The 144,179-nt window shown below is 42.1% G+C and overlaps 1 protein-coding gene across 2 annotated transcripts; it reads left to right on the top strand.

Moving 5' to 3' along the window:
- Positions 1–440: 440 nt before the first annotated feature.
- Positions 441–60,585, top strand: MLYCD (malonyl-CoA decarboxylase). Of its 2 annotated transcripts, XM_034788230.1 has the most exons (5): positions 445–1,155; positions 20,534–20,646; positions 23,606–23,762; positions 24,627–24,776; positions 58,535–60,585. In XM_034788230.1, the coding sequence occupies exons 1-5, from the start codon at positions 460–462 to the stop codon at positions 59,066–59,068; spliced, it is 1,650 nt and encodes a 549-aa protein (XP_034644121.1). In that variant the 5' UTR covers positions 445–459; the 3' UTR covers positions 59,069–60,585. The 2 variants fall into 2 exon arrangements, with proteins under 2 accessions (XP_034644122.1, XP_034644121.1); XM_034788231.1 differs by lacking the exons at positions 20,534–20,646; positions 23,606–23,762 and having other exon boundaries at positions 441–1,155.
- Positions 60,586–144,179: the final 83,594 nt, after the last annotated feature.

Consider the following 144,179-nt stretch of genomic DNA (forward strand, 5'->3'; position numbering starts at 1 on the left):
AGAGGAGGAGCCAGGGGCGGGGCCTCAGAGGGGGTGGGGCTCCTGCATATGTCCCCCTAGAAGGGAGTGACAGGGATGAGTGGCATGTGTGTGCAGGGGGGAGGAGGGGGAAGCAGGAGGACGAGCTGGCGGCCCATGCTACCTGAGGCGAAGGACACAGCGGGGGAAGGGGAAAAGCCGGATCTGCTGGGGAAGGAGACAACACAACAACGTGGGGTTGATAGAACCTGCTGCAGGCGGGCAGAGCCCTGACGGGGAGAGACTCGAAAGTGGGTGCGGAGGGCCAAGGCTAGGGAAGAAGAGAGGCGGGGCGCGGCCATTGCTTCCCCGCTCCGGAGGAAGAGCCGCTCCTTTACCTTTCCAGGCCACACTCAAGATGGCCGCCAGACGCAGACAAGGCTGCACGCTAACGCCCCGCCCACTCCCGCTCTGATTGGCTGTCGCCGCCAGCAATCTGCAATGCTACCCAATCAGCCTCTTTGTTTGGGTGCCCCCCGAAAACGCTGCGGCCTGGCACTGCTAGGGCGTAGAGAGGAGCCTGGCGCCGCTGCCCGAGGGGTCCCGGCCGGGTGCGGGTTGGCCAGCATGAGCCGGCTGGGCCCGTTTCTGGTTGCGCCGCGCCTGCTCTGTCGGTCCTGGGTCCTGCCGAGGCGGCCTAGCCGCGTCTCCATAGTGACGGGACCCTGCGCGGGCCTAGGTGCCGCCGCCTCCCTGTGCTCGGGCCCAGCGGCTCCGAGCCGGGCCATGGAGGAGCTGCTGAGCCGCTCCGTGCCCCCGCTGCCCCCCTACGAGACGAGGGAGAAAGCGCCGCCGCCGGCCGAGCTCCGCAGCGCGGAGTTCATGCTCTCCTACAGGGCCCTGCAGGCCGGGCCCCGGCGGGCGGAGCTGCTGGCCCGCCTGGCCCGGGACTTCGGCGTGGACCACGGACAGGTGGCCGAGTTCAGCGCCAAGGTGCTGCAGGCTCGGGAGCAGCAGAGGGAGCCGGGCGCCTTGCTCCAGGCCGAGGACCGGCTCCGTTACTACCTCACCCCCCGCTACCGGGGTCTCTTCCAGCACTTGGGCCGGCTGGAGGGCGGGCTCCGCTTCCTGATGGAGCTCAGGGGCGACCTGGTGGAGGCGCTGGCGGCGCGGCATGCGGAGGGGCCGCACGTCAGGGTGAGAGGAGGGGGGCCCACGGGTGGGGTGGCAATGGGTCGCGGGGAGGGGGAAGCTCCCAGGTGCAGGGCTGATGCGGGGGGGACAGCGTTCCTCAACCCCTCCCCCAGTGTCTGTGTGAATGCAGTGAAATGGGAGGAGTTGGGCCCCCAATTTCTGTCGAAGGGCCTGTCACTGCAATATAAGTAATGATGGGGAGGGTGTGAGGGGTGGGGAACCCAGCACACTGTGGAGGAAATGATGCACTGCTGAGGGGGCATGGGCATGGCACAGGGAAGACCAGCTGACCATGGCGTAGTGCTGCAAATGGGAGCTGTTGTGTCCCTGCCAGTAGTTAGATGAGCCAGGAGGAAGGGGCGCCATTGGCATGAGGCAACGCGCTTGTGGACAGTAATAATAGGACGTAGCAGGATGTCCTGCAACATGTGTGAGAATTTTGCATTTTGGCAGGTGGAATAGTTGGCTTGGTAGGACATAACTGGTGAGGTGAATGTACTCTGATGCCAAGGTTGTGCTTTAGCTGCATCGGTACGACACACAGGGTATGTCTACACAGCGTTTTGGAGAAAGTCTGCTAGCTCAGGTTGACACGCTTGGGTTAGTGGAGTTCACCCTAGTGCTCTAAAAATAGCTATATAGACAGAGATTTGTAGTTGTTGCTTGGGCTCTGAAGTGTAGAGAGGGATGTTGGCTTCAGATCTGGAGCCACAACTTCAAAGTGCTGTCTAGAGAGCTATTTGTAGAGTACTAGCGTGAATACCATTCGCCTGAGTATGTTGATCTTGGCTCGAAGGCTCACTCCAAAATGCTGTGTAGAGGTGTAGTAATGCTAATGAAGCAAGATGTTAGGAGGAGGTGTCATCTGGAGGTGGCAAGCCAGCCCAAATGCCCGGGTCTGACTTCAGGTGTGTAGCCCAAGCTACTGCTTGACAGCAACATGGACACTGCTATTTTTAGCATGCTCTCTCAAGTGGCGCTAGAGTGTGTCTGTTACCAAGGCTGGGAGGCATGCTCCCAGTGTAGACATAACCTAAGAAGCTACTACAGTAGAACCTCAGAGTTACAAACTGACCAATTAACCACACATCTCATTTGGAACTGGAAGTACACAATCCGGTAGCAGCAGAGACTGTCTTCCCCCATCCAAAAAAGCAAGTGGAGTACTGTGTTAAACATAAACTACTAAAATAATAAAGGGAAAACAGCATTTTTCTTCTGCATAGTAAAGTTTCAAAGCTGTATTAAGTCAATGTTCAGTTGTAAACTTTTGATAGAACAGCCATAATGTTTTGTTCAGAGTTACAAACAATCTCCATTCCCAAGGTGTTCATAATGCTGAGTTTCTGCTGTATAAGTGTTAGCTCTGTCTCTCGTCTGAGGTTTTAGTTTAGTCTATCCTTACTTGTTTACTACAGGAAACCAGATCTGAATTCTGTTTTATTTCTTTTACATAAGATGCACTTATTAAATGTCAAGGAAATCCAAGGATTGCGTATATCTTCAGAGTTGCCGCTCTACAAACTTCTTAATAGTCTTCCCCAGAAAAGAAAAAATAGAGGGAGGGCAGTAGCTGAGTGAGTTTTAGTGTCTAGAGTTTTTTTAATTTTATTTTTTTTAAATACTGCGCTATAGTTAGAGCCCTATCTTACTGTTTTGTGACTGCTCTTAACTACTAATGAAGTCATGACCTGGGCAAGGTTTGTGAATCTGAGCAATAAATGCGGGACGGTATATCCAATTCCGGACCATGTGTACAAACCTGGGATGTTTGGGAGGAATTTGTTTGAAAAACTCTAAAATATATACATATTGTAGCATGTTTGGATAGTGTTGCAATTTTAAACCAACGACTTTAATGTTTTGGCTAATTTATTTCTGACACTTGTGAATAAAGCCCTGCACAGGAACAAAATTTATATCCATAGATATAAAGCGGAAATCTGGGGAGCTGCAGGGCTCTATCAGGAACCGCAGTTGATGCAGACCACTGCATGGAAGGGACTCCTGTCTGGGAGCGTATGAGTTGCTTGCACACACTAGCATGACCAGGGACAGCTGCTGTCAAGCCTGGTGCCCACTCCCGCAGCCCTGCTCATTGGTGGTACATCCACTTCAGAGATACTGCCCAGGCTGGGCGCTGGCTCTTGCAAGCGGCAGCCCAACATACTGTTGCTTTCGCTGCTGCAGTTCCTGGTAGAGCCCTGCAGTTCCCCAGATATCCACCTTATATCCGTGAATATCTGCATCTGCAGATATACATTTTGTATCTGCGTAGGGCTCTATTTGTGAATACATGTCAGTGTATCCTCATCAACCAATCAGACTGCTCCCTTAGTTCATTCTTTTAAAGGTTTTAGTGCTTGAAATAATAATTTTAAAGATAGCATGGTAACTGTTGGCTTTTGTTTGCAATTCTGCAACTCCTGTTTGCTCAGTATGAAACTAATGAAACCTATTGATACATATTTCCCTTGTTCCCTGCAGGATTGGCAAACTCCTTCCTCTAGTAGTGAATTTTATGCAATCTTTATAAGAGCATCTATTTTTCCTGCAGTTCATGGCTCCGCTTTTTCCAGTTGGGGCTTTATGTCCACACAGCTGGCCCATTGATTAGTGAAATCTTATTTCATATGCCAGCACTGTAATTCTTATTTTTGCAATTCCTCCCCTCCCCCCACCCCCAACTTGGTTGATAACTTCTCTGATTAGTGATCTGATATAGCTAAACACATTAAGTTAACAGGAGACCAGAGAATGTCTCTTGATGTGATGTGTTTGTTTTGTTTGTTTTAAATGGGTGGGGCACATCCCTCCTTTCTTTTTTTTTTTTTTTTTTTTTAGTTATTATTGGCAGCCTTTCTTCAGGAAAATGACTTTGGCACTATCGTATTATGCATTGTTTCCTTCAGTTCAGTAGAGAGGATTCATACAATGGGGTTTCCTAACTCAGCCTATGATGGTACCTCTGTTTAAAGCTGAAATTATCTTGACTTGATTTTGATCACAAATCTTGTTTGAAAAAAACAGAGTTCTCTTGGAAATGTTTACAAGATGCATTCTTGTCTTTTGTAATCGGTTATGGAGAATGACAACAAAACTACATTCTGAAATGCACAATCTGACATTCCATCTTCTGAAATAAAAGCATGTGGAGTGAATGCAGTGTTATGAAATGGTACTTGTAACATAACTTCCCTTGTATTTGACCCCCTGTGTAGTCTTTGTCCTTTGAGTACTGAAACTATCAAAATATTAATTTTTTTTTAAATACAAATCAAAGATTCAGAATTTTTGTTTCTGTTATAGAATGCAGTTAACAAGGAAAAGAGAAATTCTAAACTTAAAATCAATGTGTATTCAACATGTAGATGTGAGTATCTTGTGGACGTGCAGAACAGCATTCAATTTTGTGCTTAGTGACACTGTACTAGGATATTTTTTTGTAAATTTACTTAACTTTTTCATCCAGTTACATTGAACTTGTTTCCAAGAATTAACATGTAAAGAGCATATGTGACGTGCTTATTTTCAGCATCTCTTTTTTTCTTCATATGAGTGGAATTATGGTTCTGTGGGCACTGAAACATTTTAGGTTTGGAATTAGACTAGAGATTTCATTGCCTGGATATAGGGAAGTGTTTTCCTGGATCTGTGAGTAACTATCCATATTAACTACAATGTTGAGTCTCAATCTAATGTTTTAGAGTGCAACCATGGAAGTCTTGGAATAATTGGCAGTTGTGGAGGAAGGGCATCTTGGAAGAATTGCATCTGCTGGAAGTCTGGGCCACATACTCAACTGTCCAAAATGTACCTGCAACCACTTCCTGATGGCTACTGCTCCATCCAATCACTTAAACCTTTTGAAAAATGTAGGTAATAAGCATGCACGATTCTCATAGAGAAAGCATAGGAGAATTTGAGATTAGTGGAAGCAATCAGGCAGAACATGTGGGTTCTAGATTTAAAAGCGAACAGCATTTGAGTATTTTGAGAGCAATTCTTCATTCCCAGGGATGGTTCAGTAACCAGTGAGCCTACTCCTGCAGATGATTAAAAAAAACAACCCTACTGCCCCCTATTGTCTTCCTCCTAGCTGAAGGAGGAGTGCTAGATTATAGAAAAGGGCACAGAAGAGTCTTCTCAGAACTTTAGATAAGGCTGGTAGCTGGATTCTGCAATACTAGAACTAAATATGTAACCATTTCTCCATCAAAATCTTTACAGGTATTGTGTGAAATAGAAGGATGGCATTCTATTTAATTTCTCTACCACAGGTGCATTGCTGAATCATTACTGTAATAGATGGTGAAATGGATGCAACATGTATCATTCTATAGTTTATACCTGAGTATTTATATCTTCAGTGTAATGGATAACTAATAGACTTAGTTGGTCCAGTTTTTGAACCATGACAGTTTAGCCTATTGATGGTAAAAACTGAATTAAACAGAAGTGTTTGCATAAATTATACTGTTTTTGTCCACTGTTGAGATAAAAATCATTAAGATGCAGAGAAGTAAGTCTCCCTCTGTGTTCACCTCATTTGATTCAGTTCTATAATGACACGCTGCCCAGGTATTGTGTGCCTGGCTGTATCCCACTCTTAAATACTGTTGTTGGTTAATGGATGATAGGTGCCATGCCCTGATGTGACTGAACTGCCTCTTTTTATGCATAATTCACAGTGGTGATCTTGATTTTTTTTTTTTTTTTGTTTTTTCCTAAGTGGCATAGCTGTCATGAGCCTTATCAAGGCAGCTTTAGTTCAAAAGACTATTTTATTTATAGCAAACAAAATCTAAGAAACTGAGTAGAGTAGTCCCAATTTTCAGTGCAGGAAAACCAAAGAATCTGAACATAAATATTGAACAAGGCATTGTACATATACTGAATAGAGGATAGTATGAAGAAAAGAACACCCTACAAATATGGAGGAATTTGTATTCAGGGTTAGTATTCTAAGGTAAAACAGTCAGCGGAATCGTGACCAACGGCCCAGAGAAAATGACTAGACTCTTCAGTGACTAGTTGCTAAGAAACAGTAAATGTCTTCCTGGTAGACTCATAGAAGATGATAGATACTTCTGACCCAGCTGCAGAAATTCTGTTTAGACATATCTAGCAACAAAAGTTCAGTTGTAGACTATGTTGGTGGTAACTACATAGCTCTTCCCCTGGGGGTACACAAAAATGCTTTTTGGTGTTCTGAGGGAAGAAGGGAAATCTGTTTTACCATCTGGGAGTTTTTCTTCCAGGAGATCTACCCCAGAGTTTCCTTCGATTAAAAATCTTGCAGGTGTGATCACTTTAAAGCATCAAACATGAGTGTAGTCAGAATAAAAGTAAGCCATGCGGACAATTGAAGAACATTGTTTTTGAAAATAGTACTGACACAGTGTCTCATTTAAATGGATTGTTTTGAATGAAGCAGGCATTCTGAAAATCATGGAAATTAGTGCCAAGCAACAGAAGCTTATATGAGATGTTTTAGCTGCTATTTAATCCTGATAGGATATATATTTTCTTTCCTACCAGTTTCCCCTTCTTCCCACATTCCTATTATAGCCATATAGTATCTGGCTGTAACGGAAGCTGAACTTTTTCTGTGCCTTATAAAGTCATTAATTTCTTGATGGACTCCTGTAATGCACATGGGTGAAGCTTGTTGAGAGTCTGTTTCTTGAGCCGGACTCTCCCTTTTGCTGTTCAGAACCCTCTCCACACCTTCCCTGTGCCAAACTTCTCTCTTTCTGAAGATTTAAATTACCTTTCTTAGCACTCCTGGAACTTAATATGCCCAGGCTCTCATGCAGAGTTTATCATAATGTTACTGGAAAAATAGCAAATTACTAAAAACTTATATATTCCCAAACTGTTTGCAAAGACTAATAATAATTCACCAAAGATCTTCACAAGCTGCCGGCGAACAGTTCATAAACAGGAAAAAGGTGAAATTCTGATCCAGTTATACGTTGCAAATGAGAAGCTCAGTTCCAGTCCATAATAAAATAATACTTAATATAGCTCTGCAGTTGTCATTTCGTATATTGGACTCTAAAAAAGTGCACCTCCTGTTAGTGTTTGCTAAAGGTTACAGATTATTTTTCCTGATGGTTGCGTTTGTAATTGTCTGGTAAGATCTAGAGTAAAATATATTTCCTAGTAACTTTTTTGTCTGGACACTTTGTCACAGATTTGATTCATCTTGACCTTAGTGTAACCAAGGGAAGTCAGTTTTCTTCTTTAATCAAGATTAGAGACTGTAAAAAAGATTTTCAAGAAGGAGACTTCAGTTTTGGATACAGTGTAGTGTTTTTATTTTGTTTTTGGGAAGAGGAGTGTAGGGGAAAGGATGTGGATGAAATTGTTGGAGATGTTCGTAAGTGCAGCTGAATTGCAGAAAGCAGCCACTGGGAGCTGCGGGGGGCTGTGCCTGTGGATGGTCAACATAAACAAAATGTCTCGCGGCCCGCCAGCGGATTACCTTGATGGGCCGTGTTCTGAAGGTTGCCGACCACTGAACTAGACCCATGATCTATGGACCAAATTACATTATACCATAGATAAATGTGAACAAGAACAGCAGGGCTACTTGAAAATGTCTTTCTGCATCAGCAGAGTTCCTACTATACTGTATCCTCAGTGCTTGTGTAATGGCCTTAATATGGAGCAAAAAAGACACAGGAAAACTGGGGGAAAGGGAAACGTATAGCTTGTAGTAATTGGGAAGTAGGAGGGCCAGGCTGAGGAGGGATATTTTATTTGTTGTTCTGACTCCCTCCTCAAAGGATTTTGAACTTTGCAGTTTGCAATACAGTACAATCTCAGAGTTATGAACACCAGAGTTACAAACTGACTAGTCAATCACACTCCTCATTTGGAACTGGAAGTATACAATCAGGCAGCAGCACAGTGCATCCCCCCCCCCACCCCAAAAGCAAATACAGCCCAGTACTGTTAAATGTAAGATACCAAAAACAAAAAAAAGGAAAATCAGCATTTTTCTCTATATAGAAAAGTTTCAAAGCTGTATTAAATCAGTGTAAACTGTTGGAAGAACAAACATAATGTTTGTTCAGAGTTATGAACATTTTAGAGTTACGAACAACCTCCATTCCCAAGGTGTTTGTAACTCTTAGGTTCTACTATAGTAGTTTGAACTAACGGTAGTTGCAGCAGAAGAGCATCCCCCTTAACCCAGTGATGCTAGATGTGTATAGACAGTTAGAACAAAGAATAATTCGGAATTATATATTTGACCTTCATATTATACATCTATCTATTTTTTTTTAAAAGTACTTTGCAAAATCATAGTAAATATATGGGTGGGTGGGCTCATGTGAAGCACACCTGAATCTAAAAAATAATTAATTCTCTCTAATATTAGGACACTCCAGAGCAATGGAAAACTATTTTCAAATCATGGCAGGCAGGAGAGGTATCTTCTGATGGTACGAGACAGAAATGTCTCTGGCAAACAACACAGTTGTGACAAATCAAGCCACCTATTTGGTGTATAAAAATGGAGAGTTAAATACAGTATGACATGGCAGAAGTTGCTCCGTATTTAAATTTTGTAAATGAGGTTTCCATTATAAACTCTTTCTTTAACTCCTTCAAACAAGGGAATTTCTACTTCAAAACTAGTTGCAAACCTCGGGGGTATAGGTAGAATTTTTGTTACCAAACTTAACTTAAATCCAGTAAGGGATTTCTGACATGCCCTACAAATAGATATGTAATCCAGAGACCAGGCTGGTGGAAGCCAGGTGAAGCCATTGTGCTGTAAGCATGCTGCTGATGTCAAGCCTCTGTAACAGTGCTGGACAGCATAGATGCACATAAAGTTACAGGGCAAGTGGTGGCAAAACCTCGTACTGGTCTGGGTGACCCCCTTGAAGCGTCACATGTAGCTCATCAACAAAAAAGGGCTTTCTTCATAGTGCCTCAAGGCCTGGTTCATTGGTGTAGATGGTTCCGCTAGGTTAATGGGCAGTCTGGAAAGGCCATAATGCCAGGATCTTTAGAAACTCTGGCCTATTTTCTGTAATGAGAAATGAAACTTTTGCTCCCAAGATCCCTGTGGACATAAATGGTGTGGTGATTCTTCCTGTTGTGCTGGGAGGCCCCATTTACCTGCTGCTTTCCTGATTCATTAAGTCTTTTACTGGTCCCTTGCATAGGAGAAAGCTGTTTAACTGTACCCCACGCAACTGCAGAATGACAGTAGAGTGTGCGTTTGAAGGACTGAAGGGAAAGTGGAGGTGTCACAAGGCTGGTGGCTTCTTACCAAAATCTGCCTCATGCTTGGTGTTTTGTACAACACCCGTGAGAGCAAGGGAGAATGTCACTTATGGATGGGAAGCAGAGGGGGAGAGATTTCCTGAATGTTATGAACAGCCAGAAAGCTTGCCTCTGCAAAATGGCCCAAACTGGTCAGGAAAGTAATTTTCCTTGTCTTGGGCGTGGGTGGAAGATATGGAAAGGGCCTGTTTCTTGTATTTGAGTGAGTGAAGGTGGGCTCCCAGTATCATGTGTTCACCCCAAGGTGCAAGACATAGACTCAGAAACTTTAAGGTCAGAAGGGACCATCTTGATCATCTAGTCCAGTGGTTCTCAAACTTTTGTACTGTGACCCCTTTCACATAGCAAGCCTCTGAGTGCGATTCCCCCTTATAAATTTAAAACACTTTAAAATATATTTTAAACACCATTATAAATGCTGGAGGCAAAGTGGGGTTTGGGGTGGAGGCTGACAGCTTGTGACCCCCCCCCATGTAATAACCTTTTGACCCCCTGAGGGGTCTCGACCCCAAGTTTGAGAACCCCTGATCTAGTCTGACCTGCACATTGCAGGCCACAGAACCTTGCCTACCCACTCCTGTAAGGAACCCATAACCTCTGCCTGAGTTTATGAAGTCCTCAAATCATGATTTAAAGACTTGGCTAGGTTGGGGTGCTGTCCATGAACATAGCACCACAATGCTCTCCAACATTCTTTAATCCTTTTTCTTTGTCCATGCACTCCTTTAACAGTGCCTCTGCCGGCTTCCCTTCGCTCTTCTTTCTTTTTGGCCTTGTGCTGTCAGCAAACATGTGCTCTCTCGCTCTTCCTGTGGACATTTTCAAGGTATTCAGAGTCTGCCATGAGGGTTGAGAGATATCAGGTGCTTTGGGAACAGAGAATCAGCACAAGTAGTTATTGTCCCTGTACTAGCCTCCATGATGGCAATGATAAAATGTTGCTTTGTCCCCATAAGTTTGGATTGTCAATCCCAACTGCTTTTACCATTCTGGACTGAGCTTAGTGACGGTAAGACAGTCTCCATTGCAGCAGGAAGTAGGTTAGTAATAACACTAGATTGATGGTGGGCTGGTGGGAGGAATGCAGCAGGTTAGTAATTGCATCTGCACTCTGATGCCTCCCCAAAGAGGCAGAGAAGGGTCATGTTCAAAAAGGCGGTGAGCAAACTGGGGAGATACGCAGCACTGCTATCTGCCAATTGCATTGTTAAATAATAGACTACCAATTGAAATTTATTAAATATTTTTGGATGTTTTTCTACATAGATAATTACAACACAGAATATCAAGTGCACACTGCTCACTTTATATTATTATTTTTGATTACAAATATTTGCACAGTAAAACAATGATTTGCACAGTATATTTGCACAGTATAAACAAATATTTGCACAGTATAAACAAATGAAATAGTATTTTTCAGTTCACCTCATATAAGTACCATAATGCAATCTCTTTATTGTGAAAGTGCAACTTACAAATGTAGATTTTGTTTCTTAGTTTTGTTTTTGAGTGCAGTTATATAACAATGTAAAACTTTAGAGCCTATAAGTCCACTCAGTCCTACTTCTTATTCAGCCAATCGCTAAGACAAACACGTTTGTTTGCATTTATGGGAGATAATGCTGCCGGCTTCTTATTTACAATGTCACCTGAAAGTGAGAACAGGCATTTGCATGGCACTTTTGTAGCCGGCATTGCAAGGTGTTTACGTGCCAGATATGCTGAACATTTGTATGCCCCTTCATGCTTTGGCTACCATTCCAGAGGACGTGCTTCCATGCTGATGCCACTCATTTAAAAAAAAGAAAAAGTGTTAATTAAATTTTGACTGAACTTCTTGGGGGAGAATAGTAGATCTCCTGCTCTGTTTTACCCACATTCTGCCATGTATTTCATATTATAGTAGTCTTGGATGATGACCCAGTACATGTTGTTCGTTTTAAGAACACTTTTTCAGTGTAGATTTGACAAAACGCAAAGAAGGTACCAATGTGAGATTTCTAAAGATAGCTACAGCACTCGACCGAAGGTTTAAGAATCTGAAGTGCCATCCAAAATCTGAGAGGGACGAGGTGTGGAGAATGCTTTCAGAAGTCTTAAAAGAGCAACTCTCCAATTCAGAAACTACAGAACCCAAACCATCAAAGAAGAAAATCAACCTTCTGCTGGTGGCATCTGACTCAGATGATGAAAGTGAACATACGTTGGTCTACGCTGCTTTGGATCATTATCGAGCAGAACCTGTCATTAGCATGGACGCATGTCCTCTGGAGTGGTGGTTGAAGATGAAGGGGCATATGAATACACCAAGAAAATCTTTCCTGTGTATACAAACCCTTAGAGGGAGTTAGGATTTGGTTAAGAAGTCCAGCAAGGAAGCCTTAGGAACAGGTGGCCTTGATAGAAAGAGCTTTGGCTGACACATTTTGGTATCCTTTGATTAGCCAGTAATGCAAACCCCAGGAAAGGAGTAAATTTGGACTCCCTACAGTGTGCATAGACTTCAAAACAAGGTGGGAAAATCTCTTGCTTACAATTGAAAACAGTACCAAGTTACTTGCTTAATCTGCTGCAGTCTTTTCTCTTCGTGACACTACAGCAGCATACATGGGGCAGAAAAGTGCTGGAGATGGACCTGGGAGCCTACTGTCAGTGCAGGGGTCTTACTCCAGCTGGCATTGGAGCTGGTGTAAAAGCTTTATAACATGTTCCCACAACTTGTCCTCTGTCATGAGGGCAGGTCATCAGAATGACCGGGTGAGGCCAGAGTTCCCACTGCCAATATAGGGATCTAGGAAACAACCAAGTTTGTCAGAGCAGCCCTGACTAATTTACACTGTGGGCTGGGTAGAAGATGCCCTAGATATGTAGCACACAAATGTGGCTTAAAGCCACCTATGCCCCTCCTATTTCCCAGCCCCATGCCTGTGCTTAGCACAAATGGAAGAACAGAGAATCTGGGCAACTGTGGTGTAATTTGGAACAAATATGATCCTCCTTCAAGTACATTGATTTTCAGTAGCTAAACTATTTAATTGTATTTCACGAATATTTCTGTACCAGTAGTGTGTAGACAGAAAGTTAATGGAAAATATATTGACTACTTAAAACTGTTTTCAATAGAGGAAATTATATAAAAATTACTTATTTCACCAAAGAGCGAGAAGAAGAATAGTTTGGAGTTGTGCTTGTATACAAGAAACTTTAATATTTTGTTGTGTCCTGAATTTTTAAACAAGCTCCATCTTGCTAAACTGAGAGCTGAGGTTCAGATTTTAATAGCCAGAAATTACTCTGACAAGTTTTTTTTTTTTTTTTACGAACTTTTTCTAAGTCTATAAGCATCTTTTATTGTTATCGATGGAATGCTAGTCAGGAGTAGTTGAGGTTTGGGAGTTTTGTTTGGAATATATAGAGTATAAGAGCTGTGTGGGGAGGCTTGCAAAATATGATCATATATTGTGCTTGAGTTAAACTAGTACTCTTCGTCCCTAAGGGTATGTCTACACTGCAAAGAAAAACCCACAGCATCTGGTGTCACAGCCTGGGACAGTTAATTTGGGCGCGCATGGTTTGGGGCTGTGGGGCTAAAAATAGTAGTGGAGACATTAGGATCTCGGGCTGGATCCCAGACTCTGAAATCCAGTGAGCAGGGAGGGTCTCAGAGCCCAAGCTCCAGCCTGAGCATCTACATTGTTGTTTTTAGTCCTGCTGAGCCCTGCAAGTGCTCTGAGACTTGGTACGGTGGGTTTTTCTTTGCAGTGTAGACATAACTTTTATGAGATTAAACTCTCAAATTAAGTTTTCTTTTTGCTCATATCTGTGTGTGTCTTTTTTGTTTTTGTCTGAGGAACTTTGGAAGGCTCTGATTATATTCAAAGCTTCCAATATGTGTTCTTACCAACTGAAGAATTGGAAGTGTTCTTTTTGTCCACCTTCCGTCCCATGTCACTCTATTCCTTTTCTATTGAAGATGAGACAGATGTAGTGGGAAGTGGGGCAGTGCACACCTCTTTCTCCCCCCCCCCCCCCCCCCCCTCCAGTAAAACCTGGTATTCATAAAACTAGTGTGAATAGTAAAATCCTTTGTTTGTATTTAAGTTGTATTTAAATTAATGAAATGGCCAACCATCAGAAAATATTGCATACGATTCTGTTGCTGCAGTGCTTATCTTTTAAAGGCAGGCTGAAGAGTATAAATGAAAATAATGCAAACTATGATGCACTTATAACTTTACAACAGATTCCTTTTTTATTTTCATCATTGACTTTTTTCCCCCTTATTCCTCTGCAACAAAAATAGAAGGGGGGGGGAAAAAAAAAGGTTTTTCTTTTCGTGACAAAGTAACTTGTTCAGTTATGAAAGTCTGAGTGCCAAATTTAATTTTCTGTATGTTTTCTTACTCCATTTATCAACTTGCTTTAATAGCAGGATTCTCTTGCAGTTTGGGACCCTATGAGAGTTAATTCTATTTTCCATTTACTCCTTTATGGCCCCGCTCTCATTTTTTCACGTAAGCATATTGTGTGTGTGTGTGTGTGTGTGTGTGTGTGTGTGTGTGACTGATAAAGGAACAGAATCACCTATTAATTTTTTGTCAGAATCCTGTTAATTACATTACTTCCTGGTTGTATGGAAATGATATTTAGTTGAAGTCTCATCTGTGGCAGATATTTAATAGAACCCTTAATAGCCTCTGCTCTAGAACCCCACACTCTGCAGACAATAGCATTCATGGTTTTCTTAGAAGTCTGTGTCCCTGCTTCCCACCAAATGGCAGGAATTCAGTAGTTCAGCTATTGTGACTAGTGGGAGATTAGTATCAGGAGGTAGCCGTGTCAGTCTGTATCCACAAAAACAACAAGGAGTCCGGTGGCACCTTAAAGACTAACAGATTTATTTGTGCTTGAGTAAGAACATGAATATGTACTTTGAAGTAAACGTCATTTACATAATTTCTGTTCTGTGTTGTGCATTTGTTTCTCAGTCATATTAGGTTTTCTTTATTAACAATGTTTATGAACATAACTTTTTGTACAGTCCTGCTAATTAGGGCATAGATCAGATGGAAGTGCAACCGAAAGAAAACTACCCGCTGTAATACATTGCTGGAAAATGACACATCTGACACATAATATTAAATCTGATTAAGAAGGAAGGCCAGCAAAGTCTGGCAGACTTTGGATTTTGACTCTTAGATGAAGATTCACACTTGACTTCTTCCCCCTCTGTGTGGCAAAGGATATGTGGCCTTTCTAGATCTACAGCAGGGTTTAGGTAGTAAAATATATGCCTCAAAAAATCCCAAACAAACAACTTTCCATTTCAGCACATGTATGGAAGATGCCACTAAAAGGAGGTAGTTTGAAAGTCCATGAGTGCAAAGGAGTCATAATACTTAGTCTTTGAAGGTGAAAGACTGCTTTGTTTTAGAGTCCTTGAACAGTCTCTACTGTGTCTGCTTTGTCACTGGATCATGCGAGCCTGAGAAGTTTATGCATTGTCTAACATAGATTAGTAAAGATTAAAGTTGGGGGTGGGAGGAAGTGAGAAGGGAGATTTTTTTGAATATGCAGATTTTTTTTATGTGAAGGAAATGTGGCAAACTTGATTGAGTCTGCAAATGAGGTCTGGGGAAAAAGCGAAGATTTGGGGATTTACCTTGCAAACTCCATTACTGTGATCATTATCAACAACTTTGCTCTAGGAGTTTTTCTGGGAAGAGCTAATTTAATTATAACTTTAGGTGGATTAGTGTAGATTGGCTGCAAGAAGAGTCTGGAATTGCAAAATCAGAGCTTTACTAGCATGGTGTTTTAAGGGCTAAAACATGCTTTTTGTGATAAAAGCTGTCTTCATTTTGGATTATTTGTAGCAATTACCTAGGCCAACAGCGTTTTCCTTTGATGTGTGCCTTTTAAAAACATTTCCACTTTTATTTTCGTTAGGATATTATAGGAAATGTTCACACACTTTTGGAAAGTATTTCAAGAAATAGTTGTTTATAAAAATCTTGTAGTGAGCTAGGGTGCACCGGAGAATTATTTTTATCTGAGTGTTGTACATAAGTTAAATAGACAATTTATTCATCCGAAAAGTCTGTGGCTCAACTGTACTTAATTGTAAAAAAATGCCCTGTTTATGATAGTCTCTGTTCAGGCAGCTAGTAGTTTGCTTTTTAAATATGAGTACAGTGTAATATAAACTACTGTAAAAAAAAAATTAGCCACAGAACATTACTGCAGGAGATTCATACTTTGGTTAGGGTTAAGAATTACCATTTCACTTTGGAAAGTAATTCTGCATCTTCAAATCTTCTATAACTGAGATAGATGAAAGCAAATGAAGAAGATAAAATTCATTATTATAATGTACTGTAATACAACTTTTTGAAATTATTTTATTCAACTGTGTACTTTGGTGTGTATTGTTGCTACAAAGCTGTGAACCCCTTTGCTGAATTTTATATTCATATTCTGCTGTTTCACTCTTCCGTACTCAAAATTCCAGATTTACATGGGATTTAGGCAGATGACTTCTATTAACCTCTGTGTGTGGCCACATCCTATTTAAAGGTTTACATCTTCTATCCTGAGGTCCAGAGATCGTCTAGTAATGGGATATGATGCATATTGTAGAAAAGTTTTCTACAGGGATTTTGAGCTACAGCATCTGTAAAATTCTATTTCTTTTGGTCTAGTCCACAGAAAAGTGATAAACTTTCAGGTTACGTTTTTAAGTTCACTATATTTTGTTTGCTGGTAAAAACTATTGCTGAAAATCAGGTTTAAGACTAAACGCAATGAAGGATCTATTATATTTATCTCAGTGTTCTCTTAGAACTTTTTTTGGAAGGGCTAAGTTATAGAAGTGAAATATGAAGTCCGTAACTTACAGTAAGTGGATCTTTTAGCAGGAAAAAATCTCAGAAAAAAAGTGCTCACATTTCTTTGAAAAGTCTTTATTCTCCTTGTTGAGCTTGAGAAGTTTATCTTTTAAGGATCTGATACATTTTGTCAGTCATAATAAAATCGGGTACGTTATGTAATGAATGATTGAAGTTACAAGGTTAGAATTAATAAAATGGTGCTCTACTCGTGCTATAAATTTGTCAATAGCTTTACATTATTCACTAGCTCACTATTAACTAGCAAAACTAAAGATAACTAGCTATGTTCATTTGTATATGGGGATACATTTAGTTTGATTCATTTATTTTTTGGGTCATTTTACTGGCATAGACCCTAATATTGCAAACAGATGTAATTGCTTAGATCCACATTAAAATTAGAGGAGAAAGATAACAGGCCAAAAGGTTTTGTATGGCGGGGGGAAAGCATTCATGGCTCCCAAAAAATAGAGTTTTTAAAATGTGACTATCATTCGATTTCCTCCCCCTTTTTCCCCTTGGCCCCATCTTCGACAGTTGCTGTCCATCTCCTGTTCGCTGGTTGTTCCGCCAGTTTTTTTTGTTTCCCTTTTCTTCCTTCTCCTTAATCTGTTGTTCCCAATTTTATTTTACTCTTGAGCATTTCAGCTTTGTCTCTGACGCAAGATGTTCAGCCATGTGAGGCCTGTCTTGAATTAAATGGATTTATTAAATGGAAATTAAAATCTGATCCTCCAGAAAAAACTTTTCTTCTGCGTGAGTATCTAGTATAACCATAAGAATTGAAAGTAGAACGCTTTACAAATTGTTATTGTACTACTAGCTAGATAGTTGTGCTTCCTGTGATTGGTCACAATTGAATCCACCTAAAACTAGCGTTTCTGCTGAGAGAGGGGGAAAAAAGCTAAAGGGAAAAGTATGAGGAGTATTCAAACAAACAAAACCCCAAGGACCTGTCTTCTGTGTTCATAACCAGGGGACAAAGGTCATGCTCAAATATTACTAAAACCAGTGTGTTAAACATAGTGCTAAAGTAAAGTCTTTATGTTCTAAATTGCACATACTCTGGTTTACAGCAGTGCAAAGTGTGGTTGCTTATTTTTCCTGGTACTTCCAGTACAGCCCCTTTGGGGTCTACCAGAGTAAAGACAAGTAAATATTTATGGAATCCACATTTCTAATGCTGTAGTTCTGTACCCTGTAAAAAATGTAATAGTGTGGAGTAAGGCTTTTGAGCCATGTCTGTACTGTAGGTAACCTTTCTACTGCTGCCCAAATGCATATATATCTATATTGCAAACAATAAAAACAAAGAAACCAGGGAAGAAAGGCATTACATGAGTTAGTGGCTTGGATCTTTCAAATTGGACCATCTTGACCAAGGTCTAACCTTTCTGAGGCGAAAGAGAATGATCAGGGGCAGTTGAACAGTTGAATTGCAGGTAACTACATGTATAATTTTGAAATTCTTCAAGTAGGCCTCTGTACGTTCCCAATAATGGGAGATGTGCTGCTGATGTAGCAGGATTAATGGAAACCTCTAAAATCTCCACCTGTTGGAGCACGCATGCACCCTCCTTCAGGGCCCCAAATGTTCTGCAGGCAAGGATATAAAAAGAGAGCCCCAAGTGCCTCGGTTTCATTAAACTGTGTGGTATTGCGCAGACCAGGAACACTGGCTGAGTGTCCGACGTAGCTCTCTGGAAACAGTTTCCAAGTGCCTGCCTTTAGATAAGTTAATTGTTAGTTTATAGTTGGTAGATAGTAGTAGAAAACTTGGGGGCCATTAGATGCAGACATGCTGGCACTTGTTCTCAGATCTGTGATGCGAGATCCTAAAGCTAAGAGACAGGAGTTCAAGAGGTGTGCTTTATGTTCAGTTTGTAATCTCCTACCTGGCCTGATCTATAAAACTGCTAGCCTCTCTCTTATATAATTTTTCAAGATCTGTTTTGCCGTGGTGCTCACATGAAACTTGCCAACAATTTATTGCTAGACTCAGAGGCCATCTTGCAGGTGACTGATGGGTAGTTAGGGAAAGCTAATATTACATAATTTACACCATAAAAAAACTAATATTTATATAAAATGAGATTTGTCTCCTCAACCCACACCCTTCATAAGTTGATTCCCATTTTAAAATGCAAGTAATTTGGGCCAGGGACCGTGCCAATTACTATGTTTATAAAATGTTTTGTACATTGAAGTCCTGATTAAAATCTCTTGACACAACCAAAATATGCATATTTAATAACTAATTAGGCATTGGTAACATACACTGGGTGATTATAAATATAAAATCAAAATATATAAAAAATGAGATGCAAATATCCTACACATGCCAGCTTTATTAACTGCTATTTCTAAAATTATTTTTTGTGTTTGAAGTAGTTTTGGGATCTTTTTGAAGGAGACTGTGGGGCAAATTCATCCAGAGTGTAAGTCCCTTGAAGTGACTGGAGCTATATCAGGAATGAGTTTGCCTCCATAATTGTGGCAATGAAACTTTGCATGGAATAGTCAATGTACATAATTACATCTGCTCCTCAACAATGTGCTCGTATGTGGTCCAAGAGATAGCTGTCTTAAATTTATCCTCCTTGAGATACAGGTCACTTGAATCCCGAATGTTCATTGGACGTCTTTGCAGACCTTACACAGCCAGGGTATGAGTACATTTGTTGTTTGAATAAATCAAACCTACCCATTATATATATAATTTTTAATGGGATTTATTCTTTATGCTGCAGAATCTTCTCTTTTGATAGCTTATTTTTATCATGTTCAGCTTCTAACGGGGAATACAGAGGGACACTAATACGTAGTACATTACAACTAAAGATCTTGTAACTTGGCATGCAAAGTTATTTGTGCTGTTTAATGTGTGTCGTGACATGAAACTGGTGAGCACCTCTTGTATTTAAGTGATTTCTGATGATTAAATATCTGTTTGCTAGTGATCTAGAAAACGGTGTGGTGGTTTATTTTATATTCATTTTTTTAAGTGTTCCTTTAGGCACAATAGAGCAGCAGCAAAGAATGAATGAAGTATGTGTGTGTGTGGGGGGGGGGGGGTTCCCTCTGGTAACCTGGTTACTGACTGCAATACAGAATACTCTGAAGGTCAGGTAGAGTATAGCAATACATTGGAACAAACTCAAGTGTTGCAACATCAGAGAGAGTTTTACTCTGTTTCCCTAGAGGCCAGTGTGCTGATATACTACAACATTTCAGGGACTGATAAACTAGTTGGGATATCTGTGAACTCTATTCGCTACCATTTCTTCGAGGGGCATCTGTCTAAAGCAGAAGCATCCATGTGTGAGTTATGCTAACTGCCAGTGTAGAGAATTGGGTTGCCAAGGTTTACAAGCAGACTCAGCTAAGCTTTTTTTCACCTGACCTATGTAATCTTGGTCCTGGAGGTAACAATACAGAAAAGGTCTTTCCTGCTTTGTCAGTGCTATAGGTAGCATTGGAATAGAATATTCTTACCCATTTTATTCTTTGTGCAGCCAGCAGTGAAGAGGGGTTAAAACACTTGCAAAAACAGTAGTGAACAAAGAGTAATATGCAAGTGACTTAAAAATTCTTCAGTGGTTTGCTTGCTTGCTTAGAGTATCTTACTCTTTTTAAACCTGGCTGACAAGTGATATCTATGAATGTTGACCATAATACTGATCTAATGCTAATAACCTTCCTGATATGTGAACTGCTTAGTATTCAGCAGAGATTGAGACAGAATATTATGAGACATTCAATCTGAAAACCTTCTTCTCGATTTGTTTTTGGCATCCAAATTGATGCATCTGAGCAAATGTGTGATTTGAGATTCAGTTCTTGTCAGTGTTAGAGACCACTCCGATGCTGTTCTGGTTTCAACTTAACTGTTTTGGGTTCTAATCTGCAGCGCACCGTAGAGAATGTCTGCATACTGTCTTGTAAACATTTTCCTCATTTTAGTCCTGGATTAAAAGGATTTCTATTTATTCGAGCTTCAGATGATTTACAATTAGCTTTCTCAAATGGACCCAGTAACTTGCTTAAAACTTTCAGTGTGATAATGATAAAAAGTAAACAAAAAATAGTTAGTGAAATAGATAAACTGAGACAAGGCCATCTATCTTGCACCCAGTTTATTCAAAGTAATGAGTCAGTTTTTCTCTTCCTGTTTCAAGGAAATGAATGGCATGCTAAAGAGCATGCTTTCAGAATGGTTTTCTACGGGATTCCTAAACCTGGAGCGAGTCACCTGGCAGTCACCTTGTGAAGTTCTTCAAAAGATTAGTGAGTAAGTGCCAAGAATAGGGTTACTATTCGTCTGGATTCCCCGGAACATGTCCGGATTTTTGAACTAAAAATGGCGTCCTGGGGGAATTTGTTAATGTCCGGACTTCCCCCACTCCCTCCCCCCCCATGCAGAGCACGCGCGGCTAAAAGGGCAGCCGGATGGTGCCACTTATATGGGGCTCCGACAGCGAGAGAGAGTCCCTCCTCCTCCTGCAGCAGAGCTCACTCATTCCCTCCCTCCCTGCATTCACCTCCGGCAGTCTGGAGCTCCTCCCCCACTGCTGCCCAGCATGCCGGGAGAACGGCTCAGACAGTTCCTGAGCAAGCTCACAGAGAGACCTTAGGCGAACCGAAGGCCAACGACAAGGGAGCCAGGGGGTCGGAGAAGGGGCAAGGAGGTTCTGGAGGGGGCAGTCAAGAGACGGGGGGGGGGGGGGGGAGTTTGGAGGGGGCTTTCTGGGAGGTGTGTGGATAAGGTTTTGGGCAGTCAGGGTACGGGTAGGGTCCTGGGGGGCAGTTAGGGAGAGGGGTCTTAGGAAGGGGCAGTTAGGGGATAAGTAACAGGGAGGCTTAGGTAGGGGGTGGGGTTCTGGAGGGCAGTTAGGAGCAGGGGTCCCAGGAGAGGGCAGTCAGGGGACAAGGAGCGGGGGGGAAGGGTTGGGGCTTCTGAGGGGGGCGGGAAGTGGGTGGGGCAGGGGTGGGGCTAGGGCAGGACAGGGGCGGGGCTAGGGCGGGGTTCCTCCTGTCCTCTTCTTTGCTTGCTGAAATATGGTAACCCTAGCCAAGAATTTCCAATGTTTGTTGATGTAGTTTGAACAATGGGTTGGCCTTTCTGCAGGCCCTTGTGCAGATCCCACCTCAAGAAATTGCATTCTTATGCTATACTGCAAAGTATGATTAAAGAATTGCAACCTTACACATATTATTTAGCACATACATTGATTTTAACAGAATTATGTAGATCATAAATAATATCCTTGGGGCGTGAGATGATTCATACTTACGGTCTTTTTCAGCATAAATTAGAGCTGTAGGCTCTGGGAGAGTATGCTTAGAGCCAAGAAGAATATCTCTTGTGATGGCCATAAAAGACATACAAGTCTATTCTGCTGCTGGTGAACTCTACACAGTAAGGAGTCAGTGTAGTGTACCAAGACCATGTCTTCTGCAGTCATGTATAGTGGTAATTTAAAGTATGCAGAATCCAGTGTAAAATATACATTTAAAGCTTTGTTATCCAGCATGTTCAGGGAACGGGCAAGTAAAAAATTCCGGTTAATTCAGGGAGGAGTTTGGATGCAGGAGGAGGCTCGGGATTGGGAGGCCGGGGGGGTGGTGCTGGGCGCAGGCCCTGGGAGGGAGTTTGGGTGTGGGAGGAGGCTCGGGACAGGGGGTTGTGGTGTGGGCTGCCAGATCTGGGCAGCGCTTACCTCAGGCGGCACCCCGCAACCTGTCCAGAGAGGCGCAGCCAGGAAGCTCTGTGCGCTGCCTCCTCCTGCAGACACCGACCCCGCAGCTCCCATTGGCACGGTCCCTGGCCAATGGGAGCTGCGGAACCAGTGCTCGGGGCGAAGTGGAGCAGCGCACGGAGCCGACTGGCCGCGCTCTCCGGACACATTGCTGCTTGCAGGGAGCTTTCGAGGTAAGTGCCGCCCAGATCCGGCACCCCAAAATCCCTCCCACATCCCAACCACCTGCCCTGAGCCCCCTCCCACATCCAAACTCCCTCCCAGACCCCGTACATCGCACCCACTCCTGAAATGCCGGTTTATAGAGCTTTCCAGTTTGTAAAGTGCTGGATAACACAGCTTTTCTTGTAAATTGAGGTCAAGTGTCAAGGCACTTGTATAAAATCGACAATATTTATTTCTATCTTCCTGTCCTGTATTCAAAATTGATTCAGTTGGAAATGTGTGAATCAAAGTTCTATTGTGTTGATTTTTTTTTTTTGCCATACTTGAACTCTAAGAAAAGCTTTCAAGAAAACAACATCTCTAAGAAAGAGTTGTGAGGGTAGGCAACTTCATCTGTTCTTTGTAACACAAAGAAAGTAAAATGATGATACAATCTAGGTCTGCAAATCAAAAATAACTAATAGAAATCCAAGTCTTTAAAACTAGAGCCTGGAGCATAAGAATGTTAAGACTAAAGTGTTTGTTAAATAAGAATTTTAAAAGATGACTAAGGGAATTTGTGTTCTACAGAAACTTTTTAATAAAAGTTATTTAGATTAATTAAGACTATATGTGATTAATCTGTGGATACTCATAAATTAATGGATTTGAATAGAGTACTAAAACTGGTTGAGGAGAGACTTCATGTTCCTGTTTCACTGTATTACATGAATCCTTTTGAAATATTAATTTATAAAACCCTTTCACCGATATCTAGATTCCCTTTTTTAAAAAATGACACCATTGTGTGCACATGCAACAAAAGTATTAGCAATAGGATGGGATGAGGAGGTTGGATTTTTAAATGTATTTGAAAATAGCATTCCATTAGCATAGACAGTAATATTAGGAGGAACCATTTTGCGCTTAATGTAGTGCTTTTCATCTAAAGCTTTCAAAGTTCTTTACAAGGGTGATCAAATATTATCTCTATTGTACTGTTGGGAAAACTGATGTGATATACCCAAGGTCATTCAGTGAATCAGTGGCATAGTGATTTAATCTGGTCTCCTATGTAAAATACAAACTGCAAATTGGAACTTTATGTTCCAGAGAAGGCTATAGACAGACACAGCGTGTGTGTATGTGAGGGAGATTTTACAAAATCTGTTATGTTTCAGCTTAAGGGTGAATTTCATTTTCTCATTTCTAGGCTGATCCTGCCCTACTGATGTCAATAAGAATTTTGCCATTGACATTAATGGGAGCAGCATTGGGTTGATACAGTGGGTTGGGTGAATTCTGTCTTTTAGATGAAAATCTTAATTTTTTTAACCTCCTATTCAGCTCTGAAGCAGTGCATCCTGTCAGAAACTGGATTGATATGAAGCGTCGAGTTGGGTCATATAGAAGGTGCTACTTTTTTGCCCACTGTGCAATCCCTGGGGAACCATTGATAGCCTTGCATGTAGCACTAACCAATGAAATCTCCAGCAGCATCCAGGTACAATCAGCATATTCCATACCTACTTCAATATTTAAATCGCAAAATAGGCTTGTTTAAAAAAGTTGGTTCAGAATGGATCAAAAGTCTGTGTTAAACTCTCATTTTGAAAATCCAAGTTAAAATTCTTGGTGCTACTAATGATACTTCTTATTTTTTCAAGAATAACTCCAGTGAGTTAATGATTTAGGTGACGTATGTGAAATGTAATATAGTTTTAGTATAAGTGGCAGGAATCTTTGTTCATTGAAGAAAAAGTCTATTTTGGTTGTTGTGTTAATGATACCTGCCAGTAATGGGTGGTCGGTCCCTTCCTCCCCCCCCCCCCCAAAGTACAGTGAAAGCTGTGTTATCTGGCACTTTACCAACCGGCAAGCTCTATAAACTGGCATTTCTGGTCTTCATTGAAAGTCCGGTTTTCGCAGGCTCCGCGTGGCTCCCTGGAAGCGGCGACATGTCCCTGCTGCTCCTAGGCAGAGGAACGGCCGGGGGGGGATTCGGAGTGTGGGATGTGATGATTAGAATATCTTTTATACTGTGCTAGAGCTTGACTTTGTCTCAATAGATTGAATACAGTAAGAGAATGGAAAAACTGTCATTATTATTAATAAATTAAAAGGTACACCTCTATCCCGATATAACGCGACCCGATATAACGCGGTAAAGCAGCGCTCCCGGGGGGCATGGCTGCGCACTCTGGTGGATCAAAGCAAGTTCGATGTAACGCAGTTTCACCTATAACGCTGTCAGATTTTTTTTTTTGGCTCCCGAGGACAGCATTGTATCGGGATAGAGGTGTAGTAAAGTGAAATAAGTCTTGTGGTGATGGTAACTCTTACTAAGTTTTTAATTGTTCTTTCACAGGCCATAGTGAAAGAGGTTCCCCCTCTAGAAACAGAAGATATGAACAAAATTACTACAGCCATTTTCTATTCAATCAGTTTGACTCAGCAGGGACTTCAGGGTGTAGAACTGGGGACTCACCTCATCAAACGAGTTGTTAAAGAACTACAGGTAGGTGTGGTAAATTACACTTTGGGGTATTGTCCTGCTGGAGTCCTTTCTTTTCAGTAGTCACTGTGCCTCATTACTCAAGATGTAGAGCTGCCATGGGTTCCCATTAAGTCTTCGATGACCTTCTGAGGGCTGAAAAAGCTTTTTCCCATCTTTATTTAGTAAATTGGCACTAAAACTTAATATTGGCTCCTTGATTTTCTGTTATTTAAGAAATATGTGCGTCTCTTCAACTCATTTGGTAGCTTTCTTTAGCAAAATACCTCTTAGCTGACATAGCAGATTTTTTTTCTCAGTGCATTATAGTATGTTTTGTCATTGATATATACACACACACACACACCCCTCTTCTTTGTTTTTGGCAACTAATAAGTTAGATGTTTGAGGTTCAGATTTTAAAAATAATGAGGTTAGAAGGGCTTAGGAGCTGATCTAGAAAGTGTAAAATAAGACCCCTTGTGGTCCAAGTCCAGGGTACAACTCTCTCCTCCTCCTCCTAAAAAATGTCTTTTATTTACCTGATTGTTTTAAACTGTTGAAGTTGAATCTTAGTATAGGTATTTAGTTTCTACATTCATCTAGAATGTAGTATTTTGGTATAGTACAGAGAACTGTGGAATAGAATATTGCAGATAAGGCTAGGTTCATGTGAAAGTAATTGCAGCTTATTTATTTATCATTGGCAATTTCTTTGCATTGTTGCAAACATTTCACTGCAAGGTGAACAACTAACTGATCAACATGTCTCCTGTTCTAATTAGAGCTGATGAAAAAATGGAGTATGTGTGTGCACGCAGAAATCTTCCCTTTTTTAAAATTTCCCAACCACCTCTAATTTATATTAGAGTAGCACTCTACTGTGAACCCAAATAATTGATGTGAAGTATGGATTGTATAAGAATTTAGAAATAGCATGTGAAAACACTAATGGATTTGGGCTATTTTACCTGTTGTAACAAACACATCCACCTTCAACCATTCTAGACTCTTGGAGAAGAGTTTATTTTTCTTGTAGCTGTTAGGAATAACTGTTGGAGGATCTGTTCTTCCTATTAAGCTGAATTAACATTTTTGGAAGTGTTAGTTTAGTGAGATAGGGTATTGGAGCATATACACACAGATACATAAGTCCTTGCATAAATTGGGGCTATCAGAGATACATATATTCTGACTCCTGTTTTAATCAGAATCCTTTACATCATGAAGTAGTTGAACTTTAATGGGTCAGTTAGTTTTGTAAAGAATTTAAACAAAAGAATAATGCATTAATCCATAGTGTTGTACTAAACAATTGCTTTGAACTGTAAGCAAGGTAGATAAAATATAGTGAAAGCATTGATAGTATAAGAAATGTTTAGTATTAAACAATACTCTTACTGAGAGAGGCATTAGGAAATCCTGACTTCTCATTTTATTGGGTTAGTATTTAAGCAACCTTGGCATGTGGTCAGGCACTTATGTTTCCAGGGGTTGCCCAGAATCTGTTGTGAGTTTTGGAAAAATTTGGCTTTCTGTTCCAGGATTAACTTCTGAATGAACTTTGGTGTTAGATCAGACACTTAGGCCTTGGCTACACTTACCCGGTAGTTCGACGGCTGGAAATCGAACTTCTGGGTTCGACTTATCGCGTCTAGTCTGGACGTGATAAGTCTAACCCGGAAGTGCTCGCCGTCGACTGCGGTACTCCAGCTCGCCGAGAGGAGTACCGCGGAGTCGACGGGGGAGCCTGCCTGCCGCGTGTGGACCAAGGTAAGTTCGAACTAATTCGAACTAAGGTACTTCGAACTTCAGCTACGTTATTCACGTAGCTGAAGTTGCGTACCTTAGTTCGAATTAGGGGGGTAGTGTAGACCAAGCCTTAGGTTATCAACTTCTTTAAAAGTAATGTTTTATTCAACAAAATTAAAATATTAAAAATACAGTCACGTTTGCTTTTTTCAAGATGGTACTGAAAAGTCTCAGTGCAAATCTACCAATTTAAATGTCGGGATGTTTAATGCCTGAGAGAGGCAAACAGGCCTGTTTTTCACTGTAACGATCTCTTCGTAGATGTGGAGACTAAAGAAGTTAATCACAAAAGTATCTGGAAAAGATGGGGAGTGAAATTTACACACAGTGTTATAACCCTGTCGTGCAAAGTGGTGTTCTCCCTTGATTTTAATGACAGCTGAAGATTCTCATCAACTTTGAGAATAGACCCTACAAAGCTAGAAATCCTTTAGTGTCCTGAATTAGGATTCATAGTGTTGTTACAGAGAAATTCAAAATCCAAGCATTATGGGCATTAAACATTTTAATTTTGGCTTTAGACAGGCACTTAGGAAGTTGTCTTATTAAAAGTTTAGCTTGCTCATGTTAAGTGCCAAACTAAATTGCTGTGTTTTGCTCTACTTGCTGGGTGTCATTCCCATAGATATTAATATTGTTAGGCAGCAATATTATTCTCATGCCTTGATTTTAAAAAATAATCCTTGGGGAGAATAAACAAAGAGAGTATAATGACAATGTGGGAAAATATGTACTATTATTTATTTGTTTACACTCCACTATATTTGATTGATTCCAAATCACTTAATTTCAAGCCTCTGTAACTTTTAATTTCCTAAGGAAATGACCATGTTCTGGATGTTGCCATCTTGAAAATGTTTAAATGTAAGAATTAGTGAGAACCTGATAGCTGAGCATTTGGCAGAATACCGAAGCTACAATTTAATTGTGTATTGGAATCTGGAAAATGTTAGGAACAAATTGATCATCTGTACACAGGGCTTCTGAACAATGTGTTTATTTTGGAATACAGTCACTGTGCTTTTATGTATCAGTGTATTGAAGATTTTGATTGTGTAATCATGATTTGTAAAAGCCCTTGTGATGGATGGCTATGAGCTTTGGTGTGTTCTGTGACTAGTTTTTAGATCAAATGTAATGGGGAAATATATTTGATGGAAAAACAAAATAAGTGAGCAGAAGGAACACTTTTCTCAAAAAACCCCTAAACCTTCATGTTTGAAGTATGCAAGAGAAAATTATTTCAAATAAATTCTTGCCAATGTGTTGGAAATAGAAATACTTCTGATGGATTTGCATTATGGAATAAGTATAATAAGATATTTCTTGAAGCAAGGTCTTTATAGATTCTAATATTCCCCACTGTGGAAATACCAGTGCTGTCTGAAAAAGGTCACTAACTATTTTTTTTATAATGGTAGGGGGTTGTGTGAATTGTATTCACCTTCTTGGTTTTCAGACAACTGAAACATTTTCGCTTAATCTTAAAAAAATAACAACAGAATAAAAGCCCAAACAGTGAATGAAACTGAGAACAGATGTGACTGATTTCAACCCAAAAATGGGATGGGAGGGGGGGATTGTTAGCAACTGAAAATCAACGTGTAAAATGGAAAAAAATTGATATTAATTTTAGACCTCACAACACACATCAATAATTGTTTTGTATTCATACGTGTTGAAGGATGTTACATAAATATTAGTCAATACATAAATATTTGTCAATTTATTACTTTTCTTTGTAAAGCACTTTGAGATCTACCGATGAAAAGCTCTGTATGAGAGTGAAATATTTGCTTATTCAGTGTTTTTTAGATTTAAATGGCACATGGGGTCTCCATCAGTTTTACCGTTTCAATTTGTTCTAATGTTATAAAAGAGTAACCTTTTAAGTAGACTACAAACTGAGTTGAAAGCTTGTTCAAAATATTAAGAATTGAATGATTTATGAAACATTTTCTCTTTGGGAGAATTTTTGTGAAATTCAAAGTTCTTAATTTCCTCAGACTGAAAAACTTGGGCTTCATTTCAGCTTATGTTTTCCAGAAAGTTTTATTATTAGAAAGATGAAAAATGCTAAGTATTTCAGAAGAGCACTTAAAAAATTTCCCAACAACCTGTTTTTTGTTGTCGTATTCAGAAAGTTGTGTATGGCTTGGATAATCACAAACTTTAGTAGAATCAAGAAAAAAATGATTGAGGTTTCTTCAGAAAGAAATAATATAGGTCAGGGGTCGGCAATGTTTGGCACGCGGCTCGCCAGGGGGCCGGGCCAGTTTATTTACTTGCTGACATGGCAGGTTCGGCCGATCGCGGTCCCCACTGGCCGCAGTTCGCCGTCCTGGGCCAATGGGGGCGGCGGGAAGCCGCGGCCAGCACATCCTTCGCCTGTGCCGCTTCCCGCCACCTCCATCGGCCCGGGACGGCGAACCGCAGCCAGTGGGGGCAGAGATCGACCAAACCTGCTGCGTCAGCAGGTAAATAAACTGGCCCGGCCTGCCAGGATGCTTACCCTGGCGAGCCGCGTGCCAAACGTTGCCGACCCCTGATATAGGTATAGCAGCACTGTATTGAATGTAAAACATCTCAATCTGTTGCAGCTCCACTGGCTACTACACAGCTCAGATTTAATGTAATGAATAGCAAAGGGGCCAAAATGATGTTGATTTTCTTGAAAAGAAAGGTTTGTGACCAAGGGAACAAGTCAAGGTGTCAGCTCACCTAATGATTAGTAAGGAAGAGGCAGCAAATACTATTCATTCAAATGAAACAAATGTCTTAGTCATGAATATTCCAGAGGGGATGGACGAAATTTTTCTGGAATTTTACAGTACACTTAGTGCAGCTCTGTAGCTAGTTAAGTTACAAAGAGATCCATATTTCTTTTAATTAACATTTACATAATTGGTAAACTCCCATTCTCTGGCAGAAATTGAAAGATAAATTTATTAGAATTTATTAAAATAGTCACACTCTGTGGAAAACAGAAGCATGAAAATATATTTAATCATTACTCAATATACCTAACTTGTCATTGTTGCAGAACTATGTCATTACTGTAGATCAGATGTTTAAACCACATTTGTTTAAACAAAAATATTCTCCCCTCTGCAAATGTTGCTTAATGTGGAACTATTTCACTTGGTTTATAGAACACGTGTTCTCCTAAAAGTCTGATCAGGCAGTGCTTAAAATTTTTGGTGATGCTGGAAACTAAATTATTTAAATAAAGAAATGTTGTAGGAAAAGCACTGAGAATTTGACAGTTTCATGTGAGTAATTTAGATCTCTTATTGTGTCTCAATACTGCTTCCCATCACGCCTGTGCACATGTGATCTCACTGCAGTCCCCCAGGTCACTGGAACAGCATGTGTGCTTAACAGCTGGCATCGCAGGAGATGCTTCGTATTTTGAGGCTCTCTGCCGCAGTGTCAGCATCTCTTGATCATCGCATCTCTAGATTGGCCAACTCCAGTGCGGAATCATTTAAGGCAATACCATGTAGTCCAGAGCTGATCTGCACTGGGTGGTAGGTGCTTGACTATTGGGAGCTGGCTTGCTGAGAATGTTGTTTCATCTGCTAACCTTGGCTTTAGTTTTCTCAATATGATCTCTAAAGGAGAATGTGCGGTCGAGAGTAACACGAAGGTATATAGGATTTATGGAATGAGTAAGTTTTGTCTCAAGCCAGCTGCCCTTGAGTTCACATTTGGCTACTTGGTTTGTGAGATGGAATGCACTGCCTTGCATCTTTGCTGGGTTTACATACAGTTGGTTGGCTGCATAGTACTTGTCTAGGGTGTTTAGTGTATTCACCAGAATACTGTCTAATATGCCAAACTCCTTGGGCTTTGTGGTGATGCACAGATTATCTGTGTAGATAAAGCATCTTGTGCCAGGGTAGTTTGACGGGTCATTTGTGTAGATGTGGAATAATGTAGGTGCTAAAACACTATTTAGCAATCCAGATTACTAAGGGTCAGTGTGCTGAAAATGTACTATCCCAGATATTCCTATTATATCATGACAGATTCTTCTATCATTGCATGTAACATAATTAACAGTAGTTGATTTTGAGTTTGTTGCAAGTGTTGCCTTCTCTGATAGGGGTTGGAATGATGGCCTCCTTTGCCCATCATTAAAATGCCACATGCTGCTATGCAGCATTACTTGAGAAAGCATGATTTTGATGGAGATTTACACAAGAAGTTTGGAATTAATGTACAGAAAAATTGTTTATATTACAGTGTGACAAAATTAGGAATGTGTGTGTATATATAGTAGTCTTTCAACGTACTTTACCAGGAAGAGTATTAAATTACATAAATGAAATGCATGGTACGCCTACATAATTGTGCTGTTTGTAAGAAAGGTGACCTAATTTTCGCAGAGTTGCCATGTAACGGAGCAGTGTGTAGCTGCAAAGAGATGATACGCTATTTTAATTTGCATGTTGTCCTCTTTCAGCTTTTTTGCATTAAATAAAGTAAAAACTTTTTAAGGTACTAAACGAATGATGCAGCAGGTTCATTGATTTCTTGACATTTCAGATTCACAGACAATCACCTTTTTCTCCTCCTGGTGCCTTGTTGTAAAGCTTCCTCATTGTACCTTATTCTAGCCACATGGGCAATCAATGACAGTATATATGATGTGTTCACTTACCCTTTTTCCCACACCATAGGGATATTCTTACTCTGTGTGAAGCTCTGGAAGGAGAGTTTTGTTTCTGCTCCCATATCAACTACTTTTCTGTTGCAGTGAAATATTCTCCTTGTCTACAAGAAGGCTTCTCACTTTCTCCACCTCAGAACAGTATTTTGGTTTGTCTCCATGATTTTGAATGAAAACCATTTAAAAAATAACTGGTATCAAAAGGAACCAATGTCAGAGAGCTGAAGTCAGACAAATTCAAATGAGAAATTAGGCACCTCTTTTAACAGTGGGGGTGATTAACCATTCGAAGAAACACCTACGGGAATTGGTTAGATTCTCCATTTCTTGAAGTTTTTCAAGACTGGATGCCTTTCTGGAAAGTATGTTTGCTCCAAACATAAGTTATTGGGCTCAATACAGGGGTAACTCGGAGAAATGTCATGGGCTGTGATGTACAGGATGATCTAATAGTCCCTTCGGGCCTTAAACTCTATGAATCTATGAAAAGCTACTTTTTAATCCCACGTCTGTCTGATTTATTTATTTATTTATTTATCTTTGTAAAAACAACTCTTCCTTATTTGGGTTCTAGCTATTCTGTTTTTCTGCAGTGCCAAGATGCTTGTTGACTTGCAGACTTTAATTGGATCATGAAATTTTGCTTCACACTTTTCTATCTCCTCACATAACACCTCTACAGCCAAATTTTAAGAAGGAATGTTTAAACACTTAAAGAACTATCATTCTTAATGATTTCTTTTCCAACTTTAAATAGTCCCAGATGATGATGATCTTACAATACTGGAAATTTCACAAGAATCTTGTAAAATTCTGTAGGCAAGCAAGATTAATAGATTCCAACACTAGAAGGGACCATTGTGATCATCTAGTCTGACCTCCTCAATAAAACACAGGCCATAGAACTTCCCGAAAATTATTCCTGGACATTGTCTTTTAGAAAAACAACCAGTCTCGATATTAAAAATGCCAGTGATGGAGAATTCACCACGGCACTTAGGAAACTGTTCCAGTGGTTAATTACCTTTACTGTTAAAAATGTGTGCCTTATTTCCAATCTGACTTTGACTTGCTTCAACTTCCAGCCATTGTATTGGGTTATGTTTTCTCTGCTAAACCGAAAAGCCCATTATTAAATATATATTCCGCATGTATGGCTATTTATAGACTGTAATCAAGAGACCCCCTTAACCTTCTCTCTGTTAAGCTAAATAGATTTAAGAAGCTCAGTCACTGTAAGGCATATTTGCAATCCTTTAGTGATTTTTCATGGCTCTTCTTTGAGCCCTCTCCAATTTGTCAACATCCTTCTTGTATTGTGGACACCAGAACTGGACACAGTATTCCAGCAGAAGTCTCACCAATGCCAAGTGCAGAGGTATAATAACCTCTTTCCTCCTCTTCAAGAGTCCCCTGTTCATGCATCCAAAGACCTGATTAGTCCTTTTGGCCAGTGTCTCACCGAGAGCTCATGTTCAGTTAATTATCCGCTACAACACCCAAATATTTTTCACAGTCACTGCTTCTCAGGATAGAGTCCCTCATCCTGTATGGCCTACGCTCTTTGTTCCTAGACAGATGCATTTACATTTAGCCATATTGAAACACGTATTGTTTGCTTGTGCCCAGCTTACCAAGAGATCCAAATCTTTCTCTGTATCAGTGATGTGTCCTATTCATTATTTACCATTTCCCCCAATTTTTGGGTCATCTGCAGTCTTTATCAGGGATGATTTTATGTCCCCTTCCAAGTCATTGATAAAAATGTTAAAGAGCGTAGGGCCAAGAACTAATCCCTGCAGGAACCCACTAGAAACACTGAGTATCATTTGTTACTGTGCTCTCCAAGAGTTTCATAGTGTTTTAAACTACACCTGCAATAGTTTCCACCCATCCTAGTATTTCTGGGACCGTCTCACATTTGCAGGGTGATGAAGCAGTCCTGCAAACCTCACTTTCAGGATGTCAACATGTTTGTTTTTAAATAACAAAAGGATCTATGCAACATACTGCTGACACTAAAATAGAACATCATGTTTCAGTGCAACATTCTGTTCACGTTTGTCCCATTGGCTTTCTTAGTTATGCATAATTGGTCTACTGTTACCTTGCACCTCGCACTTTTTTTGTTTGTTGTATCTGTCTGGGGCAGAGAGTTTAGTTTTTCTTTATTCAGCACCTAGCATAACTGGGTCCTCTGCCTTGATTGGAGCTCTAAGTAATACAGAACTCATGTTAGGCCAGACTCTTATAAATGGAAGCCTTTTGACTCATTAAAGTCAAGAAAATATAGGTCCATATCCAATAATGTTTGACAAACAAAAATTATCAATCCATTTGTCCTTTCTCTTTTCTATGGTGCCAAAAGTGCCAGTCATGATTTCCTTCTTCTCTCAACTGGAGAAACAGAATATACTAGCTTCCTAAAGGAAATTAAAGCTGCAGGTGAAGGAATAATACATATTTAAAATGTCATAGTAATGACATTTCTAGGTGCATATTGTCTTTCCTGGGATGAATACACCCTTTAAATCAATAAACTAGCAACTTAATGATCACAGTTTACAAGTTATTATATTTTATGAATGTTTCTCTCATAGAGCACACTATATCCTGAAAAGATTTAATTTTCAGTATGAAATATGGTAATTTTTAGGGGGGGGGAGCAAGGAGAGAAAGGGGCTTACTCAGCGGGATACCAGGAGCATTTATATTAAAATAATTTTTTTGAATCATAGCAATCAAAATAAGGTATTATCATCTTAAATCCAGTTTTTGTTCTGAAACTCGGTCTGAATGAATGGCACCCCACTAATCAGTCTGTGATTTCTAACCAACTTCAAACAGGCTAATTCTAACCAGTTCTTGTAGATTAAGATCACTTGTTTTTAAACAGATGTATTGTGTTTCCAGTCTTACAAAATCAGAAGCTCAGCCTGTTACATTGGCTATATTCAATGAAAATAATGGAGCGGACTCAGTAATCAAAAGCTTTTTCTTGTCCTGAATTTTCAGCAACATTTCTTGTTTAAAATCAAAGCATAGCTTCGTTTACTTTAGTGTAAAAAGGTATGCTGACAACATAAACACCCAGGTGCACAAAGGATCAGTATGTCTACTGAAAGGATAAGAAAAAAATATAACATTTCAAAAAATCTTTTTGTAAGCATTTAAACATTACTTAATTGAACATTGTTGTTTGTCAGCTTCAGAACATTTTTGGTAAGAACAACTCCTTTGTGTGCAGTAGGATTTTTTTTATGTCAACCTCATATCAACTAGGACTGCTGAAGTCACCTTGCATGTAGATACCTGGCCAAAGACCCTGATTTCCTAATTTAACTCTGCAAGATATTGAGGGGAAGGGATGATATTTAATAAAAGGCCATTTAAGCAGCATTAATAAACTGAGACAAAATGTTGCTAACATGTCTGCATAACTAATAGGTGGAGAAGGGCTCAGTACTAGAATTTATGAAATTTGACAGCATTTAAAATGAAGGGCTATGCTCTCATTTTATTTATTTATTTATTTATTTATTTTGTATGATGACTTCTGTGGCCCCTCTTCTCCACTCACATCATTCCTCCCCTTTCTGTTATGTGATTTTGGGTAGGTTATTGGCAAGATGGGGCATAGAAGGTTATTAGAGCCAGTTCTGTTTATCTCTTTCTGGGTATGTCTACACTACGAAATTAGGTCGATTTTATAGGAGTCGATTGTGTGTGTCCCCACTAAGCGCATTAAGTCGGAGTGTGTCCACAGTACTGAGGCTACCGTCGACTTTCGGAGTGTTGCACTGTGGGTTGCTATCCCACAGTCTCCACCGCTCATTGGAATTTTGGGTTGAGCTCCAAATGCCTGATGGGGCAAAAACATTGTCTCCGGGTGGTTTTGGGTACGTGTCATCAGGCCCCCCTCCCTCCCTCCATGAAAGCAACGACAGACAATCGTTTCATGCCTCTTTTTCGTACAGACGCCATACCACGGCAAGCGTGCAGCCAGCTCAGCTCAGCCGCCGCTGTTGTGTCCTGGGTGCTGCTGGCAGCAGACAGTGCAGTAGGGCTGCAAACCATCGTCATCGAACGATCGCTTCCTCTGCCACTCTGCTCTCCTGCAGACGCCATACCACAGCAAGCATGGAGCCTGCTCAGATCACCGCGGCACTTATGAGCACTGTAAACACCACGCGCATTATCCTGCAGTATATGCAGCACCAGAAACTTCAAAAGCAGGCAAGGAGGCAACGGCAGCGCGGTGACGACAGTGATGAGGACATGGACACAGACTTCTCTCAAAGCACAGGCCCTAGCAATTTGGACATCATGGTGGTAATGGGGCAGGTTCATACTGTGGAACGCCGATTCTGGGCCCGGGAAACAAGCACAGACTGGTGGCACTGAATAGTGTTGCAGGTCTGGGATGATTCCCAGTGGCTGCGAAACTTTCGCATGCGTAAGGGCACTTTCATGGAACTTTATGACTTGCTTTCACCTGCCCTAAAGCGCAAGAATACCAAGATGAGAGCAGCCCTCACAGTTCACAAGCGAGTGGCAATAGTCCTCTGGAAACTTGCAACGCCAGACGCTACCGGTCAGTCGGGAATCAATTTGGAGTGGGCAAATCTACTGTGGGGGCTGCTGTGATCCAAGTAGCCAATGCAATCACTGAGCTGCTGCTATCAAGGGTAATGACTCTGGGAAATGTGCAGGTCGTAGTGGATGGCTTTGCTGCAATGAGATTCCCTAACTGTGGTGGGGCGATAGACGGAACGCATATCCCTATCTTGGGACCAGAGCACAAAGGCATCCAGTACATAAACCGCAAGGGGTACTTTTCAATGGTGCTGCAAGCACTGGTGGATTACAAAGGATGTTTCACCAACTTCAACGTGGGATGGCCGGGAAAGGTACACGACGCTTGCATCTTTAGGAACTCTGGTCTGTGTGAACAGCTGCAGCAAGGGACTTACTTTACAGACCAGAAAATAACCAGTGGGAATGTTGAAATGCCTATAGTTATCCTTGGGGATCCAGCCTACCCCTTAATGCCATGGCTCATGAAGCCATACACAGGCACCCTGGACAGTAGTCAGGAGCTGTTCAACTATAGGCTGAGCAAGTGCAGAATGGTGGTAGAATGTGCATTTGGACGTTTAAAAGCGCGCTGGCGCAGTTTGCTGACTAGGTTAGACCTCAGCGAAACCAATATTCCCATTGTTATTACTGCTTGCTGTGTGCGCCACAATATCTGTGAGAGTAAGGGGGAGACGTTTATGGCAGGGTGGGAGGTTGAGGCAAATTGCCTGGCCGCTGATTACGTGCAGCCAGACACCAGGGCGGTTAGAAGAGCACAGCAGGGCACGCTGCGCATCAGAAAAACTTTGAAAACCACTTTCATGACTGGCCAGGCTACGGTGTGAAAGTTCTGTTTGTTTCTCCTTGATGAGAACCTGCCCCTTGGTTCACTCTACTTCCCTGTAAACTAACCACCCTTCCTTCCCCCCCCTTTGATCACCACTTGCAGAGGCAATAAAGTCGTTGTTTCAAATTCATGCATTCTTTATTAATTCATCACACAAATAGGGGGATAACTGCCAAAGTAGCCCGGGAGGGGTGGAGGAGGAGGGAAGGACAAGGCCACACTGCACTTCAAAACTTATTGAATACTAGCTTTCTGTTGCTTGGGCAGTCCTCTGGGGTGGAGTGGTTGGGTGCCCGGAAGCCCTCCCGCCCCGTTCTTGGGCGTCTGGGTGAGGAGGCTATGGAACTTGGGGAGGAGGGCGATTGGTTATGTGGCTAACAGGGGCTGCAGCAGTGGTCTGTGCTCCTGCTGTCTTTCCTGCACCTAAACCATACGCTGGAGTATATCAGTTTGATCCTCCAGTAGCTTCAGCATTGCGTCCTGCCTCCTCTCATCACACTGACACCACCTATCCTCTTGATCCCCGCCACCTGTCCTCTCGTGTGTCCCTCCTGTCCTGGCGTTCATTTTGTGCTTTCCTGCACTCTGACCTTGTCTGCCTCCATGCATTCTGCTGGGCTCTTTCAGTGTGGGAGGACTGCATGAGCTCAGAGAACATTTCATCGCAAATGCGTGGTTTTTTTTTTTTTTCCTTCTAATCTTTGCTAGCCTCTGGGATGGAGTTGATAGGGGGAGAGTTGAAACATTTGCAGCTGCGGGAGGAAAAAAGGGAGAGAAGTATTTAAAAAGACACATTTTAGAGAACAATGGGTAGACTCACTTTCACGGTGAACCAAGCTGTTAACATTACGTAGCCTCTTATATTGAGGGCCTGCCGGTTTGGTGTGAGAGATCACACGCAGGGCCGGCGGGCAACAAAATTCAGCTTGCAGGCAGACATGGTAAGCCACAGTCTTTTGGCCTTTTTTAACCTTCATAACATGTGGAAATGGTTTCAAACAGCAGCGCCCCATTTCCCATACCAATCACCCGTTGGGTTGGCCATTTAAAAGGAGGGGCTGTGGTTTTCGGGTTAACGTGCAGCACAAACCCAACTAACCCCCTCACACACACACAATTTAATGGGATGATCGCTTCACCCCTCCCCCCACCATGTGGCTAACAGCGGGGATGATTTCTGTTCAGCCACAGGCAAACAGCCCAGCAGGAATGGCCACCTCTGAATGTCCTTTAATAAAATTCCCCTATTTCAACCAGGTGACCATGAATGATATCACTCTCCTGAGGATAACACAGAGAGATAAAGAATGGATGTTGCTTGAATGCCAGCAAACACTGGGACCATACTCTGCCATGCTTTGTTATGCAATGATTCCAGACTGCATGCTACTGGCCTGGCGTGGTAAAGTGTCCTACCATGGAGGACGGAATAAGGCTGCCCTCCCCAGAAACCTTTTGCAAAGGCTTTGGGAGTACATCCAGGAGAACTTCATTGAGACGTCCCTGGAGGATTTCTGCTCCATCCCCGTACACGTTAACAGACTTTTCCAGTAGCTGTATTGCCCGCAAATGCATCCAAGTCTTCAGGGCAAGTTAATCATTAAACACGCTTGCTTTTAAACCATATATTATATTTTCAAAGATCCCTTCTCCACCTTCAAGGTCCGGGAGCCCGCCCTGGGTGGGTTGGGAGGGTACTGGCTCCAGGGTGATAAACAGTTCCTGGCTGTCGGGGAAAACGGTTTCTCCGCTTGTTTGCTATGCGCTATCTTCAGCCACCACCTCATCATCATCTTGCTCGTCTCCAAAATCCGCATCCCTGTTGCGTGAGAATCCATTGACGGAGTGCACGCACAGGGGTGGGGTAGTTGTAGGGGCACCCCCCTACTATGGCATGTAGCTCATCATTGAAGCGGCATGTCTGGAGCTCTGACCCGGAGCAGCAATTTGCCTCTCTGGTTTTTTGGTAGACTTGCGTGAGCTCCTTAAATTTCACGCGCCACTGCTGCAGGTCCCTGTTATAGCCTCTGTCCTTCATGCCCTTGGAGATTTTTTTTCATATATTTGGGCATTTCATCTTTTTAGCACGGATTCCTCTCCCAATACAGCGATCAGATCCAGTACCTCTTGTTCGGTCCATACTGGAGCTCTTTTGCGATTCTGGGACTCCATGGTCACCTCTGCTGATGAGATCTGCACGGTCATTTCTGAGCTCGCCACTCTGGCCAAACAGGAAATGAAATTCAAAAGTTCGCGGGGCTTTTCCTGTCTATCTGGCCAGTGCATCTGAGTTGAGAGTGCTGTCCAGAGTGGTCACAATGGAGCACTTTGGGATAGCTCCAGGAGGCCAATACTGTCGAATTGAGTCCACACTACCCCAGATTCGACCCAGCAAGGTTGATTTTAGCACTAATCCCCTCGTCGGGGAGGAGTACAGAAATCGATTTTAAGAGCCCTTTAAGTCGACAAAAATGGCTTCGTCATGTGGACGGGTGCAGGGTTAAATCGATCTAACGCTGCTGAATTCGACCTAAACTAATAGGATAGACTAGGGCTGAGAAGAGGTATCTCTCTTTGGTTCTCTACTGTCCTTTCTTTGTCTCCTAATGTCTCTTATTCTTTCTTTCCTCTCTTCCTTCCCCCTCTTTCTTGCTGTTTCCTCTTCCTTCTACCTCTTGCCACTTGTTCCTTCCATTGCTCAGTTTTTTTCTCATACATTTCTACCTGTTGTCCTTGTTGAGCTCCACCTTGCCATACTTCTTACACATGCTCCCTATCAGCATTCTTCATTATTAGTGATTGTAGTGCCTATAAACTACAAGAATTTATGGCCCTGTGCTGCCTGGGAGGATACAATTTGCGTGAAGTTGGATTGGGATTATATGATCATGGCACAATCCTGCCTAATTAAATGTATGTGGGCTAGAATTGAGAGCTGTGTCAAAATTTAGTACGTTGAGACTGTGTGAGCCGGTCTCATTGCTGTAATAATTTAGCATAACATTAACACTGCTCCTGCATTCTTAGGAGAGAAATGGACATGTTTTAGTATTTATTATTTGTTTTAGGTATTCCAGTGTGATATCTAACCTTTATGAATCTGTAGTTGTGTTGGGAAGTGGTTGGGGTTTATATATGAAGGGAGAAACAGACTTCTCCTGCAGGTGTGGAAAATTGATGGCTTGCCTGAAAGGTTTTGAAATGCTGGCTTGATGCTGACATAATTTAATGTCAGGGTAAGTCTTAAGTTATATCTTTGAAGTGATTTTTGTGTAAATTGTGATAATTAACTGCTTGGCTCACAGTTAAAGCAGGTATGGAAATTACCCTTTTCAGTGGTGATTACAGGCAGTTGTGTTGACACAAAATAAGTAGCAAAGTCTACTTAGTTTAACATGACTTTTTTAATGAGACAATGTTATTTCTTGGAACTCTGAAGTACCAAATTTAGCATTGTTTACTATCTTTGTACAGCCACCTGGAAATGGATTAGATTTTGGACAAAGATTCTTAGATTGTTAAATGGGATTACCGGGTATTTATTTATTTTATTTGTGGGAGAAACTGATTTTTTCCACATGGAGAACTTCCTGTCTCAAATTCTGCAAGACCAGACAGGCTCTGTTCTGTACTACCATTATATATTTTTACATCCTTAAAAAGCTGTACACAATCCTATTAATCAAACTAACTGTTTTTCATTACATGATTTCAGTCTCTGATTGAACCAGGGTCAGGTGACTTCAGCCATTTGACTTTGACAATATGAAGGGGAAGAGCCCTTTCTTCCTCTTTCCCTCTAAGTTCTTATGCTGTGTTCATCATTGTTGTCTACGTGATACTACTCAGTGATTCTTTGTTGAACTTGGATACGTGTGTTTAAGGTTTACCTTGTCCACGACCTCATCATTTATTCCCCTCCTCCCCCCAAACTGAGCTACATGCACCAGATGTGAGGAGTCCAGTGCATTACAGCCTCAAAGCACTTGTCTTATGGAACCTCTTCTGCAGAGCTGTGGCAGCCAGGGCAAAAGAGGAACATCTAATCATCAATATTATTGGCAGCCTAATTTTGGCAGAAGGGCTCAGCTTTCTGATAATACTCCTTCATTGCATTTGTTTGCTCTGTATTTTGGGTCAGCTAAAAGTGAAGGACTTTCCAAGGCTGCCTGAGTTCAGTGCAGACATTTGTCTGGACCACAGTTCTATCCACTTCAAAGGGGCCAACAGTATAATTGCAGTGCTGAGTCAGCTGTGAATTGGTGGCAGCATCTTAAGATGTGTAGCACAGCAAGAATTTTGTTGGTGTAAGATACTGCATGCCATCAGTGTAAGCCAAGTTATTTATGTGAAAAATAGGTAGATTTGGGAGCAATGTGCGAAGAAGGAAAACTTGTTTATTATATAACACGAAGACCACTATGTGCTAAAAGATACAGTTTAGGAATGGTGAAAAAGTCTTTTAATTTTGCTGCCAGTAAAATATTTGGGGGAAGAGGGAATATTATGAAAGAACTAAGTAAACTTTTTAGCAATATTCTATTTTTTCCCTTACAGTTTAAACACTTAATGTTTCATACATTTCTGTAACCCTTCACATGTTTTGAGTTAACCTTTGTGGACATCAGCTTGAGCAGCAGAAGGTTATTCAATTCATGGTTTCCCAAGGCATTGCAATTTTTTAAACTTTTTTTTCATTCTCCATTAAAACTCCTAATCTTTTTTTTCTGACTTTGCCTTAACTTAACCCACTGTGACACATCTACTTGTAAATGCCAGTATAACTTCAAAAATGGAACCTCTGCTGTCATTTTTCGTAAGGGAAGCTGCAAAACATTCTGTCATGAAGTGATCTCATTAAATCAGAAAAGACACAGCCACTGAGTTAGGAATATGTTTATAACCACTCTTTGCATTTAGTTCTTTATTTAGAAGGACTTCGGAAAATTTATAGGAATATGGGAATTGCTAGTGGTCTGTGTAGTCGAATATCCTGTCTCCAACAGTGGCTGGTACCAGACACTTTAGAGGAAGTTGCAAAGTAACCCTCAAAGTGGGCAATTAGGTAATGACCTGCCTATATGGTAAACTTCCTCCTAATCTCCTTGATTAGAGGTTGACAAAGACCATGTCTATATTACAGACTTCTGTTGGCATAGCTATAGCAGTAAGGGGTATGAAGCGGTGTGATATCTGACTGACCGCTGTGTCAGCAAAGCCCCTAGTATAGACACATTTATATCCTCAAAACTGCACTTTCACTAGTATAGCTTATTTCATTCAGGGATGTAAAATGGCTGGATTAAGCTATATCAACAAAAGCACAGTTTTGCTGGTAAAGTTGTTTCCACAATAGGAACACTTTGGCAGTATAGTATATTGATATAGCTATACTGGAAAACATTCCTAATATAGACGTGGCTTTGTATTCAAATGTGTGAGGACATATAGGACCAGGTCTCTATCCAGTTTGTAGGTGCAAACAACTGCACACACACTTTTTAAAGTATATGCCCTCATAAGGATGTTTTTCTAAATATGGATTTTCATTACTATTGTTTATATTATTGCAGCCCAAGTTTCTCCCCCTCCCCCCGCTAAGCACTGTGTAATCACATAGCAAGACACATCCCCTGCCCAAAAGAATTAGTCTAATTTAAAACAAATGGAGGAGATTATGAAGTTGATGGCAAAACTAACAGTGATAGCCTGTGTGAACACATGTTCCAAACTGAGCAATTAACAGTTTGAATGATCTTTAAATATTAGTTGTCCTTACTAGCCATTATCAGCTGGCATTTTACCATAGGCATCAAGATAGAAATGGTTTTTGAGGTACACCTCTACCCTGATATAACGCGACCCGATATAACACTAATTTGGATATAATGCTGCACGCTCCGGTGGATCAAAGCAAGTTTGATGTAACGCGGTTTCACCTATAACGCGGTAAGATTTTTTTTTTTTTGGCTCCTGAGGACAGCGTTATATCGGGGTAGAGGTGTATTTATAGGAGATCAGAACAGTGGCTTTAGAGATTGGTTTGTTCCATGCATAAAGTGACTCATAGGAGAAAGTATGCTGCACTAAACATTCCAGTCTCAATATTTATCTCAGTTCATATGTTCATAGTACTAACTCAATGTACTAGATTCACATATAAATTAGGATAGTCATTAAATATAAATTAAAACAGTGTCCACTAAAATACTTCCTACCCAGTCAAACTCACTCTAGACAAATAGGCTTTCAAGATATGTCTATGCAGGGATTAAAAACACTGGTCCACGTCAGCTGAGTCAGGTTTACAGGGCTATGGTTGAAAAATTGCTGTGTTTGGGTTCAGGCTGGAGCCCAAGCTCTGGGATCCTGCAAGGGTGTGTCCTAATTCCAGAATCAGGGCTTGTTGGAAGGCAAATGAGATCCACTCCCCTTTAGCTTTAAGCCGTTTCTAGTAGCCTTTATTTTGTACATTTTAAGACAATGCTGTTGGCACCTATGAATTACATATACATTCCAAAACAGATAAGGCAAGAGAAGTTACGTTTCCTGGGGACGGTGATTTTTTTCCAAATCTCTGGTGTCTGCTGTGTTCTTCCCCTGTGTCTTCTCCATGCTTGTTTTCAATCATTATCTTTTTATACCCAGTTCCATAACTTTGCCTCATACCTATCCATTCTAAAGCCCAACTAAACATTTGTATGCATAAATCACAATAATTAACCTAAACTAATATATTTTTGCTTACCTTGATAAAATTCACTTCTGTGATTTATTCTTTGCTGTCAACCCCACTGGCACCTTCAAATTGTTTTTGATCTTACTGGTCTGTTTTTGTGGCCTTGGGTTTTTGCATGTTAACTTGTTTTGTGGGGGAACCTGAAGTTAATAATTCTCTTGTGATGGTTTCACCTGCTATTTATATAGACCAGGGTTTTACAGAGTAAGACACACAAACCAGTTGTCATGGTTTACACAATAATTTTTAAGCTACATTTTGAAATTCTGCATCAGCAGGGACATGTACAAGAACAAAAAAAAGTCCCTTATATCTTCCTATAATATAGATAATAATTTATCTAACATTGTTTAATATATTAACGGGTTGGGTTATATGTATGACTAGCACAATTCATTACACAGTTTTCCAACAGCCTCTCTATTAACAATACTCTAGCACCAGTTTCCTGATGTACAAATCTAGGAACTGTTAACTTGAGCATTTTGTCTAGTCTCAGCTTGCAGGTATAACAAAGGGTGAACAGTCTTTGGGAACAAGTGATACAAACCACGTAGGGCTTAAGTTAAAACTTGTGTTGCACCTAGAAATGAAAGCCAATGTAATTTACAGAGCACTGGTGAAAAATGTCTAGATAGGTAAGCATATGGACAGATGCATTTCTCTCTAGCTGAAGTTTTCAAATATTCACAGAATATGCATTGTAATTCCATCTGCAGGTGACAAAGACATAGATAACCACGGTGAGATCTGCATTTGAGAGAACTGGTAAAAAGCTGATAGCCAGTGGCATATTATTATACCTGCAAACTGAGACTAGACAGAATGCCCAGGTTAACAGTTTCTAAAATACATAACAATTGGGAGCAGATTTTGACTTTGTGGTTGGGTTGTTAATTACTACCTTAATTTGTTCAAGGTGACCTGGTAAGAACTTATTTTCCTACACAATCTTAGCTTTTATTGGTGAAAAATGAGACCTTGGACTGTTGCTTTCATTGTTCAGTTAGTTTGGAATGCAGCAGTTTCAGATGAGTCGGGAGTAATAGGATGGGATCTGCAACCTTCTGCAAAAAACAAACACGCAAAAACAACACCACCACCAGCTTCTTGGTGGTGTGCGTGTTTCTGACAAGAAAATAAACATGAATGGATCCATTAGTAGCCCAAGAAACTAGCACATCAATTTAGCAACAACATAAATGAGTACGCTTTACTACATTTATTTATTTTTTCTGCAAGAAGTGGCCACCTAAGGTAAGCTCCTAAACTCAAACATTCATCAGGTGTGTGATAGTACTATAGCTGCAAAGATTGGACCAGTTCCCCAGTTTTTAATCCATCTTTAATAAAACACGATTTGCTCTCTTTTTTTATTATTTTTTTCCTTCCCATAATGGATTTCACCAGTAACTTCTTTTGTGAATATTTTGGTTTAGGGTCAACAGTTGAACTACTTCTAAAAGTCAGTGGTAAACAAAGTATAATCCCACAGCCCAAGAAAGCCACTAGTATACTATACTTCAGTAAATGTTAATAGTTATCAGGGAGCTATGATACAGACATCAGAGTTAATACATAAATAGCAAGAGGAAATGTTCTTCATGTTTAGTTTTGCCATTTTGGGCAGTGTGTTTTCTTTCTTCTGCAAGCTAGGAGGTAAGAGCCAGACCTGTCAATGTGGGGAAGGGAAGGGCTTGGCTTTTGTCTTTCATAAAGCCCTGTATTCTTCTGCTTCCTAACAGCACTGAAAGGTGGCCTCGAAATCTCCTGCTCTCCTAATCTGCATAGCAAAGTAGACCTCAAAACTTTGCTAATTTACTTTTTGACAAAGTCTTTTCCCTTGATTCAGTGGGCAGATTTTGTTTATGTTGCCTATTTTCCTTCCAACCTAAGGGGGATCTGTGCATTACAGCTTGCAGCAACCCCTCCTTATTCCCAAAGCTGTAGACCCAACATAGTAGACAAGCTTGCATAAAAGAATCCGAAACACGGGAGGCACTTTCAGCCCTCCTTGAGTCCCTGTCTGGATGGAGCTCTGTTTTTGTTTATATGGGAAGTCACATTATAGGGGAAAATGGTTTCTTCAAAGAGCTCTTCTGGTATTTTTCAGCACTTGGTGATGGCAGTTGTACTATCTCTAGCACCACCACCCTACTCAGGCAAACTTTGCTACAAGCAAACCTCCTCAAATTCTTAAGAACACTTTTTTTTTTTTTTTTTTTTTTAAATCACTCATGGTTGGCCAAAGAGGATCTTTGAGTCAGTCAATATATAATTGAGAAACCAGCAAGGAGGACCATCACACTGGAATCTTGCAGAGCTCATTACACTTAACATTCTCCATGAGAATGCTGGTCTCAAAAGAAAGCTTGTCGCTATAAACTACAGGCTGGCATTACTATTCCTGGGACCAACATGGCTACAACAACACTTCAAACAATAATGGAAGATATCATATTCTTGCTATGGAATTTACCATTTTGTAGCAGCCAAGTGCCCAGGTGGTGTTTTGGATTTGTTTACATTGTTTTTCCTTCTTGATTGCAGCTACTTCTTGCTCTCCGGCTTTCCTCACAAGGAGGGGTTAATTGAATTACACTGCATAATCCCTGCACTGTTCAATGGAGCTGCAGACCAGGGGGAGCTGGTGAGATGAGCCACAGAAGCTGGCTAGAAGTTTCTTTCTTCCCTGGCACACAGGAGTGGGAAGAAAGATCTGAGCTGTGGGTAACTAGAGAATATTTTGGGAGCAGAGGCCAGGAAAGTGTGGATGTAGGCTGTCCAGAGGGCATAGTGCAGGGGTCGGCAACATTTGGCACGCGGCTCGCCAGGGTAAGCACCTGGCGGGCCGGGCCAGTTTATTTACCTGCTCATGCTGCAGGTTCGGCCGATCGCGGCCCCCACTGGCCGCGGTTCGTCGTCCCAGGCCAATGGGGGCGTCAGGAAGCCGCGGCCAGCACATCCCTCGCCCGCGCCACTTCCCACCGCCCCCATTGGCCCGGGACGGCGAACCGCAGCAAGTGGGGGCCGCGATCGGCCCAACCTGCCGCGTCAGAAGGTAAATAAATTGGCCCAGCCTACTAGAGTGCTTACCCTGGCAAGCCGCGTGCCAAACGTTGCCGACCCCTGGCATAGTGAAATAAACTGTCCCTGGAAATGATCAACTAATTTGACAAAAATGATTTTCAGCTGTGAGACATGGGAGCATAAGGGTGGAAACGAAAGATATTTCATTACTGTAAAATAATGTAACAATGTCATGGAATTTAGGGGTGGCAGCTGCAGAATTTGGTCCTGTTATGTGGTGATGTATGTGGCATTCTTATATTTTTTTCTTTAATATTAAAGTGTGTGATTTGAACCCAGAGAATGAGAATGTTTGTAATTTATCTAAAAATTCCACACTAGACATACGTTGCCCCTTTCTATCCAGGTTTGCTGATAAAGGCTTTAGTGTTACCCACTTTTCTAAAATCACTTTTATAGAAGACATTGCTGTTTACACTGCACAGCTGAAGTGCCTAGCCATTAATCATCAGATTAAACAGATCTCCGTCACAGAGCTGCAGGGTGGGTGGAAATTTGTATTGCAATTTTCAACCAGTGTAACGGGCATGCAGATGCAGAAAATTCCTATTTCCCGCCCCCTCCCACCCATACTACTATATGTAAACAGATTTTTCTTATATGCGTCATCTTAATGCAAATAATAGTATAAGACTAAGAGTTGATTTTCACCCCCCCCCTCCCGCCCCCCAACTTGTTAAACGTTTTCAAGACATTGAACTCAATTCTCTGTTGCACTGTGGTCTTGTGCTGCTTGCTGGCACAAAGATGCCCTAAACCTGGCAGATATGTTCATCTAACAATTCCATGTTGACACGCAGCTGGATTAGTAGCTCCACACCACTCCCTTGCAGCTCCTTGGATAGGATCCGTAACTGGGGGAAAGGTGTCCGCAGGCGCTGCCCCTGTAGCTCCCATTGACTGCAGTTCCATGCCAATGGGAGCTGCGAGGGCATTGCTTGGGGCGTGGGCAGCATGTGGAGCCTCCTGGCTGCCCCTACGCGTAGGAGCCAGAGGGGGGACATGCCACTGCTTCCTGGAGCCTCACAGAGCAGGGCTTGTGGGAGCTCGAGGGCTGGATTAAAATGCCTGGAGGGCCAGATGTGGCCCCCGGGCAGTAGTTTGCCCACCCAAGCCTAGATTCTTCCATGAGTTTTCTCTCTCTAAAGTTCAGTGCTTATTTGCAAGGTAAATATTACCTGAAGAATTTTCTGTAAAATGTTATCTTTTCATAAATCAATAACTGGTTATGCTTCGTGGATATCACTTGTGTAAATGTTTTAAATAATTGATTGGAATGTTACTTTCTTTAATGCTACTTTTTCATTAATGCTAATGTGGTAGACACTTGTCTTTAGGCTACATGTATAGCTTCTTTTTAATTCCTTTACCCAACTTGCAATTTAATTTTTCATGCTTATTAACTTGTAGGATAAGAAGTGGTGTTAAGATATTGAGCACCAACTAATTTTATCCTGCAAATTACTAAAATCTGTAGTCTCAATAAACAAGAAATGGTAGGCCAAATCAAATTGCTTCTCTTAATATCCATTCTGGGATGTGACTCCCATTATCTTAGTCACCTGGGGTTGTTTGCCATGGTTTAGGGAACACCACGATTAAAAATAACACCGGTCTACAATTTTTGAGAAGTCATCTGCTTCAGAGATTTATTTATTATGCATTTTGATGTGCTGAATTCAAATATGACAATTAAAACAACTGATTGGCTACTGTTTCTAAGATATTTAAGTTTTTACATTTTATGTCTATGTATATTGTGTAGATAGTAGAGTTTTAATCATGAATTGTAAACCTAGGTCTTTGAATGTGTTTATGGTTACTTTACATGATAATATTTCACTTGTCCTGTTTATGTAACACTTTAAAAATCAGCAAAAGGGTTATATAAATAAAATTTATTATGAAACAAAAGGCAAAAAACTTATGTACATAGTTTAGTAATATTCAGTGTCTACTCGGCGCTTCTTGGCTTGTCTCTTGTATTCATTAAATGGAGCATCTCTTGTCACTGTCCAGCAATAGTCTGCAAGCATTGATGGGCTCCATTTGCCCTGATAGCGTTTCTCCATTGTTGCAATGTCCTGGTGAAATCGCTCGCCGTGCTCGTCGCTCACTGCTCCGCAGTTTGGTGGAAAAAAATCTAGATGAGCGTGCAAAAAATTTATCTTTAGTGACATGTTGCAACCAAGGCTTTTGTATGCCTTGAGGAGGTTTTCCACCAACAACCTGTAGTTGTCTGCCTTGTTGTTTCCGAGAAAATTTATTGCCACTAACTGGAAGGCTTTCCATGCCGTCTTTTCCTTGCCATGCAGTGCATGGTGAAATGCATCATCTCGAAGAAGTTCACGAATCTGAGGACCAACAAAGACACCTTCCTTTATCTTAGCTTCACTTAACCTTGGAAATTTTCCACGGAGGTACTCGAAAGCTGCTTGTGTTTTGTCAATGGCCTTGACAAAGTTCTTCATCAGACCCAGCTTGATGTGTAAGGGTGGTAACAAAAATCTTCTTTGATTCAACAAGTGGTGGATGCTGAACACTCTTCCTCCCAGGCTCCAATGACTGTCAGAGTGGCCAGTCTTTCTTGATGTAGTGGGAATCTCTTGCACGACTATCCCATTCGCAGAGAAAACAGCAGTACTTTGTGTATCCAGTCTGCAGACCAAGCAAGAGAGCAACAACCTTCAAATCACCACAAAGCTGCCACTGATGTTGGTCATAGTTTATGCACCTCAAAAGTTGTTTCATGTTGTCATAGATTTCCTTCATATGGACTGCATGACCAACTGGAATTGATGGCAAAACATTGCCATTATGCAGTAAAACAGCTTTAAGACTAGTCTTCGATGAATCAATGATCCACTCATCTGGATCGTGAACGATGTTGAGGACTGCCATCACACCATCAATGTTGTTGCAGGCTACAAGATCACCTTCCATGAAGAAGAATGGGACAAGATCCTTTTGATGGTCATGGAATATGGAAACCTTAACATCATCTGCCAGGAGATTCCACTTCTGTAGTCTGGAGCCCAACAGCTCTGCCTTACTCTTGGGTAGTTCCAAATCACTGACAAGGTCATTCAGTTCACCTTGTGTTATGAGGTGTGGTTCAGAGGAGGAGGATGGGAGAAAATGTGGGTCCTGTGACATTGATGGTTCAGGACCAGAAGTTTCATCCTCTTCCTCTTCCTCGTCTGACTCAAGTGAGAATGATTCTGGTGCATCAGGAACCGGCAGTCCTTTTCCGTGGGTTACTGGGCGTATAGCTGATGGAATGTTTGGATAATGCACAGTCCACTTTTTCTTCTTTGACACACCTTTCCCAACTGGAGGCACCATGCAAAAGTAACAATTGCTGGTAAGATCTGTTGGCTCTCTCCAAATCATTGGCGCTGCAAAAGACATAGATTTCCTTTTCCTGTTCAACCACTGGTGAAGATTTGTTGCACAAGCGTTGCAGCATATGTGTGGGGCCCACCTCTTGTCCTGATCTCCAATTTTGCAGCCAAAATAAAGGTGATAGGCTTTCTTAACCATAGTGGTTATACTGCGCTTTTGTGATGCAAAAGTCACTTCACCACAAACATAGCAGAAGTTGTCTGCACTGTTCACACAAGTACGAGGCATCTCTGCTCACTTTGGCTAAACAGAAATGTGTCCCTTTGCAAAATCAAACACTGACAAATAAGAGAGCATGACACTGTATGATTTCTAGAGCTGATAAAGGGCAATGTGTTCAGCAGAGTGATGTAAGCTTCGTTATGATTGCATCATCCATGACTTCTAGGAATAACATCATGCAATTCATATCATGTGTGACGCAATACCAGCTTCAGATTGCATCATTCATTGTTTTGCCTAAAAAGCAAGTACTGTCCAAATCCAGTCATAGATTTATTCATAGATCCAGTCAAAGATGTATTTTAGTCATTTCTGGTTTAAATTGAGATCCCTTCCCTTTATAACTCACTTATCCTCCACCATTCCCAAGTCAAGGGTCATATATACTGACCCAATAGCACATCTTGGAAACTAGAGCCAATCAACAATTTTAAGCATCATTTTCATTCTCAGTGACCCAGAATTAGTAAAGTTTGACTACATTTATTTCAGAAGCATTTTGGCTGTAGAGCAGTGTAATCACTATTATTATTTATGACTGTATTAAAGAAAGGAAAAAAATTAAAAACAGAACAAAACAAATAATGTACAGCGGTTACTACAGCTACAATCTTCTTTATATGTTTCTCTGTGGCAAATTTTTAACCGAGATTGCACCTTTGAGAGTGGGCCTGTCCCTGATGGGCACTCTTATCTAGATAAGATAAGACCAAAGTATATTTTCAACACCAATAGTGAGTTGTGTTTTGTAGATGGGCAAATTAATTTTTGTTTATGGGTAGGTGAGTGCTTTTTTGTTTTATTAAAGATAAGATAAAGAGAGTGATCTTAACGAAGTTTTGTGAAAGCAAAGAAGGTGTTTAAATTAGAAGTTATTCAAGGAGCTCTCTTGAGACAGGCGTATTAAGAATTTCTAATATTCAAATTAAATCCACTGCTTCTTTCGGTTTATCCAGGTTAGCATATGTCTCCCCTATGGAAATATATAATCTAAACCATTTTGGTGTTTAACAGGAGAAGCCATTACTATCATAAAGTAGAATAGCTTTTCAATATCCCATTTAAAAATCATGACAAGAAAAAATTAAATCTAGTGCAGGGATCTCAAATTTAATTTACCTTAGGGCCAGTGCCAGTCCTCAAATCCTTCCTGGGGGCCAATGTCACTCATGCCACCCAGAATCTGCCCCCCAAAAACTCTTCCCCCCCACCTGCCTAAGGCTCTGGAACGGAGTTTGGGTGGGGGAGAAGGTCTGGGATAGGGGATTAGGGTGCAGGCTCTGGGAGGAAGTTTGGGTGCAGAAGGGTGAGAGGTTGGACTCTGGGAAGGAGTTTGGGTGGGGGAGGGGGTCTGGGGTGCAGGCTCTGGGAGCAAATTTGGGGGTTGAGGATGTGAGGATGGGGTGCAGGCTCTGGGAGGGAGTTTGGGTGCAGGCTCTGGGAGGGAGTTTGGGGGCAGGAGGGGGAGTGTGGGGAGGGGGTGCTGTCACAACCCAATGGCCCCCTCTCCTTAGGGAGTCCCCTGGGAAGGTAGATCAGCATAGCCCCGCCCTGCCCTTCCCTGCCCGACCCCTGGGCTGCAGGGAGGGGCCGTCAGCCACTGGAGCGAGCAGGCAGACGCTGCTCAGCTCCACTGCGCTGCCAGGGACCCTGAGGGGGGAGCGCCCGGGAGGACAGGTGGGGCCAAGAGAGAGACCTGGCCCCAAAACTGCTGAAGCCCCATGTGCCACATTGGGGAGGCTCACAGGCCTCAGATCATAGAATCCTAGAATATCAGGGTTGGAAGGGACCTCAGGAGGACATCTATCTAGTCCTACCCCCTGCTCAAAGCAGGACCAAACCCCAACTAAATCATCCCAGCCAGGGCTTTGTCAAGCCGGGCCTTAACCTCCAAGGAAGGAGATTCCACCACCTCCCTAGGTAACGCATTCCAGTGCTTCACCACCCTCCTAGTGAAATAGTGTTTCCTAATATCCAACCTAGATCTCCCCCACTGCAACTTGAGACCATTGCTCCTTCTTCTGTCATCTGCCACCACTGAGAACAGCCGAGCTCCATCCTCTTCAGGTAGTTGAAAGCAGCTATCAAATCCCCCCTCATCCTTCTCTTCTGGAGACTAAACAATCCCAGTTCTCTCAGCCTCGCCTCATAAGTCATGTGCTCCAGACCCCTAATCATTTTTGTTGCCACGGGCTGGGCGTTTGAGACCCCTGATCTCGTGCATTTGCAATCTTTCACCCTTGATGTGAAATCATGGTGATCTCATTGTGTTCCAGAAGCAGTACTGTACTGGAGGGTTGTTTCTTCCTAATGTTGTGTGGGGTCTTCTTTGTTCTTTGTCATCTTGCTGCTGCTTGTGTATTCTAAAGAGATGAGTGTGACAGGTTTGTCATTGAAGTTGACAGAGAGGAGCAAGATTCATGCTGCTTGCTTAATTCAGAAAAATGTACTCTTCTTTCATAGTTTGACTAGAGGTTCAAGACACACCTCTTTTAGGGCATTCTTCAAATTCAATATTCACTGCTGTCACCTGTTCCGTGACTGAAGACATTCATGAGGTGGTTCTGGTAGCATCTTTAGAACATGAATGTACAATCTATAATAACTATCTTTGTTCTTGTGGCGGGAGCTGTCAGAACATTTTAGGTTAGAGTTTTAACTTGCGTATTTAGCCCATTTTCTGAGCTATTCCTGTAGTTTTATTAGGGTTTAATAGGAGCTGAAATTCTGTTTCAAATAAGTACAAATACTCTCATATAAAAAGTCTTCAATTTCTCAAAATTGCCTTCTTAAAACTTACAAGATTCTTAAAGGGTCTTTTTAGCTTAAATAGTCTTCACAGAAGATACTGCTGCTGCTTCTTGGAAATCTTTGGAGAGGGGACTTTGTATTTCTGAGTTTGATAGGGAAATTGCCAGATAATTAATTTCCCAATTAAAAACTTTATATATATTTATAAGTTGAGGCTTACTGCCTACAAACTTCTGTGATTTTTTTTTAAATCTTTTTTTAAATCTCTGAAGATGTCCACGCAGTGTGCAGAGGCGGTCAAAAAAGCAAACAGGATGTTAGGAATCATTAAAAAGGGTGTAGAGAATAAGATGGAGAATATATTATTGCCCTTATATAAATCGATGGTACGCCCACATCTTGAATACTGCTTACAGATGTGGTCTCCTCATCTAAAAAAAGATATACTGGCACTAGAAAAGGTTCAGAAAAGGGCAACTAAAATGAACGGGTCCCATATGAGGAAAGATTAAAGAGGCTAGGACTCTTCAGCTTGGAAAAGAGGAGACTAAGGGGGGATATGATAGAGGTATATAAAATCATGAGTGATGTGGAGAAAGTGGATAAGGAAAAGTTATTTACTTATTCCCATAATACAAGAACTAGGGGTCACCAAATGAAATTAATAGGCAGCAGGTTTAAAACAAATAAAAGGAAGTTCTTCTTCATGCAGCGCACAGTCAACTTGTGGAACTCCTTACCTGAGGAGGTTGTGAAGGCTAGGACTATAACAGCGTTTAAAAGAGAACTGGATAAATTCATGGTGGTTAAGTCCATTAATGGCTATTAGCCAGGATGGGTAAGGAATTGTGTCCCTAGCTTCTGTTTGTCAGAGAATGGAGATGGATGGCAGGAGAGAGATCACTTGATCATTGCCTATTGGTCCACTCCCTCTGGGGCACCTGGCATTGGCCACTGTCAGTAGACAGGATACTGGGCTAGATAGACCTTTGGTCTGACGCGGTACGGCCGTTCTTATGTTTTTATCTGACGTTCTTTTTGTACCCTTAACCAGAGATGTGTCCCTAGACTTTATCCTGAAGGGTCGCTGGTTTCTGTAACTTGATCACTGCTCCCCGTCCATTCTGCTTTTGTTGAGATTCTTCAGAGCCCTTGTGTTTTCAAGTTCTTAGAATCTGTGAAACAGTTTGCTAGCTTCCAGGCACCTAGAGAATATGGGAAGGATTTTTCAAAGGAATTTAGGCTCCCATTTTCCATTGATTTTCATTCCTTTTGGGCACCTTTGACAGCCCAAGCTATAATTTATACCAGGGGTCGGCAATGTTTGGCACGCAGCTCGCCAAGGTAAGCACCCTAGCGGGCCGGGCTGGGCCAGTTTATTTACCTGCTGACGCGGCAGGTACAGCCAATCGCGGCCCCCACTCGCTGCAGTTTGCTGTCCAGGGCCAATGGAGGCGGCGGGAAGCGGCGCGGGTGAGGGATGTGCTGGCCGCGGCTTCCCGCCACCCCGTTTGCCCAGGACAGCGAACCGCGGTGAGTGGGGGCGGCAATCGGCCGAACCTGCCGCGTCAGCAGGTAAATAAACTGGGCTGGCCCGCTAGGGTGCTTACCCTGGCGAGCCGCGTGCCGAACATTGCCGACCCCTGATTTATACCATATCTAAGTTTAAATTGTGTGTACATAGAGTGATGCAGCTCAGTGCTCCACAGCTTTCATTCTGCCAGTGCTGCATTGTATTGTCTATGTAACTTGAGTTCTTTGGCAATCTCATTTTTGCTTTAAATTGAATTGTGTGCTGGGATTTGATAGGAAGAGAGAGATGATTCTAGGACTGTCAGTCATGGGAGATCAGTTTATGGTACGAGTCTTTACTGTAGCAATTAGTAAACAATGTAAGTCATGTATTTTAGTAAATTGTACAGTAGACTTATATTTTTCACCAGTGTTTTTAAACTGGTTGCCATAGCTACAAGAAAAATGTTGTTCAATGTTCAGTAGTATACAGGTTTTCTATTGTTTTCTATATTTCTGTAACTTGGATACATTTCTAGAATATTCTAAATGTTTACCGGCAGAATTAAGCTGTCTTGCAGTGCTTTAGTGGAAAGATTAATTAGAATTACAGGGATTGTACTGGTATCTCTGATTTATTTTTCATCGTAGAGTTGCCAATATGATGATTTTTGAGGCATTGGTTTGGTGGCACTACTGCAACACCATTACATAAGTAGGAAGCCAATACTTCCTTCCTTTGGCTAACAAATATTTGACATTTTTCTCAACTTTCACAGAGTGAACATTTGTGGTTCTCGCTAATAAGATCTTTATCTAACCGATCATAGAATCATAGAATATAAGGATTGGAAGGGACCTCAGGAGGACATCTATCTAGTCCAACCCCCTGCTCAAAGCAGGACCAATCCCCAACTAAATCATCCCAGCCAGGGCTTTGTCAAGCCTGACCTTAAAAACCTCTACGGAAGGAAATTCCACCACCACCCCACGTAACCCATTCCAGTACTTCACCACCCTGCTAGTGAAAAAGTTTTTCCTAATATCCAACCTAAACCTCCCCTACTGCAACTTGAGACCATTACTCCTTTTTCTGTCATCTGCTACCACTGAGAAGAGTCTAGATCCATCTTCTTTGGAGTCCCCTTTCAGGTAGTTGAAAGCAGCTATCAAATTCCCTCTCATTCTTCTCTTCTGCAGACTAAACAATCCCAGTTCCCTCAGCCTCTCCTCATAAGTCATGTGCTCCAGCCCCCTAATCATTTTTGTTACTCTCCACTGGACAATTTTTCCACATCCTTCTTGTAGTATGGGGCCCAAAACTGGACACAGAACTCCCGAAGAAGCCTCACCAATGTCAAATAGAGGGGAATGATCACGTCCTTTGGTCTGCTGGCAGTGCCCCTACTTATACAACCCATAATGCCGCTAGCCTTCTTGGCAACAAGAGCACACTGTTGACTCATATCCAGCTTCTCATCCACTGTAACCCCTAGGTCCTTTTCTGCAGAATGTTAGATAATGACTGGTCAGGACATTTTAACATTATGAATAGCTTGCTTTATGTTTCCCACTGACTAATAAATATGCTACCTCAGTTGCTGGATTGCGATGTTTGGCAGAGGATATCTGTCGCATTAGGCCAAAGTGTGGGTTTTGTTTAAGACTTTTTTAGCAGGAGACACACTTCTAAATGTTTGGTGTGGGAAAATCTATTTTTGAGTTACATTCAAATTCAGTTTGTAATATGTACAGATGTGTATATGTGATGAGGTGTATGGACCCCATGGTGGACTGGAGACAAAGGAGTTAATGCAGCAACCACCTGTCAGTGCTGATTAGCAGCTTCACAGCAGCTGGGAGAATAAAAGAGCTTAGAAGCAAAGGGGCAGGACAGCTTCCTTGGAGAAAACAAACTAGAGAAGGAAGGTCCTGCCACCAAGCTGGTGAGAAGTCACCCAGAGACAACTCCAGCAAAGGGACAACCAGATCTACAGGCTGGGAAAGTCTATGGAACCAAGGGAGGTAGGAAAGAACTCAGGGCATAGCTAGATTAGTTGTTGAGTCTTGATACTGCCTCTCAAGTTTAAAGGCCCTGAGCTGGAACCCAGTGGCGTGGGTATACCTGGGTTTCCCTATCCATCTCTCAGAGACTTAAGACCCCAAGGGGTATCTAGGCACTCTGAAAACTAGGACCAGCTAACCCTGCCAGGTATAATGGGAAATCTGAACACCCCAATAGGACTTAGACTAACGCACTTTATAGTTCAAGAATGGGACTCCGATAAGGACTCAGGCAAGAGCAGCTGACTGACTGCCCTGCCAGACCAAGTACCTTGAGGGGATGCTGTCATGTTATTTTGCATGCATATTTGGTATTGGCTTGCGCAAATAGCCACTTATACATTTTGACTGGAAAGCTCTTTGCACATATACTGACTATTGTATGTATTTAAAAGTAATTGACAAACCGATTAGGTGTGGGCAATTGAATGGTTGCATTTTTAAAAATCAGACCCCATATTATGTTGGGTATCAAGTATGCTTAATTATTTTTTAACAGGACTAGTGGATATAGAACTGTATTTTGATCTTGGTCTCTTGGTGACCATCATAGTATTTTAAACATTTGATTCCTTTATTCTTGCAGAATTTATATTGTTTTTAAGAATATTAAATTGTGTAGACATACATTTTGGGGTTGTGTGTGGTTTCATATTTCAGGTTTCTTAGGCTCTGGTCCTGAAAGCTGTTCTATATGACTGGATCCCATCAGAGCCTCTTTCACTTCTTTGGGCATCCACAGGGGCTCAGGGGATTGGGTCTTAAATTTGGAAATCCAGGAGTTTAAAAGGGCTCTTCTTCCAATGTTTGTGTCTGACACTCGATAGGGCACTGTTATTATTTTAGAATGTACAGGGTAAATTTGCTATGCAGTGCCTTAGCAGCATGACTCCCATTAGCATTTGTCAGTTTAAGATAGCATCTGAATGAAGATGATTTTTTAATGATAATCTAGAAAATACTCAAAATAGAAAAATGTATTGTGAAGGCAATTTTATGTTGACATAAAGATGTTATTGTAAAGTCTATAAATGTCTGAGACCTCCTCCCCCTCAGTGTGAAAAGTAATTTTAAAAAGCACTCTGGGTTGTTGTAATTTGGCTTCTTCTTCCCTCCTTCACCTACCAGGCTTGATATCCAAGTTAATTCCTGATGCGTTAAGTCCACTCGACAATGAATTTGGTGGCTTCATCTAGTCCTGATTTCAGCACACCTCAAAATTAGCATGCAATTTTGTCATAATTACCAAAGGGAATGGTTTCTGTTCATATGTCTGTTAGCACCTAAGAGATGCTTCAACTGATGCTATAAATGTTGATTGATAGGATCAACTCTGTTGTTCTCAACATAAAATTTTATCTTAAAGTGTTTGCAGTTCACATGGATAGTATGAAAAGTAGTTTCCAATGGTACATAATCTCTTCTCACACTTCAGTAAACGCTGGATTCAGACAAATCCTTGAGTAAGTGGCACCAGTTCATCCGAAAGGGCCACTGACATCAAGACTAAAAATCTAAATAAGACACGCTGCCTTTGGTATCTAATAGGAAGAAGCCTCCTGAGTTGATCATAGAAATTTAGCCTAAGCCTCATTTCCCCCCTCTGCCCCACTACCCATACATTTCTTCACGTCAAAAGAGGGAAAATTATAATAAAAATGCAGGAAAGTCATAAAATGGCCAAATTCTTATTCCTCTGGGGAGGGTCGTTAATGGACACCGTGCTATGTTGATGGGCACAACACACATACCTATAGACCTAGCTGAGCTTTATTGTGTAGATTATAATTATCATCTGTAAAGGAAAAACATTCTCAGAATGGCAAACACTTACTTGAAACTAATCTGTTATTGACAGAGGTGATTTTATATGGTATTTGCACACACCATTAGCTTGTGTACTAAATCATCCTTTTGGCTAAAGAAGATAATCTTTTCTCAGAACCATTTGTCCCTACTGACAGTAAATTGTCCTAAACAGTTTTTAGAATATTTAGCAATTGTTCCTTGAGTCAGAGTTTTCCATTCATTTAAAAAAAGCAATTGTCATGCTTGATTTGTGATTTTTTTTTTCTTTTGGTCTACAGGGGGAATTTCCTCAGATCAAAGTGTTTTCTAGTCTGTCACCTATCCCAGGATTCACCAAGTGGCTCATTGGACTTCTGACCTCACAAACAAAGGAACAGGGGGAAAATGAACTATTTACAGATGCAGAATGCCAAGAAATCTCTGAGATCACAGGTGACCCGGCTGCTGAAAAGCTAAAGAGGCTCTTAACTAACAACGAATGGGTGAGATCGGAAAGATTGGTCAAAGCATTGCATTCTCCATTTATGAGACTCTGTGCTTGGTACCTGTATGGAGAGAAACACCGTGGATATGCCCTTAATCCAGTAGCAAACTTTCACCTTCAGAATGGTGCAGTGCTGTGGCGGATAAATTGGATGGCAGACACAAGCCCCCGTGGGATCACTGCTTCATGTGGCATGATGGTAAATTATCGGTATTTCTTAGAGGACACAGCCAGTAACAGTGCAGGATACCTTGGGACAAAGCACATCAAAGCCTCAGAACAGGTTCTTTCCTTGGTGTCTCAATTTCAGCAAAATAGCAAACTTTAAATATACAAGAAGTTTTTAAGAGCGAACCTTCCTCATTTGAATGAAGGTGTAGGATATCTTGGGATGTCCTTATTGAAAAGAGAATGTTTGTAATAAAACAATGAGCTCTGTTCTTAGTCACAGCAGGATGCAAAATTACATTGTCTGCCAAAATTACTATAACTTTCTTTACTTGTACTGCCAGATACCCAAAGCCTGATACAGTATGGTTGAATTATTGCCATACTTTATGTTCAGATGAGCTGGAAATGTGTATTAAAGGCTGTGTAAACTCATCTCATTAAGGTTACAAGCCAGTGGTGACTTGTGTGGACTGTTCTCTGCCCCTGTTGTTGTTCTCAGGCTCAATATTGTTGTTTAAGCTACATCTTCAAAAGCACAGAGGAATTCCTCTGTACCCAAATAGCTAGATAAAAGCAATGAGCGAAGACCATTTTTTTGTTCAAATATATATAAGCTGAAGAGCAATCTGCAGCATTTCTTCACGAAGGTCTTTGTCTTCTTTATTCCTGACATTTTTTGGTAAAACCTCTTGATTTGGCCATTCTTTTGCTTTTTCAAAGTACAGTGCAAAGTGTCAACACTGAATCATTGCTCTGATCACGCAACAAGATACCTTGTATTTCTGTGGCTTTTTCTCAAGGCAGTAGGTATGTGCAACAGTGTATTTGCAGATTGCTATAGCTCATATTTACAGTTTAATAAGTAAAATCAGTGGCTCTAAATAAGAGAAGAAAGTCTGTTGCTTATAGGACTTAATTATGAAGATTTCGGATCTATATTAAATCTCCATAAATTATATTGGATATTTTAGAAGTTGGACTTTAAGAAGCTTTTTTTAATAGTAAAAAGCCAGGTTTGGTCTGTAAAGCAATAAATTAAAATAAAACAAGTCTTGCCCTATAAACGTTACATGATATCGCTCTCAAAATGTACCATATTCAGGTTACAGTCACACTTGATGTTAGTGTCTCCAGTGAAATAAGACCACTAACTTCAGTGGATCAGATATCAGCAGATTTGGAGTGCAGAATTCTTGGCTACTTCAATGTATGATGAAATCCTGACCAAATTCCTAAGAGAATTACACAAACATTTCTATTTCCCTATGCAAGTAAAGGTGAAGGGATCCTTAAGGGTCCAGATATACCATTTCATTCCAGGAGAAAGGACAATCAAATGAATTATTTGTATTCACTAAACAAAAAACTTCCCACCTACTGAGTGGCCTGTTTTAAATATCTGCTAAAGAGATTAAATGTTCCCTGGCTTCAGCTGATGGCAGATTTCTCAGTGTGATGATGCAGAGAGGCTGGATGCACTACACACTATTCCCTTCAGAACAAAGTCATTTTTACATAGCAGCTGGTCTTCACATTAGCAATGGCAACTAGCCTATGCCATGCTGCTTTCATTATGTTTTTAAGAATGGTTCCAAAAGCCATCACATCTAGTCAGCAGGTATCTCTTATGTCAACAAATTAAGGCAAACCCGTGGGTTTTGATCAGATACCAGTTTAAAAAAAAAAAAAATTACCAACTTCTTGTGGGGGAGGAATCTTGTATTGCCAAAATTTTTAAGGAAAATTAAGAGTCTTTTTGCTTAACTTGAATTGTAGTTTTTGTGAAAATGCCAGAGGGCAATACAGTACATGCCAAAAGATAGCTTTTTCACTGCCTCTGAATAACTTGGCTCATTGCACATGAGCCAAAAAGACACTGGAGAGCTTTTGAGAAGAGATCAGTAAATTCTTCAGTTTGCCTCTGCATTTCCCACTTATGGAATTAAGTACTCGAACTTCTGGAATCTCCTGGTGTCGGTAGTGTCCGCTGGACACTGTCCTTTGTTTGGCCAGTGGTGGGAAAGCAGCTCTGCCTAGTCAGTCAGTCAGTGGCCTAGAGTAAAGGTAACGGCCAGCAGGACAAGAAAACAGTTACTTTAATTCTAAAACTGGTGCCTCACCAATGGGGTGAGGACTGGGGGACTGTTTTTTTCTAATAATACCTGAGAGCAGACAGACCTCACTGTGTACCAACTCAACGGGTGAGAGTAAATGGCGGGCTTGTGTACACGTGAAGGTTAATGTGGAATAAGGTGGGGTGTGAATTTAAAGTGGATTACCTATCCCTGCTTAACTCCATTTGTGGAAATTTTATTCCATAATAACAGCGCCTTATTCCAAATTAGCTTAATCTACTTTACACTAATTTGGAATAAGGCACTCTTCTTTTGGATTCAGAGGGTCCACAGGAAGAGCTCTTCTGGAATAACTCCTCATGTGGACAAGCCCGTTGTGGTGGTTGGGGCTGCACTTGCCTTTAAGCTCTCAGTTGAGGGATCACAGGCCTGAAGGGCACATGTGTGGGCCCAATGGACACTGCCAGCTAAAAGACCGTGAGAGGGACCCACATGGAAAAAGCACATCAAACCAGAGTTACTGTTAGGAGTGACCTGCTGTTCCCTAGGTTTTTCAGACCTGCTCAGCACCCATTAATCAATGGGAGCTGCTGGATGCTCAGTGGGTCTGAAAAACCTAGTCACTTATTTATATGGCTTAAAAAAAAAGCAGTTGAGTACTGAACACTTTTGAAAATTTGACACCCCCCCCCTACAGAAATCAGTGGGAGTTGAGGCTTCCGCACCTTACACCAAAAGGCATTATAAACAGGGGCTTAATCCTGCTGTTATTGAAGACCATGACAGGTGCAGGACTGGGACTTCCCAGGATAAAAGTAGTCCCTCTGGAACCCATTAATATCAGGTATGAATGACAACACAGGTACTTCTGGATGTATTTTCACAATGCAGAGTGCACTCAGTCCCTTCCAGTCCGTCATTGCTTCAGCTTGTCTAAATTGCCTGTCGATGGCTCTTAGAGTAAATTTCAGCATTTGCTATGTACAAAATGTCAGTGTTGCCTAAAGGGAAGATATTATCCATGTTTAAAGACTCTCAAGGACTTAAGAGTTTAAAAATCTGCTAAATGAATTCAGCCAGACCTTGCACTGGAGTGGCACTCATTAGTGTTGCCATAGTGAATAGTTAGTACCCCAGTTTTCTAGGGGTTCTAGCAGGATCATTTTGAACTTTCATCCTTCTGAAACTTGGTGTGCAAGTTCTCAGCCTGAAACAGATTTTTTTTTTTAATTTCAAACATAACCTCATTTTTAGACTTGGGGCAAAAAATGGGGGTTTAAATATTTTCTCTAAGGAAAAACAGCTTAAATTTAAGAACCTGAAATTTTTCAAGTATGTATTCCCAAGAGGCACTTATTCATCTGAAGTTACACCGGCTAAGATAAGAATTATGAGTATTTATAAAGGATAGTGCCAGGGAATAAGCTGATCACTTACTGGGATGAGGAAGAAATCTCCCTTTCCGAATAGGTGCACTGTAGAAGTTTTATGAAAAGTTCCCTTGATTTGACAATAGTTTTGATACCAGACTAGATGGATGAATGATCTGACCTGGTATGACTTTTATTGTTTTCATGCTATCTGTAGACCGGTGCCTTTTTAAAATTAAAGACCAAGCAAACAAAAACTGTGTGTCATTTTCTATTTTTCTATAACAACATGACAAAAAAGACCCATTTTAAATAAGGATCTGATTTTCAATGGTGCTTTCCTAGCACCTGCACTTGCAACTGATATAATAAAACACCATTGCAAGTACAGGCATTAATATCTATAATACCTGCCCATATGGCCAATAGTGGTAGGAAAGTGCCCTTGAAAGTACCTGCAAGCTCATGGTTGCCCACCAGGATCTAAATACCAGGTCTAAAGTTGTAGCATAAAATTGTGACCAGAATAAGGAAAAGATGAGCAAAGAGTGCCTTCCCATTTCTGTGCTTTCCCTATTATTTCTGCAGCCTGTTTTGTGTGTAACATCATTAAATATTATCTTTACATGGAGCCCTGAGGAGGAACATGTGTAGATAACAGTTGTGTGGGTGCTGATCTTTCAATGGCTGCTGTCAAAAGAGTGCTTAGTCTGATACCCTGACAGCCAGATAGTCACTTAGGAAAACCTCATTTTCGACAACCACATTACTGCAGGACATGACACTTTTGTTTTCAACAGAGATCAGAAGCTAGGTGTATTTATTTTTCCCATCTCCAAAGTTTAGAAAGTACAATTTAATCAGTATACTCCTGTTTTTAAGATGCAATTCAGTTTTGTGTATGAATAAATACAGCTGTTTGTGAAGGAAAAACCCTATATTTGTTCTCTAAAATGCCTCTGGTTTGAGGAAGTCAAATAAGAGACTTCTATTAAAGACAGCAGAGATTTTTGAGTAACAGGCTGATCTAAATCAGGCTCATAATGTGTGGATTCTCACACCTAGACAGAGTTTAAATGCCTCCATGGTCCGTTTGTTGGGAGATTATAAACAAAGATTTTTAGCATCACATTGGAGGTGCATTATATGGATGTATTTTCTATATGACATCAGTTCTCCACAAGCCCTCAAACACCTGCAAAAGTATTTCACTTCTTAAGTTGTTCGCTTTTTGGTTCATTTTATGTTACATCAGTAATCTAACAAATTAGGGTAAATATTCTATCATTTAATTGTGCATCAGAAATGTAGTTCAATTTTAAAAGAACCTTTGCAAAAGGATTGTTGAGGGTGAAGTCTTTTGCTCATTACTGCCACTGGCTGTTTATTCCCACAAGTTTTCTTTCATTGGTTGTTGGCCTTAAAATGACCATCAGTGCTTGGTTGCTTTAAAATGAACAATGCTGAAAGTGGAAAGGAAATGCTCACCATATGTACTATTTAGTGGGGCAATGGACATGTCATTGGAGGGGTTTTATTCCATTCTTTTGAAATGCAGCTTCATTGCTCAAAATGCAGGGATTATGCCTCCCCTCGCCCAGTTTGCGGAGTTGGTAAAGCCTATTCTGAAGAGCACGCACATAACGAAGAGGAGCTGGTAATGGTGTATAACACAGCAAAACTTGGGTCTTCTTCCAGTGTTTGTCTGACACTGACCAGGGCACAGTTCTATTTTAGAATGTAAAAGGTAAATTTGCAGTACAGCGCCTCAGCAGGATGACTCCCATTTGCTTTTGTCAGTTTCAGCTAGCTGCTGAACGCTGATGCTTTTTTAATGATAATCTAGAAAATATTCAAAATAGAAAAATGTATTATGTAGCCATCATAAAGGCAATTTTCTGTTGACATTAAAATGCTCTTGTAAAATCTATAAATGACTGAGACCTCCTCCCCCTCAATATGAAAAGTAATTAACACTCTGGCTGCTTTCTCCTTCTTTGGTCCCAAGCTGAGGAGTTTTCATGTGCTATCCTTTTCTGATAGCCTTTTATCATTATAAAACTCTCATTGGGCCGAAGATTTAAACACATGCTGAACCCTCGGCCACAGTACTATCTAGAGAATAACACCAAGGCACCATAGGGCTATATTCAATTGGTTGGTAGTGTAGTCTCTACACACTCAATCCATGGCTTCTCTGTGAAGGGGCCAGATCCTGTTGTCTAGCCAGGGCCAGAGAAAGGCATATGTGGGTAGAGGAAGAGCAGCAAAGGAGAAGCAAAGTAGCATTAGTCTGTATTTCCTCAAATTCAGGCTATTCCCAAGTGGAAATCAGAGCAGACTTCAGGCAGCTGGGCATTAGTTGAAGCCTGCAGCCTATCCCCTGGCCCAAAGGCCCATAGTTGCAGAACAGCATTCTGGCCTTGTCCTTTATACTACTATACCAGGGGTCAGCAACGTTTGGCACACGGCTTGCCAGCCTAAGCACCCTGGCAGGCCGGGCCAGTTTATTTACCTGCTGACACAGCAGGTTCGGCCAATCGTGGCCCCCACTGGCCGTGGTTCGCCGTCCCGGGCCTATGGGGGCAGCGGGAAGCCGTGGCCAGCACATCCCTCGCCCGCGCCATTTCCTGCCGCCCCCATTGGCCCGGGACGGCGAACTGCGGCCAGTGGGGGCCGTGATCGTCCAAACCTGCCGCGTCAGCAGGTAAATAAACTGGCCCGGCCCGCTAGGGTGCTTACCCTGGCGAGCCGCCTGCCAAACATTGCCGACCCCTGCACTATACCAATCCCATGCCATGGAAGGATTCCCCGAAAGAGGGGGAAGTCCCAGGAAGCTCGCTAAAGTACTTTTACAGCTGCTGTGGCACAAAGCAGACAAAATGTGGGTTGTCTGGTGTAAGAGAGCTAATGAATAGTGATTGTATTAATGGGGTATTTGCTCTAAACAGCTGCCCATGCTATACTGGATGGAGTCTACAAACTCATTTCAGTGAGAGCGATGGGCTGGGCAATGACTTTTAGTCGCTATCCCAATGAACTGGGTTGGAACCATTAACCCAGAGAGGGTTAATGCCTCTCTAAGGCTTTCCATTGCAAACTCAATTTGTAAACCATAGCTGGTTGTTTTGGAGAACATATTGCTGAATCTGGGCGTTTTACAGGTCCTCTATCAGCCCAGGTACAGATTTATTTTAAGGGGGAGGAGAAAGGGCGTAAATTGATTTTGACATGTATTAGTCACAGATTCACAAAAAATGTTTTTAAACACAGTTGCTGACGGTCAATTAAAAAAAAAAAACATACTATGAAAATGGCTTGAATTTAATCTAACAACACTTTACAGACACACAGTCCTTAATGTGGACGGCTTCTTTTTGCTACTATCATTGCAGTAGTTATAAACAAACTGGTCTTGATGGAAGAACTCAAAGAACAGCAACAGAGCAAAGTTGTGTCATAGTTTTATGAATGGAAAATGTCTGAAAATGAGTAGATAACAGATCTGTGTAATTTTGCAAAATGCCTAGAGCAAAATGGTCTGCAGGGAGGCATGTTTTGTGGGTTGCTGTTGTAGACAAATACAAGAAACTACCTACACCACAGAAAAGGCAGCAACTTTATACTGTTTCATGAAACTCTTGTGGCCTTCTTTATAAAGGCCTTTGTGATGGCTCAGTATATGCAATTTGTGTCTTGTGTCCTGCCTTACATTATTTGCATCTTATAAATAGTACATTTGGAGTGATGTATGGACTGCCACCTATTGGGGACCCACACAAGAACACACAACCTCCCTAAGTGATGCAACTCCTATGGAGGGAATTGAACTCCATTTTAGTGGTGACAAAAACAGTGGTGGAAGTTGAGCAGAAAATGGGCCTAAGTGTCAAAGTAATGTAACTTGCCTTGGTTCTGTCTCAGTAGTGGGGTGTAGAGGTGAAACTATGATGCTTTTGTTTTATGTACTGCACTTTTAAAATATACCAGCTCAGCCAACGAACCCTTTCCTTGGCGCACAGGAGGGGTAGAGGCCCTGAGAGAGGCCACCTGGACAATTTAGCGAGAGCAGAGGTCCAGGGAGGTGGAGCCAAGCTGCCTGGAAAATTGAACGATAAAACTCATGTTAAGAAATAATGGGTCACGTTAAGAAATAACGGGTATTTCCCACTATGAGAGACAGCTAGATATGTTTGCATGGGTAACAGGGTATTTCATGGCACTAGAATAAGTTAATGTTGCCACACTGTCTAGGGTGTCGCGCTTTGGAATGCGGGTGCTTTGTTCCCTACTTGCTCCAGCAGAAGTGAGATGCTGCACACATGCAAAAGGGTCTGAACAGGAGGACGGTGCAGCAAGACAATGAATGAGGTGGAAGAAAGCAGCCCCTGCCCCTCCATTAATTTATGGTTACATCATTCCCATTATTTTTCTGAGGGACCAAGTAACTCCTGGCATGAAAGTTCAGCTCCTATGAACAGCAATGGATGTTGCACTCATTTTAACAGGTGGGTTTGGTTCCAGGAGAACTGCCAAATTGAGGCAAGTTACCCCCACTTACACCAACTTCTGGGCTAACTTACAACCCATTTTGGCCAAGAGCTGTAAGTCATGCATGAGACCATTACACTGAGCAAACCCAATAAAGGTTTGTGCCAACTTGCCTTATGCATCACCGGCTTGGTTAGGATGTCAAAAATAGAGATGACATGATTGCTATGTTCATTATATTCCTCCAGTAAATAAATAAAACAAAGCACTATTTTGATGATTATGTTGTCTGGGTAGTGGTACTATACACTGCTGTGCAAAAAGTCACTGATAAAAAAGGAGTTATAGGCCCAGATCCGGTGGTATAAATCAGTGTATTTCCATTGACTACAATGGAGCTGCTCCATCTTAGTCTCTAAAGCCCAATAGTCTCTAAGGCCCAGATCCTCAAAGGTATATAGGCTCCTCACTTCCCTTGAAATCTGTGGAATTTAGGAGCCTCAATAGCTTTGAGGATCTGGGCCAAAGGGCTTGTCAATACCAAAACTTGCACTGGTGTAGTGTAAACCCAGGTGGACCCTTATTTTGGATTAACTTAAACCTATTCCAAATTGGCTTAATCAAAAAATGCCACTCAGATTAGAATAAAAGTGTGAAAACAGGAGTTTACACTGATGTCACTATAACCAGTGCTTAATTTGCGCCAGGATTTGCCAGGGCTGAGCCCCGGCACCTCTAGGCTTGGCAGTTCATAGCTGTGGCACCTCTGGGCTCGCTGCATCAGGTACGAATGTACAAAAATTGCTTGAGTCCTGGCACCTCTTTCATTACAAATTAAGCACTGACTGTATCAGTCTAAATTCACACCTTTAGGTTATGCTAGTACAACTTCCCTGTGTAGACAAGGGCCACATAGTGTTAAGATCAAGAAATAAGACCACACAGGCAAGGAAAGACAGAGCAGAGAGTCCTTGCAATTTGGGACGGAGGCCTATGGATACAGTACTGCAGGGAGTGTGTACTGGTAGTGTCAACCTGTTCTGTGCATAAAGAGAAGCAGTTGGTGCCTGATCGTGTGAGATGCTAATCAGGACACTTGTCCCCTCATGGAATCAGACCATTGATGGTGTGCTGATAACTGCTTACAAGTAGTTCAGAAAAATTCTCTGGGGCACTTCCCTTGACATAGTGATTGTAGTGATACCATTGAAGCCTCATTGCTGATAATAAAAACAGTCTGGAGACTAGCTACTGAATATGCTCTGCTGTGGTTTTTCAAAGATAAATGTCTTCTAGATGTGTTGGTCTCCTCCCACCAAAATACCATAAGCCCGCATGGCTCAATGTACCTCACTTCATTTTAATTGGTGGTGGTATTATTATGAACCACGTTTATTACAGCGGTGTCTAAGGGCCAGCCAAGAATGAGGCCACGGTGTGCTGGGTGCTGTAGTGGGTAGTCCCTGCCCCAGGGAGCTTACAATCTAAACAGGCAAGAAAGGCATAGGGGAGGAGAAGGGGTATAACATGCAAGCAGAGTGAAAATGTGATGGCAGCAAAAGGCATGCTAGTCCATGGTTTTTTAATTTAATTTTATTTATTTGATGGGCTTACTTTGGAGGGGATAAGCTAAATGAACAAAAAGGAAAGAGAAGAGGGTAAGCGGGGCAGATGTAGAGTGAAACCAAAGTGAAGGAGAAAGAAGGTTGGAACAAGCAGCCAATCAGTGCAGGGCACAGAAAATCTAGTCAAAACTAGAAAGCTCTGTGAAGGTCTCTGCCTTGGCTGCATCTGTCCCTATTGGCTGCAGTCTCTGGCTGGCTTCTCTCTGCAGTTTTCTTCCAAGGCCACATGACTGGGGTGGGGGTAGAACATGGGCACAACCATGTAGTGCCCCCAGAGTGTGGGAGGTCTGTTCTAGGTCAAGGAGGGTGCTGAAGGAAGGAGTGGCTGGGCCCCATTTTATCCCCTTCCCCATAGTGCAACGGTCCACACATTTCAGTGTGACATGGTACAGAATTGTTTTGTATTGATCAATCAGTATTAGAGCCTGCCATTCCACGCTTCCAGCTTTCATTAGACTCTTCCCTCCTGTGATGAAGATTTGAGGGCTGAATTGCTGGATTCATTTTCAGCTACACCTGTTCTATCTAATAGAAAAAATGTGCTGAAATTGAAACCATTGCAAATATAAGGGAAAATTAGCTGAAACAGGTACACCAACTTCCAACCTAGCATGACTTTAAACCAGAGAACTCATGAACCCCTGATTATTGGGATTATACTAGGAACACTAAGGGAATCTTAATTAAAGCTGGAATTTGGAGAGAGAGAGAGAGAATCAAAATGACCGATCTTGTTTCAGCTTAATTAGAGAAAAAGGAAATGATGCAGAAATTTTAAATAATGAAAACAATCATTAAGCTCCTACAGTCTGTATCTAAGAATATACTTAAATGAAATTTTTGTTCTAGTAAAGTCTTTAAAATGTAATTAAAATATCAATGATATGTTTTTGCTTTTTTTAATCAACTATTTTTTCCAAAGAAGCCTTTTTTAATGAAAATATCTTTTAAGTTTGAAAAAGGTTACACTGTGTTCTTGCATTCTTTTGCTCTATGGATGAGAGTTTGGTGGGAAAGGATGTAGTTGTAAATATACTTCTGAGTATACTTCTAAATATGTTGAAAGTATACATTACACATTAGGCCCTTGATTATCTCAAACTCCTTAGCCAGCACCCTGTTTTGTGAAATGCGGTCATTACTTCTTCTTATGTTGGAGTTTTAACACATTTTAGAATATAATCTGTCATTTGGAAAAAGAAAGCGAAATACTGAACATCCAGCTTGGTACTAGGTTCTTGAATGGGCGTGCTTTTCTCATAAACTGGGGACTTCTGTATCACCACATGTAACTTTATACATCTCAAAACCAATAGGATTATTTAACTGAAATGTTGATGTTTTCAGATGCAAGCAAATTACCCCCCCACACACACACACACACACATGCACATAAACACAGAAAACAACAGTAAAAGAATGTTAATATTGTAAGATAAAGCACCCAAAAGTTAGGAAATGCCAGAATTAAGGTTGCCCATGTAACCTTAATTTGTCCCCTTGTGTGTATGCATTTTGATACAGTCTTTAACTGCATGATCACAGACTATATTTTCAGCAGAACCTCATTCATTGCACAGGATGTGAGTACTCAGCACTTATGCAAATCATAGACCAGCTGTCTCAAGTTGGGCACGCAGAAATGAGGAACATAGAGTTAATAGCATTTGTAAAAAGTTTGGTTGAAGTGAGTTGCCCAGCATCACATAGGAACTCTGTGGCAGAGGTAGGGCTAGAATCCAGTTCTGTAGGGTGGCATTCAATCTCCAACCCTGCCCTCCTCTCATTAGCTGTACATCCCAGTTTCCCCATTTTCATCCTCCAGGCCTTGCTTCTGATTCCTCTATATTCCAGTCAAGTTGACTCATTTCTTCTCCATGTTGCCTGGACACCAGGAGCACTGAGAGCACAGGGGGGATAGTTCATGTGCCTTAGCTGCAAGATAAGCAATGCAGCCCTTGGATGGAGCATGCTCAGTACAGACGGACTCTTCAGAGAATTTTGCTGCCAAACTCTAACATCTCTACTGAGACAGCTATTTCCAGAGGCTTATAATTTCGCCAAATTTGGGCAGAGTTTCATGGGAACAGCAAAAAGCACTTCTCTGGCACAGAGTGAGGTCCTTGCTCCAAAACCTGGAGGCATCAAAGCTTATCAATGAATCAGTGTAAGAAATTTTAAGAAACTTCCCCCAACCTTGTGCTGAGAAACAGCTGAACCGTTTTTACTATAATTTAAAAAAAATATAATATATATATAAACCTGAGGCAGACATCTGGCATAGAAAATTCAGCCTGAGCAGTTATGTATGTTAAAATAAGCCTTTTTTCAAGTGCTTATAATGAAAAGTGTTGGCAACCCTTATCTACAGGCTTCACTGCGTATGCCGCCTATATTGACCTGGCTAGCAATGTCAGATTTGTAAGCGCAGCTGTAATTTATGACAAGTGATTATTTTATGTGTCAGAGCAGCACAAGTTTATTTCTGTATGTATCTGATCAAGTAAGAGAGTTGTTAGAAAAACAGTTGAAATGGCTTCTGTGGCTGTGGACTGATCAGAGGATAGAGATGTTAAGATGGGAAAAGCATTAAAAACCGAATGAATGATGAGAGAGTGGAGGTGTTTAAAACAGAACAATGATGGGCTCACTTTTAAACAGATTTATCTTTGCTTTTCTGGAAGGAAATGACACTGAGGGATTTGTGAATATTCAGGCTGAAACAAGTTGCTGAGTTAGGAGTATTGAAATAGTAGATCTGCAACGTAAAATGTGTTGAAATAAAATATAATGTGATCACTTTGGGCTTTGGTGAAGTGCACATTTCAACACTTTTTACGTCATTGCTAAAATAGTGGGATTCATCAAGAGGAAATTTATACACTCTGATGGGGTGTGTGTAATATGAACACATACAGACTATCAACATCTGTTTTATAGATTTTGAGATATAAAATAGAGAGTTGAAGGGAGAGAAAGCCCTTGTATTATCTTGTTTACAGAAAAGTCCTTAATAAGAACACCCTGAAATATTAACCTGTGATGAGTAAATGTGTGGTGGTATTGCTCATAGAAACCAAATCATTTTACTTCTGATTTACAAGGGATTTCTATGTAAATGACCATTACTGAACTATAAGCTTAATACAGTTTTGTGTAAGAAAAGAGATGTGTGCACAGGGACTGAGCCAAGTCTTGATTTAACATATTGCACTTTTTTTTTATTCTCTCTGCTAAGTCCTGCGAAGCCTGCAGACTTTATTTACTAGCATATCATTAAGCATCATTTCCCACAGAGCATACTTAAAAAGTCAGGTGGAAATAAAATAATAATTAAAGCATCTTTCAGCCCACTGATAAAAATTCATTGTGACGGATGTGAAATCCTGGCTCCATTTGAAGTCCATGTCAAAGCTCCCTTTGACTTTAACAGCATCAGGATTTCAGTCAATGGGTCCTGCAGCAGATAATGGTTTGTCTGTCATCTTCATCATGTTTGCTGTGACTATCTTGGGCTGTTTCAGTTTTGCCATTCCTTGATGTGTTTATTGTTCTTAATGCAGTGCTCGGTGAAGCCCTTTGAGGCATGCAATCTTCTCTGTTAGCTCGGTGGAGAGCTGGATGTTGTACCCACGAGTTTGTTCTCAAATAGCTGGTTGTTGTATTTGAGCCTCAGTCTGGAAGGGAGTAATGGCTTAACACAATGCCACTGAATGGCAAAACAGTTGTTTTCATGCAGTACTGGTGAATAGCATCAATCCCAACACACTGAACATGGGACATGGTTCAAAAATGGGACACAATAGACAGAGACGTGCACAACTCTGTGAAAATAATTTAGGAGACTGACAAACTTTTTCAGTGGTTTATAAACTGCGGTTAGCTGAATGTTCCCAATGTATCTATCTGTGTCCATTATTTCTGATCTGGTTCTTTGTATGAGAATAAAATAGCTTTAGTGTTCATTCCAGTGCTCTTTTACCCTGCCAGTCTTAATCTCTCATCACCATTGCTTGTTCCTCTCTTCTTTAAAAGAAAGGTGAAACAAATGCCTATTGACAGCTGAAAATCCTTGTTCACAGAGAATTAACCTCTGACAGTAAAGCCAAAAGGACACCCAGATTTGTGTCATTTGCATTTGTTAATGGGAGAAAAGAACTTTGTGGCTCAAGAAGTGAAGCCTGTCTGTGCACCATCAATGACCAAGCAGACAGTTGTAAATAGCCAGAGACTGATCACACACATTGTAAACCCATTAGGTGAACACCTGGCTTTACTGAAGTCAATGGGAGCTTTGACTTTGATTTTAATGGGGCTGGATTTCACTCACTGACTTCAATAGAATAACTCCTGACTTACCTCATGGCAACTGTGATGTGAATCAGACCCAGTGCATCTATGAATGCAATGAAAATGATATTTTCTGTGTAGCCCATACAACCTGCCACCCCGGTATTAGAAGAATATTAGAGCTGCAAAGTAAAACAAGTCAGGAGACGGTGTTTTAGGCTGAAATTTTCAAAGGCTCTCAAGGCATTAGATACCCTAATCTTACTGAAACAATGGGAGCTGGGCATCTGTCTCCTTTAGGCTCCCAATCCTAAGATTTAGATCCTACATCAAACACCCCACGATGGGCCTCCAGCTCCAGGCAAAGTCTGATTGACTTAACAGAGCACCTTGCAGGAGCCAGGGTCCACTTGTATGGAGTCAATTACAGGAACAGAGTCTTAGGTTGCCTTGCCTTATCTCTTCCCCGGGTGCACCCACATTGTGATACAGGCCATGATTCTTAGCTACACTCTGCCTGCTTTGCACCTCTCCATGGGTACAAAATGACCGAGGATTTCACCTGCATAGGGAGATCTGTCGGTGGCACAGAGCTGCCGTGGCTAGCATGGCTTTGGCTCCCCTGTGCTCTACAAGTACCGAGCTTCCATTGGCAATGGGGCTAGGTTAAAGCCCCTCAGGGTAGAGGAAAGATGCTCTTAGCAGGCAGGAAAGAATCCACTTGATTTTCAGATCCCGAGTTGAGTTTACAGGGTGGGCATCTTTTTGCTGGTAAGCTGAACCGATGTGATAGGCACGTGCCATTGTTCGGTTACCACTCACTGTTCATCATCATGCTGCATTTCACTGAGCTGGATATGTAATTCCAGCAAGGGGACTTGTGAGTGGACCCCACTTCCCCACAAGGCAGAAAAGCTACCGATATCATGGCTGAGCAGACACTTCAGATTTGTTGCCATCCCAGTGGAGAACCATGAGGAGTGCTTGAATGTGAAAAGGAATAAGCATGTAACTATTATAACTGTGAAGACATAATGAATGAGTGATGCCTATTTGTTGCTGTGCTAAGCTTGACTGAAGCCCTAAGTGACAGCTCCCTGTTAAACAGTGTAATGAAATTAGTCACAAATTGATTATGACTCAGGGAGATCAAACTTTTTGCTACATATTGTCAGACAGTTTCATTTACAGGATATGCCAAAAGTGGTGATTTTTTTTGTTTGTCAAAGACAACTTAGCCAGCTCCTACCTGCACTTGTATAAGAGCACATTTCATTGAGGGAGGGGTGTCGGGAACCAGGGTCTGCAGCTGTGTCAGTCTGGAAGCAGGCCCTACAGAGCAAATCTCTGGGCCACCTAATGGGCGCAAACGGTAGTAGGCTGTTTGATTGGCAACACAGCCTGATTGGTTGGAAGAATCGGCCGACTGGCTCGTAATCCCAGCAGCAGCAGTAGTTCGGTAGCTGCTCAAAGCACTTGCCCATGGCTGAGATAACGTCTGCATCTGCTTGTTCCCAGCCCCGCTCCTGCCTTACCTCACTCCAGGAAATCTGCTCCTGACCCTCAGCTCCGATTCCAGACTTCAGCCTATGGCACCTGGCCCCCAACTCAAGCTCTGACCCTGGGCACTGATTCCTGGCTACTGACTCCTGCTCTAATCACTAGGCATGACGGCCTATGACCCACTCACTGACATGGGGAGACTCTCACTTTCTTACATTCTGTTACAAGTGTCAGTCATGTGAGTGACATTTTTTATTACAATCTCTGAGCGTATCAATGCCCTTAACATCAAGCCGTGACACATTACTGCAGATTTCCAGGGAATTGCCCTTTAAAAAATAAAACAAACCCTATGTTTACCTTCTTTCACTAGGGCATGCTTCCACATAGTGAGCAGATTTCATACGTTTGTTCTGTGTTTGACACATACCCTATGGTGACAATCGCCATATAAGCAGGCTTGGAAAGTTTACAGTTTTATTGGTCGATATAGGTAAATGTCGATTTCACCACACACACACGAACCGATGGGAAAACACTCCCATCAATAATCTAAATTTAGATGGGAAAAGTAAGAAAAATGTTGCTTGAGAACTCACTAGAGTTTGATTTAAGGATATTTATAGAGCCCTGTATGGATACAAATTTATATCTGCAGATATACATCGGTATCTGCGGAACTGCAGGGCTCTCCCGGGAACCGCAATGGTGAAAGGAGCAGAACGTGGGGCTGCCGCTCCCAGGAGCCAGCGCCCCATGATGGCAGTTTCTCTAGTACAGCTGTACCGCCCCCAGCCTGCCCCTGTCCCTTCCATGCAGCTGTCTGCATCTCCCGTTTGGGGGCAGTACAGTCATGCCGGAGGAGCTGCTGGCACGGGGTGCTGGCTTCTGCTCCTTTCGTTGCTGTGGTTCCCAGGAGAGCCCTGCGGTTCCACAGATACCGATTTATATCTGCAGATATCTGCATCCATGGATATAAATTTGTATCCCTGCAGAACTCTAGGTATTTACTCTATTACGACAATTTATGTCTGAACAGTTACAAAGCTTTAACTTTTTGAATCTCAGTGTCCATTGTCATTAACTAATTCTTATCTGGCCCCCTCCCTCAGAATTACCTGCAACTGTGAAAATTTAAATCAATAAAATTTGTGGAGAAAATGCTTAAAACCCAACTGTGAACTGTGAACTTTAGATAGATAAAACAGTGCTTAAAAATAAACATGAATATCTGTCAAAATTATAAAAAAAATAAATAAAAATTGCATTCTGCCAAGCCTACAAGGAAGCATTTTGAGGGTGCTGGTGGGAGATCAATTAGAATTTATTTTGCCAAAGTGGCTTAGAAAAATAATTACACAAAACCTCTTCAAAATCCTTTCAGACAAACAATGAAAATGTCGCTGTGTTCTGGGGTACCACGTTGAACAATACAATGAAGGTCTGAATCCAGCCTATGCAAGCTCCTGCCTAAATTGTAAGCAGGCAATTTTTATTCAGCAGATGTCCATGTGCTGTATACAAATTGCTGTTTTTGAGATGAGGCAGTTTGGCTCATAGTTTTAATATGGAAGCAGGGGCCACCTTGTAACTCTTTATTAAAAGATCTCAGCAGATGTGATCATATGGGTACAGATTGTTAAAGAGCCCCACAGTCTCTATGGTAGCCCTTCGTTTTCCTTAATACCTGCAATTTTCTGCTGTGCACAGTAAAGTATTAAATTGCTACTGTTTCTACCCAGATTTAGATAATTGTTTTATATAGTACTTTACATATTAAGTTCTTTCAGTATAATGGTACAAAATGTCATTTTCTGGGAAATTAGCTACTCTATGTAATCAGCCTCCGGGGACAGCTACACGCTCGTAAATAAGGAAATCATGGTTCATATTTTTAGTGATGTCTGGCTTTTTCTCCTCTGGGATTTGATCTCTTGTTCTTGAGCTTTTGTTCAGCCAAGTGGAAATGGGAGAAGTCTCGGGAAATAGCAAAGAGGACTTAGAAACATTTGCCATTCAAAGTAAGAGGAAAAGTAACAGTGGAGAGGAACAGCAAATACTGCTGGCTGAAGGGGACTGGTTTATGAGTAAAGGGATGACTTCTCTCACTTTGGCTGGGACACTCCCAGTTTTACAGATGATGTGCAAGGAGCTTCTTTGAGGACACCTGAAATGTCCCATTTTTTCATGTAATCAAAGCATTTGTTTCAACTACAAATTATTTGATTTCGATGTATTGCTACCACCAGTAGAATTGGAGTACTTGTGGCACCTTAGAGACTAACAAATTTATTAGAGCATAAGCTTTTGTGGGCTACAGCTCACTTCTTCGGATGCATACAGACTGGAACATATATTGAGGAGATGTGTATATATATACACACACACATACAGAGAGCATGAACAGGTGGGAGTTGTCTTACCAACTCTGAGAGGCCAATTAAGTAAGAGAAAAAAAACTTTTGAAGTGATAGTCAAGATAGCCCAGTACAGACAGTTTGATAAGAAGTGTGAGAATACTTTCAAGGGGAGATAGATTCAATGTTTGTAATGACTCAGCCATTCCCAGTCCTTATTCAATCCTAAATTGTTTGTATCTAGTTTGCATATCAATTCCAGCTCAGCAGTCTCTCGTTGGAGTCTGTTTTTGAAGTTTTTCTGTTGTAAAAGAGCCACCCACAGGTCTGACATCATCATAGGACCTAATCACATCAGCCATACCATCAGGGGCTCGTTCACCTGCACATCTACCAACATGTGATATATGCCATCATGTGCCAGCAATGCCCCTCTGCCATGTATATTGACCAAACCGAACAGTCTCTATGCAAAAGAATTAATGGACACAAATCTGACATCAGGAATCATAATACTCAAAAACCAGTGGGAGAACACTTTAACCTGTCTGGCCATTCAATGACAGACCCACGGCTAGCACATCCTTTGGCCCGCGCCGCTTCCTGCTGCCCCCATTGGCCCGGGACGGCGAACTGCGGCGAGTGGGGGCCGCGATCGGCCGAACCTGCCGCGTCAGCAGGTAAATAAACTGGCCCTGCCCACTAGGGTGCTTACCCTGGCGAGCCGCGTGCCAAATGTTGCCGACCACTGATGTAGAGTTTGTCAAAATGTTAGCTATAGGATGAAGGACCATGATGAGCCAGATTCTCAATGCAAATTGATGTAATGCCATTGACTTCAAAAGAGCTCTGCCAATTTATACCAACTGAGGATCTATCCTGATAATTAACCAAACATGTTGACCTATTGGAGGACACTGGATTGTTATTCTTGCAATGCTTAACTAACTAGCTGGGGGTTGCTATTTTGGGGGGAAATGAATCGATCTTAAATGCTTCAAAGGGGACCATGAGCAACTAGACACCAAAGTCGCCAAGCAAGAAAATGTAAAAAAAACCCTTCAACTTTTAAATCCTTCTCTCTCTAATCACTAGTTTTCCTCTCACACGTTCACTCTAATCCAAATATGTCCCCTTTCTTTTTCTTTCTCCGCTGCAGTGGAATTATGTTTGTATCCATACGTAGATAAATGTGTACACCACATGTTCATGTTTGTTTTCTCAGTAGAGAAAGCAAATTCTTTTTAATCTACTTAAGAGATTTAACCAGCATATTAACATGAGCCAGAAGGGATAATGATATCATTCAATCATGGAATCCTTTAATATAAGGTAATAGGGTATACTTTATACCCCACCTTTGGTATATTTTATTATTTCTGTCTCTCACTTGTTCCTTTGCTTCCACTGTGGAAGACTATCCCCAATCTCTGTCTCTCTCTCTCTCTCTCTCTTCCCACATAGGATCAATAATTACATATGGGATGATAATATCATACTATAATCCTGTTCCCCCAAACAGAAGGATAGATGGAACTAAAAACTCTATAACGCGGCCCCGAGTTCTTAGACTATAGACTACAGTTCAGCAAGGTATTTGAATGCATGTCTAACTCTACTCCCATGCTTAAAGGTAGACACATGCCTAAGTACCTTGATAAACTGAGGCCTTAATCCCCTCAAATTGGAGAGGCAGGAGATGAAGCTGGAGTCAACTTTCTTGGATAGCTGCCTCTCCATGCAGCTCAGCCAGTTTTCCTTTCCCCAGGCATTGCCACTCCACCATGAACCCCGGGTCAAGAACCCAGGCCCTACATAAGACTTGGGCCTGTCCACACTGACACTGGCGTTCTGCACTAGGCTGATGATGTGCTGCTTAATTCTCTGAGGAAATGGTTAAACCACAGGCGTAAATTAGAGATTTGAAGGGAAAAAGGAGAGCTTCAGTATCCTGGCTACTCTCATATGTGTACGCATCCTAACGGCCAAGCCTGGGTCAGAGCAAATCATTCGTACTTCAGAGCTGCCCCATCTCCACATAGGTATACTCAGCTGTACTCTGCTGATAATAGGGATAATACCTTACAGGTATATATTCAGCTGTACTCTGAATATCCATTCATCACCTTGTAAAGTTCTTTGAAATACGCTGAGTGTGAAACCAGAGGAAATCTGCTGTATTCATGCCAATGTCTCTGAAAAATACTACCTATTATCCCATATGGCACTGGGCATACACACACACACACACACACACACACAAAAGCTGGCACTTACTATACCTATCCCCCAGCTCCCAAGACAAAATGGCAACCTTATTTTAGGCTGACTCTTTCTTGCCACCTCTGAAAGTTTCTGCCCCAGGTGCAGCGTATGCACCTTGTGTGTTCTTATTTCTCTTTCCACCGACGTTTCCTCCACTTACTTACCTTGTGCATTTCCAACCGATTACACTGTATGAGCCCTATTATGAAGTGCATCCTTTCATTTAGTTTTACTTTTGATTGCTCCACCTCACTTTTCCCCTCTCACCTTCTCTGTTACATTTCTGCACTATTTAAGAAGAGTTCTGTACAAGCTCAAAACCTTGTCTCTCTCATCAAAAGAAGTTGGTCCAGTAAAAGACATTGCTTCACTCCTTTTGTCTCTCTAACCTTTATTGCAACCTTTTCCTGTTGGACTTTTTCTTTTCCCATTCACACTTCTAAAATTCCCTCTAGTCTTAGTATAGCTGCACCTCTTCATCACTCTCCGATATCCACCCAATTGTGCTTTTTTTCACATTCCTCTGCATTCCATATTCATATTTATCTGGATAATATACGATAGGCATTGTGAGTTAGTATGGTATTATCCTTCTGCAGAGCAATAGCAGATGTGGAGAGCCTTACAGATCAGTTTTCTATTGGAAGAGAAATCAGTGACATTGTGTCTGGTATGTTCTTAGGGTAAATTGTTTTATTTACACCGATCCTGGAACAGAGGTGGTCAAAAACAGCACAGAGGCAATCCCCTCCCCCAATACTCAGCCCGAACACCAATGCCCAGTTTCCAGTTATTGTACCCCAAGAATTGACGCTAGATAGAGTCTTTAAAGCAGAAAGCAAACTCTCTTGTGTTGTCACAGCTTCCCGCTAAGGAAACCACATCACAAAACTAACATTTCTTCAAAGTTTTTCTTCGAAGACTGAACATTGCTCACCCCTCTCCATATGCTTCAGGACCTGAGCTGCAACTTCAAAGCACTGTCCATACAGCTATTTTTAGAGTGCTAGCGTGGGCCCTGCTAACCCGAGTCCGGTGACCCGAGCGAGGAGGCTCTCTCTTGCTCAATCCCAAACGCTGTGTAGACATACCCTGTGTCTCTCTCAGTAAACATATAAAGTTAGATAATCCTTGCTTTCTACCTTTTTTTTTTCCAGACTGCATTTTTTCCCTTTATAGCTCATCCCTGGAGAAGGATTCATGAGTGAAAAATCATTGCTAACTTCATTTTCAGCCTTCAGTGTGCATTTCTTTCCCAGTGCAATAATAAGGAGTAATAGGTAACACTATTTTGCAGAGCCCATAGTATGTAACAAATTGTCTCTTGTTGTTTTTAGTTATTGTTGCCATATTTAACTTATTTGAAGTGTATTACTTTTTCTCCTTGTCTTACCAAGTTGTGTTTACAGTTACTGGTCCTTTCAACCCTTTCTGTAATATTAGGAGCCAGAAATTTCTCTAATGATACGAGCTGGGAAATGGGATTTGGGTCTTGAGTTTCTCCCACTGTTTTGCTATGTGACCGTCAAGTCGTTCTGAGGTTTCAAAAGTGGCTACTGGTTTGAGATTTTGGATGTCCAACTTGAAACACTGTTTGCCGGAGCTATCAGTGCAACTTCAAGTGCAGGTTCTCAGCACCTCTAAAAACCAAGCTCATTGTCTCACAAGCTGAACCCCCCCAAATCAGTGGTCACTTTTGAAAATCTTGGCCTTACCCCTTCTTTGCCTCATGTCAGATCTCCCTTCCTCCCTCCCCGTAGTGCCCAGTCAGGTCTCCAGACATTACCTGTCGCTGGACAGGAACCTTTGTCCACTCCTTTCTGACTTGGGATTTTATAGCTGCACAGCTCCCTACACTGTGATATCCCCAGCAAACCAGTCTGCCTAACAGCTCTCTCCGAGGGCTATGAAGAGTGTGTTATCAACAGTTAAAAGTTACCACACACAGCTCTTTCTAAGGGCTACCGGGGTAAGTCAGCCTAAGATACACTAGTCCAACTACGTGAATAACGTAGCTGGAGTTGACGTAGTTTAGGTCTACTTACCCCAGTGTCTTCACTGTGCTGCATTGATGGGAGATGTTCTCTGGTCGACTTACCTTACTCTTTTTGTTCTGGTGGAGTACTGGAGTCATCTGGAGATCGCTCTGCTGTCAATTTAGCAGGTCTTCGCTAGACTCACCAAATTGACCCCTGCTGCATCCATTGCAGCAGTGTTGATCTCCCTGTAGTGAAGATAAGCTGTAAGCAAGGACATTCATAAAGTAACAGCATTAGAGAGAAAACATACAAACCAATAGAAGTTGCTATTTGCGTGCTAAAAGCTTACCAGAGGTCACTTGGCATTATTACTAATGTATTAATATTATTACTACAGAACAACACCGCAACACCAATTTAACCATACATTCCTTTTGTTAAATTCAAAGGCCAAATGGTATTTATACAGCTGCTCCAAACATGCCGTAAATGCCTAATTTTCTCTAGACCAATTTTGTCCTCAATAACGGCAGGGTATTGATTTTGCCACACCCAACGTGCCGTTATAAGTATGGATCAGGTGCTTACAAGAGGACTAGCTCTGGGGTTCTCGGAGCCTGGCTCCAACTTGGTCAGGCAGGTCCTAGTAATAAACCCTTCGGCCGTTCACTCTTTTATACCTTACCTATTGGTCTCTACGTGACTGTTTGAGAATTTCTTTCTTTGCTTAAACCAATTGGAACAACCCTTGGGAATTGAGGCCTCTTCTTCTAGGCCTTTTCCTCCTATCTTACAGTTACCTTCCAGGTCCAGTTTTTCCAGTTAAGACACATTCTTTCCAGCAACTGCTAACAAGGCCTGCACCGTTACACAAACTGCAAAGCAAATATATTCTTTAGTCAACCTAATTTAACCCTTTATATACCTATCTAATCCTACAGTCACCCATCTGTCTTATGGGGTCCTAGGAAACCAAAGTCTTTCCAAGCGTGCTGCCAGGGTTGTGGCTCCCTTAGACAGAAGGCCCTGTCCATTTGTTGGAGCAGAAAGAAGGCCCAGAGTCAGTTTAAACACAGTCTTTTTATGTCAAAAGCCCTTTCTTTGCCTGTTGGTCTCTGGAAAATCCATGTGTTCTTCATCATGAAAGTGTGATTCTCCTCTCCAAAGGGACTCCATACATTGGGCACGGTGGAGGTTCTGTTACGGTGTGTGACAAAGTGTGAGCAGCCTAAGGCTGAGTCTCCACTCTGTGTACTTGGCAAGCGTCTTCACATGGGCCAAACTGAGAAGACAAGTAGTTAAGGACTGTGCAATTTACCAGTTAACAAGGTGATTCAGCTTGTCAGTGGAGGACAGTTAAAAGAGAGATACGAAGAGGGAGGAAGAGAGGGCAGACCTAGTGCATGTGGATGAATTTCTTAGGCCATGTGCTCTCAGTGCATGTGGATGAATTTCTTAGGCCTTGTCTACACTACGGGAGGAGATTGATTTAAATTATGCAACTTCAGCTACGTGAATAATGTAGCTGAAGTCAACATACTTAGATCTACTTACCATGGGATCCACACTACGCTATGTCGACGGGATGCTCTCCCGTCGACTCCCCTTGCACTTCTTGTTCAGGTGGAGTACAGGAGTCGATGGGAGAGCGATCTGCAGTTGATTTAGTGGGTCTTCACTAGACCTGCTAAATTGACTGCCGATGCATGGATTGTCACATGTCGATCCCCTGATAAGTGTACACAAGCCCTTAGGCTACATCTACACTATGAGCTAGGGGTGTGATTCCCCTGCTCAAATACACATATTCATGGTAGCTGGATGCCCCTATAAATAGCCGCAGTAGCCCAGACAGCGGCAGCCTGGCTCAGCTGCATAGGTTTTTAGGAGTGTTTGTAATCAGCATGGCTAAGCCATGCCAGTGCTGTTGCTGCCCATGCTATCGCAGCTTCCCTATTTATGCTTGCACTAGCTCTCATCAAACTACAGCGAGTATGAGTATGGGAACTAGGGAATCACACCCCTCGCTTGTAGCCTTGGCGAGTCAGTGGGTGTAGAATGCTGATCTCTTCATTCACAGTTTGGTGACCTAGCCAATGCACCAGGCTGCCACCAAGACAACCAGTTTTCCATACATAACCACTGTCCAATCAAACCTGTTCCCAGAGGTGCGTGAGCATCACCAATGATGGTGAACACAGGCATGGAAGTTAAGGAAAGGGCTATGTTGATTTCTGGTCCATGTCAAATGTGGAGGAAAAATCAATACTCTGCAGTTATTGAGGACAAAATTAGTCTAGAGAAAATGATTGGTCAACGATCTTGGGGGAGGAAAATGGAGAGTAAATAACACACATGAAAAAATGTGTTTAAAAGTTCATGTCAGTGTCTGTTTAGATCTAAGCAATATATGTCCACAGTCGTTCTCTAGGGTTGTTGTTGTTTTTTCTGCTCCTTCAGGTTGTTGAAAATATATGTCTGCTTGCTCAACAGAGATAATGAACTCTAAGGCAGGTGTTGTTCTTGACTATACTGCAAATAATCCAAGACCTTTTTTTCTCCCCCTGTGATGTCCTTGCAGGTTCACTTTTATATCTAGAAGCAGATTAACGGCTTGTATGCCTCATCCGACAAAGTGGCGTCTCCAGGGCTGTATGGATGTGGGAGGCAGAAGAATCTTGGAGAGAGGGAGAGTCAAGACAGTTGAATTCAGTCATCTAGTGGCCAGAGTTGGAAGAAGGAGCTGTGTATCTTGGATTCTATTTCTGCTGGGATATACAGTACTGACATCCGGAAATGAAGGATGCTACGTAAGTGCAAAACACTCTTATAATTATTATCTTAAAACTACAAAGGGACAAACATAATGAAGGATGGGTCTAGATTTGGAAGTGGATTTCTCAAAAAATCAAAGGATTTTGGAGGTGGTATTCCAGACTGGATCGTTCACGTCTTAAAACCTTACTGTATTGTACTTGAAATTTAGAACACTTTTGTACTTCATCCAGCAATGCCCAACAAAATAGTGCCACTCCTTGGACACCGGGGTTTGAGGGCTTCATCTGGGCCACAGTATTTGATAAGGCTAATCAATTGTATTTCTTGTGTAGTCCCCATGCTCAGCTGAAAAATACCATTTTCCCCCCCACCCCCAGTCAGTTCAGGCAGTGTAGACTTTGACAGCAGTGCATTATAATGAAAATAGAATATATAGCATTGACCTTATATGAACTCACTATTATATTTTATAATCCTCTCCATTTCTCCATTTCTTTCCACAGCTGTGGAGCAATTGTCTTTCTTTTCTTGGTGAGTATTAAACATGCATTTTACTGTATTGATATTAAAAGCCACTTGTTTCACTGGCAATGTAAACAAAGAATGGTTGCTTTAAAAAGTATGTTATTTGCAGTTGGTTTCCCTGAATTTCAGCTACCAGTAATCTCTCTTCTAAACTGCAAAAATATTCATAATTATCTTCTAAAAAGTTACACGTCACCAATGTACGTTTCTAAATATGATCTACATTTCTGCTGTTGCCTTGCTGATGGTTTGGCACACGTAATCATTTTAGAACTTATAAAACCATATGTCTCAAGCCAACAAGCACACAGCTGTTTAAAGCAGGTTTTAAATTATGTTCCTGGCCTGTAGCTAACATCATCCTTACAATATATAACAGTAACAGTAAATAAAAGGAAAATAGCTAACTGGGAAATATAATCAAGAAACAAGAAGAAAATCTCCCTTAATAAAAAGGAGATTGCATTGCATAGTCAGGACTGCAAGTGCCATTAAGATATCAGCACTCCATTATCTACAGTACCCTGACTATTTAATTTGCTGCTCTGAGCGATCTTTAATATGCAAAACAACAGGGCTCATGAAAAAGTAATTTAAACGTATTCCAAATCCTCAACTTTTAGCTTATTTATATTTTCTCATTTGTGATCACTCTAGTTTGGAATGTATTTTTCAACTGCCAGATTCTTCATTTATTTATTGTGTTCCTTCAACTACTGGTTCCCACACTTCCCCCCTCTCTCTGTGACTACACCAAACTCATTACTTGGAGTTGCCGTTAAGGGGAGGATTGCCGCCTTGTAAACAAAACTATTGTGAAGTCAGGAATTCAGTCACAATACCTCAAAATGTAAAATCTGGAAATTCGAATCAGTAACAAAATATCCTAGCATGTATATTAAGAGCATGATTTTTTTCAAAGGCTCACTCTGGCAAGCTCTTGGATTGCATGTTGCACCTATAGAAGTGAAACTCTGAAATTCCAGCATATAGTATTAAAAATATACTAAATGGGAAAATATTAGGGCTGTCAATTGATTGCAGTTAACTCACATGATTAACTCAAAAAATTAATCATGATTAAAAAAATGAATCACAATTAATCACACTTTTAATCGCACTGTTATACAATAGAATACCAATTGAAATTTATTAAATATATGTGGATGTTTTTCTACAAACAAAAAAAATCCACATTTGTAAGTTGCACTTTCATGATAAAGAGGTTGCACTACAGTACTTATATTAGGTGACTTGAAAAATACTATTTCTTTTGTTTTTTACAGTGCAAATATTTGTAATAAAAATAATAATATAAAGTGAGCACTGTACACTTTGTATTCTATGTTGTAATTGAAATCAACATATTTGAAAATGTAGAAAATATCCAAAACTATTTAAATAAATGATATTCTATTATTAACAGCGTGATTAATTGTGTGATTAATCATGATTAATTTTTTTAAATCACGTGATTAATCGCTATTAATTTTTTTAATGGCTTGACAGCCCTAGAAAATATTGCTGTGAAGAGAAGAATGTTCCAATGATGAGCTGGAGTTTCCATTGTTGTACTGGTGGCTGGTATTTCATGAGTAAGTTCTGAGATATTCACCTCTTACAGGAATAAATAAGAAATGATAAGCAAATCATGAGTGGGCAAAGATAAAATAAGACTTTGTTACACCTTGAAAACAAGTAAAAATAACTTGATGCATAGAGATTTTCAATGTGGTATTAATTTTTAAGATCCATCGGCCTGTTCCTCAGCTGGCAATATGGCTGAACTTCATTGTCTTTACTTAAGTTATGATGACTTATACAAGTTGAAGATATGGCCCCATAATTCTAGGTCTATGGAGAGAGAACTTCCCCTTGTTGACTTTGAGCCAAAACAGAGTAGGCTTCTTGCAGTGGTGAACTGAATTAGACAGATGTGAAATGTATTGGCCAGATACTTTTTACACCAGAGCTTTGCTTAGCACAGGAGAGAGGTGGTGAGGACTTGGGGAATCCTAATCAGGCCCCTGATTCTATGTGCCAACACTAGCCCTAAGGCAACTTAGAGCTGCTTCCCACCAGCCAGACACCTGCAAAAGTATTTTCTGTAGTAACTCAGAGCTCTCCCCATTTAAGGTCCCATCTCCAGCCATTGGAGATATTTGTTTATAGTAGTCACAGATGGGCCATATGCCATTGTAGGCAATCTCATCATATCAACCCCTCCATTTCAAGATCAGCCTTGAAGCAAGTTAGGTTTTTTGCCCCCTCTACTCCCCTTGCAAGGCTATTTCAAAACTTCACTCCCCTGATGGTTAGAAAACTTCATCTAGTTTCAAGTCTAAACTTATTGAAGGCCAGTTTATATCCATTTGTTCTTGTGCCAATATTGGCCCTTAACTTAAATAACTCTTCTCTCACCCTGATGTTTATCCCTCTGATGTATTTATAGAGAGCAATCGTATCTCCCCTCACCTGTTTGTTTGTTTAGGCTAAACAAGCTTATCTCCTTAAGTTTTCTTTCAGAAGGAGAGTTCTCCATTCCTCTGATCACCCTAGTCGCCCTTCGGTGCACCTCCTTCCAGTTTGAATTCATCTTTCTTAAATATGGGAGAGCTGAACTGCACACTGTATTCCAGATGAAGTCTCACCAGTGGCTTGTATAATAGAAATAACTCTTCTCTATCTCTACTGAAAATACTTCTCCTGTTGCATCCTAGGATTGCATTAGCCTTTTTCATGGCTGCATCACATTGGCGACTCATAGTCATCCTCTGATCAACCAATATAACCAAGTATTTTCCCTCCTCTGTCGCTTCTAACTGATATGACCTCAGCTTATAGCAAACATTCTTGTTGTTAATCCTTCAGGGCATGATCTTGCCCTTTGGACTATTACATTTCATCTGATTTCTATTACTCCAATTTTTTAGGTCATCCAAATAATCTTGTACGATATTCCAGTCCTCTTCCATTTTGGCAGTACCTCCCAAATTGTGTCATCGGCAAATCCACACTTGTACTTTTTGTGCTATGGTCATTAATGAAAATGTTAAATAAGATTGGTCCAAGGACCAATCCCTGAGGAACTCCACTAGTAACCTCTCTCCAGCCTGACAGTTCACCTTTCAGTATGATCCATTGTAGTCTCCCCTTTCATTACTCATCTTTTGGTTCTTGTACTAAACCCTATCTTCTCCAATTTAGCTAATGATTTCCCATGTGGTACTGTATCAAATGCCTTACTGCAATCCACGTTGTTTAGATGCACTGCATTTCCTTTGTCTAGAAAATCTGTTTTCTTCTCAAGGAAAGCGATCAGGTTGGTTTGGTATGATCTACATTTTGTAAAACCATGTTGTATTTTATCCCAGTTACTGTTTACCTCTATGTCATTAACAGGGCCGGCTCCAGCATTTCTGCCGCCCCAAGGGGAAAAAAAAAAAAAAAGCCGCGATCGGCGGCGGCAGTTCAGCAGCCGGTCCTTCGCTCCCAGAGGGAGTGAGGGACCCGCCGCCCCCGAATTGCCGCAGGTGCCGCCGCTCTCCTTTGGCCGCCCCAAGCACCTGCTTGTTAAGCTTGGAGCCGGCCCTGCTAATTAAATACTTTCTCTTTCCAAATTTGTTCTAAGCCTTTGCATACAATTGAGGTCAAACTAACAGGCCTGTAGTTTCCCAGATCACGTTTTTTCCTTTCTTAAATATAGGTACTATAATTCTCCAGTCGTTGTGTATGACCCCTTAGCTTACAGATTAATTAAAAATCTTTCTTTTGGGGATTGCAATTTCATGTGCCAGTTCCTTTAATATTCTTGGATAGAGAGTATCCAGGCCCCTGATTTAGTCCCATTAAGTTGAGTTTGACTTCCACCTTGGATATGGTAATTTTGACTTCCATATCCTTGTTTCCATTAGCCACCCTGCCACTGTCCCCAAGCTCCTCATGACTCCTATTAAAAAGTGAGACAAAGTATTAATTTAGGTTGTGGCCATGCCTAGATTGTCTTTAATCTCCAAATTTCAAATTATGAGAGAGCAAATAATAAAGGAGTTGAGATACTTTTCTTTGCGGGTGTTATGAGGCTTGAAAGAGGCTGCCGCATATCATAGAATCATGGAATCTCACGGTTGGAAGGGACCTCAGGAGGTCAGCTAGTCCACCTCCCTGCTCAAAGCAGGACCAATCTCCAACTAAATCATCCCAGCTAGGGCTTTGTCAAGCCTGACCTTAAAAACATCTAAGGAAGGAGATGCTCCCACCTCCCCAGGTAACCCATTCCAGTGCTTCACCACCCTGCTAGTGAAAAAGTTTTTCCTAATATCCAACCTAAACCTCCCCCACTACAACTTGAGACCATTACTCCTTGTTCTGTCATCTGGTATCACTGAGAACAGTCTAGAGCCATCCTCTTTGGAACCCCCTTTCAGGTAGCTGAAAGCAGCTATCAAATCCCCCCTCATTCTTCTCTTCTGCAGACTAAATAATCCCAGTTCCCTCAGCCTCTCCTTATAAATCATGTGCTCCAATCCCCTAGTCATTTTTGTTGCCCTCCGCTGGACTCTTTCCAATTTTTCCACATCCTTCTTGTAGTGTAGGGCCCAAAACTGGACACAGTACTCCAGATGAGGCCCCACCAATGCTGAATAGAGGGGAACGATCACATCCCTCGATCTGCTGGCAATGCCCCTACTTATACAGCCCAAAATGCCATTAGCATTCTTGGCAACAATGTTGCAACTTCCACACACAAAGATTTACATATGTACTTAACTTCAGACACTGTCACTAGTGCCACTGACTGCACCCATGACCCAGTGCTCATTATTTATTAATTAGTATTTCCATAGCACCTGGATCCCTCGCCATGGACAAGAACCCCTTGTGCTAGGCACTGTACAAACTCAGAACCAAAAGATGCTCCCTGCCCCAGACAGCTTACAGTTTCAGTATAGGACAAGAGACAACAGGTGGATACAGACCGATGGAGAAGCACAAAGAAACAATGAGACAACAGAGCTCAACGTGTTAAGCAGTGGTCTCAGCACACCAGCAGCCTGTTGTCAGTAATTTTGTACATTTCACAGCAGAGAAGAGTTTTAAGAGGGCTTTGAAAAAGAATCATGACGTAGCTTTGCAGATGTTCATGGCGAGTCCAGTCCTCCCAACTGAGGGGCAGCCTGGGAGAAAGCATGAAGGTGCTTGTTCAAAGTGAGCAATGAAGGATGAAAGTTAAGCGGGCACGTACGTTTTTGCAGGATCAGAGTCTTAGTGCGTAGGGAGATTTTGCTTGTATTTCTAATTATTTCTTTGACTTGTACCAGGCCAAATCCGATGTACTGTTTAAATAAAATTACAGATCAAAAGAAGGTATTCAAAAATCCTAATCGTGAAAAGGCAGGGTTTTTAAACTTGGGCAAGTGCTGAGTGTGCACACACAGGAGCAATGCTTGAAGAATTTCACGAAGATTTATTCTGCTCAAAGGAAACTGTAGGTTTCACTGTTTATAACCCTTCTCCCACCTTCTATCTACGCAGTGTCTTTGATTCTAAAAACATTTCCTGGTATTTTCTTGATTTTTTTTTCTTCTCTCCCAGTCATTCTCTCTGAGGCACAGTTGAAGAATTGCTACCATTAATATTTCATAACCCCTAGAGTAGATGCTAAACACATGGAAATGTAGACACAAATCACATATTGGTGTTAATGTAATATTTTGGTGTGTGACTCTCAGGTCTCTGAGAAGGAAATTTAGAAGCTGTCTCTCTCTCTCGCGTGCTCAAAAAAAAAAAAAAAAAAAAAACTATCAGTAAAAATATGTCCGGCAAAAACACACTGAGAGTTTTCCAACAGTTTAAACAATTTTATCACATCCTGTAGTGACTTATTAGCAGTGTCTTCAACCTTTATATTTTCCAATAACAACCTGATGTCTTCATCATATCTTATGGAACTATAATTGGCTGAATCCAGATACCAGTGCCTGGAGGGCATACGTTCTTACAGACTTTAATGGCTCATTAGGTATTTATTCACTTTAACTTAAGCAGCTCAGCCATTTGTGGAAAATGAGCCTTTAAAATAGAATTAAGGATTTTTTCCTAAGCGTCGTGTGTTACCTGAACTGTCGCTGAATTTAAATGTCCAAACCTGCCGGTTTAATTTGGCTTTCCTGTCTTTCTTTTTCAACAGGAGTTATAGCTTTATAATAACCTCTTAGGCTTTAAGCTTAATGTCAGCTAAATCTGCTTGTATTACATAGAATTGTTTCTTTCTTGTAAAAAAAAACCCCACATTTTTGGTCCGTATTTTGATTGTTTTTGCTGACAGGTGTGTGTCGTTCATTTCTCGGCAGATGACCTACACAGGTCATGGCTGAACTCTTTAATCATCCAAGAAATAAGGAAGGCAGGATTGAGGCTCAAGGAAGATTAATCAATGTGAATTTTTGCCATGGTGCTGGGTGGTTTTGCATCACCATATAGAAGTAGGGCTCAAACCTCTATGCACATGGTGCATTTTAAATTGTTTCCAGCAACATATGTTTATTTAAACAATTGCTTGTGAGTGAGGGAGGCAGACAGAGCAGTGAGGATGGGGGAGGCTGGGGCAAATATGAGCTGAATTGAATAGTGCCAGTTAAACTGTGCACTCTTCATCGGGACCAATTAGCACCCAATGAGGCACATCCAGTTCCCTCTGCCCCTCACAGGCACAGAGGACCAGAGACAAAGCAGAAGTCATATGTCTGAGTCCTGGCTTCACACCCCAGCCCAGTATGAGATTATACCTAGAGCTGGGTGAGAAATGTTTTACCCATTCAGCAAAGATTTTCATGATTTCAAAACTTGTTTCCATTCTGCACCGAGATGAAACTGAGATCTGTCCATTTAGTTCTGTGTAAAAAAAACCCAAACTCTCCTCTGTGATGTGGAAGACACGGGAAATTGAACCTGGCTTTCCCACATCCCACTAACCACTCTCTTTCTCTGGCCAGAAATAACCTCCTGGACCTTTTCAATGAAACTATCATCTAAACCGCTCCTTTCCCGCAAAAAGTTTAAATTTTGATTAAATGGTTCAAAACTCTTCTAATTATACTCCACAGGGGTCCATATGACTTAGCACTGGCAGGGACACAATTATGAAGATCCATCTGCTAAACCATATACCTCCTACCCCTGTTATAGGGAAACTGGGCTATACTGACTGGGGACTGTGCCCCTGTGGCTGAAATTGAGACTGTAGAGGAGTCTTGGTGGCTTGGAGGGGTATTGACTCTGTTGCAGCCTCAATCTCTCTCCTCTCCTGCATTTGCAGACCTCCTCCATGAACAGCCAAAGCTGCTAAGGCTGAGAGTTGGCCCTAATGTGTATATATATATAATGTACATGTATGTTGGGCGCATAGTAGCAAAAGTATATTTGCATTGTGCTGTTTACCTGTGTGATGTGTAACTGTGGAGACAATATTTGTATAAATATAATAAAGTTCGGCAGTTTCTTGAATTGTTTGTTTGTTTGGAAATTCAGCTTATAGTTCAGTAAAATTGTAATGTAGCCACGTCTTAATAATAGTATTTATTTGCTACAAATATTAATGCCTGTGAAAGCATGCATGCTTTAGGGATTCAAAGGAAGCTCATTTCCGAAATGTGGTTAGGTAATATGGTAAGGTTGTTGTAGTAATAATCAGTGGTCATTTCCTCACCCTGACCATTGTTGCAAATGCTTTACTACCCACATTGCCATACCAGCGACAGTGTCTATATGGACCTACACTGTGTGAAGGGAAGGTGTCAAATGAAGGTGGCTGTATAATTTATTGATGTCCTGGGGCAGCTATAATCATGCACCCTTTTTGTTTTTTAGATGATCAGGTTTTGTAGATGAGGAAGAATGTGTAAAGCATTTCCCTCTTTAGCTCTGCTAGGTTAGTGGTAATGGCATGCACTGATTTTTGGAATGGTGGTTGATATGCGCTACAGTTAAATTACAATTTTCCCTTTTGATAACACCTTACTTCCTTCAGGAGAAACCAATCCCTTGAAATTTCACCTGGGGCATCTCAATCCAGGATACATTTCCAGCCCCCACCCCCAGAAAATTAGAAAATCTCTGAAAAGACATCTTACTCATAGTGTTTTTGCTGTTTTAAGTTTCCCTATTGATAACTTTTTGAAAAATGTACCTGACTTTATTGGCACCTCTCATCTTGCTCATCACCAAAATGGCTTGGCCTAGAAACTTTGTTTCTTTTGTTCTGCTAGCCTTGTTGAGGAAACATGCCGTTTAGTAGGGGTTTTTTGTTTGTTTGGCTTTTTGTTTTTTTTGCAGGACTTAGAGGAGGAATTGAAGAGCTGAACAAATACAAATCAAATACAAACAGCTTACGATGGGGTGTATAAGGCAGGCAGGGAAAAGATTCAAGGGAGGCTCATTCGACCAGTGATAGAAAGAAGAGGCAGTGGAAGCTCAGGAAAAGGGAGTAGAAATGCTTGCCTTGCCCTGCCTTTAGGAGGCAAGGATCAGCTGGGATACTGAAGGACTCTACTGCTTATAAGATAAACAGTAAAGGTAAGTTACTCACGTTCACTTACATGTAAAGTGGTAAATGAAGTAGTGATTGTTCCTGATTCTCCCCTGCCAGCTGAAGCAAACACTTTTCCTCTCTTCTCCTCCTTTTTCTCCCTGAGTCAGGTTGAAGGAAACTTTGCCCTAACTCCACTTATACTGGATGAGGGATGAAACTGCTTTGGCAGAGATGTATGTTATTTCCAGTGGCAAGATGCAGTATTTTATCTTTCCCTCTCTTTCCTGTTACCCGTATGTGTATATAGAGCATTTTTTTCAATATTTATAAATAATACATGGACCAGCTACTGCTTCCAGGCATGAGCAGATGTCAGGACCCGATGGCTACCACCACTGCTCTTAGGAAAAAGTGCCACGAGCTATTTAATGATCACAAGCAGTTGGGAAGGACCTCAGATTTTTTATCTCAGTTGAAAGACAGCATATCCAGTGCCAAATTAGGATATTGTTTCTTTAATGACTCAGGGAAGATTGCTACCTGCTGAACTGACAACACTACTTCTTAATGCACTTTGGTTTTCCTGGGAGGTCTTCAATCCAGGCCCAGCATGCTTAATTTGAGGTAACTGTGTTGCCGTAACATATGTAGACTTCTGCAATGCATTCAACTTAGAACTGCACAACATTACGATTAAAAACATTATCACTGTTCAATATAAATATAGAACATATTAAATACATTCAAAACTACCTAAGTGATAGTTCTCAAATGGTGAATCATCATCCAGAAGTGGAGCTTCTAGCCCACAGGGATCTGTTTGTCCCAATGCCAGTCAATAGCTTTATTAAAGATTTGCTGATTAAAATTTGCAAATGACACTCAATTGGTGGAGCGGAAAATAATGAAAAGTTCATGTCATTTCTACAGAGCAATCTGGATCGCTTAGTAAGCTGAGCTCATTTGAACAACATGTGTCGCAATGTAGCAGACAAGGTCATACATCTGGGGGGAAAAGAATGTAGGTCACATTTAGAGGAGAGGGGATTATATCCTGAAAGCAGTCACGCTGAAAAGGACTTGGGGTCATGGTGGATATCCAATGGAACGTGAGCTCCCAGAGCAATGCTGTAGCTAAGAGGGCTAATGTTTGGCTGTTTATGCAGGGGAATATCAAGTGGGAGTAGGGAGGTGGTGTTACCTCTGTAGTTGGTGGAACCAATATTGGAAAATACTTTTAGGGTCTCCACTTCAAAAATAATGTTGACAAACTGGAATGGGTTCAGAAACGAGCAAAAAAGAATGGTTCAATGTCTGGAAAACCTGCCTTGCAGTGAGACTAAAGAAGCACAATCTATTTAGCTCATGAAGAAGAAGGTTAAGAGGTGACTTGATCACAGCCTACAAGTACGTACACGGGGAGAAGATTTCTAATAGAGGGCTCCTTAATCTAGCAGATAAAGGCAGAACAAGATCCAAAGGCTGAAAGCTGAAGCCAACTAACAGGTTAGATATAGAGTACTAATTTTTAACAGTCAGACTCAAGGTAATTAATCATCGGATCAACTTCCCACAGATCTGGTGGATTTTCTATCACTTTGAGCCTTTAAATCAAGAGTGGATGTCTTTCCGGGAAAAAAAAAGTTTTATCTCAACCTAGAACAGCCACTCCTCCATTATTAAACCAGACAGCCCTTTTTTTTGAGAGGTTTGTCCTCCATCTGATACTGGGACAAAACTGAGCATGGTTTTGTCTGGTATCCGATGGGGATGCCACTCTGCCCCTTACAATGGTGCCTCCCTGTGCGATGTGACCTCACACACACCGTCACGCTGAAATGTCTTTATCTCAACCACAAGTTATGGGCTTGATGCAAGAATTACTAGGTGCCATTTTCTGGCCTTAGTTATACAAGAGGTCAGACCTGATGATCATAATGATCCCTTCTGGAATAAAAATCTATACGATGAGATCACAGCCCAAGATGTTATGGCTGATTGTTTCCCATGCATCACAAATGATTGAAAGCAGAACTATTATATTGGAACTTTCATGTGAGAGAACCATATTTTATGACTTATTCAAATCCCATGATAGTGGAAGAAACTGAATGTGAACTATGAGTCAGAGCAGGCTGGGAACCTGCTTTTGGAGTGTCTTTCTGTGACACTGATTTAACTATAAGGCATTCTTTAAATACTTATACAGGTAACAATTTTCTTGCTAGTCTGATCACCCAGAAACTGCACAGAACGTTCTACCAAGGTGAACATCTGAGATTCAGCTGAGGCCAGAACAGACTGATGGCCTAAATGTTACCATGGTACGTGCTCTTTTTGTAATGTTAATGAGGGTGGTAATGACTGATGATGAATACAGGGTGGCTGTTGTTTGACCAGGTTGCTGATCTCAAACAGCAGGTGTTCACATGGAAGTTGAATACTATGTGCAGATGTGGTCACTCCATCTCAAAAAAGATATATTAGAATTGGAAAAGATTCAGAAAAGGGCAACAAAAATGATTAGGGGTATGGAACGGCTTCCATATGGGGAGAGATTAATAAGACTGGGACTTTTTAGCTTGGAAAACAGATGGCTAAGGGGAGATATGATTGAGGTCTATAAAAATCATGATTGGTGTAGAGAAAGTAGATAAATGTTGTTTACTACTTCTCATAACACAAGAACTAGGGGTCACCAAATGAAATTAATAGGCAGCAGGTTTAAAACAAATAAAAGGAAGTATTTCTTCACAGAACACACAGTCAACCTGTGGAGCTCCTTGCCAGAGGAAGTTGTGAAGGCCAAGACCATAACAGGGCTCAAAAAAGAACTAGATAAATTTATGGAGGATAGGTCTATCAATGGCTATTCGCCAGGATGGGCAGGAATGGTGTCCCTCGCCTCTGTTTGCCAGAAGCTGGGAATGAGTGACAGGGGATGGATCACTTGATGATTACCTGTTCTGTTCATTCCCTCTGGGGCACCTGGCACTGGCCACTGTTGGAAGACAGGATACTGGGCTAGATGGACCTTTGGTCTGACCAAGTAGGGCCGTTCTTATGTAAGCTTCAGCAGGCAGACCAAGCAATAAAAGACTCACTCATTAAAGAGACTATGTGGGTGAGGTAATATCTTTTATTGGACCAACTTCTGTGGGAGAGCGAGACAAGCTTTTGAGCTTACACAGAGCTCTTCTACAGGTCTGGGGAACTAACTCAGACTTTCCCAGATGTGAAGAAGGGTTCTGTGTAAGCTTGAAAGCTTGTTTCTCTCAGAAACAGAAGTTTGTGCAATAAAATATATTACTTCACTCACCTTATCTCTCTAATATCCTGGAGCACAACACTTACACCTTAAATACATTCTCACCTTCTCACTATCCAGATCAGTATTGAAGACCTAGGTGGGATAGGGCAAGGACTAAATTAACCTTGTCTTGTACATATGATGTAGTGACAAGCACAACCATTAACTTTCTATTGTTGCAATTGAATTTTTTAATGGGTACTACATTCACTTTAAAACGAGTTCCTTGTTAGTATGTAGCTTCGGTCAAATTAACCCACGAATATCACATCTTCAAAGGTTATGATGTTCTAATTAATGTAGCGATATAACATCTTCAATGGATGCATGATTTGCCCCTGGGTTCATAAAGAGCTAGCCAAGCAGTATTTCCAAATGTTTGATTACCTTGTTAAGTTAATTAATGGGCTGCATGTGATCTCCATTAATTAGACCACGCTCAAGTCTTGATAAAATGTATATTCTTATAGTATAGCATAATGACGGCAGAAATTCCCTACAAACAATGGTTAATTACAAGCTCGTTGTGATTTTGGGATTCAAGAGAAAAGATTAGACACTTTTTTTTTCTTTTTTTATGGCTGTAAAATGGTTCTGAAAAAGAATCTTCCATGAAATGAAAGTGGAGATGGTGGTTTGAAGATGAAATGATTTGGCAGAAAAAAAAAACAATTTCTTTATAGAGAAGATAAAATAAATATTTATTATTTTTATTTTTCTGTAACAGCATTATCTTGGGTGTCTATTTTATGTAATACAAAGTAAAAATAAATGAATACACATTTCTCTAAAACTCTCTTCTATATTTCTGTATGTTTATTGACAACAAACTGAGATTAACATTAAAAAAATAGGAAATGTTACTTGATAAAATATTTGGTTTCTGTTTCTTTAACGTTTATGGTTAGCTCTGTTCAATGAACTTCAAAAACATTCATAATGGCACAAAAGCTCCATCACATTTATTCACATTACAGAGCCCAGTCATGTACATGGGGCCCTGTTTCCACTCCTGCAATTTGCATTTCACACTACTCATTGTTGGCTTCAACACCTTTAAGTGCTAAGCTCTCCTCTGGCTTTGAGATAAATGTTCATAGTTATTTTTGATGTGGTGGGAATACAGTGTACAGCCAGAGGACCACACCTGTTCACTCTGCTTGTCTACAGACACTAAAAGGGGCAACATCACAATTAAAATAGAATATTAAAGAAAATTATTCCACAACGGTGCATGCGAATGTACCTGATTAGTTATTTGTGTGTGTGCAGCTTAGGTGCATAAGCTGGTGCTTAAAGCTTCTGACAGCCTGTAACAGAAAATCTAACTTTTTACCACTAATGCTGTTTATTTGCTTTACTTTGCTCTCCCCTTCACTTGAGCTGTGAAACTGATCGATCAGTTTCACTTCTGGACATAGTCCCCTGTGAATTTCTCTTTCTGTGCCTTAGCACAAAACTGTTGTGTTTGGTGTGGGATGCTGCAGGGGAATGTTCAAATGGGATAATAAGCAATTTTATTTGACTAGTTAAAAAAAATCCCAACCCTTTTCCATGCACCTTGGGCCAAACCCTCCAGTACTTAGCCCTTATTCAGGCAAAATTCCCATTACATTCCATAGGGTGGTGACATGGTATTTAAGTTAAAGTTTCACTCTTATAATATTTTCCTCAGTAATACATTGCCCACAGTCAATCCGCAGTGTTAAATTATTCCAGATTTATACCTGAGCAACACAGCACTGTGTCCCCTCTCCACAGAATGATGGATTATTGCACCAAGAGACCAACACAGCAGTCATCTTAACATTAAAATATAACATCAAAGCAGATCTGAGAGGATTTTGTTCATTTGTTGTCTATCCAAGTGATTTTTACAGTACTTGAAAGGCAAACGGCTTCATTTCAGGAGTGCGATTTCACTTACAAAACACTTTGATTAAGATATGTAGCAAGGTTTGTATTTGCATATATCTTTAAAATAGTGGCTGATCATAACCATTTTACTCTAACATCTGATCTACAATTACCAAGGGGAAATGTAATGGTTGGTGGATAATCAGCAGAAAACTACATCCCCAAAAGAAGGTATGCCTAGGTAGGCTATAGAAACAGTAAGATTTTTTTTTTTTAACTCAACAGGAGTTGAGGGTACACAGTATTTCTTCTAAGAAAGCAACGAAAATCATATTCAGCTTTCTCGAATCAAAACATCTTAACATAAATGTCAGTGTCTTGTAACGATAAACAAGAGAAACTTTCCCTTTCTCTATAGAAACCAGCGACAGTGAGGCAACACAACAGATTTCGGATTATTTTTAACATATTGGAATGTGGCCAGTTGATGGACATAGACCTAACTACACCATCTGCCTACAAAAGACAAGGAATGTTTAGTATTAATGTAAACCAAGCATGCAACAGGGAATTATCTTCTGTTTCCCGTATTATAGGAAATACACAACAGCTAATGATAGTATGAGAAACAGGGTGTGCCTGCAGCTAGATGCATGAAGGCTGACAACTAATATGAATAAGAAGGAAATGTTGAAGAGGACGGTGTGTGTGTGTGTGTTAAATTTGGGAGGTCTTTATGTGCAGGCTAAAGTTCTGTACCAAAATAAGTAAAAGGAACTAAATTCTCCCCCCCCCCCCCCCCCCCCCCCGCTTTGGCCAGTAGATGTCTCTGTTACACACATAGCTACTCCTTCAGCTGTAACTTCCTTCCCCAGTTAAATCACATTTTGTCTCAAGTGAATCTTTCAGCATAAAAACATATGCCCCCGTGCCTTTTTATTTTGGGGAGTAGTGTCAAACGAAGGGGGTCTTTTACTTTTTCTCTTTTTCCCCAGCCACCACATAGAATTAGGAAATTACCATGACAATATAGGAAACTTTTTCACATTTGACTTAGTACCTCCCAGCATATGGGATAAAGCAGCATTCGGTAAACTAATAAACTTGGTAATGCTTGTCAGATTGATGTAGAGAGTTCTGCTCAGTTATCAGTGGCAAATATCTATATCTAATTTATATCTATCTCAGAAGGCCAGTCAAAGCCTTATGTTGAATGTACCATAGATGGTATATTTCTGCTAACAGAACAATATGGTATTGATGGATCTTGTCATTTTTGCCTATAAAGAGAGGTTTTAAATGCTCACAAATGCCTGCCAAGTGCAGCAATTCTGTTCTACACCACAGACCTAGATTAGTTTTGTTCGAGTTATAAAATGCATTAATTTAAGAATATATCCCTGTATGCCGGGGAACATATGTAGGTACAGCACATAACTGACAATTTGTCAGGCCTCTTTCCCAGCCTTTTACGTGAAAAATGGGATCCAATCTGGATCAGTTACAACTGAATAAACATAATCAACTCAAAACTATGCCTCTGTTGCTTAACAGTGTAAATTATTTTTGTGCCGTTCTCTTGCCCTACGCCATTGAGCCGAGGGTGAGTTCTAACTCCATCTGGCCCTGACCCAAGGCCACTCCACATGTGGCTCTCAGGATCCTAATCTTTCCATTCTGGGGATCAAGGCCAGTTTTTATCCTTCAACGTCTTAAGTCTCCCCTATGCAAACACAAACATGGTTCAAGCTGTCAGTGGCCTTCTGCAAAGTCCAATGCTGATACCATTTCATCTGTCATGCAACGAAGGGTATTTGTTTTGTGAGTGGCTATATTCCTTTCCCAAGCATCTAAGATCCAAACCTATGTCTTCCACAGCTTGCTGCATGGTCATACTTCAGCAGGTCAAGTTGTTGTTTTGGATCTATAAAACCATTTCTAGTCTGAGTCCTGTGTACTCTGTATAGGTTCTTATAATGTGATCATCCCTGTGGTATCTGAGCACCTTCCAGTAGTGTATTAACCAATGTGTCCAACATCTGTCACCAAGTAGTTATTCTCTCATCCTCTCCCCAGGAGGAGAAATGTGTGCAGGGGAGTGTATTGTTTTCATTGGGGGTGTGTGCGTGTGTACATATGTTCTGTATATATTTGCTAGGGAAGGCAGGTCAAAAAAATGCGCCTGGCACATGGAGCAGAAGGTGGTGAGACTGATGATGGTCCTCAAGGCCGCCCAGAGGATTCAGGGGGTCTGGGGCAAAGCAGGGGAGCGGACTGGGTGGCGCTCACTGGGCAACTCACTGGGCGGCGCTCCGAGTCTGCGGGGGCGGTGGCGGCGGCGGGTCCTTCAGTTGCTCCGCATCTTCGGCAGCACTGAAGGACCCACCGCCAAAATGCCGCCAAAGACCCAGAGCGACTGAAGGGCCCCCCGCCGCCAAAATGCTGCCGGAGATCCGGACCGCCACTGAGTAAGTAAAAAGGTGCCTCTAGCCAGGAAAGGGATTCTCAGCCAGGACTCGTGGGGCCCGGGGCCTGGGGCAAATTGCCCCACTTGCCCTCCCCCCCGGTGGACCTGATGGTCCTTAGTTCCTGTGTGAGTTTTGTGACAGACATGGCAATTTCCTGCAATATCCTTGAAAGACCTAAGGTATGTAGTATTGTGGGCCAGGAACAAAAAACATTGGGTGGTGATTAAGACAGATCAGCTAGATTGTAACACCCCAGAGAGGTACATGTATACTAGTTCATACTCGATTCTCTGGAAACCATCTGACAAAGAAAGGATTTTTGGATAAATAGGTCAAGTTTAAATTTACTCAGCGCCTCCTTTCTGATCCACCAAGCGGTCAGGATTTTCTGCCCAAGAGGGGGCCCCAGTCCTTACTGAGAGAGATTGGAAGGACTTTGGGCTACTGGGGCTTTGTAAGACGGATGGGTAACCTCTGGTAAGATTTTAGCATGCCTGTTGGAATGCTTATTGTTTTTCTCTCCAATGCTTTCACCTTAAGAATAAATGTGTTTGCTTTTAAAAGGCTTTGTCGTAACTTCTTGTTGCTGGCAATTACAGGTGTTCGTAGTCTTCAAAGAGAAAGCAAAGCACGGTTTGCTGGAGAATTCACAGTGTAAGCAGGGAACTGTGCAGCCTGGAAAAACCCCGGTCAGGCAGGAGAGAGATGTTAATATCTACCCAAGAGGGTGATGGCTTAGGAGCCTGGACTTAAGAATGGGTGCCCTCGAGGGACCATGGAGGAAGAATACAGGTGCAGTTGTCCTGAACTGTAACAAGTTTGTTTCACAGTCTCAGACCAGCCCTGGGGAAGCTCTGTCTCCTGCTCAGTTGTGCTTTATCCTTATGTTACAAAGTTCATTGTGCCAGAGGAAAGAAGCCGTTGACCAAGGTCTTCATTCTGGATTTTTAGGTATCATGCGCCCAGGCCACTGAGCACACTGAAGTTACGGACTGAGACCTTGAGCATCACTTTCTCTGGGAAGTGAGTGTAGAGAGTGGCGGACATGTTTGATGTCCAGCGTTCTCTACTAGTTGGAATTTCCTAATGGTTCAAAGTGTCATGCCCAGGTATTAAAGACTAACTATCTCAGGACTCTGGACCAGCTGGAAAGTTCAATTTGACAGACCTTAGATTTGATCAACTGGGGGCACAAGGTGGTGTTTGTGGAAGAGCCATGACCTGGAAGTTCACTCTCCACTCTTTTCCATTGGCGTATGCTGCATTTCCCAAGGGAGATGGCTCCAGAACAGAGGAGTTTGGGGGGGGGGGGGGAGTTCTTTGTTATTAATGAACTTTGGGATTTACTGTATTGTTTTTGTCTGTAGAGGTCACTATAGATGTAATCTTATTTAGCAAAGGTACAGGGATAGACACTACCTTCATATTGTTTCATTCTATCAACCTCTAGGGGCATACGGTTATGTACATTCCTTCCTCAGGAATAACTTGGGAAAGCTGCTCTACGGGCTACATCATAGAAACAATTGCTAAAATATGTAAATCAGGAAAACTAATGATGTGTAATACTATAATGTTTTAAATGTCTTAATTTAGTTTGTAGACTAGCACTCCAAAAGTCTCTTAAGGAGAAAAGCATCAATAACATGAACTCTGTGTTAGCTGAGTAATTAATTCTCAGAGCTGGATTCTTAAATATTAATTTGCTATATGCCATTCATCATGTGGAAAACTGCATCTGTAAAGGCAAAGCAAAACTGAGGCTCCAACTCTGAAGATATTGGAGGAGAATGGCTTTTTGTGGCTAAGTTAGTGCTTGCTACATGCATCTTCTCAACTTCCTGATACATACGCATGTGACCCTTTTGCCTGTTGCCTTTTGCATGGCAAGTAGAAATGTTGCATTAGCCATGACAGATGCTATTCCACATACTGCAACGTGCTCTCTAAAAGCATTGCTGTACTTAGTCACCCAGGCCGACGTGACTGCTGCGGGAAAAAGATGCTCTTTCCAGGGGTCTGACATGGCCTTGAATTATTGCAACACAGTTTTGGTTCCCAAATAACATGGCCAAAGAAATGCCATATGTTCTATTCTGCCCTCAGCAAAGTGAGTGCTGCTCCAACTAACTTCAGTCACAGATAGGGTGACCAGATGTCCTGTTTTTAAAGGGACAGTCCCATTTGTGGGGACTTTTTCTTATATAGGTGCTTATTATTCCTCACCCCCGTCCCGTTTTTTCACAGTTGCTATCTGGTCACCCTAGTCACAGAGCTCAGTGAATGGCTTCAAGGAACAGCACCAACATAACTCAGGATTAGGGCTCACTTGCACCCTTAGATCCTGGGCCAAATATAGAAGTGAATCTAAATTACTATAATTCGCACCTTCTTCCAGTCTTCGCAGTCTGTAAATTACACTTGTTTAGACTTGGTTAGACTCCCTTAGTTGCTCCTGAATCAATTAGGAGAGCCTGACTGAGTGTAAAGGCGTTAAACCAAGTCCAAGGTGATGTAATTTACATGCTGTTAGGGGATGGCAGTAGAGACAAATTGTGCCAATGTGGAGAACTTGGCGCAGGCTACTATCTATTTACTGGAGTGGCTATATTTTTGCTTCACTTATACACTGTGTTGCTGTGTTTATATAGCTGTTGCTAGTTACAGTGGCCACTAATCTAACTGATTTTTGGGATGAGTCATGGCAAGCATCTGCCCCAATGGAACTCTCTAGTACCAAGGTCAAGGCCATCACTCAAGGAGAGTATTGCCTAGTGGTTAGCAGGTGAAGTGTGAGGGGAGAGATTTAATTCCTACTTTTGCTACTGTGTGTGTGATTTTGGGCAAGTGATTTAACTCTGAACCTTCATGTCACCATCTGTAAACTAGGGATAATAGCACATACCTCACGGGTATACTGTGAAGTTGCATTAGTAATCCTAACATATTTTGCAATCCCTGCAAAGTGTGATACTGAGCTTGTAAGTGGAACTGTAAATCCATGTACCTATATTTGCAGCTGCCCCAAGAGGCTCTACGCAGCAGTGCAGGATTACGATTCAGTGCCTCCACTGGAGATTGCAGATATTTTTTATCCTGTGAGAGTTCAAGGCTGTGTGTAAAATCCATGCAGAAGAAATGACTCAGCACTTGGGTTCACTTTAACACCTTGTCGTCTTTCAGTCAAGACCCAGAACATGTCCACCTCCCCTACCCGCACATCCCTTCCTATCCCATGCCAGCAAGAATACTCCTGGAACATGTACGTGCCAGGAATACACTCCTGCTTACTGAGGAGGAGCTAGTTGTGTGGAAGTGGAAAATGGAATAAAGGGAATTTGAATGCAGATACCTTAGTTCCTAGAAAAAGAGCAAGAGTCGGGCTAACATGAACTCTGAAGTAACGCGAGACTGTAAGGCAGGGCCTGGGCGAGTGGGGGAAGAAAACTGTGAGAGGTTATTTTGACCTTGTGTTAGATAAAAATGGAACGCAGACTGTAGCAGGAACTGCTGAGGAAAGTATACTTACTTCCTGGTCCGGATGTAAGCGATCGATCTTCTGGGATCGATTTATCGCGTCCTGTCTAGACGCGATAAATCAATCCCGGATCGATCCCGGAAGTGCTCGCCGTTGATGCCGGCACTCCAGCTCAGCGAGAGGAGTACGCGGCATCGACGGGGGAGCCTGCCTGCCGCGTCTGGACCTGCGGTAAGTTCGGACTAAGGTACTTAGGTTATTCACGTAGCTGAATTTGCGTACCTTAGTCCGAAGTGGGGGGTTAGTGTGGACCAGGCCTAAGATAGCAGGAAGGAATATGTATAAACAAGATGCGGCTGTTGATCATTATTGTATGCCACAAAAGGTATACATGCTTGCCCTAATTGTTTATCTGTCAGAGACCTGCCTAGGAAGGGGGAATCCCTGGCCGTGTGGACTCTCCCCCTTGCAATTGCTTGAGAATAAACTGTCTCTGACATGTTGCAAACAACCTAAGAGTGAAGACTGTGTTTTCTTCCACAGTTGACAAGCATGCACGTTCTCTCCCATCAGCTCTGCAACGAGCAGAGTCCCTCCGGAGGCTAGCCCGATAGCCTTGCAGCTGGATAAAAGCAGATCTGTTATTCTTACTGATTAGTATTAATGTGGCAAGTAGGAGCCCTGGGTGTGGCCAGACTCCATGGTGTGAAGCGCTGTACAAATATACGGGCTGGTCCTTCAGCCATTACTGCTCTTCCCATTTTGGGAATTGTTTAGCTTTTAAAGTGAAATTTTAAATAAGACTTAATCGCACTAAAGAGCTTTCTTTTCCTCAAACAAATTATATATTTACACACAATTCTCTAATTGCTTACAGTGTGTTGCCTTCCAAATGTAACACCTGCTTGGGGATGCTGTTAATTTAGATATAACAAGATAAATGCAAAAATTCTGTATTGTACAAGGCAGGAGAGGAGTAATTTCTTAAAAGTAACTCATTAACATTACAAATTAATAGGAATCAAAAGAATTTTTTTTTCATTCACATCAACTTTTATATCAAAGGATTTCAGAGCACTTCACATTCACTTAATTCATCGTTGATTGGGGGGACTGTTCTAGCAGCATAGCAACACTGCGTGGTGGTTTCGGACAGGAAGTGAAGAAGAATCATGTACCGGATTTAAAGGCATGGAGATCTGCAAGAGACTGAGAGTCTTGGTTTAGACTTGCGCACGTGCCCCACAAAAGTGAACATACATGATTCATGTACACAAACCCAGGATGGTGCACCTGATTCTGGCAACAGCACATGCAAATTCAGTCGATACATTTTGTCTGTGTGCAATTCCACATTTGCATCTCTGAAAACTGAGGGGAGATGGCGTGCTGTCCCTCTAGGAAGCACAGCTCAGGGCTTTCAGCCCCGGGGGAGTGGAGGGTATGGTGGCTTGCAGCCACCGTTGTGCCTTCCTGCTCCGGGGCAGTTCTGAGGACTGGCAGAACCCAACATTTGCACTAAGTCTCTGATTCAAACTCCATTGAAGTCAGTGGGAGTCTTTCCATTGACTGCAAAGGTTTTGGATCAGGCCCTAATTCCCTTTAAAAAAGATACTTCATTTAAATTGCAACAGAGACCAGAATCTCTATATCACTCTCAGCTCCGCCCTCAATCCCTATAGCACCATGTCTTGCATTCTCTTCAGCACTGTTTTTTTTTTTTTTGCATATTTTTTTTCTCCTGCCCCTAGACATTTTTACTGTATTATTTTCTTGGGATCTTCAGCATAGTTACTGAAGTTAGCTCTGACAACTGGGTTCAGAGATTTCCTTCTCGTTTAGTACTTGTATTGAGACTGGTGAAAGGGGACACTAGAACAAGCCATCGCTTCTGTTTTTGGCTTGTGAGCCAAATATTAAAGAGCAAATGAAGATCGAATGGGGAAGCCACTCGAAAGAAGAATGACTCCAGCTTGAATTCTGATCCAAGTGAGCCTAAGAGGATTGACGAGAACAGACTGTACTACAGAAAGGAGCAGGCAGAACAAGAAAGCCAGGCTGAAAGCAAGGGAGAGGGGAAAAAAACCAAACGGCAATACAAACCAAAGCAGATAGGCAGGCAGAAAACACCCAGCAAGGCAGTCAAATTAATAAGGGCTTCGAACAATCATATTATCATTTGGTTGGAAACCCCATCAATGTATTTGGCAGGAGAGACTTATTTAGATATAACTTCAGAAATTCTCGCAAAGACCCAGTTTGACATGCAAATGCCTAACATTATCTGTGAATACACAGGTGGCTTTTGGATGCAACATGTTATATAACAGATGCCACTGTGAGTGTCTCAGGAGCCCCTCTCTGTACATTCTTTTCGAGCCAAAGTGCTCTGACAATGCGGAAGATTTGGGAAAGGCTTCTTGGCTAATGCTCGTGTTGTGAAACAAGCCTTTAGAACAAAAAATCTGGATTTTTTTCATTGGTTATTAGAGGATCTTTTCAGTAGCATTCTGTCTACTGTTCTTAATCCCATAAATTACTTAATATAATTGTGGAAATTGAACCATTGCAAAATAACCCTTGTTCATATGTATATATATTGACATCAGTGTCCAATTTGGTCTTTGGTACAAGTTTCATTAGCGCAAAATGCATCAACACAAGTCTCAAACAGCAATCAATACTTCACTAATATGCCATAAAGTGCTGTTCCACATTTCCATAAATGATAAACAATCCTGCTCTGCTTATGCATCCAAACATGGTGCAGTGCAGATAAAAATGCTCCACATATGGTGTTGGCTAGCATTGTCTTTGGCATTATGGACTTCAGAGATAGGGTTCAGAGAACCATGTTAAAGTGCAACAGTAGAATGAGTGTGCTTCGCAGAGAATACTTCCATGAAATGCCAGAACACTGTTCAAAGAAAATAAATAATTTTCTCTTGTTTTAAGGAAAACAATAGCCGAGAAAGCATAAGCGAGTGAAAAAAGGTTGCTTCATTTCTGGACATTGTTGTGTTTAGTTATTTGCAGGGATTCTGTGGGAAGAAAGATATTGGTGCTATTTCAGTGATCCGCAGTTTGAAGATGCAGAGAAGAAAAGTTGAAGCTCTGTTAGAAGTGAAGGACTGTAATGCATGTCTTCATCGAAATTCCGCTTCTGGCCCATTGAGAGTCCTGCTCTGAATTCCAGTGACTTACACATTTATGGTTGTATTGACATAGACATGAGTAGTAGTGATTTATATTAGTTACTGTGCCTGCGTGGATGGTGGTGTAGATGCTAAGATGATGGAGACACTAGAGTTAGGTTTCAGAGTAGCAGCCGTGTTAGTCTGTATCCGCAAAAAGAAGAACAGGAGTACTTGTGGCACCTTAGAGACTAACATCCGAAGAAGTGGGCTGTAGTCCACAAAAGCTTATGCTCTAATAAATTTGTTAGTCTCTAAGGTGCCACAAGTACTCCTGTTCTTTTTACTAGAGTTAGGTGGTCTGATAGACTAGATAGGCCTTCATGGTAGTCAAAGTGAATATGGCTCTGGAAGTTCTTCTCTAAGGCCCTATCCAAAGCCCATTGAAGTCTTTCTATCTATGTCTATCAGCTTTAGCTCAAACCACAAAAATAAAGGAATTTATCCATCTATTTATATCCAATCACCATAATACCGAGTAACTCTGCATCATTTAAAAATACATAGAGATGTCTATTGCTATTTTTCTTCCTCTCCGACTTATAGAAGAAATAGTTGGTTCATTTATACAGTGTTTGTTTTGCTTATTGATATTTTCTTGTTTTCCTGCACTGCAAGAAATCTTGTTGCGTAATACTATGGTCCATAAGACTCCTGAGTGCCAAATACCAAGTCAATTTAAACTTGAGACTCTTGGCTGTAATTGCCTTTGTGAAGATGGAAGGATGAATATGAGTTTCTGGCTCTGACTAAAATGTTGCTACAATACCAGTATAAAATACAGAATCTCCTCTCTGTCTGCCTTGCATTGCCACCCTGCTAAATAGAATGCAGTTAGGCTCGGCATTGTCAAAGATGTAAAACTGGTACATTCTCACATGGGACATGATAATGTAGTAAATCAGGAGAGTTGCCAATATTTCTGTAACATATTCTAAGATGCCTTTGCTCAGGCCCCTTTAAACTAACAGCTGCAGAGATCATAAACCTCAGATAGGTATGTTTAAAGTTCATCTTATGATATGGAACAGGGCACATGCCAGAAGATGAAGGTGGAATTCTACCACTGTAAAACATCTGGATAGTTATTGTCTACTCTTATGGCATGTTAACATAAAACAGCCATCTTCAGGAGGGTTAAGCAGGGGACACATTTTGTGTGATCTCCTGCATTAGAAATACTATGTGCCGAATGCTCTGTTGGTGTAAATTGATGCGTCTCCGTTGACTTAGGCGGAGCTGCACCAGTTTACAATAGCAGAGAATTTGGCCCTATATGAGAACAAATGACTCAGGGTTCTGATCCAAAGCCCACTGAAGTCCATAGAAAGGTTCCCATTGACCGCCAGGGGCTTTGGTTTCGGTGCTAAGCGTTGCTCATCGCACCTGTCTTTGTGTAACTTTACCCTTATTATTAATTATTTTACTGCGTACGAAATAACGCCGTAGTGAAACAGTACCTCGCACAATGTGGGCTACGGCTGATAAAACATCAGCAAACTGGTTAATGAAAAGGAAAATGTATTTATTTTCCCTGAAGAGGTGGGCTGAGATGAAAGCCCCATTGTCAGCCACCTCTTGGGGTAGGCAATTAACAACCAGCAGCATACTATTCACATTCGGAGCTTAATTCAGTAAATACATGCTGCATAGTCACATTCTACAATTAGTAATCACAAACCGATGCAATCAACAGGTCCTTTTCAACATCTTTCTAAATCTCCGTGAACTGCTGAGAGACCTCAAACGAGAGCTAATTCAAAGGTACACCCACGCCTCAAACACACTGTGCAGATGTACTGGCTTTTTCTGTTTTTAAAGTAAAGCCAAATCTAACAGAATTGGAAAAGGCCTAGAGATGGGAACAAGAGTGAGTGGAGGCATGTGGGCAGGGTGGATTTACATGTGAGGAGGAGAGAATTGAAAACCTCGGCTTATTCAGGTTGGACAGGAGCGGTGAAAGAAGAATCAAGGTCTATGAAATAAAGCATAGTCAAAAGTCCGTTGTCTCTCTCATGGTTTGAGCCATTAGCTTCCTGCTGAACCTCAGAGGCAACAGCTTTAGAGTGGGTAAAGCTAAATATCTGCTATGCTGTATATAAATGACCCATGAGGTTGGCTGCCCTGAGAAATCATGGAAAGCAAGTTAGAATATTTTACAAAGGCCTATGGGTGTCAGGCATCCAGTTCCCATAGGGTCCTTTGAAGATCCCTGCCTGGATGTTTGTATGAACACAAATAAGGTTTTCAGTTACATTCACAGAGACGTAAAACTCCTGGGGATTTCCTCTCCTGCAGAATGGATTTCCTGTAATAGACACTGTCTCCGTACCCAGCAGTTGTGGGTACCAACTTTTAAGACACCTGGGGTCAGATTTTCACAAGTGCTCAGCCATCCCGCATGTCCCAGTGTGACACTTAACATCAACGACTGTGTTGCAGCTTGCCTAGGATGTGGTGATTCCTTGATGTGAAGGAGATAAACCAGGAGCACCCCTGAAAGCTCTGTATGCAAAGCACTTGGGAAAGGAAATATAAAGGATGTGTGCATGACCATGCTGGTTTGCGTCTTCCTTCTCTTTGCTGTCATGTGCTACTCGGAGAGTACTTGCTTACTAGGTGTGGGGGGAAAAAATCCCACCTAAACCTCAATATTAATATTGTAAATTTTAACAGCTTCTGGAGCAGAGAGTGCTTGCAACCCAACTGCAGTTTCCTTTCTGCCTCCAAGGATGGCATCAGACATAAAGAAAGCACTTGCTTGATGTGATTACAACAGACTTTGCCTTTTGTGAGTGATGTAGCAATTTATGTCACAGGAGACAAGTGGCCTAATCTATGCGTGTGGGAGACTCTGGGGTGAATAACAAATGCTGAGTAGATTTACCTGCTTTTTCAATGAATAAACCCAATGCATTATCTTAATTGACTGTATGTATTTAAAACATTAGCCAAAGTTCTAAAATCCCCTTCTGTTTTCCTTCACAATGGTATCAATTTTAGTCTCTATTTATCACTCTTGATAAAATGCAAACACATATTCAGTTATGCCAGGTGAGCAGCATTTTGTTTTCCTGCATTTAAATTAGAAACGGATTGCACTATGCCCTAGAAACTGCAGAATCGCTGACCTAAGACCTCTGGTGGCCTAAGAAGAGAAGGATATTTTTCTTCACGGTGCAACTTCCCAGTTTAAATAGTGAACAAAGGTTTTAATTGATAAAAGAGGCAGTTTAGGTCAGTGGATAAGGCATCAGCCTAGAATTCAAGAGAGCTGGAGTCCATTCCCAGTTCTGCCACTGACCTTGCTGTGAAACCCTGGCTTCCCAAGCCTCACTTTCTTCATGTGTCCCTTGGAAATCATGCTCACTTATCTGTGCAGAGTACTGTGTAATCAATGGATGAAAAGTGTCTATTAAGCCCCAGGCATTATGATTTGTATTCTCTGACCTAGCTAGTGGCTGTGTTATGCTGGTTTACAGTAGAGTCACACATGTTAACTAAGGCAAAGAGAAAGAAGCTATCTTTGAGCTGTGTGGTCTAATGGATAGAGCACCAGACTGGGACTTGAGCACTGGCCTCTGCCACTGGCCTGCTGGGCGACCCTGGACAAGTCCTTTCACCCCCATGTGTGCCTCAGTTTCCCCAGCTGTAAAGTGGGGATAATGACACTGACCCACTCTGAGATCCACTGCTGAAAAGTGCTGCGTAAGAGCTAGCTGCTGTTATCACACAGCTGCACTCCAAATGCAAAGAAACATGATTCTGCAGACGAGTCACTGTGTGAAATGCAGATTTTTTTCATTACCCCTGGATATAAAGGAAGCGGGTGGGGGGGGGGGGAGGTAAGGAAAGAGGAAGGGCAGCTGTGCCAATCACTCCCGAAAAACTCTGTTCCCACTGTCTTCCAGCGGATATCACCCTTCATCCCAAAGCGCTTTACAGTCTCTACACACATACGGGCACCCCCCCCCCCCGACACAGAACCTCTCCTAGGATGGAACATGGCAACTGCTCCGCCATGAATAGCAACATTCTCGTGTGACTGGCAGAGGGCCAGGCAGGGCGTCCCTGAATCTCACGCTCTGTTTACGCTGCAATTAGACACCTGCAGCTGGCGTGTGCCAGCTGACTCAGGGTCGGGGGGGGGGCTCGGGCGAAGGGGCTGTGTAATTGAGGTGTAGATGTTTGGGCTTGGGCTCCAGCCTGAGCCCGAATGTCTACCCTGCAGTTAAGCAGCCCCTTAATCCGAGCCCCGTGAGCCAGTCAGCTGGCATGGGCCAGCCGGGGGGGGGTTTAATTGCCGTGTAGATTTACCACATGTTATTATTACAGGGGAGGAAGATCAAGCTCTCCTAGAAATAACTCGCGCCACAGTTCCCCCTAAATTAAAACACAACCCACCAATGAAAAGGGGGTTTCTTCGCTGTTCAATGGAAGAGACTGATGGGCACCTTTGATTTACAGCGATTTTCAGCAGGAGTGTTTCAGGCTCAGAATGATGAGGGAGTTTAGAGGGGAGATGCAGTGGTCGTTCTGGGTCAAAATTTAAGAAGGAGCACTACAGTTAATTGTCGCTGTAGGTTAAGCCAAACTCCCATTGACTTTAATGGTAACAGGGTAGGCCCAAAGGTTCTCATTTTGTGTTCACCTTTTGCTGAGTTTTCTGCCTTCTGGAGCCACCTCTGGGTACGTAGCATTGACCCTAGAAGCTTTAATTTGCCACAGCTCATCTTTTCATGTTGGATCTGCATTTCCCACATCGCATCGCATTTGATCCATTTTGTTTCCCTTAATGCAACCAGTTGTGTGTTCATACACCCTGGTTTACTCCAACAAGGAACCTCTTACCTGTGCGCTGCTACAGCATTCAGCAAGCCACAAGAAACAACGATTTTCTGCATTGCCACTTCCAACTCAGCTTCATTGCTCACCAGAGCTTGGGCCAATTTTTTATACCTTGAGGAGTGGTGGACTGCAGAAGGAAGGAAGGTGGCAGCAAGAGCAAACTAGATTGTTCCAGTTCCATCTGATTTTTTATTTTAAAATCTAAGCACAGTCTGCTGCTTTTCAGCTCTGAGAGTTAATAATTTCCTTCTCTATGTTGTCGCCAACAATCATGGGATGGTGAAAGTGAATATCTCCCTATACTGCCACGTGCCTGGCAAGCATAATAGAAGCCTTGCCTTATCGATGAAAGGGTGGATTGTGCATCTACTTATTTTCAGTCAATTTGCCACGAGGATTTTCTTTGGAAAACAAAAAAGCAGTAAAATTTGCATCTCTAGCATCCTTAGCAGCATACTCAATTCTTCTAAATCTGAAGTGTGTTATGCAAACTGCTTGTCATGGTACTTACAAAAGCCCCTTTAGTAGATAATGTAGGCAGTTCTCTGAAACATTCACATACATGGGTCAAATGAAAGATTGAGCACAAGGACTTTTTTCATGTCCTAGCTGCACTGAGCGCTGGGTGGTAGTTTTCCTTATGTGGCGACGGTGGTTATGATATTAGAGGCGAGTTGGAGAAATTTCCTTCAAGTAATAAAGTGTGTGGTTTGGGCTGGAGGGAGCCGAGATTGGAAAGAGATTTAATTGTGTGTGTGGTGGATTAAAGGGGAATGAAATTTAGTGAAACCCTAAATAGTGTGTGAGGAATTCTGCCTCTCCACACTACAACTTGTCTACTCCACTGTGGTAGCACAGAAGAGCCATAAACACCCCACAAAAATCCAAGGTATGCATGCACAGCTGGGTTGTGGCAGGTGGCAAAATGCAAGCCTTGGCATGGGGAGCATGCTAGGAGCAGCCTGGGATGAGGAATGTCCACAATCCATGGTGCTATGGGGACTCTGGGCAGCACCAGACTACAGAGCAGCCCATAGGCAAATCTCAGGAGATTCCTGCAAATTAGAGCAACCCAGAATCCTGAGAGCACAAAGATGGTTCAAAGCATCTTTACCCTCCTCTCTCTGAGCTGCACCTTCTGTGCTGGGGGCTTTCTGGAAAATGCCAGCCCATAACCAGATGGCTGTCAGGGGAAGAGAAAGAAAGAAAGAGAAAGTCCCAGACAGGACTGGAAGGGGTTACGGTGATCAGGTAGGCCTATTAACTCCATAGGCTGCACCTGGAGGAAAAGCCAGGAAGGTGGCAACAGACAGAGGCTGCTGCTGGGAAAAGAGCAGTCACTCCCTGGGAAGAGGGAGGAGCGTTTGGAGCTGGTACACTCAGGGCAAGGAGGGAAACTAGGAGTTGTAGGAAGCAGTTCAGGGAAAGAGCATTTAGGGCTGGGAGAGGAAAGCCCAGAACTGCTGGGTTGAGGGTCCCTGGACTAGAACCGGAAGAGGATGGGCCTAGATTACCTTACTAGCCCCCAAGGGCATGGCATAGACCGTCGGGGCAGTGAATGGGAAGACTGCCTGGGTCACTGTGGGAGTGACAGAGAATTGAAGGACAGTGCCCCGGGAAGGGGGAAACACTGAGTAACCTAGCTGGAAGGCTGAGTCATGAAGAGGATTCTGCAGTTCTGGGGATGAGAAAGGAGCTGCAGACCTGAGAGAGAGACAGTGTGAGGGTAGGCAACCCTGGGAAGGGATGTTGCTTTCAAGAGCTAATCCCCAGAGTGACCAGGAGAAGGCAGTGAGTGGAGAACCCCTGTCACAGCCCTTAATATTCTGTGTTAGGGGCTTTCCATAAATTACATTACACAGCTTTGGGTGATTTTCAAGACCCACCCACTCCCTTGTAACACTTTGTAACATTGAAACAAACATGCAAAATTAAGGATCAACCCACCCCCTAATCCGTTATGTAATTTATGGGCAGCCTTTTAGCGATACCTAACTACCAATAGAGGTTCTTTGCATGGTAGCATTTCTGAGTTTAATGATTAAAGATGCAAAAGTAGGTTTTTGTGAAAACCAGGCCCTCCGGAGAGTATGGATAAATGGCTAGATCTCCAGGACTGTAATTTGAGCTGGTTCCAGACCACTGACCAGAAGAAAATTCAACTCCTGAACACAAAGACATGTTTGCAGCCATGCACGCCATCTGACAAGGTAACTAGATTATGTCAGATTTTGCTTACAGGCAACCGAACGTAAATAAACCTGAAAGATTACTTCACAGAGTATGACTGTAGGTGGTGAAAAATACCACTCATGAAGAATTATGGCCTAAACTAGAATTACCTTTATATCCTAATCCGCTCTCAAGGCTTGCTTTGTGTCTTAAAAAAACAAAACACCACATATTTCTTATATGTCAGCTCAGACCCCCCCTTGGGTTAATACATTCCACAGTCTCGTTGTTTACTTCTCATTAAGCTAAATGTTTTATGCAAATCATCTGACATAAAGCCAGACGACCAATCTAGAAAGGCTGTAATTCCATTTGATGAGTTCATTCAACTGAAATCTGTACTTAATTTCCATAATTATACTACCCTATTCTCATAATGTGAACTGATTGCTGAGAAAACACAAAATAACTAAAATGCATTCAGATTTAAAATATGAAAATGATATGTCCCTTTGGGCATATGAATTATGTTTTACAAACAGTTTCTCTATTTTCTTATTTCTCCCCCCTCAGATAATATCTCTTTATTTAAGACTGTGCCAGCCTAATTTAAAGACCATTAAAATAACACCCATTTCTGATGCACTTTTGTCTTAATGGGAAAACACACACACACACACACACAAAACACAAGAGCATTAGCAATGGTATTAATGTGTTATGCTCAGGAGTTTGAAGATTGCCATCTTCAGAGTCATGCAGCTTAAACCTAGAACAAACGGGCTGCATTGCTGCTGACAAGTCTAAGCATTTTCTTAATTATAGAATCAGCCAAATTAAGTCACCGCTGCACCAGTCAGTTTGCAAAAGAACTAGCATGGCTGCTTCCCACCCGGCTTGAAAAAACTGATATGGATCTAGGTTTCTTTTGAGAAACTTTGGTCATTTCAACTACATCTTTCTTGGTTCCCCAGAATTAACAGACTGCTGGCTTTCATTTTTGCATTGTGTATTCTATTGTTCAGAGGACTCTTACTATAATATTTGGTCATATTTATTCAGCATGCTTTATCCCAAAAGGATCCAGAAGTGTTCTACAATATGGACCTAATGTAGTTCCCATCAAAGCCAACTGATGGACATGACCAGGAAGGATCAAGCCTTTTGGCCCGGATCCTCAAAGGTTATTTAGCTGCATAACTGTCACAATGGCAGTTATGTATCTAAATAGCTTTGGGGATCTGGGCCTTTGTCTCTCTACATTTGGGGATTTCAATTTTCATTTTAAACCAAGACAAATTGATAAAGCAAAACCAGTTCTAATCTACCAGTGTCATTTCTAATGCCCACATCACCCTAGCAAAATTACAAATTGGGTTAAGTATGTCCATAAAGGACTGTGCTCTCAACCATTTCTTTATGCCTTCTAAATAGGAAAAGACTTCTGGCAACTATAAATTCCAGCAGTGCTCTGAAAATGTTCAGACTTGGGCTTGTTCTGAAAACATTTGCATGAGTTTTGCCCTGGGCTCCGCTATCCATAACATTCCTGTTGAGCACTGGGGTGCCTCATGAATGGAGAAGTGACCACTAAGGTAGCCATATCTTATCCCATTAAGTGCCTTTAAAGATAAGGCCCCAGACAATTACCTTGAGGAATTATTGCTGGTATAGTAGCATCTTTGGAGCGCCTTCGGATGGACTCATTACTTTTTCTTCTTCTTGCTTAAAACATGAGTTGCTGTGCGCTGCACATATTGGGCTCTCTCAGTTGGGATCCCACCTCAGTGATATTCCTTTAAAAGCAATAGCATCAGTCATTTTCTTCCTATGGAAATTCCCTGCTGCAAAAGGTTTGCTTTCTATGTACAGCAAGATCATAGGAACCAGCACAGGAAGGGTTTTGGGTGCACAAGTACCTAGCCCCCAAAGAAACTAGGGCTAAAATTTTCAAGCCAGGGAACCTAACGTTAGACTTTGTAACCACATTTAGGCGCCTAAATATTGTCGCTGATTCCACAAAAGGGCGTCACTCTGAGTGCGCCAGTAAACCAATCCTAGAAGTTTGGTAGCTTGCTGACATCCCATGTGCTCAGAGGCAAGTGCTGTAGATGCTCCAAGCTCCATGTCTGCCGGGTTGTAGCTTGCAGTGGGTTTCCATAATCACTCAGACACTCTGATGAATAACAAAGGATGTTTTGCTAGAGCTGCCAGAAATAAACCTTGCAATTACCCATGATGGCTTAAAGTTGCAAACAAAAGCTGAACCAGGAGTTCTTGGGTCAGCCGTTAAGGGCAGTGCGGTAGAGGGGTAGTTAACCAGGATGTCTTAAGAAATAATGATAATTACGCTTTGCAATGTCTCATTATATACACGGGAATCATGCCACCCACCTATGAAGTGCAGCCACCTCTGGGATGAAGTGCAGCAATACTTAACAGCACATGGCAATTGTATGCATTAGATCAGGACAGCAGGTGCCTGATTCTGAGATTGTCTGATCACCCACAACTTACCATTGACTGTAGCTTGGTGGTAGTTGTGGGTGCTCATTCTGACTCCGGATCTGACTTGAAAGGGAAGAAGGAAGCAAAGGGGGAATTTAGGCTGGCACAATGTAATTAACTAAGCAGGGTTATCGATCCCTTTCCTTAGTGCACACTATCCATCATTAAGGTGAACAGCTCACCCACAGTGGTAGATGAGATCTTGTAGTTATTTCCTGTACTAAGTGTAGGGGGAAATAGGTTATCTCAGATACCACTGTATGATATCTGTTGGCAAATGGAGATGACAATGCAGATGACATGTAGACAAAAATAGACATAGAGCTCAATCTTGCAAAGAGTTGAGTGCTCTGGCTCCAATCCAGCAAAGCACATAAGTATATGTAAGCATGTGAGTGTTCCCTTTGATTTCAATGGGATTCCTCATTAGAGAAAGGTTAATTCCCTGCTTAGAAGCTTTGCTAGATCAGGGTTATAATAACCAAGAATCATCCCTTTCCATTTGACTACATAGAGCGTGATCACAAAGAAAGTTGGATCTGACAAATACAGCACATCCGACATTTGGAACCAGGCCTATTTTTATAGTTAATGCTGAGAACTTGTAATTTGTTTGTAATAGAAAGAAATGTATTTTTTCAGTCTCCTGATTAAACTAGAACACTTTCCCCCTCAGATGCTAAAAAATGGAGTTGCCACACTCGATAAAAGTAATTCGCTCCCACTCTCATGTTAAGGCAGTTTACCCATTAAGAGGAGGGCCCAAATTCTTCTCCACCATCCAGTATTGCCGAAGGGTTCTTCACTGTCTCGTAACTCTGTGACTGCCCATTTTGCTGTCACCCCTAAATGTATTACTAGGTCAAAGGTTTCTCGTGGGTACACATCCTTGATTTGTATCCCTGGAATAATCACGAGAGTATCAAGAAACAGTTCAACTCTGCTAACTGTGGCCACGATTCTGCCGTTTGAAACCCAGGCACTACCTTGAGGTTAGGAGTATTTTGTGTGTGTGTTTTACTCCTATTACATTTTTAAGCCCTCTAAGATGTTTTCTCTTCATTTAACCCTTCCCTTCATTTAAACCTTTTAGGATTCGCTGACCTCTACATGCTCTTAACTTACATGGAACTAAAAATTGTAGTTCACTTGTATGAATTCTTCCTGAGGCTTGAATGTGTGGTAGACACTTTTGTATGATTGACTGATGGTGAAGATGGTTTAATATGCAATACCAGGTTGACTCTATGCAGTAATATTGCTCCAGGAATTCTATACAATGCAGTCACCACTGCAGTTACCAAGATGTCCTTTCCAGAAAAAAAGGAGCAGAATCTCATTACAGTTTTTTAATAGAAGTAAGAAATAATCCTGTTAAAAATTCAAACATTCAAATAAATCAATGTGGAAACTTTCCCACATATCCTACTTCCAACATGCTAGTCTTTCTTCCTTGAAATGACAAATAGCACAACTGAGAACCATGCGAATGGCACAGTCTCGGTGTGTTTGGCAACAAGAAATCCTGCTCAATTAGGGCCTGGTCAAACTCTTATTTGAAGCCTCTGGGAGTCTTTCAAATTCGATTTCAAAACCAATTAGATCAGGCCAATGCTTGGCAGGAATGGGTGAATCTGAAGAAGTTCAGGTTCCACTTTTGGCCATGAAGTTCAACAAACTCAAACTTCAACCTTCCAGGAGTGGAGTCCCACTCTAGTGTCCACTTCAGGGTCAGCCACATGGAAGCTACCATCCCTCTCGCGCCACAGCACTCTGAGAATCAGACCATAGGGCATGGACTCTTCCAAATCACCTTTTAGTCTCATACATCATGGGCTCAATCCATAGCTGATGTATCTGTGCCTTGCTCCATAATGTAGCAGTGTCAAATTCAACCAGCCTCAGGATCTGGCCCCAGCAGTATAGTTTTGCAAAAAACTCCTCCTCTACCCTCCAAATCACAACCAAAATCTCTTCCCCCCGTCCCTCTCTGCTTCCCCAGTCACCCTGATTTTCCTCCTCAACGTATCCCATCTTCCTTCTTTGCTCTGCCTGCCTCAGCCACCCATTATTTCAACTCACTTCTCTCAGCCTCTTTCATCCCAATCATGGTGAAACTCCTTGCTCCGTTCAAGTAAAGGTGAAAATTCCAAGGATATTAAGACCTTTTTAACAGGATTGGAAAGTCTCCTTTGGCATTTTTTGGTTTATTTGTCTGATTTACTAAATTGACATAATTTGTGGGCTTTATTGTATATATCAAATGTTTCATGTAGTTCATAATTGTGCCCTACACTGATATAATGTAGCACCTTGAAATCCAAAAGATTCTAAAGCACTTTATATAATCAGGGATCTAATCCCCATGTGGACAGGTGGCCTGAATTCTGCACCACAACAATACTGACTTGAACCCAGTCACATTTTTGGGTTTGGAAGATGGAGGGAGAATTTACATATGCACCATGTAATTGCTGGACTTGGCATGTGGCCAAAGCATTGGGGTAAATACTCCTAACTTTGTGAAACAGTGGTCACAGGAGACACATGCAGCAGGAAAATTCCCTGCTGCATATTGGAAAACTGGCTCAGTACTGATTCAGAAGAAAGAGTGTCACTTACTGAATCATCAGCATCACTTCCTGTAGCAACTAGTTATTCCAGAAGAATGAATTCTCACTAATTCAATTAAAGTAATGGACGGAAAGAGTTTAAAAGCTAAATTCTCATTCATGTTAGTTGAAAAGAGTTATTCAGCAAGTGAATACAAAGGTTGTTCGCAGGATTATAGATTATTAACTTCATACTCTGTAATCAGAACCCTGAACAAAATATTGTCCTATAACCAAAGTCCTATGAATTTTACAGCTGAAAGAAGTCCCTTTAAGAAAGTAAATCACCTTTTACTTGAATGTAGCTTACAACTATCAAGCTCCATTGAATTAATGTCTCACGGCAATGGAAGGGCTAATGAAACCTATTTGAGAGAAATGTCATTTGTTCTGAAAACTGACGGTCGCTGTGGCTTTCTTCATCTGAGTGAGAGAATGACCTCATTTTACAGAAGATGAGTCTGGTTGGGGAATCAGCAGCTTGTATTTGCATAAACCAAAGGAAGCTGTTTTTTACTGTGCTTATTTGCACAAAGCACTTTAGATGCAGTTTGGTGATCAAAAGGCTCTTCTCTGAGTTTCAGTGGGTCTTTCTGAAAAGTAAAACACAGTAATTACTTAATGGGAAATATAAGAATACTGTTCGACGTCTATAACTTCCTTGAATTGATACCAGCTGGCTAATTTAATGGCTTTGAATCACTGAACATATTTCTAATGCCTCCCTCCCCCTCCAATTCCAACTAGATCTCCTAAGTTTATCTAATTTTAGCTCACTTGAAATGTCCAAGGTTGACAGAGTTGATTTACATACCAGCTGAGCAATATAAACAGTTAATACCATTTTGGCTATATAGCTGCTGAGGACTATCACTTTCACTGCTGTATGAATGCCACAGCTGTTTGAAAAATCTCATATTCTATTTTAATGAGATACATTAAATGCAGAAATAGAACTTGTTGTCACAAGTATTTTGCTAAGAAGCTCTCTTATCTATATACATTGTATTGGGCACGTTTGTATTAATCATGGCAAATGTCCTCCTGTGTGCATACTGTACTTCTTATTATTTGTTCCGTTAATTAATTTGCTGGGTATCCAGACAAAATAGACACAGAAAATACAATAATTAAACATTGGATCTTATGGTCCAGCTATGGATCCCCTAATAGCTTTGGAAATGGAGCATTCCACATGATAATGGGCAATTAGATCCTGGATTATACAAGTGCTCATGGACAATACAACCCAAAGCAGGATTTATGGTAAATTCTGAAAACCTCTGAGCGACTTTGTTGGACACTGTGAGGGGTGTTTCGCCCACACTTGCCCTGCAAGGATTAATGAAGACTGAGAAGGGGGCTCGGTAACCCAACAGGACACAGCAGAGACAATCAGGTGGCTAAGCAATCCCCAGATTGAATGAGGGAGCCCAGCTGAGGACGACTGAGCTGGGCTGGGACTATAAAGGCAGGAAATTGGCAGCAGAAAGGGGCTGCTAGGAAAGTCTGTCGTCACTCCCTGAGAGAAGGGAGGTGTGTCTGTGAAAACGCAGAGAGGGGAGGTGCTAGAAGGGTAGGATGGGGCTCAGGGAAAGGCAGTAAGGCCTAGAAGGGAACAGACCCTTGACCGCTGGCAGCCAGAACCTGGAGCAGAGGGGGAGGGCTTGGGTTCTTTCCCATTCTTGAATGATGTGGGAAAGACTTGAATGTGTGACTGCCGCAGACTTTCACCTCGGGCAAGTCACTGAATTTCTCTAGCCCCCAATCCAGCAAATCACGTCAGCCTATGCTTAACTTTTAAGCATGTGTTCCAGTCTTTTTGGAATTCAACGGTGCTTACATGCATCCCTTTAAATAAAAGGGTTATATTAAACCTTTAAACAAACCTGTGCTTAAGTCCCATTGGCATCAAATGGAATAGAGTGCCGTCAGAGGGATATCAACAACTACAGAGAACTTGTGAAGAGTTGGTGGGACACACAAGGAAGGGAGAAAAAAGTTTAAAGCAGAAATAACTATTATGTGCAAATATAATTGTAGCAGCATTTATGGGGCATCACTTGTTGTTGCTTAACATTTTTTCCAGCTAGAGAGAAATTTAATACAGAGCATAGTTTTAGCAGAGCTAGCTAGCTTTTAGGGAAGAAACAATGGAATCATCTTGTGGGGAAGAAAGGAAGCTAAATTTCAGGGGTCAGGGGGAATGGTTTGGAAACTCCACTAGTTTCCAGACCTCATAATTAGTTCAAGAGATTCAGGAGACCTTCAGCTCCTGGAGAGACTCATCCCTGATTAAAAGTTTAGTGGAACTACACTTGCTGAATACTAGATGAGTAATCAGAGATCACACCTTGGCTACTAATTGGGTAGCTAATTAAAATACTGCAGTTCCTCGCAGAAAGAGAGATGCTCTGGTGGTGATTCAACCCAAGTTACCTACCGTGTTCACAGATTCTAATCGGCAAAGAAAGATTTGTGCAGTGCAAATATTGACATGCCACGTACATAGCATGTTGCATTCTCCTCTGCTCTGTCTTTAATATTACATATTCTGAATAAACTTGACTTTAATTTTCTCAATCTAATTTGGGAATCCAGGAATATTTACCACATTAAAGGGGAATTCTAGCTGGGGGTTTTATAATTAAGTTCCAGTGTAGAATGGACATATTGGGTCAAAATTTCAGGCAGCAGATTTCTAATTTTGCACTCAACATTTCTTGTGACCCTAGGCAGTATCCTTATTTGCAACAAGCAAAAAGGCATTTAAGTGCCAGCTAGATTAGTGCACTTTGACTAACAAATTTAATAATATTATGATAGAAGGTGTAATATAAATGCAAGGTACTATTTGAATAAGAGTAATGAGTTTAGCCTCACAAATCCCTGTGAGTTATGAGATAATTGAGGCGCAAGGATTTTCAGTGGGGTCAATCTGGCTGGAGTTAGGGTCATAAAAAGGACCCTGCACACATCCTTTTGTAACACTTTCACCTGCATGTGCAGATGAAAGCTTCTAACATCTGCACATAAGGATGATGGAATTTTCAGTTGTAGAAGGTATGGTGATGGGTATTTGTTATTATTGTTGTTGATAAAATATCTTTTATATATCACTCTTCATCTGTAAGATCACAAAGCTCTTTACAAAGTATCATTATCCCCAGACAGGCAAAGGGATATGCCCAAGGTCACCCAACAGGTCATTGGAAGAACCAAGATTGGGACTGGGTCTCTTGACTCCCATGCTAATACCAGTTGTATGCTCAGGCAGAGTAAAGACTGGGTTTTGAGTATTAGGCGCCTCAGAATAGATCCTCAAAGGTATTTAGGCACCTAAGCTCTGTTGAAATCATAATTACCTTTGAGGATCTAGGTCCTAATGACTCCCTTAAAGCTACACAGGAAGTCCGTAGCCAAAGCAGGAACACATTCCAGGTTTCCCGATTTCCCACCTCATCTGCTTTCACCAAAAAACCATCCTACTTCGCCATGCCTGTTTTGATGCACAAATGTGGGTTTTGCATACACAGATGGCCCACACACAAACAAAGAAATGTACGCCACTTATGTAAAAATGCTGTTAAAATACTTTGAAAAAGTCATGTGGACACTTTGTAACACTGTATGTTGCAGGAGACCATGTTCCTGTCAACTCACCCCCTGGATTCATGGCAAGAATGATCGAATTATTCCTGATAGATCAGTGTCAAGTATTACTCGGGGTAGCTCCAGTGATGGCCAATTCCACTCCTCTTCTCCGCAACTTCTTATATTGCTGAGCTGTTCTTCTAGATCAAAAGATTTTCCTAATATACAAATGTTCTAGTCTGAAGCTTAAGTCCATTATTTCTTGTTCGGTACTGACTGATTAATGAGAACATTTGATCTCTGTCCTCTTTATGTAATCGTGTCTCCTCCTTGTTCTAGGACAGGGGTCGGCAACGTTTGGCACACGGCTCGCCAGGGTAAGCACCCTGGTGGGCCGGGCCAGTTTATTTACCTGCTGATGCAGCAGATTCGGCCGATCGTGGGCCCCACTGGCCGCGGTTTGCCATCCCAGGCCAATGGGGATGGCGGGAAGCGGCGCGGGTGACGGAAGTGCTGGCTGCGGCTTCCCGCCACCCCCATTGGCCAGGGACGGCGAAACGCGGCCAGTGGGGGCCGCGATCGGCCGAACCTGCCGCGTCAGCAGGTAAATAAACTGGCCCGGCCTGCCCGGGTGCTTACCCTGGCGAGCCGCATGCCAAACGTTGCTGATCCCTGTTCTAGGACAACTTTCACATCTCTTAAAGGTGCCTGCAAGGGGTTTAAAACAATTGGTTTGGCTCTTTCTTTCTTGATGGTGTATAAAGAAAGTCCAAATATCCCCTACCCACACACACTTTTCTTGCTGTTTTTTATCTTAGAATTAACTCACAAATATTGTAATGTACAGGGAGAAGATACTATCAGGTTAAATAACTGGTGAATCCTCCAGCAGGGGTCACCATGTTCCATGCATTTAGCCAGAGCAGCAGGATGTAGATAGCTAGGCCGTATATGTTTGTGTATGGTTAGTAAATGTGGTTGTCTGGAACCCAGCTGGGCTGCTGGGTTTCTTATAGTTTTTCTTAAGTAGAGAGCAAAAGACACAAATCTGATCTGTAACTTATCTATTAAAAAATCCTAGCTCCTTCTCATGGTGGTTGGTACTCTTTATGGACTCAAGCCAAACGCCATTAAACTCAATGGGAGTCTTTGTATAGTTTTCAATGAGAGTTGGAATGGGCCATCTGCAAATGGTAGCTGTAGTGGGGGAGAAATGCACCTTCCTTTTAATTGCTTGTTTCTGCAGATTTGGCAGTTATGCTTTGTAGGCTCACTGTCTGGTTCCACAAAGTTAAAACAAGGACATATTACCAAGTTTTAGCCAATACCCAAATTACCTTTGATATGGTTCTTAATGATGCCTCATTCATTTGTTAAAGAACATTCAGCTGTGAGACTCAGATGAGCAGGGTATTAGAAGCCAGAAATATTCCATTCTGATTTTCAGAAAGGTGACAAGCCGCAGGAGGGCTGTGAGTGGCCGGCATGCACTGGTTAGGTACCAAATTGCAGTCAGGGAGATGTGTGGTGGAATCAGGTTCAAGCCAGGTCAGGATACCAGGAAGTCAGGGTCAGGCACTGAGTTGCAGGCTGGAGGCCAGTAGCAGTCAGGGACAAACTGGGGTCAGGAGCTGGAATCAAAGGTTCACAGTAAGAGGTGGTCTGCAGAAGCAAGCAAGCAGTCTTCATCATTGCTCAGACAGCTCCCTTTAAAAGCTTCATAGTTTATATACATGAGGGAGGGGCAATCAGTGGGCTCCGGGGGGCCACCACTCAGGCCCCACTGGATGGTACTTCCTGCAGTGTCTAGTTTCACAGGGTCCCCCAGTGGAAGCCCAGACTGCGCTACCAGTGGTGATGCAACAGCGTTAGCAGCCCTGCACCTCCATGGTCCCATGTTTCACTCTGGCAGGTGCTTATATCCCTTGTATAATCTGAATGACTCGAGCAATAAGCCTCTACAGCAGCCGATATTCTAGCTCTAGCCCATTGACAGTCTATAAAATATCTTCACTGTAATTTGGCTCAAAACATTCTTTTTAAGATCTTGTATTGATTTTACATTACAGCTCCTGTGGAAAGAAACTTAATGCAAGCTTATGCCTACGTTACCTATATACAAATAAATTAAACATAGTCTTTTATTTCCCCTTTTCTCTTTATTGCCCATCATGTCTGGATGCCAATCATATATATATATATAATGAATTGCATTACTGCTTAGGATATTTGCAGTTGCTTGATTGCATCACTGATTTCTATTTATTAAAATATAATAAAGATGAATATTGAAAAAGATACTTCCACATTTTTTTTTCTAGTTGGGAGGCGCAATCAAACAGAGTACACTGATTGCTGCATCAGTGGCTATAGAGATTTACCGTTGGCGTTCGCTTGTGGAAGAGGAGACAGTGATTGTATTGAGATTGTTTTGGTTGGTAGCTGTCATCTTGGGAATAGATAACACGATGATTTCCTATGCAGAGGGAAGGGGCATGGTCTCTCTGAGGGGTCAGGCACCCAGCCTCCCTGTGCTAGTCTCTGCTAAAGAGAAACAGCCAACCACATCCACCTGGGGATGATTAATTGGATAAGTAGCTGGATGGCAATTAATTTTTATAAGGAACCCCTGGCCCTATAAAGAGTTATGAGTGCTCAGCAAGAGAGGAAACTGCAGAGGAGAGAGACTACGAAGCTCTCCAGGCAGGGAGGCCTGCATGACCCCCTGATTCAGCAGGGGAGAGACTGCAGAGCTCCCAGGCAATGGAACAGCCTGCTGACTTACAGCAGAAGGAGAAGGTTTGTTTACACAAACATTTGGCGGTTGAGTAAATAAACTAGACCCCTGTAGGGGCATTGTTCACTTGTGTACAAGCCTCATTAAACTTACTGAAAACCCACTAAGGGAAACCGAGGGAGGGATGTAACCACAGTTCCACACTATGCCACCAGGGGGTGTTCCAGAAGTGAGTGCCCACCATTACAAAAGGATTATGAGCCTCTTAGGCCTTGGTTTAGAAAAGAACTTAAGTCCACACATAAGCACATGAGGCCTCTCATTGACTTTGATGGCTCTATTGCATGTGTAAAGTTAGACACATGCTTAACTATCCTGCTTAATCGGGAGCTCATCCCTGGCTGTCACAGACAGGCCTTTCTCATGCTAAGGGCGAGTAGTAGGAAGGTGACTCACAGCCCGGGTACCCCTGGGAAGTGCCACAAGTGGTTTGTGTAGCACAGGGGTCGGCAACATTCGGCACGCGGCTCGCCAGGGTAAGCACCCTGACAGGCCGGGCCAGTTTATTTACCTGCTGACATGGCAGGTTCGGCTGATCGCGGCCCACACTGGCCGCGGTTCACCGTCCCGGGCCAATGGGGGCGGCGGGAAGCTGCGGCCAGCACATCCCTCGGCCCGCGCCGCTTCTCGCCGCCCCCATTGGCCCGGGACAACTAACCTCAGCTCTAGGGATGCTAAAACTGGTGCTGACCACTTGTGTGGGCACATAGCCAGTCCAGGTTCAAGGAAGGACAAAGATGACTTAAAGCCACATTGGCCCACCTCTTGCAGTGCTGGGCTGTGTGCTCCTCAGCTGTAGCTGAGGATCAGGTTGTGGTGTCAGGTAGGGTATGTCTACACTACGAGAGTAGTTCGATTTTACTTAAAGCGAATTTGTGGAACCAATATTACGAAGTCGAACGTGTATATCCACACTAAGGACAGTAATTCGACTTTGTGAGTCCACACCAACGGGGCAAGCGTCGACATCAGAAGCGGTGCTCTGTGGGCAGCTCTCCCACAGTTCCCGCAGTCCCCGCTGCCCATTGGAATTCTGGGTCGAACCCCCAATGCCTGCTGGGGCAAAAAATGTGTCGAGGGTGGTTTTGGGTAACTGTCATCATTCAACCCTCACTCCCACCCTCCCTCCGTGAAAGCGCCGGCGGGCAATCAGTTCACGCACTTTTCTGGTGATTGACAGCATGGACGCCACAGCACCGCGAGCATGGAGCCCACTGCAATCATTGCTGCAGTTATGGCCATTGTCAACACCTCGCACCTTATCATCCACCTTTTTCAGAGGCAGATGCTGAGAAATCGGGCGAGGAGGCTACGGCAGCGTGGTGAGGACATTAAGTCTGAGAGGGGCACAGACCTCTCACAAAGCACGGGACCCTGCGCCGTGAACATCATGGTGGCAATGGGTCATGTTGATGCTGTGGAACGGTGATTCTGGGCCCGGGAAACAAGCACGGACTGGTGGGACCGCATAGTGCTGCAGGTCTGGGATGAATCACAGTGGCTGCGAAACTTTCGGATGCGTAAGGGAACTTTCTTGGAACTTTGTGAGTTGCTGTCCCCTGCCCTGAAGCGCAAGGATACCCGGATGCGAGCAGCCCTGACTGTCCAGAAGCGAGTGGCCATAGCCCTCTGGAAGCTTTCAACTCCAGACAGCTACCGGTCAGTCGCGAATCACTTTGGAGTGGGCAAATTGACCGTGGGGGTTGCTGTGATGCAAGTAGCCAACGCAATAATTGAGCTACTGCTCTCAAAGGTAGTGACCCTGGGAAATGTGCAGGTGATCATAGATGGCTTCGCTGCGATGGGATTCCCAAACTGCGGTGGAGCTATAGATGGAACTCACATCCCTATCCTGGGACCAGCCCACCAGGCCAGCCAGTACATTAACCGAAAGGGCTACTTTTCAATGGTGCTGCAAGCACTGGTGGACCATAGGGGACGTTTTACCAACATCAACGTCGGATGGCCGGGCAAGGTTCATGATGCTCGCGTTTTCAGGAACTCTGGTCTGTTTAGACGGCTGCAGGAAGGTATTTACTTCCCGGACCACAAAATAATTGTTGGGGATGTGGAGATGCCTATAGTGATCCTTGGGGACCCAGCCTACCCACTAATGCCATGGCTCATGAAGCCCTATACAGGCACCCTGGACAGTGAAAAAGAACTCTTCAACTACCGGCTGAGCAAGTGCAGAATGGTGGTGGAGTGTGCTTTTGGACGTCTGACGGGGCGATGGAGAAGCTTACTGACTCGCTCTGATCTCAGCGAAACCAATATCCCCATTGTTATTGCAGCTTGCTGTGTGCTCCACAATCTCTGTGAGAGCAAGGGGGAGACCTTTATGGCGGGGTGGGAGGTTGAGGCAAATCGCCTGGCTGATTACGCCCAGCCAGACAGCCGGGCGATTAGAAGAGCCCAGCGGGACGCGCTGTGCATCCGGGAAGCTTTGAAAGCTAGGTTCCAGAGTGAGCAGGGTAACCTGTGACTATTAAGTTTGTTTAAACAGAAGCTGAACCTGCCCCCGTTTCTTTACCCAGTTAATGTTGACTATCCTCTCCAATTACCAACCCCCTTCCCCCCCTTCCAACACACCTTTAAAAATAAAATAAATGAAACTTTGTTCATTAACATCGTTTTGTTTATTAAGGATTTCGTGGTAAATTGTTGAAACTGGGACGCAGACTGTGGTGGGGAGTGGGTGTAGTGATGGAAAGGATGCTTCTAAACTCGAGGAATGACAGGCTCCTGCTCCTAGAGCGGTCCGCAGTGGTGGACTGGTTGTTTCAACGGAGCCTGCCACCCCTCCTTTTCGGGACTCTGTGTGTGGGGGTTATGTGACTTTGTGGCGGGGGAGGGCAGTTACAGATCCCCTGCTGTGTGGCTCTGTCATCCAGGCTAAGGACCGCTGCATAAGATCTGTAACCGCCCTCCCCCGCCACAAACTCACATAGCCCTGACACAGAACATGAAATCCACCTCCCAGACTGACCAGGGTGCCTAGTGACTGCAATGTGTGTGTGACCTTCTGCTGAACCTGCCCCCTTGTCTGTACCCTGGTAAAGGTGACTGTCCTCTCCAATTACCAACCCCTTTCCCCCCCTTCAAACACACTCTCCTCTAAAAGAACATGATGGAAACAGTAATTAACAGAAACGTATTTTTTATTAACAACTACACAGTTAGGGGATGAAACTGGGACGGGGGCTTGGGTGAGGTGCTTTTGGAGTGAAGAAAAGGACTTAGCAAATCTTTGGGAATGAGAGCCTTCTGTTACTTGAGCAGTCTGCAGGGGTGGAGTGACTGTTTTCACAGCCCCTGCCGCCCCTCCTTCTTGGGACTTTGGGTGAGGGGAGGATGGGACTTTGTGGCGGGGGAGGGCGGTTAGAGATAGAATGCAGCGGGGCTCTGTCCGTCTGCCTCCGGTCCTGCAGAACATCTACAAGACGCTGGAGCGTGTCCGTTTGCTCCCTCATTAGTCCAAGCAGCGTTTGAGTCGCCTGCTGGTCTTCCTGCCGCCACCTGTCCTCCCGTTCGCTGGTATTGCAACATGTTCTCCCTCCACTGGGTCTGCTGTGCCACCTCGGCTCGGGAGCAGCCCATAAGTTCTGAGAACATCTCGTCCCGTGTCCTTCTCTTTCGTCGCCTGATCTGCGCCAGCCTCTGGGAGGGGGATGCCGGGGTAGCTCGGGAGACACTTGCAGCTGTGGGATGGGAAAAAGGGAGTGAATTCTTCACAAAGATACAGTTTTGCGAACAATGAATATAGTCTTTCTCTGTGAACAAGACCATGCACAGCACCTATCACATGCGCACTCAGTACAAGGTTGAATTTTCGGCCTTCCCATTAAGTGCTTGGGGTCTTGCTGTACAGATCACACAAGCGGGGCCGGACAACGGAATTCGGCTAGCAGGTGGACATGGTAAGCCGTAGACTTTTGGCTGCTTAAAGCTTAATTTATAGCAGTGCCCTCCTTTCACGTTTCAAGCAATGCTCCTAGCGTTGGCCAGTTCCTGCTGCCGGCAATCCGGCCAGCATGAACTCTGCCCCTGTCCCAGCCCCCTCGCAGCTGTCCCTGGGAAAGATCCCTGCATGCTGCCCCTGTCACACCTCCACCGCGTGGCTGTAAACGGCCGGTTACAGTTATGTAAAGGAACAGGCAATCAGTCCCAATATTAACATTCCCCTAATTCAAAGCAGGTCACCATGAGTGATATCACTCTGATGAGGATTTCGGAGACAGAGAAAGACCTCATGCTGCGTGAATGCCAGCAAGCACCAGGGCCGTATGCCGCCATGCTTTGCGAGGCAATGATCCTGGAGTACTTGCTGCTAGCCTGGCGTGGAAAAGTTTCCTACCATGGAGGACGCAATAAGGCCGCTCTCCTCAGGAACCTAATGGAAAGGCTTTCACAATACCTCCAGGAGACCTTTGTGGAGATGTCCCAGGAGGATTTCTGCTCTATCCCCGGACATATTGACAGAATTTTCCAGTAGCTGCACTAGCAAGGACTAAAAACTAAAGCGCCTAGGGCAAACTAATCATGAAAAACCCATTGTTAAGATACCATTCCTATTCTGTTCAAAATAAATGTTTAAAACACTTACCTACTGATCCTTCCCCTGATTCACGTTCTGGGTAACCGCCTTGGGAGGGTTGGTAGGGGATCTCTGTGAGGGTGATGAAGTGATCCTGGCTGTCGGGGAAATCAGCGTTGAAAGTGCTGTCGACTGCCTCGTCCTCCTCATCTCCTTCCTCATCTTCCCCATCCGCGAACATCTCAGAGGAATTGGCCATCGACAATACCCCATCGTCAGAGTCCACGGACAGTGGTGGGGTAGTGGTGGCGGCCGCACCTAGAATGGAATTCACTGCCTCGTAGAAACGGCATGTCTGGGGCTGGGATCCGGACTGTCCGTTTGACTCTTTGGTCTTCTGGTACCCTTGACTCAGCTCCTTGATTTTCACGCGGCACTGCGTTGCATCCCAGCTGTATCCTCTCTCCGTCATGGCTTTTGAGATCGTCCCGTAGATCTTCGCATTCTGTTTTTTCGATCGCAGCTCGGAAAGCACGGACTCATCGCCCCACACAGCGATCAGATCCAAGACTTCCCGATCAGTGCATGCTGGGGCCTTCTTTCTATTCTGCGATTGCATGGTCATCTCTGCTGGAGAGCTCTGCATCGTTGCCAGTGCTGCTGAGCTTGCCACGATGTCCAAACAGGAAATGAGATTCAAACTGCCCAGACAGGAAAAGGCATTCAAATTTTCCCGGGGCTTTTCCTGTGTGGCTGGTCAGAGCATCCGAGCTCGGACTGCTGTCCAGAGCGTCAACAGAGTGGTGCACTGTGGGATAGCTCCCGGAGCTATTAGCGTCGAATTCCATCCACACCTACCCTAATTCGACATGGCCATGTCGAATTTAGCGCTACTCCCCTCGTCGGGGAGGAGTACAGAAATCAATTTAAAGAGACCTCTATGTCGAAAAAAAATAGCTTCGTTGTGTGGATGGGTGCAGGGTTAATTCGAGTTAACGCTGCTAAATTCGACATAACCTCCTAGTGTAGACCAAGCCTTAGTTTCTAGCAGTGGACCCTTTGATCCAAACGGATTGTCCTCAATTCCTGAAACAGTCCTAGAATTATAGCCCAACCTCATTATTTCATTCCTGCTTGGCAGTACCCAATCAAAAACTGGACAACCTTCCATCTGTTGTTCATCTCCTCTACAGTACAGTGCAATGCATCTAATCCTAATACATCTTCTGAATGGGCTCACACAACACATACCTTAACAGGAAAAATGCATTTCAAAGATGGGCTGAAATGCCGGATCTCTGAAATGTATTTTTCTCCTCTAATGTCGTTCAATAAAAAAACAGTCTCCAAGAATATCTTGTCCTGCTGGCATTTATACCCTACAGTCATCACACTTATCCCTTTCCCTGACCTCATTATTTGGATGGCAGCACTATAGAATTTAATTTTCAGTCTTACAGAAGCAGATTCTCCTTCTATCACTGTAGGTTTCTATTCAAGGAAACTGCTAAATAGGTCCTCTTTTGGTAGCAACAGACAAAATTAGCTCGTGCACAACCTGATGTTATTCCATCTAGTTGGCTTGACATACACTGTGTATTTCAAAGGATCACGCCTCTACAAGACGAACCCTGTTTAATAAGGACCCATAAAAATCTGAGGTCAAACAGTGCCGTGAATTCAGCAACACAATGTCGTATCACAGCACCCGGGTTGCAGACAGGGGACAGCGTGCAGCAAGAAAACCCCACAGACCTTTTTTGAAATTGCATAGAGGGCATGCCTGGTGATTTAATAATCATATAAAAGTGAAAGAAAGTCCCGGAAAGATAAAAGGTAGAGACAATCCAGACCTGTATGGAAAAAGCTGTTTCCCCAATCCCTTAACACTAATAGAAAAGCAGATTTTCTGTGAGTGGAGAAAAGTGATTGTCTTGACTCCCTTTTAAGGGAAGCAAATTGAAAGAAAGAATTCAGAGGAGCCCATTATAGTCCACGAAGGGGCCCAAGACCGAATTTGGAATAGCCTACGAAGGAGGAAGGATTCTTGTCTTCCCGGACTTTAGCCCTGCCATTCAGTCAAAAAGCAAAGATCTGAGAGCAGTTAACATTTCACTGCAGAAAAGGAGAAGAAACAAGTTTATTATAGCAGCCAAGCACTGAGGAAACCTTTAACTGAAAAACATAGTGTTTCTGAGAGGAGGAGGTTGTGGAAGAGCCTATGTACATAGGGTACACTGGATAAGTAAAAGATGAAGAATTACACTTTTTGATATTGAAATGGCTGTTTTAATTGACTGAACACTTTGTTCCTGGAGCTGCATGGCATGGTAGTACTGAAGTAACGTGCTTGTTAAGGACTCCCTTTTCCTATGAAGAAATTTCAGAAAAAAATACTTTTGAAGTATCTGGAGACTGATATTCTCTTGGACTTGTTATAGCACACAGCATGATGGTGAAAGACAACAGATACCGTCTGTATAAATTCTTCAAATGATTTTCATAGAGTTTAAAGCCAGAAGGGACCATTAGATCTCGTCTGACCTCCTGTATACCAGAGGACATAACATTTTACCCAGTTTCCCTGTATTGAGCTCAATAACTTGGGTTTAACTAAAGCATTGTACCAGAAAGGTATCCAGTGTTGATAAGAGATGGAGAATCCACCTCTTCCCTTGATAGTTATTCCAGTGGTTAATCACTGTCACGGCTCAAAATTTGTGCAGAATTTCTGTTTTGAATTTGCCTGCCTTTAGTTTGCTGCCATTGGTTCTCATTATGCCTTTCACTGCTAGATTAAAGAGCCTTTTAGTACACGGTATTTTTCTCCACCTTAAGGTACTTGTACGTTGTTGTCTAGTCACCTCTCAACATCTTTTAGATTAGCTAGATGGAGAGAGCTCTCCAAGTCTCTCGCTGTACGGCATTTTCTCCAGCCCTTTAATCATCTTTGTGGTGCCTTACTGTACCCTCTGTAATATTTCAACATCCTTCTTAAATGTGGCCTCCAGAACTGGACATAGTATTACAGTACTGGTCTTACCAGTGCTGTATACAGAGGTAAATGACCAACTCGTACTCATTTCTCCTGTGTTTATTCATCCCAGGATCACATTAGCATTTTTTGCCCAGCATCGCACTGGGAGCACATATTTAGCTCCTTGTTCAATATGACCCCTAGATCCTTTTCAGAATCATGTCTTTTCAGGAGATAGCCCTTCGTTCTGTAGGTATGGCCTGCATTCCTTGCTCCTAGATTAATAATGTTGGCTGTATTAAAATGCATTTTGTTTGAATGGGCCAGTGTATTGAGTGATCCAGGTCATTTTATATTACTGCCCTTCATCATTATTTACCACTCTGCCAATCTTTGTGTCATCTGCAAATGTTAGCAGCAGCTGTTTTATATTTACCGTATTTTCCGGCGTATAAGACGACTGGGCGTATAAGACGACCCCCAACTTTTCCAGTTAAAATATAGAGTTTGGGATATACTCGCCGTATAAGACTACCCCTCTTCCAACGCACACCAAAAAAAATTTAAAAAAACATCAGATTTGATTTCAATATGGTAATTTTAATTCAAATGCTTATGACATGCAGGTACTTAGCAGGAAAACTGTCACTTATAAACATAAGGCTGTTTGTCATCAAACATGTAAACATAAAACAGTGCAAGTGGATTAAACTTTTCCTAATTCACTCTAAAGCTGAAAGGAAGGATAAGACAATAAACCCATGGGAGCTGCCATGCTGTTTGTTTTCTAAGCTGTCAACCAAACTGGAACTGATGATGATAGGAGGAAGATAACAAACAAGAGAGAGAGAGCAAGTGCCGGGCAAGTCTCTGGCGAGTTAGCAACGCCCATCATAACTGCAAGCTACGGTATTTTTACAGGTTTTGCTGGCGTGACAGTTTCCCTTTAAAAGCCTTCAAAATCCTCCTGTTCGTCATCTGATATCATAAGTACATCAATGACATCTTGTGATACATTTGTAAGGCAGTCATCGTATGGATCGAATTCCGTATCAGATGGTGTGGTCTCAGCTTCGGCTTCCTCTTCATCTTGCCACAAGTAGTCGTCCTCCATACCATCTAATGAATTTGATATGCCACACTTCTTGAAAGACTTGATTACTGTTTCTGCATCAATATCATTCCAGGCTTTTATGACAAACTTGCACAAAACATCCAACTGTGGAGCACGCATGTTTCCTCCTTTTGTGAATGACTTTTCGCCGCTAACCATCCATTCATTCCACTGTTCTTGAATGCGATCTTTAAATGGCTTGTTTAGGCACACATCCAGTGGCTGTACCAACGATGTCAATCCTGCAGGAATAACTGCCGCATCTGTGTTTAGTCTTGCAAGCATTTGCTTGGTGCTGGGAGTTAAATGAGCCCTGAACATATCCCACACCAGTAGACTACATTTTTGAATAAGTCCACCTGGTCGCCTGCTCCATACATTATCAAGCCATAGCTTTACCCCTTCTTCATCCATCCAGCCTTTTTCATTCACATGTACAAAACAACCAACAGGGAACTTGAATTTTGGCATTGTTTTTCTTTTAAAAATAATCATTGGTCTGTTTGGCGCCATCAGCTGTGCATCCTAGTACCACTGTAAAACTGAACTTCTCATGTCGTGTTGTTTTAATTAAAATTGTTTTTTCACCTTTTTGATGGACAGTTTTATTTCCAACCATATCAAAATTCATTGGAGTTTCATCCATATTTCCAATACTACTTAACGCATAGCCATGTTTAGTGCGCTGTTGTATTACATATCGATGGAAACTATTTACTTTGCTATCAAGATCTGCAGGTAATTTTGGGGCAATTTTCATCTTTTGCCTCAGTACCATATTATGCCTTCCCATGAATCTAGTACACCAGGATACAGTGGCCTTAAATCTGTTGCTGTGATCTGGGTTAGATTTGGCCCACTGAAGTGCAAACAAATGTATTTTATTTCGTGTCACTACATAACCGTTTTGGCGATGCTCATTCACCATGTCTGCTACATGTTTTTCGAGTTCTGGCCAATGTGGAGTGCCTCTTCTTAATGCACACTTACCCCTTGGCATACTCTTTAATGCTTTTTCATTTGCTTTCCAGTCCCGAACCATCTTTTCTGTTACTCCATATTGTCTTGCAGCAGCGCAGTTATTATGTTCCATGGCAAAGTTTACAACTTTAAGTTTGAAACTGGCTTCATATTTCTTTCTTCTTGCTGGTGGAGCCATGATGGGGTTTTGACTGTTGGACATTTGTATACTGTACTGTATGTACTGGTGCTATACTGTATGAACAGGTACAGATACTGGTGCTGTACTGTATGTGGTACCCAGTATACAACAACCAGCCAATCACGGCAAGCGATGTACCTTACCGGCGATTGGCTGGTTGTTGTATACAAAGCCTGCTTGGATTGGTCAGCTCTCCCTGCCTGCCCAGCCCTCCCTGTCTCCAAGACTATCAGAGCGGTAGCGCAAACACGCCTCTTTCACCCGTCTGGCCCGCCCTTGTATCTTATTACCTCCTTCTCTGCCTCTCAGATCTCGCACATGCGCGCCTGCGCCGCTTCACTGCAGTCCTCAGGAGCGAGATCTGAGAGGCAGAGAAGGAGGTACGGTAATAGGATACAAGGGCGGGCCAGACGGGTGAAAGAGGCGTGTTTTTCTGGGCACAGCGCCACTCTCTTTTTTCCATACCCCGGGCGTCCCGGACGCCTGCAGCTTGCTCCGCCCTTCACTTACACCTTCCCGGTGAGGCGCCCCCTCACCTCGTCATCGGGCGGGGATGCGGCTGCGGCCGTTTTTGAGCTCCCCCCACCATATGCGGCGACCGCAGATTCTCCAGTCCGGCTCGGAAGTTTCAGCACCCGCCCTATAAGACGACACCCGGCGTATAAGACGACCCCCGACTTTTGAGAAGATTTTCCTGGGTTAAAAAGTAGTCTTATACGCCAGAAAATACAGTACTTCCAAGTCATCGATGAAAAGGTTGAATAACATCAGGCCTAGTAATCTCTGCGGAACCCTCTAGAAATACCCTCCCCCCCATTCAGTGACGATCCCCCATTGTCAACTCCTTTCTGAGATCTATCAGTTGGCCAATTCTTAATCTATTTAATGTGTTTTATTGATATAGTATAGTGCTCATTTTTTAATCAGAAGGTTGTGTGGCACCTGACAAAAGTTTATGTATAATATATCCATGCAGTTACCCTTATGAACCCAATTTGTAATCTCATCGAAGGATGAAATCAAATTTGCTTGACAAGACCTATTTTTGATAAAACCATGTTGAGTGGCATTAATGATATAGTCCTATCCTTTAATCCTTTGTCAGTTGAATCCCATTTCTGCTTTTCCATTGCTTTGCCAGGGAATGATGACAGGCTAACCCAGAGGGGTGCACTAGGAGACTCTGCAGAGGGGCGCGTCTCAAAGTTGCAACTAGCCCTGCAGCTGTGACAGTACTAGGTGAACATCCCATAAATCAATTGGGCATTCCCAGTATATAGGGACCTTCTCCAAAGCTGACTGAAGCCAATGGGAGTCTATTTACTTCACTGGGCTTTGGATCAGGTCCTCAATATAAGATATTATTGTTATCACGTGGTTTATACTATTCCTTGAATTCAGACTGATGGCACCTCGGCTTCTGGGATTTCACAGGAAGAGCTCCAGGGCAAAGGTTAATGGCTTTTAGCAAAAAATCTCTTTTAAACTGAAGAGATCTCTACCTGGTCTGCCCTGGGAGCATTTATGGAAAGGAAAGGAGGCTCCTGAAGTGATGCATCATAATTGGTTTTGTTCCTGCATAGTGCTTCTGAAAGCTTTAAAATGTGCAGAGACTGTTTTCTGGATTTGGTGACAGCTGTCAACAGTCTCTCCATTAGCAAAGAGGTGACAAACACACGACCCTTATAAGACCAGTTAATGTAAATGTCTTTAGCTATCTTCCGGCATATTATCTTTATTGAAATTCCAGATGTGCTCTCATTTCATAGATCGTATTACCTGCATCACCTGTAGGGCTTGCACCACTGGGTCAAATAACGCACTATATTGGGTGGTCACACTTCAAGTGGCAAGATGTGGAGGCGGGCTTGGTGGGTTTAATAGTCATCTCTAATAAGCAAATACGAACCTGTAAAAGGGCCCCATTTCTTCCCAAAGGTAACTACAGCCTCATCGTGAACATCTTCGTTACATTTCAACTTGCATGACAATCCTGCTGAGGTTTAATACAGGACTGGAATTGGAAGGAAAACAATGTTTGCTTTCTAATTGCCCTGCTCATTTCTAGTTTCATCTCATTTATAAAGCATTAAAATGAAATCTTTCCCAAGCAACTGCTTCATAAACCAACATGACAGCACTTAACACTGCTCTAGCACATATGTCTGTCACTCAAATAGACAGCACTGTGAAAACCTGTGTAAGCAACTTCACTCTTCCATCAGAAACCTCGCTGTTCCCCAGTCAAAACAGAAACATGGGTAGAATTTAATTGTTATGAGAACCCATTCCATTGTCTCCATGCTGCAATGCTGGACTAATTTCACTGGGGAAGAGTGGTGTTTTTATGGGGCTAAGGGAACCAGTGTTCAAAAATTACTTGTGATTTATATGTACCAAACAGTACTTCTGGCAGCCTAATTATTCCTTGTTTCATTATCCCTGGATTCCTGGTAGCTGACTGATTCACAGCTTTTACTTTCCCTTGCTCTAAGATAATAGTGGGAGAGGTAAAGCAGCCGCTGTTTTCAGCAATAGCTGTCATGAGGGAAAATTCTGAGTACTGCCTAAGGGAGTTCTTTTGAAGAAAGTCTATTTGATATGCCAGGTTCTTTTGAGGAGTTGGAGAATACTTTGAAAGTCGGTTTAATGATGCTTACTGTTTAGTGGGAGTGACTCACTGAAAAATGCAGTAGTGGGGGTGTCTAATTCCCGTGCGTCTAGGAAATAGGGACTGCTGGTGAAAGGCTAAATATATGGGGCACTGTTGCAAACAGAGACTTACAATTTCAATGGCTGTCTCTGTAATAAGGTGAACATATAGCAATATCTATCATATTGGCTGAATTCTGCTCTGGGGTCTGTATCCATATTCACGGTACAGCTCTTAGCTATGTATTTTATAGATCTGAAGGTTGAGGTACAAACATCAGTCTCTCATCTTCATTTGTTCTCTTGTGTGTCTACACTCGTGCTTTACTTGGAGTGCAAGTGCCAAGTGGATAAAGTCCAATGAACTAATTTTAAAAGGAAAGACCATCATGCACCAAACAGGTGTGTGCTTCATGGAAATTGAAGGTGAGGAGAATGAGAATTTGCAGGGAGAATGAGACACTTGAACCATGTGTTCTATTCAGAATCCAGTGGGGTGTTATTGGAAAGAGAATTCAAGTCAAGGACTCCAAAGCCCAAGGAGTGCAGAGTTCATGACTGCTTTGCATATGATGAGGATCTGGGAAGAGGAGGTTAGGAATGAGTAGGCTTTGGAGCTGCATGGTATAAGTAGTACAGTGAGGTTGGGAACTGCATGATAACCAATCATGGTATACGGTGAATGTAAGTTATAGGTCTCATGCTGGAATTTTTGGATGAGGTTCTCTAGTCTGTCATGTAGGAGTTCAGACTAGATTATCATAATGGTCCCTTCTGGCCTTAAACTCTATTAGTGTGGTGTTGTGCTGTTTTGAAGTTGTATAAGTAAGAAGTTTTGGAAGATTGGTTAGATTTCTGTCATATATATGAAACTTTCATTCGTGGTTGTCAGAACTCATTTCTGCTTGACTTGAACAAGCATCTAATTTAGAAAGATTAATCAGGATTGGCATAGTGGTGATGTCAATTTTTGAAGAATGCTTCTTTTTCTCCGTCTTCCACTCTTTTTAAATCATTCCACTTTCTTTGCCAAACTGAGTTGAAAGGAGTTCAGAGCGGGATTCTTCTGTTTCTGGGGGTTTCATCTTTTCATGGGTTTCTCGGTGTTGCTTTCCATTTGTTCATCATGGGATAGCTGTAGTAGCTAAATTAGATTTCTAGTGATCAAAGACAGGTTTCTTTTTTAATATCTTGACTTGTCGGTAAAGTGGCAATAAGAACTGGTTGATAATTTTCCATCAAATCATTTTTATATGGAAAATGCCTTTTAAAAAAAAGATGTTAGCAAAAACATCATTTTTTCTTGAATGTTTTCTGTTTTCTTAAAACTAATTTTTGCAGGGTTTTTTTTGACAAAACTCCCCCAAAATTCAAGTAAAAATGTTGACAAAACAACAAAAAAAGTGGTTGTCATGTACATTTTGTGCATGGTGAATTTTTTTTCCCCTCAACCAACTCTAATAACAATATTTCCCCAGTTCAGTAAAGGACTTTGAGATCCTCCAATGAAAGGTGTTACTAAAGGGCAATTTATAACCTTATGGACTTCATATTTTACATAGTATTAATCCACCAAGCATGGCTGGTGATCTACCATGAGAGAGGCTACATGTGTGCTGAACAGTAAACACAGAAATTTAGAACTGAGCCCCTTAGTTCTCCCAATGTTTTGGGGTCTATCTGATTCCAACCATCACAAAAAAAATTTGTTTGTGTGCCAAACCTGTGCCTCTTCATACATTAAGGATTCTCAAATTCAGATGAGGTACATCTTCCCACACAGATTTTATCATTCTACTTTTTTTGGTTCTTGTGTAGCAAATAACATCACTTAAAAAGGTAATGGGGTCAGCTGGACCCCCTCAATGTTAGCTAATGGGAAAAATGAAGCAACTGCATTTCCAGTGTCTATGGGGGTCTCTTGAACCCCAACCTTTTACAAATATTTAAATAAAACATGATAGGCAAACCACAGTCTGTTCTTTCTTTAAGTATTTTCAAATTATGCTAACCTGTTAGCATTGGTTTTTGTCTGCATACCTGTTGTGGTTTTAGTGAAGCAAAAAGATCAAAGTAGAGGGTGTCAGACCCCAAATTCCAGCATTGGATTATTTTTATTTTGAGGCAGCAGCTATATGATTAGATGAATCTTTTAGCATTGTTTTTATCCTCATAGATCCAGTTTTTGTTTTTGTTTTTTTTTAAATGCACTTCTAGGGTCTTGGGGTGGAGGTGTCTCTGAGACCCTGGATAACATTTGCCTCAAGTATCATCACAATTGTCCAGCAAATTGAGTTTCTTTGAAGATAACTGTCAAACTGATTTTCTGGGAACCCGACACTTGCTAGCAACAGTTTCTGGTAGGGTTCCCAGTCCTCCAGGATTGTCCTGGAGTCTCCAGGAATTAAAGATTATGCCATGTGATGAAACCTCCAGGAATACGTCCAACCAAAATTGCAACTCTAGTTTCTGGGAAGCCACAACTGTCAGATACATTTTCTAGCATGCCCACGTTTGACAGAGGATGCTGTTGGGGCAAAGACTTGCTGTTGCATTTCACATGCACATTGCACGTCTGAATGCATATGTGGTTTGGATTTTGTTGACTGGCACTTGGGATAGTAAATCTTTCTCAGGGACCTGGGCACAGAAATGGTGCAGGAAAGGAACACTACAGCCACACCTCAGGCTTCTAGGGAAGTAAGGTCTAGTGTGCTGGGTACTGATCCTGAGCCTAAGAACCGGGGAAGATGTTACGTCTGTTCCAGAGAACAAGACAGAAAAACACATAAAAAATGTGGGAAGTGTAAAAACGTTGTTTGCCCAGAACATGAGTCTTGTATTTGCTCTGTTTGTTCAAAGTAGTAGGCCATTTGCTGCCACTTTGCTGTATTTGTGCTTTCTATATAATTGCTGTTGCTATCTATTTTCATTGTCTAAACATGGGGTCAGTTAGATTTTGACCACCTGTATAGCGTTTAATCATGGGAGTCAGTTAGACCCCAACACGAGTACTGTGTAGCGTGCTTTAGAATCTAGGAAAATTTTAACCTGTTCAGAGCGTTATGGGTCACCGATTACAATCAAGTCAGTTTTAAATGCACCCCAGATGTCCCCCCCCTAATTTTGACATAATGGGGGTCTCCAAGACCCCAATACGGAAATAGTTGGGTGATTTTTGGTCTAGTTCAAGTGCACTCTTTGTAGATTACACTGTGATTCATTAAATCCAGACTCTAGCATTTATTTTTCAATCCCATTTTATGCATATCGAGACTGTTAATTCTCAGTATATACAGGTGTGTCATCTTTTAATTACCAGAGAGTGTCATGGATCTTCTTTGTTCCATACTTGTTTTTTTTGTTGCAATCTTTGGAGCAATGTAATGTGATTTACATTACAGTGATTTTTTTTTCACCCTGTAGTCAAAATGCTCTCATTGCTGATCAATAGGTAATAGCAAGGACAAAACATCCCAGGTATTCTGCAAGTTCATTTAGAAGTCATACTTGATTTCGGCCTCCTCCTCCACCTCCTTTCCACCCCCCTTAAATGGGCACCTCATTTGTTCTCTTTCAATCTGTATATTTTTGCTCCAACTTGTGGAGAAGTGTGTTCCCTTCCTCCCCCAACTTTGCACATTGTTATCTGCATATCACCTGTAAATAATTTATTCATACTTGGATGGTTCTATTTATAGCCAGGTAAAGCTTCTCTATCACATTGTGCATCTTCTTTTTAAGCAGAAGGAAATTTCACATTTCACAAAAGCCAGAGACTATATTATGGATGTGCGACCTGATGAAAATAAAATAAGAATCAATAAGAGCCTCTGTTTGAAATTTGAAGATGAACCTGGAATGAACTTTTCAGGAGATTCAGATATGTTCAGAGACCTCTTGTCTCCAATATTCTCCACCGTGTGCCCCTGAACTACCTGCTTCTGGAAAGGACAAAGGGCATGATCCTTAGAGCGGCTGAGCACTTCCAAGCATCTCTGGCTTTATTGGAAGTTGCCAGTGTTCAGCTATTCTTAAAATTAAGCCCTGAGGCTAAAGTTCACAATTCTGCAGACAGACAGCACAATCCAATGCACTACTTATATTTCACTTAGACCCTCAAAATTGGACTTATATGAGACATAAGCGGTGGTCTTCTGCTCAGCAGTGATATCTACCCTAAAAGCAGAAATGCCACAAGGAAAGCTTTCTCCCTGCATCGCTAGCCCAAACAGATTAGGCATTTTGAACGTTTATGAGGTTTCCAGCCAAGTTTTGTTTCCCCAAGAGATCTGGGTAGTTTGGATAAAGAGCTGCACTTTTATGAACAATGATACTAATTGATTTCAATACACAATGCCATTGATGTGCATAGTACTTTACAGAAACATAAGGAGACAACGCCCCCATGGCAATGAGTTTACAGCCCAAATTAAATACACCTCTACCCCAATAGAACATGACCCGATATAACACGAATTCAGATATAACGCGGTAAAACAGTGCTCCGGAGGGGCGGGGCCACTCACTCCGGCGGATCAAAGCAAGTTCAATATAACACGGTTTCACCTATAACGCCGTAAGATTTTTTGGTTCCCGAGCATAGCGTTATATCGGGGTAGAGGTGTATAGTAACAACAGAACTCCCAGAACCTTTGGGTGCCTCTGCAAACTGACCTCCCCCCCAAATTCTATGAGGTTCACCCATCACTAGGCCACATACAGTTCTTGTACCTGATCCTTGTCTTGAATGGTCTATCAAACTGATACCCACCAAACTTGTCATTGTTGTTTATTGTTACTTGCCACTCCGGCTTGTTTAATTTGTATTGATTTTGGGCTTGATCCTGCAACCCTTACTCATTTGGGTCTTCCTTTTACCTAGATGTAATCCCAATAGTTCCGCTGCTCTGACAGAGTAAAGTTGCAGGCTTGGACCTGAGACTGCTAGAATATGCCAGAGATCCCTTCTGTGCAGTGACAGTTTTCCCCAGAACGTCCTCTTGCAAAAGCAAAACACAAAGACGTGTCATTTTAACTTGCTGCTTAAATTACTTTTTAAAAATTTCATTGAGACGGTTTTAAAAGGGCGTAAAAATGTAATCAAGAATTGTCAACCTGCTCTAAATCATTCAAACTTCTGCGTAGAAAGGGGAGGGAAGAGGGAAGGGAAAGGATCTGCTAATGTTTCTGGTTTGTCTTGTCTCGCTGTGGAAATTATACTTTCAAATATGATGTGCAAGGACCGTGTGCATAATTGATTGATTGGTGAATCGGAGAATGAGCTACCTGTGCTTCACTAGTTAGGTTCTTGGAGTGTTACACAGCTAGAGAGAAGGTTTCAGGATGGAACCCAGGGCTGACAGACACAGGGTGATCTTGGAACACCCCTGACTCTGAGGGGAGATCTCCGAGGGCAAAGGGAAATGACCACTCCTTTCAGTTCCTTCCCGAGAAGCAGTTGACGGGGAGCCAACTCCTTCTGTTAAACAGTTTTTTATTTTGAAGGAGGAGAAGCTTCTGTTTGCTTTTCTTTTTTACTTTAGCAAACTGCGCTCACCTTAAACTGCACAGATCACACAACAGCCAAGCAAAAAAAAAAAAAAAAAAAAAAGCATTGTCTAGGACAAAGGCTTTCCAGCACATAGATCGAAAGCCTGACCTAAGTCAGTTCTGGGGTCACTAGAGTGGTGTCAGATACCTCTCCAGAAGGGGAAGCGATGTGGAGACAGCTGGATCAGTTGCTAAGCTTAGGAAAGCAGGAAAAGTGGACTGGCTTAGGAATGCATGGGCAGCTTTGTTATCTGGGGTTTGATTCTTTTAGAAAGATTTGCTACAAATCCACATGTGCGCTGCACTCAACTCTTTCTTCTCCTTCTCTGAGCTTAGGGGCAATGGTTGGCCAATGTTGGAGCATCTGCCTTCCTTTTCCCCACTAACCAATTACCACACAAGCCCAACTCGCTCTGTTTCCTTATAGACTTATTACAAAAGAAGCCCCACTGCATGCATCATTTAAAAGGAAACTTCACAAAACATTGATAAAGATCCTATATGGAACAATCCCCCTAGCTTGGTCAGGGTGTGGAGGTGGAACATATGATGTAATACAGTGGGTTTGTCCCATCTCCATTTGCTAGGACTGTAGAGATGAATCACAAGGAGTGGTCCCATAATTCTCTGTCCCAGCTAATCTATGC

This window comes from Trachemys scripta, chromosome 13, assembly GCF_013100865.1.
Source record: "Trachemys scripta elegans isolate TJP31775 chromosome 13, CAS_Tse_1.0, whole genome shotgun sequence".
Lineage (NCBI taxonomy): Eukaryota > Metazoa > Chordata > Testudines > Emydidae > Trachemys > Trachemys scripta.

Excerpts from the sequence above, each read along its gene's own strand:
- MLYCD (XM_034788230.1), top strand. The coding sequence starts at position 460 with ATGCTACCCAATCAGCCTCTTTGTTTGGGTGCCCCCCGAAAACGCTGC. Across the intron at positions 1,156-20,533 it reads CGGAGGGGCCGCACGTCAGG|GAAATGAATGGCATGCTAAA; the intron begins GTGAGAGGAGGG and ends TCCTGTTTCAAG. Across the intron at positions 24,777-58,534 it reads GAGTTGTTAAAGAACTACAG|GGGGAATTTCCTCAGATCAA; the intron begins GTAGGTGTGGTA and ends TTTGGTCTACAG.